The following is a 144,179-nucleotide window of genomic DNA, read 5'->3' on the forward strand; positions in this document are numbered from 1 at the left end:
CAACTGCTTCTTCGCAGTAGTCAGTGCCCGTCTGCTGGTGGTTGCTACAGCGAGATGTAAAATCAGAAGGCGGATCGATCGTCCACATGGCACCACTTGTCGTTAGCTTGGTTGAGAAAACAGTGGATCTTTCCTTTCCTCGGTGTTGGCATGCACGCAAACCGTAAACAGATCTCAGGTACACGAACAGATATTATCTCTGCATGCACGTCTCCACTCAAGCATAGAACATCGATTGTAGCAGCACAATTGATTCTTGTTTATTTCTGTAACAATAATATTTTCAAAACAGGATGTGTCCTTATGCGCCATGTCATTCCACCTCACCCGCCGTCTAACCCACTGGATTCGATCGTCGAACTACATAGTTTTCGAAAGCCATTCAGCTACGCCCGGAAACTGATAATGCATATAAGCGTCTCGGATGCGCCCTCAGCACGGAAAGAGGGAACAGTTTTAATGATAATTCCATTCCGTGATGTATTTGCAACGTTGCAGCCGCCGCTGCTGGTGATTCCTGACTGTGCACCGAGCCGCTGCCGGATGGAGCGGAAGTCTTCTGAAGAGAATTGATAACGAGATGAAATGCTCGGCTCCGTGCAGGACTTGTGATACTTACGAAATGCACGGATGTAGCGGAAGATATAAGTCCGACTAATTGGTATCGAATATCTCGTCAATCCTGTGAATCTGGCCTATCGGTGGAAAGAAACAGACTTGGAAAATCATTATGATCTTTGGAAATCCCCATTAATCTCATTAATGGCTGACTTTAGCGGGCTTCCACCGGAGCGAAGCACCGAAATGGATGATGCGCCGTAAATAGAGTTCGATGGTAAAACGATTTGCCCTCCTGAATTACAGCTGGGAAATCGCAGTCAGCGGTTTATGCTCGGTTTGATGGCTTTCGGCGACGACATTACCATTTTTTATAACCATCTGCAGTGCGCATTTATTGTCCTGGTCTATGGGTAATGTGAATGATACAAAATTCGTGCGCGGAAGGAGATTAATGTACCTTATGAAACAGAGGCCCTGCGAAGGGAACGGGATCTGGTAAATCGATACGTCTTTCAATCTTTTCATATCGGCATGGTCAACAAGATGAAAACAAACAAACACTAAAGCTAGATAAAATAAATCGAGCAAATCAAAATATTAAGAAATATAAGATTAAGTTGAAGCAGAGCAATGAGTAGCAAGTCATGAGACTTTACAGACTTCGACTCGGATGAAACTTTGCACACATTTTCGTAGTAATAAACCATTTGTTTCGCACGAACAAAGGAGGTTCAAGACTTAGTTTTAAAAAGGGCGAATGCAGTTTAGTATTCACTTTCTTTAAATCGATTGGGAACGTTAAAAAAATACAAACTGAGAAAAAAGTTGCCTGCTCTTTAAAGAATTAACCGAAAAACTTAAATTGAAAAAGAACCTGCTTTAATATCTTTTATTTGAACCACAATCTAAAGTGTTCATTTAGTATTAATATGATTAATGTCAATTAAAAATTAAGAGGTTACTTTTAACATATATTACAAACATTTGCAAAACTAGTAACAGATCGGCTGAAAAGTTCGTATCGTTTCTATGAGAGGGCGCCACTAGAATTAAATCCATACCATTTTCAGTTAGTACCAACCTTCAAAAGATACGTGTATAAATTTGACAGCTGTCTGATTATTAGTTTGTGAGATATTGGATTTTGAGTGAAGCTACTTTTGTTATTGTGAAAAAATGGAAAAAAAGGAATTTCGTGTGTTGATGAAACACTAAAGGGTGATTTTTTAAGAGCTTGAGAACTTTTTTAAACAATAAAACGCATAAAATTTGCAAAATCTCATCGGTTCTTTATTTTAAACGTTAGATTGGTACATGACATTTACTTTTTGAAGATAATTTCATTTAAATGTTGACCGCGGCTGCGTCTTAGGTGGTCCATTCGGAAAATCCGCTTTCTTATCGACAAATTTTGTTCAGCGATGAGGCTCATTTCTGGTTGAATGGCTACGTAAATAAGCAAAATTGCCGCATTTGGAGTGAAGAGCAACCAGAAGCCGTTCAAGAACTGCCCATGCATCCCGAAAAATGCACTGTTTGGTGTGGTTTGTACGCTGGTGGAATCATTGGACCGTATTTTTTCAAAGATGCTGTTGGACGCAACGTTACAGTGAATGGCGATCGCTATCGTTCGATGCTAACAAACTTTTTGTTGCCAAAAATGGAAGAACTGAACTTGGTTGACATGTGGTTTCAACAAGATGGCGCTACATGCCACACAGCTCGCGATTCTATGGCCATTTTGAGGGAAAACTTCGGAGAACAATTCATCTCAAGAAATGGACCGGTAAGTTGGCCACCAAGATCATGCGATTTGACGCCTTTAGACTATTTTTTGTGGGGCTACGTCAAGTCTAAAGTCTACAGAAATAAGCCAGTAACTATTCCAGCTTTGGAAGACAACATTTCCGAAGAAATTCGGGCTATTCCGGCCGAAATGCTCGAAAAAGTTGCCCAAAATTGGACTTTCCGAATGGACCACCTAAGACGCAGCCGCGGTCAACATTTAAATGAAATTATCTTCAAAAAGTAAATGTCATGTACCAATCTAACGTTTAAAATAAAGAACCGATGAGATTTTGCAAATTTTATGCGTTTTATTGTTTAAAAAAGTTCTCAAGCTCTTAAAAAATCACCCTTTACTTTTTGATGAAAAAAGTGCCGCCGATACCAAGAAATGGCTTGATGAGTGTTATCCAGACTCTGCACCGGGCGAAGCAACAATTCGTAAGTGGTTTGCAAAATTTCTTACTGGTCATATAAGCACCGAAGACGATGAACGCAGTGGACGTCCAAAAGAGGCTGTTACCGATGAAAACGTGAAAAATATCCACAAAATTATTTTCAATGACCGTAAAGTGAAGTTGAATATTTGGATATGAGAAAGCTTTGTGCAAAATGGGTGCCGCGTGAGCTCACAATCGATCAAAAACAACAACGAATTGATGATTCTGAGCAGTGTTTGGAGCTGTTATATCGAAATAAAACCGATTTTTTTCGTCGATATATAACAATGGACGAAACATGGCTCCATCACTTCACTCCGGAGTCCAATCGACAGTCAGCTGAGTGGACTGCACGCGATGAACCGAACCCAAAGCGTGGAAAGACTCAACAATCGGCCGGTAAGGTTATGGCGTCTGTATTTTGGGATTCGCATGGTATAATTTTCATCGACTACCTTGAAAAGGGAAAAACCATCAACAGTGACTATTATATAGCGTTATTAGAGCGTTTGAAGGACGAAATTTCAAAAAACGGCCTCATTTGAAGAAGAAAAAAGTTTTGTTTCATCAAGACAATGCACCGTGTCACAAGTCGATGAAAACCATGCTGAAATTGAACGAATTGGGCTTCGAATTGCTCCCTCATCCACCGTATTCTCCAGATTTGGCCCCCAGTGAGTTTTTTCTGTTCTCAGACCTCAAGAGAATGCTCGCTGGTAAAAATTTTAGAAGCAATGAAGAGGTAATCGCTGAAACTGAGGCCTATTTTGAGACAAAGGACAAATCGTACTACAAAAATGGTATCGATAAGTTGGAAGATCGCTATAATCGCTGTATCGCCTCTGATGACAATTATGTTGAATAATAAAAACGAATTTTGACAAAAAATGTATTGAACGATACGAACTTTTCAGCCGATACGATACGAACTTTTTAGCCAAACTGTTAGTGTAATTTAACAAAACCCATTTTCATCCACCTAGTGGTGTAATGATGCCTTTCTCATATATAATATTGTGGTATTCTATTCAAAATGTTCCTCTTTGAGTTTGGAAAAAAAAACCAAGGGATTGTTTGTGCATTAACTAGTAAACCCACAGAATGAAACCGTGTTTTGTTTGCGTAGGTCATCCTTAAGAAAACGAAGTGGGTTCACTATTATATGTAATTCCAGCACCGGACACCGAGAACCGGTATAACCTAAGTCGGTTCGTATGGCCACCAACTAACATGACCTACAAACTCTACTATTTTTCATTCAAAGTTTGATGATTTTTTACAATTTTGCCATCGTATTCGAAACGAGTATTTAAATTTTTGTTTTATTCGAAAATATGCAGTAATTTTTGGTAGAATCAATAGACCTTTCGTTTATCCATAATATTGAGAATAACGGTTTTGAGCTCAGTTTACAACATTTTTTACGGTTTTTGTTTCGTCGGTTTAAGTGACGGTGTACAACATTGAACACACTTTACCCTATAACTCCGGAACCGGAAGTCAGATCCGGATGAAATTCAGAAATTCCGTATGGAACCGTGAGACCTTTCATTTGAATCTAAGTTTGTGGGAATCGGTCAAACCATCGCTGAGAAAAGTGAGTGAGATCCATTTTGGTATATATGACCACTATTTCCGGTGCTTCCGGAACCGGATAGCGGGAACCAGGATAGCGGGAATTGGTTTGTTTAGTTGCCTACTGACTGATGGCTATCGATTTGTGTAGTTTTGAGACCAGTTTAGAATTTTTTTTATGGTTTTTGTTTCGCCAGTTTAACACACACACGCATTTCTCAGCTCGACGAACTGAGTCGAATGGTATATGACACTCGCCCCTCCGAATCTCCGTTCAAAAGTCGGGTTTTCATAGTGATTACATAACCTTTCTATATGAGAAAGGCAAAAACATTTTATAAAGGCGTTCGTGTTGGAGAGTGACGATTTAAATTAAAATTCCGATTGATGCCCCTGACGTTCGTCATCTATTTCCACGCTGACCTGTTGTCCGTGGATGCGATACTGATATGGCTGGCGGAGGTATAGCGTTCATAACCGATTATAATCTTCCAGTGAAGAAAACATTAATTCACTGGATTGATTAATGATAGGATTAATAGGCCAGTGGTATGAAAAGTATGAAATATTTCTACGGCTTTCTACATTGACGTTTATAGCATAGCTGCGCAAGTAAGCTCCGAACACGGCTGCTCGGCCATCCATGGAAGTTGACCATCAATGTCAACTTCCCTCTCTGAGCAGCCTAGATAGCCGTGTAGTGTCGGTAGCTGTTTCCCAACTGCTAAGAATAACGCTACGGTCCACCTGTACCGGTGGTATAAGTCCACCAAACAGGTAAGCCGTGTGGCATCCGGCGGAATTATTTTTTACCAAGAATTGATCCACTGGTTTCCTGTTCCATGTCGTAAAAGGCCACAAAAATAGGAACTCCTAAGTCAAGGTGTATTTCCGTGCCGATGGCTGAATGGCTGCAGGAGGTTAAACATTGCAGTCGTGAACGGAATATCTTGGGTTTTTCCCTTACTGGATACACGCAATGCTTAGCAATCAATTTCTTTGATCATCGCTTCGGCGAGCCAGAGATTAGAAAGCTGAGTGTCTGTCGGTGTCCTCAAGGTGGTGTACTATCCCCACTTTTATGGAACCTAGTCGCTGATGGTTTGTTAAGGAAACTTAATAACCTTGGATTTCCGACTTATGGTTTTGCCGACGATTATCATATATTGATGACCGGTATAAGCATTAACACTCTCTTTGATTTAATGCAGCAAGCCCTGCGATCTGTTGAACAATGGTGTTATCAGGTTGGATTATCTGTAAATCCGGGTAAAACATCAATGGTGCTTTTCACTCATCGTAGGATAATCACAGGAGCTCGTCCGTTGCAGTTCTTTGGTTCAGAGGTCACTGTGGTCGATCAAGTTAAATACGTCGGGGTTATTCTTGACTCAAAACTGAATTGGTCTGCTCACATTGACTTCAGGATTGAAAGAGCTTGCATGGCTTTCGGCCAATGCAGACGAGCTTTTGGAAAATCATGGGGACTCAAACCCAGATATATTCATTGGATCTACACAACTATCGTTAGACCAATTTAACATATGGTTGTCTTGTATGGTGGCAGAAAGGAGAAGTCGCGACAGTTAAGTCAAAGCTAAATCATCTCCAAAGGATGGTCCTAATAACGATGACGGGAGCATTCACGACAACTCCTACTGCTGCTCTAGAGGCGCTACTGTGCATTAAACCACTACATGTGTTCCTAAAACAAGAAGCATTATCTTGTGCATACCGTCTTAGGGTTACAGGGCTTTGGAACAGTAACCCATTATATTATGCTACCAGCCACACTCGCTTGTGGTCTCAAATGGTTACGTGGGATGAGTATTTACTCGCTCCTAGTGACCTAACTCTCACATGCAGTTTTCCTTTTAAAACATTCAATGTGAGCTATCCTCTTCGTTAGGAATGGTTGTCTGGTTGTCTGGAACGACAACTTGATGAACACATAGTTTGTTATACGGACGGTTCTCTGTTGAATGGTCGTGCTGGTGCTGGTGTCTACTGTCGTGAAATGAGGCTGGAGCAGTCTCATTCACTTGGTAGATACTGTAGTGTGTTCCAAGCAGAAATCTACGCAATTCTGTGTGGAGTACAATCGGCACTTCAGCAGAGGATCTGTGGTAAACGTATTTATTTTTGTTCCGACAGTCAGGCAGCCTTAAAAGCACTCAGTTCGAATGACTCACGGTCGAATCTAGTGATCGCATGTCGAACTCAAATTGAAGACCTCAGCATTTCAAATGCTGTTTACTTCGTATGGGTACCCGGCCATTCTGGTATTACTGGAAATGAATGGGCTGATGAGTAGGCTAGAGCTGGTGCAACTAATGATTTCGTTGGTCCTGAACCAGCTTTACCACTTTCAACTAGTTGGATAAAGCACAAGATACGTTCTTGGGCTGCATCCAAACATGCCAGCTACTGGCGCAGCTTGCAAACTTGCGCTCAGACAAAAGCAATTCTACCAGATTTAAATCTAAAAATGTCAAAGTGTCTACTGCATTTTACCAAGTATCATTGAAGTATTCTGGTCAGAGCTCTGACTGGACATTGCAAACTCAATTATCACATGGCTACTATTCAACGTGCTGAGTATTATTCGTGTGATTTGTGTGAATGCGATTATGGTACTTCATATCATCTTATATTTAACTGTCCCGCATTGACGCAGCTACGTATCCGGGTTTTTGGTTCTCCATACATGGTTGAGTCTGTGTATGCGGAGCTAAAATTGAAGGATATTCTCTCGTTTCTCACCCAATGTTGTAAGGAGCTATAGTCAGAAGGGTTCATCGTTCTTCCTGGAGTGAATGAATCCCTTCTGTATTCACCTTAAATAGGGTTTGGCAGATTGTTTGGCATCCTTTTGGGGGTACCGAATTTACTTCTGCTCGTACATACTGCGAGTCGTTCTGCATTCTTCCGGGAGTGCAGAATGGTGTCGCTTTTGTAAGATCTCTAAATCCTCTCGAGGGTTGGAGGTTTTATTAACAGCAGACTGTTCGGGACCTCGTAGAGGTTCAGAATTTCTTTCTGCTTCCACTAAATGTGATCCTCAGCAGATTGTTCAGCATCCCTTAGGGGTGCAGAATTTACTTCTGCTTTTATGTGTTTTTGTGTCGTCAATTTTTCCCATCCTCCTAGTCCAACCCTTACCATTTCCTTTCAATCCTTCCCTCTTATATATCGGGAAAATGATGCTAAAAACAAATTGATGGCAAGGCACAAATCTCCAAATATCAAGGGGAACGTGCCATTTGAGCCAATCTGTTCTGATTCCTGATTCCTGATCATATAAAAATGTTCGGAAAGAAAAAAGGAATTCATACACGTCGAAAAACTTATTCAATATCATACGAAAAGTTTGCTCTACTCTAAAGACTGTTCCAGAAAGTATGGACGCAACCAAAAACCGCTGCCATTTCGCAATGGTTCAGAATCTGTCAATTTTGATGCCTGCGTCCTGTTGTTTACACTCTTCTCTAACCACTTGTGCAGTTGTTTATTCGTTTTCATTAGTTTGTTTCGAAATGAGTGGACTTTCAGCAGAACAATGTCGAAATATTGTGTACAAATGATGCACAAAACGCGGACTGTCACTGAGAAAGATAGCAAAAATGGAAGGAATAAGTGAAAAGCCGTGCAAAATGCAATCAGGAAATTCGATGAGGATAACATCTTTGAGGGTAAACCGAAAACGGGTCGAGAAAAAGATCCTGCTAACCCTCAGTTGGATAAACGTATACTGAAGGCGTTCGAGCAAAAGAAGAAGGTTTCAGTTCGGGATGTGGCCAAAAAAGTGGGCACTTCGAAGTCAAATGTTCTTCGCGCTAAAGAACGTTTGAATCTTCGAACCTATAAAGAGCAGAAACAACCAATACGTAGTCCGAAACAAGAAGCATCGATCAGACCGAGGGTTCGAAAGCTGTACAATTCGATTCTTGCTGGAAATTTGAGACTCGATTACAAATCCTTGCCGGGACTACAATATTATACGGAGCGAGAAGGGCAAGTGTTAAACCAGTCCGAGACATCGATTGAAGTCGAAAAAATTGGAAAGAAAGCTATCGTCTGGCAAGCAATTTGTAGCTGCGGCAAGATTTTGAAACCCTTCATCACCACTGCTTCAATGAACATCGAAATATACATCAAGGAATGTTTACAAAAACGACTTCTACCCATGTTTCGAAACCACAAGGATCCTGTTGTCTTCTGGCTAGATCTTGCTTCTTGCCACTACTCGAAATCAACGGTAGAATGGTATACTACCAAAAATGTCACTTTCGTCCCAAAAGCCATGAATCCACAACTTCGACAAATTGAGGAATTTTGGGCATTAACGAAGGCACATCTTAGGAAACATGTCTCGGCAGCCGAAACAATTCAACAGTTCGAAAAAGATTGGAAAAAGTTTCAAAACTTGTCGCCAAGAAGTCTGTACGGAATTTAATGAGGAATGTTCGCAAGAAGGTGCACCAGCTAGTCTACAATGGCTAAGTAGCAAATGTTGAGAATAATATTCTGTTGCTGTACTTGAATATCTAACACTTGTGAATAATTGGCAGCGAAATCAAAATGCGTCCATACTTTCTGGGACAGTCTTTAATGCAGATGTCATGAACAATTAAATAGTTGATACCACTTGCACAACCTGAATTCATCAAAACGCATTTAAACACATACACAAATAATCCAATTAAAAAAATTAGAAATGAACGCAAAAATTTTCTAATTAGAATCCACCAGACTGTAAACATCCACTAAACTAATTATTATCATTTCCGATTTGCATATTTCAACAGATAAGTAATTCTAATAGTTCTTCAGATTACATTTTAGGTTTGATATTTTTTAGAATGTTCCCAATCGTTGTTCACTTTGTATTGTATTTTGCTCCAATGCACACAACTAGCAGCTGGATGACGCAACCACTCTTGTTTGAAGTGAAACTTGAACTGCGAACGTCCCGCATCGGAACTGTTTCCTGTGCGGGATGATTCAATACTGAACTGAATTCTTGGTACTGAAACTAGAACTGTGATCGATCAAATCATCTCTGAGAAAATTGAGTGAGTCTCATTTTGGAGTTTTAGACCACTATTGATTTTTAGTTTATGAGTGACATTATTTGACACATACTCTCACTCAGCTCGATAAACTGTGTCGAATGGTATAGAACACTTAGCTCTCCGGGACAAGGACCTTTAGGACAATGAGAGCTTTAATTTGAATCATGATTTGTGAAAATCGGTTTAACCGTTGCTTTGAAATCGAAGCGAGTGCCGTTTTTGGAGCTTTTCTTCACTATTATCGGTACTTTCAAAAGCGGAAACCGCGGACTGGTAGTCCTAAAGTAGTTTAAATATTCTCTAACTAACAAGATCTGTCACCCAAGTAGCACATACAACTTGTTCATAAAAAAACAAAACAAAACAGATGCTGCATAATGGTCGCATGACATACAAGACGAAACAAGGCGTTTTATGATGGTGACAATAAAGTCAAATAATGTTACGAATTAACATATCATCATACTAAGTTACAATAAATTCCGACGTAACTTGTCGGTAATCTAACTCTTACGACATATTCGCATTGACTGTTTTTGGTTCGCCAACTGGTCACCGTAACAAAATGTGACAATGAAAAAGTGACATACTACAAGAAAAAAGTTAAGTAATGATTTCATATCGGTTACCGTATTCGTTGTGATGGAACATAGAAATACAAATACATACAGTGTCGGTTGAAAGCTTCCGTACATTTTCCCGGACAATAATATATAAATTGCTTTAGTTTAAAGAAATTCGCTTTTGTTAAGTCTGAGCTTATACAAAATTTGTTGCAGATCCATGTGCGAGCAAACTTTTTTCGAACTTGGGAAGTAAATTCTCTCTACCAGAGAGAATATTTGTACACTTTGTCACGCCAATGTATGCATGGAAAAACTTATACAAATGGCTACCATCATGACGAGTTAATGAAATGTTCATTAAATTTTAAAAAGTGCATTTTCATTTATTGCGTTTGGTCAACTGTTTTAGCTTTGGTATATCAAGAACTAATATTATTCACAAAAAGGCTATCTGAACACGTCTCGAATTTTTGACTCTAAATTTCATATGACGGGAATACAAATATGAATATCAAGCCCGTGCGCAAGAATCGTTCCAGGGAGGGTTCAAGGGAGAGGAACCCTCGGTAAGCCGCACAAGCTCCGCCTCTTACGCTTTTCAGGATACATAGCAGTTATAATGCACGTTTCAATGTCTTCAACTTGTTCCGTGATTTTTTTTGTTTCGATTATAGAGGTTTTAACCTTGAGGTCATTCACCTCTTCGGACCAGAAAAACCATCTGACCCTATGTGCGGGGTTGGGAATCGATCCCAGGTTAGCTGCATGAAAGGCATCGATTTACCCATCATGCTATACCCGTCCTCCTTCCATGAGTTTGTTTCACATAAGTTACTGTCATTAAAGTGTAATAACGTGTGCTACTTGGGCAACTAGATGAATTTAGTAGTAAGTTTTATAAAAATGTACACCTCGTTCCACCATCCACAAATTCAGGAGAATTGTATGAGACCATAAGACCTTTCATTTGAACCTAAGTTTGTAAAAATCGGTCACACTATCTCTGAGAAACGTGTTTTTGTTCGTTTTTTGGATGCATAGCACCCTGTAATTCCGGCACCGGAGGTCGGATTGGTGTAAAATTTCATAGCTGTCTATGGGACCATAAGACCTTTCATTTCTTTCTTAGTTTGTGATAATTGGTTAAGCCATGTCAAGAAAATTGAGTGACAATATTTTTCGTACACACACACACATTTTGTGATCTTGTCGAACTTAGTCGAATGGTATATGACACTCGACCCTCCGGGCCTCAGTTGTAAAGTTGGTTTTCATAGCGATTGCGTAGCCTTTCTATATGATAAAGGCAAAAAGTTATCGATTTTCTCAGAGACCGTTCATGAAATTCTCACAAGCTTAACTTCAAATGAAAGGCCTTATAACCCAATACAACCCTTTCGAATTTCATCGGGATTCGACTTCCGGTTAAGGAATAACAGGCTGATAAGTATAATAATTTTATTTTATGGTGGCACTCCGCCTTGGAGTTCAGCACACGATGGGGGCGGCAAATCTTATTTTGCCCCGCTCGCCAAAATTCCTCGGTATGCCACTGGTGGAAATTCATGTCCATCCAAACCCTCCTTGGAATATTGGCCTTGACGTCGACCAACCAAACCGATGACATTAGTGATTTTCTTCTGTGGTCTATACTCGTGATATTACATTCAATTAATTGGATCATTGTGATGAGCTATGAGGTAGTGCTTGTTCATCCGTAAACTACTTGGGGTATAGGCCTTACCAGCGTTACCAAGTCAACTACCACAATACCTGTACACCTTCCATGCTCGTGCTACCACATGTGAATCATTTGTTTATTGTCAATATTCTAGGTTATCCAAAAACGACCTGGAGTTCAGGCCTTAAGATTTAACAACATAACAAACTGCAAAAACGAATTTGTTGATCACGGTCTATACTCGTGATCCCACTTACAATCATGAGGTTTATTGTAGATGCTCTGGGTCACACAAAAACTAGCTGTAGCTCAGGCTTCAGGATCTACCAGCACAAAGAACTGCGTTAATGATCTTTTTGTCCTCGACCCTTGCTCGTGATATTACTTGCAATTGATAGAATAATTGTGAATGGACTACGCCATCCAAAAACTACCTGCAGTTAAGACCGTAAGATCAACCAGAATAAAAAAGTGCATTCAAAAACTTATGTCGTTTTCGCTTGAGAAAACTGTAACTGACCCAGGGTAGTTTCTGACGGACCTAAAACACAGCAGAGACGCCGAAACGCAAAGCAGAGAGAAAAGGAAAACCGGGAAGTAACACTCGGGAGAAAAGCAAGAACGCGTCCGATAGGTTTCGAATTCACTTTATTGTGTAACATGAGATTGGAAAAGGAACAAAAGCAGTGTTGGCAATGTCTTTGATTATTCTCTACGCTTCATACTCCGCAGGGTTGATTCATCGTACTCGACCTATCACTACACTCCTCCTGGTCGAGTGCTGAATCTACTCATTATTTCAAACCAATATAGTTCAAAAACTTACGCATTTTGGCTGGTCCGACGGGCTTCGTTAGTGCGTCAGCGATCATTTTCTCAGTTGGACAATATACAAGTTTCAGGATACCTACTTCACAAAGATCTCGTACAAAATGTCGTTTGGTGTCGATGTGCTTTACTCGACCAGAAGTTCTCTCTGCTGTGGCGAAGCTGATGCAACCTTGATTACCCTCAAAAAGCGTCGTCGGATCACATTGTTGAAATCCTAATTCGTCCAAGAGACGCCTCAACCATATAGCTTCTTGACAGGACAAAGTCAGCGCGTTGTACTCTGCTTCTAAAGATGATAGAGCTACTGAACTTTGCGCTTTGCTTACCCAGCTAACTGGACCATCACCGTAGAAAAAGATGTAACCGGTAGTAGAACGCCTAGTCTGCTGATCACCTGCCCAGTCTGAATCGGTTGCAAGGTTGCATCAGCTTCGCCACAGCAGAGAGAACTTCTGGTCGAGTAAAGCACATCGACACCAAACGACATTTTGTACGAGATCTTTCGATCCATACCGCAGCTTCCAATCCTTTGTTGCATTCAAATACTGTAAAATACGTTTCGCAGCGGACCAGTCTGACATGTTCGGTTGACTAACTTTTCTTCCAAGGAGCCCAACACTTAGCGATATGTCTGGTCTTGCGTTGACGGCTAGATACAGTAGTCCTCCAACTAAACTCCTGAACAAAGATGGATCATCAAACGGCTGACTATCAGAATTATCCAAAGTATAACCCGAATCCATTGGAGTCCTCACAGGTCTTGAATTTTCCATATTAAACTTTCGAATTAAACTATAAATATACGGAGTCAACCGCAGCGTATAGTAACCATTTTCATTATCTATGTCATAGCCAAGAAAATGTTTAACGGAACCGAGCGCTGTCATTCCAAACTTCTGGTATAATTTTTCGAAAACTTTGTCGATCTCCTCCTCATTAACGCATCCGATGATTAAGTCATCAACATATACAAGTAAATAAATAGCGATTCCTCCATGACGTACATATAGGCAAGCATCTGCTTGGCAAGGATTAAATTTTAATTCAATAAGTGCTGTATGTAAAACTTTGTGCCAGCATCTCGCGGATTGACGTAATCCATAAATACTCTTCCGAACTCTACACACAAAGCCTTCTTTGTCATTATCTGTGAATCCAGGGGGCTGGTTCATGTATAACTCTTCCTCGATTGTGCCGTTGAGATACGCAGTTTTCACGTCATACTGCTTCAATTTTAACTTTTCTCGACTGGCTATTGCTAACAACACACGTAATGTTGTTTGCCGCGTTACTGGAGCGAACACTTCCGTAAAGTCAATTCCAGGCTTCTGAGTGTACCCTTGGGCCACAATGCGTGCTTTGTGCTTAACTACCTTACCTGTATCGTCACGCTTTATTTTATATACCCATTTAGTTCCTATAACTTTCTTTCCGACAGGTAGTGGCACAAGCTCCCACGTTTTATTTACTGCATGAGCCTTCATCTCTTCGATCATTGCTTGCTTCCACTCAGGAATCATTAATGCTTCCCGATAGTCCCAAGGTTCTTCGTCACAAGTAACTTGACCCACCACAAAGTCATCGTATCTCTGTGGCAATACTCCACGTGTATGTCGAGCTCTACTGTTCACTTCGTTTTCCGCATTTACCTCGATGGAATTATCATCAAAACCGTAGAAGTCACCTTCAATCGAATCGTTCGCATCGTCATATACAGATCGCTCCTCGTCACACATTACACTTTGATCAAAACTACGTTGAATAATTAAATCTTCGCCAGGCTCCAGTGACGGGTTATCCTGTATTTCGCCTTTCTCCTCCTTTTGCTCTGAGCCATTACCTAGCTCCAGAAATCTCGCGTCGCGACTGATGACAATCCGATTTGTAGCACGATCCAGAAAACGGAAACCTTTGTGCTGGCTGGAATATCCAACAAACACAAGCTTCGTTGCCTTTGCGTCCAATTTCTTACGTTTGACATTAGGAATATGAACATACGCCTCACAACCGAATATTTTCAAATCTGTCAAATCCGGCGCTGTACCTGTCCACAGCTCAAAAGGAGTTTTATCAATTGACCTTGATGGCATACGATTTTGGACGTAGTTGGCTGTCAGGATCGCTTCACCCCAGTAACATTTCGGAAGCTTAGCATCTAACAGCATACAATTGGCCATCTCCTGCAGCGACCTGTTTTTACGCTCTGCTATCCCATTTTGCTGCGGGGAATAAGGAGTGGAAAATTGTGCCTGGATACCTTCGTCCCTATAAAATTGCTGCAAATTTTCTCCTGTGAACTCCCCTCCTCCATCGGATCTGATTACCTTTGGTTTCCTCCCAAATACGTTTTCAGTCCATCGGACGTATTCTTTAATTTTCTGCTCCGCTTCATTTTTCGTTTTCAGAAGAAACACCGAGCAAAAACGTGTGTAATCGTCGATGAGAGTGATTTGATATCTATTACCACTCGGAGTAGCGTTCTCCATTGGACCGCATAAATCCGAATGTATGAGATCCATGGGTTTCTTTGATTTGCGTTCAGTTACAGGAAGGAATGGCTTACGTGCTAATTTACCTTTAAAACAGCATTCGCATATTATACGTTCTACGCAATCCTTCACTTCCAGACCCTTAACTAGCTTTTTCGACTGCATTTCATTAACCACATTCATGTTCCGATGTCCGAATCGTCGATGCCATGTATGCTGACATCTTTCTGTGTGGTTGGCACTTAATACCATCATAATCTGCTCAGCCGTTTTCAGTCTATACTGGCATCCGATTAATTCGCCTACAGCAACAACACTGTTCGCACTTTTGATCTCGCAGCTCTTCTCACAGAACACTACCGTAAATCCCTTTGCTGCAAGCTTTCGCACAGAAATTAACCCTCCTTCCAATTCGGGAACAAACAGAACATTTTCCAGTGTGATTGCCATACGCTGGCCATTGGCATTTACACCCATAACAATTCCGCTTCCGCATCCAGATGACTTTGTTTTTGACCCGTTCGCTAAAGTTATTTCAACTTCAACATCACGCTTGAAATTACCGAAGAAATTCCGATCGCTTGTCATGTGACAAGTGCACCCGCTGTCAATCATCCAACCTCCTGCAATTGAGTTTCCAGCCACGAAACACACTGCACCACAAACCGTGTCGTCGGTTGCCACCGGAATAGCTTTGGATTGCTGTACTTGCTTAGCCTGTGGTCTCGAAGTCTGCTGTTCATCCGAGACCGTCAAATTCTCTATGTTTCTAGCATCAAGAAACTTTCGGCAGTTTCTTTTGAAATGTCCAGGGCGCTTGCAAAAGAAACACTTCTTTGGTTCATTCTTTTCATTCACTTCAGCTTTATGCACTTTTTCTTCCTTACCCACGCCAACACCACGCTTCAAGCATTCATCGCGCAGCCTTGCCACGACTAAATCCATCGTAAGATCGTCTGGAGCGCGATTCTCCAACGAGGTAACAAAACTGCTGAAGGATGATGGTAAACTGCGCAGTAGCATAATAACTCTCAGTTGCTCACTTAATTCGACACCCGCGTTATCAAGCCGGTCGAACAAATTTTCGACTTCTTCAAGATGTTTTTCGACTTCACCACATTCGCTCAAATTGATAGCACACAGTTGCTGCAAAAGCAATGCCTGTGTACCGACAGTGGCCTTTTCGTGATAGCTTTTCAGATTTCGCCACATATCACGCGCAGTTTCAGCCTTTTTTACGAAACGAAGTTGACTGTCGTCGATGAACAAAGCAATTGTAGCACGAGCTTTGGTGTCACTTTTCTTCCACAACGCGAAGCCTGCGTCATTTTCTTCCGGCTTTATTTGTTCAATAACTTCCCACAGCTCTTCGCGTTCCAATAAAGATTTCATGCGAAACCGCCATGACACATAATTTCCACTGCTGAGCTTGGGGAACTGTACCTTCAATGAATCCGCCATTTTGTTTATTCCGAGCCGAAGATTTTTCGTCAAAAGAACACCGGTGATGCCTTTCGGAATACAGACCTTTTCCGGCCGAAACAAAACTCTAATTCCTCGTAACTGGGCCCATAACCTGACGGACCTAAAACACAGCAGAGACGCCGAAACGCAAAGCAGAGAGAAAAGGAAAACCGGGAAGTACCACTCGGGAGAAAAGCAAGAACGCGTCCGATAGGTTTCGAATTCACTTTATTGTGTAACATGAGATTGGAAAAGGAACAAAAGCAGTGTTGGCAATGTCTTTGATTATTCTCTACGCTTCATACTCCGCAGGGTTGATTCATCGTACTCGACCTATCACTACAGTTTCATCAAACAAACCCTTTTCACGAAGCTGTGTTGGTTTCGCACTTAGCAACGGGGGTTTGAGCAAACCTGATATAAAAACCAGTTTAGAAACTGACTCTATTTTCAGTTCAACATCGTTAAAACTAGCTTCAAACAAATGGTTTGACAGTTAGGGTCAGGGTGAAAACTGGGTTAGGTTTGGCATCAAGCGAAAACGACATTAATCTTCACACTCCGTACTTGCGATTCGATGAAGTCATGGATGACAGAAAATATTTCTGAAACAGATCAAAATAGACAAGTAAGCAATATGTAGCTCCACGATTATGAGCAGCATTGAAAAATTATACCTAAGCTGCGGATTGTTTGTGTAGATCTTAAGACCTGATGTTTCTCTGAAATTCTTAAACAAACATGGAACAACTATAAATAGACAGGTAAATGTAAATCTAGAAATATGAACAGTAAACAAAAAATAGATATTACCCGTTGCAGTTCTTGCTGTGGCGCAGTGTTGTCCTTAAGGACAGTATTCCAAGTAGTTCTTGGATCTTGAAATAGCTTTGATGGATTTCCGTAATCTCAAAATATATTCAAATGCTTACGAACGTTGTTCGATTTCGATTGTTATTTACATTAAAATCGAATGGAATTGAAAAAAAAATTAATAAACTTACGCGAAATTAAATTTACGCATCCCCGACTTTCCGCGTAAATTGAGGGTTCAGTGTACAAGTGTCTTTGACACAACAGCACCTACATGTTTGAGTTCAAACCGGTGCACAGAGGGAAAAAAAAACAGTAAACCCGCAAAGAAAAATCGGGAACCATGGAAAAAGGCAACAAACAAGAGTGTTTCTTATGTAAAAAAAAATCCAAGAAATTCAATGGAATTTCTGTAGTATTTGTTCTGTAACCTGAAAAGAAATCGAGTGCGGGGGAAGAGTATACACTGGCCACACGAAACGTTTTGGTGGCTATTTTACCCCATGATATCTTATTGTAAATCGTCCCTAAATCTCGGTAAAACTTATTGGAAGTTTACTAAATCTAGCTTATCTTATATAAAAAATTCTGTAGAATCGAATGCCAGAACTTATACTGGCCTCACGATTGGTGGTTATTTCACCCCAATTCCTCCAATATGTGCAATTTTCATCTAAATCACCCTTAAGTCTTAAGCGAACCACGTTGAAAGCATACGAAACTATGTTATATTATGTAAAAAAGTCTGAAGAATCGAATGGAAGAACCTACACTGGCCGCACGAAACGTTCTGGTGACTATTTTACCCCCTATTCTTTTTTTTTTTTGAAAGAAGAGGGTTTCAATCGAGTAAAGTATAAGTTATTCTATTTGATTCTCCAGAAAAATACACGTAGAAATGTGGTCAGGTTTGAAACACTTACAGCTCAGTATATTTTGTATCAATTATTAATATTATTTCATTATTTGATTGGAAATATTTCTAAGATTCGATTTGAATGTATCAAGCCACGTATTTTCAATCATAAATGATTGAAATTTTGATTAGTAGCAATCAGTGTCCTATTTCGTCTGTCAAAAATCTCCGGCATATCGGATTTCCCTGCCATAGACGACGGTTTTGAAGAAGTAAGCGATATATCAAAGAGAAAGCATCGCTCTGATTGGTCAATCGATGCAAAAGCGAAGCTGTTGGAAGCACGCGTATCTATACGTCAAGTCTTGGCATTACATTCCTTTTGTGGAATTTGGCTTTTCTGTTTCAACAGACTTCGCAGCCGATTCTTAGTGTACAGAAGCTTTGCATGGCTAGAACTATGGATCCTACTGACACTAAGAATCCTTCCGTATCTATAAATAGAAGCGAAATTATAGCTAACTCAGTCCTACGCGTAGCATGCTAGAGGTAGGTTGTTGCTAAACAGCAAGACAAAAAGTGCTATAAAACGATTTGAAGCTTTAATTGGTATGCTCTGATTTTGTGTCCTGCAAGCTCGGATGAAATTCCATGTTATGTCGTTTCGCCTGAGAACTACCCCAGGGTAAATTTTGAATACTTAAGATCAATTTCTAATTTATATAAGATAAACTCCATTGATAATGAGAAAAAGTTTATCGCTTCAACCGAAATCGCAGAATAATGGTAGAGAAACTTAACGCAATAAAATTAAGTGCTTGGATACTAAACTTGAACACAAGCTTGGCGAAGAGAAGCTTAAATATTGAAATCCGTATCGCAAGTATGTACAATGATATAATTGCATACATTTGGGATATTGGTGTAATTTCGTCGGCTATAAAACAAATACAAATCAAGACAAACAATGTTCGGTGTTGGTTCCTAATCCAAATCAATCTAATCAGACTCTCGTGCAATTGCGGATTCAAAAGTGTTGATTGAACTGTTTGATTGTAGATCAGTAGACATTTTGATTGCCTTGTTCCACATAAATGGCTCGAACAACCCCATGGGGCTGATCCTTGTAGTTTTATGTCAAGATCTCACGAAATGGAGGAAATGGGATAAAATAGCCACTAAAACGTTTCGTGTGGTCAGTGTACACTCTTCCCCCGCACTCAATTTCATTTCAAGTTACAGAACAAATACTACAGAAAACCCTAAAACTGCTGGGCATTTGGGGTAAAACGAACAGGATGGCGATTCGTGCGGCCATTAAAAACCATTCCATTGAATTTCTTGGATTTTTTTTACCTGAGAAACGCTTTAGTTTGTTGACCTATCTTAATTAGTTCATGAGTTACAGAATTCTTTGCGGGTTTTCATAGATTTTTCCCACTGTGCGAGGGAGCGTCCGATTGTTTCAGGTTGAACCACTAGCAATCGACAAGGTTAACTTAACCGTGTCACATATTTTAACTGTGCGAAAATTGCGAAGAATGAGGCCGATCAGACTCAAAGTATAAACGCAATTTGACATGTCCAAACAGAAAGACTGGTAGTTGTTCTTATAATTAATGTTTGTGCTTCATCTGATGTAATTTTCTAAGACCTGTAAGCATTTCGGAAATTGAAATAAAAAACTAGTCTACATGCTGGTAACAGTTATTTATCGAACAAATTAAAACTAGTCTTACATCTAACAGCCACATCAAAACTGTAGCGACAATTAAGCAATGATTCGATGATTCGAATCGCTATTCGGCCGTAAACTCCTTGTACTCTCCTCAGTCGAGTTGTTACTTGCTTACATGAAATTGAAACGAAAATCTTAAACCACAAACCACACAAATTTTGTCCATCCACTTATAACCCCTTGAACCACCAACTCTCTCTCTCTCTCTCTGCTTCAAGGTTAAACGATTGCCATATTTTTTTTTTCAATGTGTTTGGTAATCATTCGACAAATAGTGTTTCAATAGAAATTGACAGTCATTTGGATAGTATATCCAGTGTTGGCAATTGAATGGGCTCTCACACAACTTCATAGGCAAATATAATTGTTCATTCATAGCATCGCATTCACCAATCCCGTGCTCGGCAGCATCACGAATGTTCACTCCTCGTGTGCCAAGTACACTTGAATCTCTAGAGGGTTTTCTCCTTCGCCTGCACCGCATACCACTGGCCAAAGCAATAGCTGAAAAGCCACCGAACGGAATAAACGACGGCTGCCAGTACCGTCAAGGCCGCCACCAGTAGCGTGGCCATCACATCGTAGTAGTGGTACTGCCAGGCCGGCATCTGGGCGGCTTTGTAACGGTAATGGGATGCACCTTGATGCCGAATCACGTACTCGGTCCACCAGACTGCCTTCTCGACCGGGCGCATCGGTTGGTCCCGTACGAGTTTGCCGAGCCGTTCGATGTTGCGTTTGTATCTGGAAAAGGCAGTTCCAAAGATGAATTGATCGTTTCGCACTACTCATTTCGAGAAGATGAAAGTTGACTTACTTCTTATTTCCGATGACCTCGAGAATCGCCTCCCGCAGTCCATCGGTCGTCAAGTGTTCCATCCAGATCTTCTGACCGATCCCACGTTCGACCACCTTGTCTGCGTTGCCAAACTGGTCGAAGTTGAACGGAATGACCACCATCGGTACGTGCCGATCTACCGCTTCCTCCATCGATTGCTGGCCGCCCTGAGTAACGAACAATTTCACGTTCGGATGGGCTGAAATCAAAATCGTACAAAGGCAACGGGTTAGATATGTTGGTAAAAGGACAAGTGGATAGCATAATCGAAAGGTTACTAACATTTCGAGCGTTGCTCGAAACAAACCGATGCCGCCATCACCGATAGGTGACGCAAGAGACATAAACAAATTCACATTCCCTCTGAAACTAATGACCGGGCACCAGTCCCATCATTTTTCGGATCGAAGCGGCACGCAAACAACGGGAGGCAAAACTCACAAATAGGTGTCAAATATTTTAGTAGGACAAGGCCACTTTTCTTTGTCCGTTAAACTCAAACAGTTGAGATAATCTTTTTGTACTGTATGGTACGGGTGCGTAGTCATGTACTAGTACGAAGGGGAAGAACTAAAATGTTTGAAGAATAAATTGCGTTCGTGGAATGTCATTATAAATAAATAAATTCATAAATCTTGAGTAAATAAACAGCGAAATTCACAGAAAATTGAACATGCTAATCGATCGTGTTCAGTTCGGTGGTCATTTTATTATATTGATGAGACTGAATTTTGCAAGAAGCGAAAAAAGCCGTGTATATTCCAAGTTATCGAAAAATAGACACTTTCGAACCCTACTTCTGTATCTACAAAGACAGTTCATTTTTATAAAAAAACTCTCTTTTAATCCACCTAGTAGTGTAATGATGCTTTTTTCATATTACTTATATTTTCAAAAACATCACTAAAAGATTATGTGAAGAATATTTTTTTTAATTTTGAATAAAATAAGAAACTTTCTTTGGGTATAAACTAACATAACCTTTTCAATTTGTAGACAGTTATGTCAAGTTAATAAGGATTTTTCTTTATTTTGCATCGTCCAACTAAATGATTAAACACACTTTACCCTATAGTTCTGGAAACGGAAGTCGGACCCGGATGAAAATAAACAGCAACCTATAAGACTATAGCAACTGTTATTTGAGCCTGTTTGTGGAAATCGATCAAATCATCTCTGAGAAAATTGAGTCTCGTTTTAGAGTTTTTGACCACTATTTCTGGTACTTCTGAAACCAAGAACTTGGAACCAGTATAGCCGAAGTCGGTTCGTTTAGTAAGTAAGTAAGTAACTGTAGTAGCCTACAAATTGAACCAGTTTTGAGCCAAATCTATAAGAATTTTACCCTTTTTTGCATCATCGCTCTAAATGACGGTGTGAAATTCAGTAGCAACCAGTGCACAGTGGTTCAAAAGCGCAATTTCACGCTCTTAATTGATAACTCATAGGATCATGGTTTTTGAGGTACAGTATCTTCAGCAAAGTTGCTCAGAATGATAGACGCCATCTTTTGGCAAATTTTATTTATGTGATTAAACCCCCTAAAAGTAAGATAAACATTTTATTTTAGCTCAGGGCCAAAAAAGGGGCTGAGTTACTTCGACAAAGTTGTGCAGAAAGTTATTTTAAACAAGTTCGCTGAAGGCACTATTCCCGTAATTTGAGTGTAATTCAAAATATAATGTTTTTTCTGAAAAGGGTGTCCAAAAACCAGTTTTTGTAAGAAAACATATGTATTTTCAATTTATATGAGTTTTTCATGTTCTACAAAGTTTTTCATCATTTAAAACTACATATCTTTCTCAAACATACTATGCTGCTATCATTTCAGTTTAATGAAATAGAGAAATTTTCCATGTTTTTTTTAAATAAAATTCTAACTTGTCTATTATCAAAAGGCGCAGGAAGGTGCAGATGAGACTACGTACATATTGAACTACTTCAAAAGAGCTTTCATACCGTGGTTGAATTACTCGTCTGCGATCGTCTGCAGGCGAGATATGTTCTTTTCAAATATCCTTGTCCTTGACATTTTCAATTATAAGGTTCATTGTATTTCAGATCAGATTTCAGTATATATTCATTACTATGGTACTTGCCACAACATATTATTTTTTTGTGCACATTCATGTCTATAAATTGAATAGTTTAGTAACTGTTTTGTCACGAATTTTAAAAAAGTCATCATCAACTCGAATTAAGTTATGTCATCTTCTGGTAGAGAAAAGTATGATCAAAACTAATTTTTTAGTTATTTGTATTCATTTTATGATAGCTGACAATGTTCTTAACCAGCTAAAAGACTCTTAGCATCGTTCGACAGATTCTTCTTGGACTGTTTTGGCCATTCACGAATATTTGTAACCAAAGGATCCAATGAAACTAATTACCAATTCATGGGATCCCGATTCGTAAGTGAACTGGATTGCTCGCGTGTATAATACTCCCGACATCTGTATAAAAGAAACTTCTTAATCATTATGAACAGTACAATATAGCAAGCGTTTATCGATCTCCACTTTAAGGTGAAATGTAGCGTCATAAAATGCGCGCAAAATTTTATCCGCTTCAGTTGAACGAACCGTCGCACAAAGCATACCAAGAAAAACGGCCACATAGAAACAAGAACTTTTTTCAATGATTGAGCGCAGTGGGTTTACCTCTCGTTATATTGGCTTGTAAAAAAGACTGGACGTAATGGATTTTTGAATCCTTCACACTTTGAATATATGCTAATTCAATCGTTTTTGTTAGTGATTACTCTTACACTAGAGCTATAAATCATGAGTAATTATGAATGACTAACATAAGGCTACATGTATATGTATTGACCAACTTGCTAACCATGTATATGCCTGAGTTTAGTAGCAAGCATGGATTCTCCTTCAAAAGAACGATTGAAGACGAGATAATATTCAAGTATTTTCGATATCTTTGCCAGTCGTTCATCAGGCCCTTCCCGCCGATGAGATAGAATTTACGTAAAAGTGTTTACTTGACTCGCATGATAGAGCGCGGTCGAATTTACTTATCGAATACATTCAATGCCAATATATTCCATTCTAATTGACTTTCATTATCATCTTCGAATAAGTAAAAAGTATTATTTCTGTTGTGTCAATAGGATCGTAGCACTAGCCATGTAATCGAAGCTATGCTATGAGTCGGCTGCGAAGTCTGTTAAAATAGAAAGGCCAAATTTCTCAAAAGGAATGTAATTCCAAGACTTCCACACCCAGACATTTTCCTGGTGTGGATTCAGTATTCTTCCAATTCGGTATAATCTTAAATAATGCCTGTTATACGATGTTACACAGCCAAGCTTTATTGCTTCAGCAACATGAATGTTTTGAATTCAACAGAATTGGACATTATTAGCATTATAAATGACAGTTACTTAGAAAATAAACGATTTCTTACAACACCCATTTTATTATATTCAACTCGTTTTTATTTCAACACAAAAGCCAATGCTGCATAAATTTGCGTCATTATTTTATATGTAATTTTTGCTCACGATATAATGCCACCGTGCCCACCGTGCATTTCTCACACCACCTCAATGCGAAACAGCAGCGCGCAAGCAATAAAAAAAATGCGGAAAAGTTTATGTAAACTTTTTCAAATTTCGGTTATTTTAGCTAATATTTTATAATTTTGAGTTGCATTTTCAGATTCTTTGTGAAATTCTGCTACAAACACTACTTTTTAGTTCTAAAATCATCCCCGTGGAACGGAACAGTAACCGTTTATACATTTTAAAAACCAATTACGGCTCGACAAAGTAAAATTTCAAAATTCTAAGAATACTTAGTTATGATAAATTTGATTTCGAAAATTTAAGTGTTTTTTGTTTTTCGAAAATCGGTCTAGTTCTTGTATAAGTGATCAAAAACGCGATTTTCGCATTCCGCTACATTTCACCTTAATTGATGAATAGAAGATATTTATCCACAGAGCTTTTCTATAGAAAAAAAAACTTACCAAAAAATGACATAACGTAATTCGACATGATAATTGCCTTTTTTCAAAGTCGTGGCTTCTTATCTCACTTTTAAAAAACGTCGGACAGTTACTTTCAAAAAACAGTCTGTAATATTACTAAAATTTTCTATTTGTGAACTTCGATGTCCATAAAAACCTTTTATTGTAAGAGTTTCCATGGTAACGAATATTTACTGAAATCTGATCTGAAATACAATGAACCTTATCATTGAAAATGTCAAGGACAAGGATATTTGAAAAGAACATATCTCGCCTGCAGACGATCGCAGACGAGTAATTCAACCACGGTATGAAAGCTCTTTTGAAGTAGTTCAATATGTACGTAGTCTCATCTGCACCTTCCTGCGCCTTTTGATAATAGACAAGTTAGAATTTTATTTAAAAAAAACATGGAAAATTTCTCTATTTCATTAAACTGAAATGATAGCAGCATAGTATGTTTGAGAAAGATATGTAGTTTTAAATGATGAAAAACTTTGTAGAACATGAAAAACTCATATAAATTGAAAATATATATGTTTTCTTACAAAAACTGGTTTTTGGACACCCTTTTCAGAAAAAACATTATATTTTGAATTACACTCAAATTACGGGAATAGTGCCTTCAGCGAACTTGTTTAAAATAACTTTCTGCACAACTTTGTCGAAGTAACTCAGCCCCTTTTTTGGCCCTGAGCTAAAATAAAATGTTTATCTTACTTTCAGGGGGATTAATCACATAAATAAAATTTGCCAAAAGATGGCGTCTATCATTCTGAGCAACTTTGCTGAAGATACTGTACCTCAAAAACCATGATCCTATGAGTTATCAATTAAGAGCGTGAAATTGCGCTTTTGAACCACTGTGCAGTGGACCGGATTCATAATTTAGGGGAACAAAAACATTTGTGGCTTAGCCTTATACTTTAGAGCTATGATGTCTTCAGAACAAATGATCAGTGAAAGATACGTCATATTTTGAAGTATATGGTATTAGGATGGTTCTAAATATTAGGGTGATTCAAAAATTATTTTCCGTATGTGTTGAGATAGAGGACTGCATCCTTCGGCAAAATTGTAGGAAAACTTATATCAAGCAAATTTGCCGAAAACACTATTGTAGTATCTCTAACGGATTTAGTTTTAAAGCTGTTTTAATAGAGCAACTTAGGGTGTTCCTAAAAAAATCAGATTTTTTGCTCTAGCTTTCTTAATTTTCACTTCTCGATTTTTGTGTCTTTGAATATCTTTTAGAGTTTGTTGAAACCAATTTTTTCATGACTAGCGCATTCAGGTAGCGTTTTCTGACCCGATGATATGAGCAAAACTAGTTCAAAAATAGATCATTTTTAAACTGCTATATCTAACATTGGAGCAAATGAAAAAAAAATCGGTATCTTTCATTTGATAGAAAATACTTTCGAGCATGTTTACAAAAAAAATGGCGGAGGAGATATTTTTTTAAATTTTTTAAATAGTGTTCAAACATTGGGTTTTTTCATTGAAAAATGCTCTTTCATGTAAGACATTTATTAGCTATATATATTAAAATTATGTATTGCTGTCTTCTAGCGTGTCAAAACTAATTCAGCTGCATAATCGGAAAGATGGAGTACACTCACGTTGGTTGTTACTCTATTCGATAATGCTATTACGGGATCAGACGTTAAATGAAATCATTTGAATACATCCTCTAGATTCACTAAACGATTGAATTTCTGCGCATGGAACTGCCTATACTTGCGAATAGATTTATTTCGACTCGCTTGCGCTTCCTTACTGTACATACCAATAGGAAGCAAAGCATGTTTCATAATTGCAGTCCCATGCACCAGAAGTTTATGCACGGTTGGCGACAGAGCATACCATCCATACAGCTCCACAAAACGAATTCTTGTTTGTTCAGCAAACTCCTGGAAAGCAGGTACCGAAATCTTCACATTGCTGTTTATCAACGTTAAGATTATAAAAAACCGTTCAAGTATATTTCCAATTTGGGTTAATTTGATCGACTTTCACGAACTTAAGTTCAAAAGAAAGTTTCTACAGTCCCATAGGTTGCCGTTCAATTTCATCCGGGTCCGACTTCCGGTTCCGAAACTATAAGGTGAAGTGTGTTGAACATTTCAAACCATCATTGTGCGACGATGCAATAACTGTTTACGAATTGAAAAGGTTACGTTAGTTTATATCCAAAGAAAGTCTTTAATTCTACTTAAGTTTGAGCAATAATTTTCTTGACAGAATCTTCTAGTGGTATTTCCGAAAATATAAGTAATATGAGAAAGCCATTCATTACACCATTAGGTGGATTAGATAAGGTTTTTGTTTTCCATCAAATCAAATGTTAATCCATTCTCAGATTCCATCACTACTACGTAACCTATCAAGATCTATAGGTCTTAGTTTTAGCTATTAACTTCGTTACGCGTATTTCACTGTCGGAGTCGCTCTGAAAGTCCTTCATGCCGTTCGGTCGTATTTGGTCATGATTTAGATGTTAGCGTTTTGATTGAATGCATTTACAAGACGCACAACTCTTGCACCATGACCCGGTTCTCCGACCACTGCGAATCAAAGAGCGGCTAGTTTCAAATGGTCTCTGTGGAAATGAGCGATGTATTGTTCGTGTATTGTCCGGAGGGTCGCTTAGCTCGAGTGTTTTACTTAAATATGGCAGTATTCCGCTATACTGAATTTTGAATTATATTTACACTACGCGTTTCGTTTTATGATATGAAACTGTTTGATTTCACATTCCTGTGTTGGGAAAAGTGAAACTGAATAAGGCTCGTATGATACTCTATGATATATTTGTCAAATTTATTCACCTCTTTGTACCGCATTCATAATGCTCTTAAGCCCGTGACGACTTTGAATTGACCCAGCGTCGTCAGAGCTTAAATGATGCTCCAGTCGAATCACTCAAACCGAGATCTTCTTCGTTTATGTGTTACTTCAAATGCACAAAAGCTATACGAAGGCGACTTCCTGCTGGCTGTTGTTTATGTTGTTTATGCAAAGTAGGTTTAATATGGAAACTAAGTCGGCTAATACATTAGACTATAAGCAGATTTAATATGTCGGCGTAATCACTTAACTCAAATTTTGATGCAATTCATGAGCTTGTCATCATCGTCTAAGTATTAAGCTTTAAATGCACGTGCACAGGTACAGAGTTAGTCAGTCTATGAAGGTTAGTTATGTTACTAATTTAGTAACGTCGATTACGTGGTCTTAATCTTATTCAGCTAACGCTATATTTCTCTAAAACACATATGTTGTAAACAAACGGATACAAGCTTGTGCCTGAATCAAACGGAGGAAATTTTTCGGGTGCACTGAAGTAAATCAGCAGCATAACTTCCATGTGGGTGATGTAAAATACGATACATAAGGTCTGAAGGGCCAAGGTACAACGAAACATTTGATGGTTTTTAGTACAGTTACCCAACATCAGTGCTTCTCTCGAAATCAACAGCTACGAATGTTTTCTTAAAAAGAAATGAGAAAAAAAAGAAATTAACCCGATCGCTGAGTAGCTTGTTATCATCGATCAATCAGCAAGCAACAGTGTTGTCACACACATACTCAGGCAGCCTAGCTTTCTGTAGCATAGTAACTAACTGATGTCATTTACATAGACGATTGTGATGATGGTGAACCAACACTTTTTTTATCAGTCAACCCAATTACAGTTCGTGGAAATAGCAACAACATAACTTTCTCCTTTGTGGCAAGAAAAATGATCAAAACTGAATATGTTTTACCGGAGCTGAGTAGCCGAGATTCCTGGTGAAAATTTCAAATGTCCGTTGAAAGAGTCTGTGAACTCAAACAAAAAAAATCTACGAACTTCAAGCTCTCTATGAAGTATGATGTACGAACAAAAAAAAACAAATTGCTTTTGAAATTTAAAGATCTACAGACAGATCTGCAGGCCTGTCATCTCTGCTAAGTTGGTACGCTTACGTTTCTTGTGTAAGAAATGAACGTGCTATCCTGAAGGAAGAAATGAAGAGGATGAAAATAACGCACAAACCGCTCGTAGATCCTTGAGCCTCGTTTCTGACAGAATGCGATGAGATTATACAACAAAGCGTGCATCATTTTCTAGAGCGGTACGTAAATGTGCCAAAGAGTTCTCTTGAGAGCGGCAAAAGTACGTCGCATGCGCGTGGTTGTCTTATGAGAATGAGAATAAATTTGTCTCAGCGCAAAATTTGGAGCGCGCGTGCATAAGGCCTGCTGCTAAGTAGGCGAAGACAAATAAATTTTCACGTTCGTCGCCCACGATGGCTTCAAATCTCCAACTGCATCCTACATCAGCTGACACCGTGTTTGAGCTCTGCAGTGAAGAAGAAATTTCGGAACCAGTTTCTTTTGGAAATTGATAGCCCTTCGAACGGATCTGCGAATGACAGGTCAAACCTTTCTGGCTACATGCTTTAACTAAACTTTCCATTTCATTCGTTTCGAAAGGCCGGCCACACTCGCATTGGAAACCTCCGACTCTAGGTAGATAATAATGATTTAGATAAGACTCTGTTGAATTCAGCTCTATTAAAATTAAAATGTTGAAAATAGTGCTGGTCACAAGAAGGGTGTTACGAACAAACTTCGCATTTGATGCATTGTACATTGAAAACCACTCACCTGTACCTATTTGTATAATGTTTAGGTTTAGCATCATATCCACTCTTTCCTTTCAACTCTAAAAATGGAACGAAAGCAAGAAGCGCTATCGTGTTTAGTCTTTGAAGACGTCTTGAGCTTGTTTTAAGTTTTTATCAGTATCTAACGTGAAAATAGATAGGAAAAATAATGACTTGTATTTATTTATTTTTTCGTTGGTGGTATTCAAGATTGAAATTGAAATCAAAATCAACGTTTCCGTCTTACATATGTGTGAAAATTTGGGATTATCGCAAGAAGTTATTTTTGAAAAAAATTAACACTAACCGATATACTAGATCTGAATTTTTTTTTGTCGGTTTATTTATTATTTGTTGATTTATTGATTTATTTTATTGATTTATTGATTTTTCTGTGTCGGTCACGTTTCGATGTATTTTTCTCGAATGTGAACGACTAACAGCTGGATGATGACGCAATCACTCATATATTCCAATATTTCATAAATCTGAATATTTCAGTGATAGAAACTATCAAAATGCTGTACGGGATTCATTTCCGACAATCATAACTACCAAATTCTAGGTTTTTATTACGATATTAGAATTCTTTACGAAATCGGAATATTTTTTCTCGAGCGCGATGCAGCAAAATGATAGTTAACGTTCGTTTGGTGCGCACAGCGAAAAGTGCACAAGGCTTATCAAATTAATCAAGATTATTTATTATTTATTATTCAAGCACTGAACTGATGCTTTTTACCTTCAATTCGCAAAGAAGCTATCGTAGTAGTTCTTTAGATTACATTTAGAGCCATTAGAACGGCTGATTTTGTACAGTGTTCCCATCGTTGTCCACTTTTCGTTTTCCCCAACCAGAATCTGGATGACGCAATCACTTTTCTTTGAAGCGAAACTCACGCTGCGAATGTCCAACAGCAGACATGCTCACAGTAGAACAAGTTGTTGTTTTTTTTTGGAGTTTAGGCTTGAGGAACGGAACTTCATATTCGCCATTGACTGAAGCACCAGTTAAATAATGCCGGGTGTAGTTTCACTGTCTTGACGTAGATGGCAGCCTGTGTACCCGATGTGTCTCCTTTCATGGATTGTCATAGCCTGAATCTAGCAAACGTGCAACAGGGTATATTTATAGATTCGGTGTATTTTATTGTTTCGTGTTTGGACCTATTTTTTCACTATTTAAACAATTTTTTCGTAGCAAACGTGGTGATACAACAATCTTACATCTTTTTCCATTCGTTTCGTGTAAGAATTTAAGAAAATACTCATTTATTTGTTGCGGGTGCGACCAGTTAATGTTGTTTCAAATAAAGAGATAGCTTTTTGGTCAATTTGTTTCTCGTCAAAACATTTATTTTTCGTTAAAGGCCAACATTTCGAAGGTTATACCTTCATCTTCAGGGCAAAACGACTACAAACATTTTTCGTCAAGTATGGTGAAACATTGATAATAGTTGGCCTGTAACGAAAAATAAATGTTTTGAGGAGAAATAAATTGACCAAAAACCCATCTCTTTATTTGAAAGAAAACACTCAGACAGGGAAAAAGGTATTAAGAAAACAAATCTGGAGTAATTGCGTTACACTTTCGTGTTGTGAAATTTTAAAAATGCAACCAGGTGAGCATAGTAAAGAAAGACGTAATCCTACGTCAAAACGCAAAATACAGCAGAACTAGAGATTTTTTTGTTGTTGCCAGATATCTTAAAAAATTCGAGATCCTGTATTATTTAAAAAAATATAGGTATCACGTTTGGAACTATGAAAAATTTGATATTGAAATTTTTTGCACGCGAATGTTTAAGAAATGCATGAAACCTCAAGATTTGGTGTAATGGCGATTTTTTTGGGTATTCAGCCAACCAGAGACCATTTTATGGAAACAGTAAATAAAAATTATATAATGATAGTACATGAGTAATGAGTAGTCAAGGGTGAATAAGGATGTGAATATATAGACCGGAAAGGTGAGACGTGACAGAGGGTCATTTAAATAAGTAAAAATCTTTTACTAACTTAACTTTTTACCTTCTACCAGAGGAGTCGGGCTTAGGTATCTGATCAAAGTAAATCACCCAAGTCTCTGGTATGTCGAAAAGTAGTGATAAAGGTCTTTTACCATTTACTATCCGAATAGTTAAGCTACTAAAAGATTTCTGCTTGCTTAAATGACCCTCTGTCACGTTTCACCTTTCCCGATCAGATGGTAATAACAGAATTGTAACAACTGGAGTAATTTATTTCAGAAATATTTTGTAACAAATTTTGAAATATTTTTGGCTGGTAATCTGTTAAAATAACAAAAATCATTACAAAAAAGCCTATAGCGGGAACAAAATTGTAACAGTTTTTGAAACATTAGTATCACAATTATTATTGAATTTGATATAACTACAGAAGTCCGAAAGCAGAAATTTATAACAATAGTTGTAAAAAATTAGATAGCAAATTTAACACAGAAAAACTATATCACAGCTAACTTTTAGCATCGTTTCAATCCTAAATTGATGAATGTTTATTTTTATTAAATGAATAATTTATTTAGTGATCTGAATTCTTTCTTCTGATCATTATATTCGATATAAAGCAACGGAAGAACTCATTTTTTTTCAATAAATGATTTTCATCATGAGTCTTGCAAATGAAAATAAAATATCATTACTGATTTTGTTATTATAATGTTATCATAAGAAGACCTTTCATTTGAATCTAAGTTTGTGGAAATCGGTCAAACCATCGCTGAGAAAAGTGAGTGAGATTTGTTTTGGTATATGTGACCACTATTTCCGGTACTTCCGGAAAAACCTTTCTCATTTGACCCATGTCAACACCAGCCAATCAGAACGCGTTCTGAGGAAGAGAAAATATTCCGAAAAGTGTTTAATATCGTAGTGAGTTCCACAACTTGGTCCTCCTGAAAGACAGGAATGAATCCGGATAGTTTCTTTCAACGAAATATGCAAATTAGAAATGAAATAATCGAAATTAAAATTCTATATGTTGCTATTTATTTAGGACCGCCCATTAGTGAAAAAGCTACAAACGAAATCAGGTAAAAACAAACCTCTCAGCAAAAATTGGATCAGTTTGGATTCTATCGCCACTGCGAGCAGATGTATTTTGTGTCATTTGCAAAGCTAGTTTCGGTTCCGACAAGAGCGATTACGTCACAGCTGCCAGTCATTTGCATTGGTGAAAAAGCAACGGTGGAGAGCATTACACAAAATCAGCCGTTCTAATGACTCTAAAAATGTTCTAAAGAACTATTAGGATTTGTTGTTCGCAAATCGAAGGGAAATATCCTCAGTTTAGTGCAGATCTAAAACAGTTTGGTTAGATTTGTGCACTTTTCGCTGTGTGAAATTCACAGTAATCGAGATCAAGTGAAGCCTTCTTTGTTTTTGCGAAAAATGTGGAAAAGAGGAATGCTTGCATAATTCATAAAATTGATCAACTAATTGATATTCGGAAGTGTTAAGGAACATGTCAGTTGTTTTCATATTCACGACATCCAGTTAAGTCTCTGACATTACCCACCCGCCTTTTTATTTATTAAATGAATAATTTATTTAGTGATCTGAATTCTTTCTTCTGATCATTATATTCGATATAAAGCAACGGATGAGCTAATTTTTTTTCAATTAATAACCTTCATCATGAGTCTTCCAAATGAAAATAAAATATCATAAATGATTTTGTTATTATATTGTTATCATAAGTTTTAACTTTCAACTGTTTAATAACACAAATTGTTATACATATCAACTGTTGATATACTTGTGTTATGATTTTGTTATGTGCATCTGATCGGGTTCCGTTCTATATATTCACATCCTTGCCCTCCCTTGAGTACTATGGTTCTATAATTTTCATTTCCTGTTTCTACAAAATGGTATCTAGTGAGCTGAATATAGCAAAAAGACAAAAGAAATATTGACTATTATACTAAGTCGTGAAAAAAACCTAAATTTAAAACATAAAAAACTGTACAAAGCACCCCATAAAAAAAGACTCCAGTTAATACACCTTTAAAGTTGTCGATCGATTTCCAAAAAGCTTCTGCATATCTACGATTCGACGAGGAAATATTTGACTTTTATAAAAACATTCTTCGGTGGAATTGGTAGCGATATCTGTGCAAATGGTTTGTCAAACTGTAGACGTGTGCAAGTTGATCTAAATTATTCACTTTGACTATTGCTGGAATTGCTCTTACATGTTCGAGTTCCAATTTTTCATTTCTCCTAAGTCTGTTTTCGATCTCTTTTACAACTGGGTACTGAAATCAAGCTATTTTTAATCATTCAGAAGGCTAGAAAATGGGTGCCGTAAGAGCTTGAACCGAGTAATTTCCAACTGCCACTGTTTTGACAGTAAGCATAGCGTACAGAATCATTGCATGGAAATGCTAGTACTACGATCCTACTGATATTAGGAACCCTTCCTGGTCGGGGTTCGAACATACGACAACTGGCTTGTAAGACTAGCACCCTGATGAGCCAATGAGATAAGCAAGTTATTATTACAGAATTTTGTAAATAATTTTACAATTCATATAATAGATCTGAATAGTCTACGTGTACGCTAAAAATCATACTGTCCGTATGGTAAAATTATCTTCTAATTACCGAACATCTGCAAACAGCTATTTTCGTGGAAACTGTCAAATAGATATTTTCAGTAAGTGTGTTTTTGATAACCTAACGAAAATGAAATCTTGAAGGGTTCTTCGAATGGATTGGGGTACCGATGCACATGTTTTCCAAACATTAGAACTACCGAAAGCTATTTTTTGCCTTTCTTATGTAGAAAGGTTATGCAATCACTATAAAAACCGACTTTTGAACCAAGATCCCACAAAAAAAGTTCCTGAATGTGCATGTGCAAAAAAATGAAAATAAGTGCATTTGCTTCTCTCAGAGACGGCGGAACCGATTCTTACAAACTTAAACTCAAATGAAAGGTACAATTGTCCTATACAAAGTTCCTGAATTTTATTTTGATCCGACTTCCGGTTCCGGAGTTACAGGGTGATTAATAAAAAAATCTCATTTCAGATTACTTTTTCACTTTTCTCAGAGATGGCGTGACCGATTTCAATAAACTTAAATTCAAATGAAAGGTATAATAGTCTCATACAAAATTTCCAAATTTCATCCGAATTCGACTTCCGGTTGCGGAATTAAATGGTGAAGTGTGTAAAAATTCGATACCGTCACTTGAAGCGGCGAAACAAAACACGTAACACAATTTCATAACTTGCCTCGACACTATTCCAATCGGTAGCCATTGTCAGTAGACGGCCAGACATTAATTTGACTTTCCTTGTTCTTGGATTTTTGATGAACGACCGAAGCTTGTAGCCATAGACTCAAAATCCCAGTCACTTTTCTCGAACCAACTTCGATTATACCGGTTCCCAGATTTCGGGTTCGGAAGTACCTCTTTTTGTTTCCTTCATAGGTTATACTAGGTTTGTTTTTCAAGAATGAAAGAACATAATTTTGAAGAATACAACTTATTTATATATGAGAATATGTGAAATATGAGAAAGGCATCATTACACCACTAGGTGGTTTAAAACAGGATTTTACTTATGGGCAAAAAATAATTTCATATCACTACATTCACATTTATCGTTCGAGGGTAACTTCTGGTGGACTCGACAGATTGTGCAGTATTCTGAAAGGCGCTCATAACTCCGGTCAACCGAGACATTAGGTCGCATTTTTTCTCAATTATTCCGACTGACACTGATTTTTTTCTATTTTTGTGGATGTACAAGTCAATAAAACCGTAGCCACTGGTTCTAATCTGCTTTACTCGTTTGTGTAAAAACTATCCATATCCGAAAAGCACAATCGTAAGTTGAAAATTTGTGTTGTTTTTTTAAATTTGAAAATCCATTCAAATCCAGAATATTATTACCAAATTACAAAACTGATAACCGATCGATCAGCGGTTGAAAATTCGGTTAAAAATTATCGAATTCTGTGAAATTTTCTAAGCGTGTATACCTTATGATCAAAAAAGAACCGGAATTTTTATTTTAAAATTCCCGCGCTTGTCCAATCGGTAATTTAGTTTTTGTTTGCCATCTACATATACAAAGAAGTTGAAAAATTTTCGTGTGGCGATTTTTATAATGGATGAAAATTTAGAACAACATGCGTGCATCAAATTTTGTGTTGCAAATAGATTTAAGTGCTCCGAAATGTTGAAAATGTTAGAAAAGGCCTTTGGTGAATCGTGTCTAGGAAAAAAAGATCACTTTCATATACTACATAACTAGCCTTCTATAAGACATAAACTGAACGTTCAAATTAATCATGGTTTTTACGATTCGCACAAAATCTTTCAACACAAAATTTTTAAGTCCTGAACTACAGTTATATTGATAGTAACACTCAGTATCTAAAATTTCATGAGCATAGAAGGTATCAAATAGTTACGACCGTTTTCACTTCACAGTATTTTCATCCGAAAATAGCACTGTAATTTTTTGCGCATTATTTTCAATCACTAATAGGCAGAACGTAGAGCCGCCTGTGCCATACTGTTCGAATATCTCACGTCAATACATACCGAGTAAATCCTGCTGGGGCAACCATTGAGCCATTCGAATGTTACTAGTGTCATTGAACTCCAACTCCCGGTCACACTTCCAGAGAACGTCATACTTCAACGATTTGAATGCATCAACAAAAAGTTTTAAATTTTCAGGATAAATGGAACTGCATCGGATCAGTGTTCCCAGGCTAAAGTAGATTACTCCATGCTGGGACTTATCCAAATATTTCTGAAGATCCGTTGGCAGTGGCTTTGGAGGTACGATATGCAGGAAGCCCAGTTGAATTGCCTGAGGTATAATGGGCCGGATAAAGCCCAACGCCGGTTCGGCATTCGTCATCAGAAAGTCGACGCGATTCATCAGCTCCTTCGATTTGGTCATGTTACTGCCAAAGTTCTGTTCAATGATTTTGTCGTATTTGGCAAACTCAAGCGGGATCAAAATATTGTCGATGAATATTTTGGCAACGACTGCCTGAAGCCGTTGGAAAAAGTTCAGATTGGTCGAGAATTTATGGTTGAAATCTGGATGCGTAACCACATTCATCACGTTTCCCACCGCCTGATGTGCCAACGAAATCGATTCCACGGAAGTGATTCCAATCATGGGTACATTGAATAACTCGGCGAACGCGTGAAACGGTGTCATCTGATAATATTCCATCAGTAACACATCGAACTGCTTTTCACTTGCATTCCTTATCAACTCTTGCACTTCTGGATGGGCAAGTTCAGCTTCGATAAGTCTTCTGGCAACCACTAACACCTTCAACGCAATGTCCATTGCAGTGCAACCTTCCTGCCTCATTACGGCCACGTCTGCTGTTTCGTCAACTATCTTATGGGCGTAGCTCCAGTTGATTTGTGTGATGTTCGGATTGTCCGTTTCGAACGGAATCGGGGTCATCATTGTCACGTGATGACCCCTTTCTAGCAGTCCTTTGATAAGCGCCCGGAAAACAATCTGATGGCTTGTTTCTGGAGCAGGAAATATCGCCAAAATTCTTGATCCGTGGCAAAAATTGCCAATATGGATAGCCACAATTGCTGTTAAACCGAGTATCCGAAGCATCGCCAAAGACATAGTGTCACCGATTTTTTCACCCGATCGTATCGATAATTCGATCGATTTATTTGTCACCGGACCGCATCCACTCACGCATAGAGAAGGAAACTCGAATCTTGTGATTCCAACAACCGTCGAAGCGAGAGTAAAAAGCACTACCTTCGTGCAATGCAGTTTTATAGGATCGCCCTTTGCGTTCCCGTGAACGTCACTGCATTTAAATTGATTAATTTCCCGTGTAGAACCAATATAAAAAACAAGCGATAGAAATGAGAGAAAAACAGAAAGGCTGTTTCTTTGATTTTATAGTTTTGGCTCTAAAAGCCGAAGCATCCGAAAATGATGTAACAGCCATGTAAAGTTTGATTGATTAATTAGCCCCTTTTTAAGCAGGAACACATTTAAACATAAGATGAAATTTACATAATACATTTATAGTGTCATCAAATTGGATATAGCTTCCCAGTTTACGATAATGCAATTTTCACTGGAAATTGGCAAGTGTGTTAATTTATCTTTTCACTGAAATCATGCCAAATATCTTTAGCCTGTTGCAATCCGAACGAGTATCAGCAAAGTTAGATAACATGATTTTTACCGGATGCTGAACCAAAGCAATATTATACGGTTTAAAGGTTGACATACTTTGTGACGGTCACAAATACAAATTTTTCATATTGAAAAACACGATCATTGCGAGGTAATTCTATCCTATAGTTTAATTTTTACACACGGTGGTGAAAATGAATTGCCGCGCCTAAAAAAATCGATAAGTTCGAGATCTTCATGGTTAATTCGTAAACGTGTTTACATAAGGAGTGTATCGAAAATAAGCTATCCACAAATTTTTCTTGAGTTAAACTTGAGCATAATGAAAACCGGATGAAATTTAAGTTATTCCTTCACGAATATTCGAAATTTTGATGGAACGCTCTTCATCAAGTTCCGGACAAGTGTTGCATCGCATTTTTTAGACGCTTGAACCCAATTTTATTTAACTCCTGCATGTTCCCAACTGCCTTACCCGTCTTCTTGAAGACCCTCTTCACGATTGCCCAGTAACGTTCGATGGGTCGAAGCTGAGGGCAATTTGGAGGATTGATATTTTTCTCAACGAAATTTATACCTTTTTCCGCAAGCCAATTGAGAGTGGTTTTGGCATAGTGACCCGACCCTAAGTACAGCCAAAACAAAGGGGGTGTAATATGCTTCTTATATAAAGGCAGCAATCTCTTCTGGAGACACTCAGATCGATAGATTTCTGCATTTATAGTTCCTATAGTGTAAAAAATGTTTGACTTCAAACCACAGGAACAAACATCGTTCCTGCTTTTTTGACCAAATCACGTACTGACATTGATTTGTTTTTCACGATAAGAGATACCACTTTCTGGTCCAGTTTCGGTTTGAAAGAACCGGGTGTTCTGCCTCTTCCTGGTAGCTCATCCAAAGAGTAGTGTTCCCCAAACTTATTAATGATGTTTTTAACACTGGCATGATGAATTCAAAACCTCTTCGCCAATTTCCGCATAGTAATACCCTTCTCACTTAGCCATGTGTCCAGACCCTCAATTTTCACTTCCTTTCCAATGCGCGACATTTTGAAAACGCAGAATTTCAACCGCACAAACAAGTAAACAAACGAAAGCTGGCAGCCAAACGCACAGAATGCTGTGATCTGAGCATAAAAAACCATCACAAATACATGCGTACCAGACAAATGTATGTGGATAGCTTATTTTCGATACACTCCTTACCATGCTTGGAAACAATCGAGAATGCCGAGATTACAAATGCAATTCCTTTGTGTATTTTTGGTGTTTCCTGTTTAGCTAAAGCGGTCAATTGAAAACGGCCTGCAGCTAGGAATAATGTTCAGATCAATGATGAATCGCCGTCTCGCAAAGTTTCCCGAATGCGTTCATCCATTAGTAAGGCAAAAATTTCCAAGCTGCAAAAATGAATATGAATTTTGCCAAACAAGAAATTCAATTCCCTGGACGGACGAATAAAAATGCACAGTGTTAAATCGAAAATGGCAGGTTTACGTCGAAACACGCAAGAGGCAATTTGATGGTATTTTCATGAATGAAGTATCCTGAAAAAAGTACATAATTTTACTGATTCTGATTGGTCTCGAAGTGAAATTTGTATCACAGTCAGTCAACAACCCAAAGTATACTGATAAGGAGACTAAGTCTTTCTGCGGTTTTGTCAGATCACAAAGTTCGCACTTCAACCCATTCTCAACAATTTGTAGATGATTTTCTTAGCCAGAGTTGATAAACTGGTGCTACCAATAAAAATAACAAATTTTTAAGTATCTGGATTGCACCTTGAAAATGCTTGATAAAAGAGCATCTAAGGGGTCTGGTGGAAAAATTAATTCCAAGAATGTTTTTCTATGCGAGACCATGTAAAAAGAACTATTCAAAATTGGTTGGTAAGAGTTTTCAATTGGCCAGTTAGTTAATGGCCAAAAGAACTCATTTCGACCATATTGGTTCCGGTAGTATCGGGAATAGTGATCAAAAACTCCAAAATGATAATTGCTTCGATCTTTTAGAGACGGTTCGAGACCGATTTTCACGAACCTAGATTCATATGAAACATTTTACCCATAGATTGCATTGAAAATTTGGATTCAATTTCCAGTTTCGGAAGTATGTGGAGAACAATTTCAGTTCGTATGTTTAGGTAAAACCCCTTTTTTAATCCATCTAGTGGTGAAATGATTGCCTTTCTCATATTACTTATATTGTCGTGAATACGACTTACTTTACTATAGGGTGCCTTTTCAAAATTTACCCTCTGAGAGAGTGATAAGTTTTTGATCGTGAATATCTCTTGTTGTATCTAACGAATCAACATAATTTTTGCTACACGCCATCGGAAATATGATCACAATTTTTTATGATAAAATTATCAGTTGCGTGACATAATCTCAAATAATTCAAAATTAAACTTTTCTGAAATGTTTGGTATAAACGATTATAAAAGGGGATAATCCATAAGGTGCGTTTACCTTGCTCGTATTTTTAAAGTTCATAGCTCAGTGATCTGTGAAAGGATTTATACAATCTAACTACCAATAGAATCGAATTTTTTCAACATAAACGTGTATAGCAAAAGCATTGAAATATTTTAATAGTACACTATTGAAAAACCTGTCTCAATTGACCCATGCAAATAAGAACGCGTTCTGAGGAAGAGAACAAAATATCTGCTGCTGTACAACGAATCGTTCGAGAAAAATGTTCCGAAAAGTGGTGAATATCGTAGTGAGTTCCTCAATTTGGTCCTTCTGAATGCTAAAAACGAATCCCTACAGCATATTGATAGTTTCTTTCAATAAACTATGCAAATCCGAAATGAAATAATCGACATTAAAATTCTGTATGCGGCTATTTTTATAGCCGTTCGGATCGCCCATTAGTGAAAAAGTTACAAACGAAATCACGTAAAAAGAAAGCTCCTAACCAAAATTGGATCAGTTTGGATTCTATCGCCACTGCGAGCAGATGTATTTTGTGTGGTTTGCAAAGCTAGTTTTGTTTCCGACAAGAGCGATTACGTCACAGCTGCCAGTCATTTGCATTGATGAAAAAACAACGGTGGAGAGCATTACACAAAATCAGCCGTTCTAATGGCTCAAAAGATTTCTAAAGAACTATTAGGATTTGTTGTTCGCAAATCGAAGGTAAATATCCTCAGTTTAGTGCAAATCGAGAACAGTTTGGTTAGATTTGTGCACTTTTCGCTGTGTGAAATTCACAGTAATCGAGATCAAGTGAAGACTTCTTTGTTTTTGCGTAAAATGCTCCACAGTTTAATGTCGTAGAGAATGACGCAATTTGACACTTCTGAATGCTAGAAACGAATGCCTATAGCATAGTGATAATTTCGTTCAATAAATTAGGCCTATTGTATCATTGATCAACATTGATTAGACTACAACAACAGAATATTATTCTCAACATTTGCTACTTAGCCATTGTAGACTAGCTGGGGCACCTTCTTGCAAAAGTTCCTCATTAAAGTCCGTACAGACTTCTTGGCGACAAGTTTTGACACTTTTTTCCAATCTTTTTCGAACTGTTGAATGGTTTCGGCTGCCGAGACATGTTTCCTAAGATGTGCCTTCGTTAATGCCCAAAATTCCTCAATTGGTCGAAGTTGTGGGCAATTTGGTGGATTCATGTCTTTTGGGACGAAAGTGACATTTTTGGTAGTATACCATTCTACCGTTGATTTCGAGTAGTGGCAAGAAGCAAGATCAGCCCAGAAGACAACAGGATCCTTGTGGCTTCGAATCGTGGATAGAAGTCGTTTTTGTAAACATTCCTTGATGTATATTTCGCTGTTCATTGAAGCAGTGGTGATGAAGGGTTTGGAAATCTTACGGCAGCTACAAATTACTTGCCAGACCATAGCTTTCTTACCAAATTTTTCGACTTCAATCGATGATTCGGACTGGTTTAGCACTTGCCCTTCTCGCACCGTATGATATTGTGGTCCCGACAAGGATTTGTAATCGAGTTTCACGTAGGTTTCATCGTCCATGATTATGCAGTTCAAATTTCCAGCAAGAATCGTATTGTTCAGTTCTCGAACCCTCAGCCTGATCGATGCTTCTTGTTTCGGACTACGTTTTGGTTGTTTCTGCTTCTTATAGGCTCGAAGATTCAAACGTTCTTTAGCATGGAGAACATTTGACTTCGAAGTGCCCAATTTTTTGGCCATATCCCGAACTGAAACCTCCTTCTTTTGCTCGAACGCCTTCAGTATACGTTTATCCAACTGAGGGTTAGCAGGACCTTTTTTTTTGACCCGTTTTCGGTTTATCCTCAAAGGTGTTATCCTCACCGAACTTCCCAATTGCATTTCGCACGGCTTTTTCACTTACTCCTTCCATTTTTGTTGCTGTTCTGCTGAAAGTCCACGCATTTCGTAACAAACTAATGAAAACGAATAAACAACTGCACCAGTGGTTAGAGAAAAATGTAAACAACATTACGCAGCCATAAAAATTGACAGATTCTAAACCATTGCGAAATGGCAGCGGTTTTTGGTTGCGTCCATACTTTATGGGACAGTCTTTAGCTTTAATTTGAATCATGATTTGTGAAAATCGGTTTAATCGTTGCAGAGAAATCGAAGAGAGTTCCGTTTTTTTAGCTCTTCTTCACTATTAGCGATGCTTTCGGAAGCGCAAACCAGGGACTAGTAATCACAAAGTAGTTTTATATATTCACTAACTACCAAGATCTGCCAACTAGATGAACTTAGCAGTAAACTTTTAAAAAAATGTGCACCTCGTTTCGCCATCGCTTGTGAAGAAATACTCATGACATTAAAAATTTTCGCTAATCGCACTGTAATACCGGAACCGAAGGTCGGATCTGGATCAATTTTTCGGGGACTTCTTAAAGAATTTCAAGACCTTTTATTTTTATCTTAGTTTGTGAAAATCGGTTAAGAATCGGTTAACTTTCGAGAAAATTGAGTGCGCGTTTTTCATAAATTTGAACATATTTTCTTGTAATTCCAGAACCGGAAGTCGGATCCAAATAAATTTCAGAAGCTTTGTTATTTTTTTCGTACATACGAAAGTGACATCATTTTTAACGTACACACATACACACACACAAATACACACAAGCATTTTGTTATCTCGACGAACTGAGTCGAATGGTATATGACACCCGGCCTTCCGGGCGTCGGTTGTATAGTCGGCTTTTACAGCGATTGCATAGTCTTTAGTACTGAAAGCTATTCCTATATGTTGGCCTTATTATTTGATGAATTAATTAGTTGAGTACCGGTAGTTATTGTTAACACTTTCAAAACAAACTGAGCTTTTCCTCGATTTCTCAAGGATAGAAAAACCGATTTTTACAAACCTAGTCATAAATGAAAGGCGACTTCCGCAGTTTTTTTCCAAAATTAAAAGCTTTATTGCGAACAAGTGCTTACAGATGTATTATTCCAAGTATTGTTCGTAGCTAGTGACAACTTTCTCCCATCTTTCCGGCAATTTTCGGATCCCGGCTCGAAAAAAGGAGTCTTTTTTTGACGCTATCCATGAGGCAATCCATTTTCCAACTCTTCGAAGGATTGAAAATGTTGATCTGCCAGGCCGTGTGCCATCGAACGGAATAGGAGGAAGTCAGAAGGGGCGACATCTGGGAAATACGGCAGGTGGGGCAAGACTTCCCATTTCAGCGTTTCCAGGTACTTTTTGATCACTTTCGCGACGTGAGGCCGAGCATTGTGTGTCATTTATAACAATAACGATAATAATCCTACTACATGTTTTATGCTGCTGATTCATGCTGTTTAGCTAGACTTACATATGCAAAAGTAACAGAAACGCAGGTTCGCTTCGTTTGGTTGATTTCGAATCATTGGTGCAATCGAAATAGAGCATGAGATAGTAGGTCTAGCTTTAACTAGATTCGAAACTTTGTAGGTATTTGTTGCTGGCAAACGAAAAAAATTCGGCTTTTCCGGTCATCTGGTTCCGATTTCGAAAGTATTGGACATAATTATCGAACGCCGCAAAAAGGATCTCCTCGCTTTTCTTCAAGATGGCCAAATCGATTATCACAAACTTACAGGTTCAAATGAAAAGTCTTACATTTTCGATACGGGATTCCTAAATTTGTTGTGGATACTTCTTTCACTTCAGGAACTACAGGGTAAACAATATTTTTAGAGTTAGTTAAATTAAGTCCGAAAAAACTTTCCTGTTTCTATTCAATGAACAGTTGTTTTGCGAATTTCACAGTAATATTAATAATGTTATGAGTAATATGAGAAAGGCATCATTACACCATTAGGTATTTTAAAACATATTCACTAAAACCTGACGAAACTGGGTTGTTTCAGACTGGGTTACATATTTCGTTTAATCTAAATATTGTGGTGTAATCAACAAGCTGGAATGAAAGCAGCCTGCATCTGTAAAGATTTTTTTATTGATGAAAATATAATAGTTTATATCTTGTACGAATCACTTCGGTGTCGAAGCGTACTGGAAATTCAGCATCGAAATATCATCGGAGGTTCTTCCTCCATTCGATTATTTCTGTGGGTAAAAATGTGTCAAACAAAAAATCACTTAAGAACTTTGAGGTTCAGAGAAGCGGTGTTTCCACTTCCCGCTCATGCTGATTGGAGAAATCGATATGCGATTCACCGTGTGGCCGAAGATTACTTTTGATAAACCGAGTACAAAAGTAATAAATTGCGCAGATGGTGAGATGCGAATGAATCTTTTATTCACTTCAGTTCGTAATTAGGATCGAATACTGGAACATTTTCGGGTGAAACACGAGTCCAAATCACTCGACGAAGGCCACGTTATTTTAGAGTTTTTTTTAAAGCATAGCTGAATTATCACAAAGTCAGAACACGGTCGGCTCTTCAGTTATTGCTTCCACAAAAAAAAACATCAAACCACTATGCTAAGGTTTTGTTTCAGTGGTCCATCACTTACCGAGTAAATCTTGCTGAGGTACCCACTGCACCACCCTTATGTTGCTGGTACCGTTAAGATTCAATTTACTGTCGCACTTCCAGAGAACGTCATACTTCAGAGCTTTGAACGTATCGATGAAAATCTTCAAATTCTGCGGATAGATCGAGCTGCACCGGATCAGAGTTCCCAGGCTGAAGTAGATCACTCCATGTTGGGATTTATCCATGAATTGCTGAAGATCCGATGGCAACGGTTTCGGTGGTTCGATGTGCAGGAAGCCCAGCTGGATCGCTTGAGGAACGATGGGTCGGATGTAACCCAAGGCCGGTTCCGTATTCGTCATCAGGAGATCAATACGATACATCAGGTCCTTCGATTTGGTCATGTTGCTACCAAAATGTTTTTCGATCATCTTGTCGTACTTGGCGAATTCGAGTGGTTTTATGACAAGATTTAAAAATATGCCGATGGAAACAAATTTCAACCGCTGTAGAAAGTTTAGGTCGGTGGTAGATTTATGATTAAAATCCGGATGAGTCACCAAATTGTTCTCGTTACCCACACCTTCATGTGCAATAGGAACTGAGTCCACTGAAGTAATTCCAATCAGAGGCACATTAAACAACTCCGCAAATGCATGGAATGGTGTCATCTGATAATATTCCACTATCAACACATCAAATTGTTCCTCACTAGCATTCCGTATCAACTCCTGTACTTCGGGATGGGAAAGTTCAGTTTCAATCAATTTTCGAGCCACCTCCAACATCTTGAAGACAGTGGTCAGTGAGCTACAATCCTCTTGTCTCATTACGGCCACGTCTCCAGTTTCTTCGGCAATCTTTTTTGTGTAGCTCCAGTTAATTTGTGTAATGTTCGGATTGTCCGTTTCGAACGGCATCGGAGTCATCATTGTCACGTGATGACCCCTGTCTAGCAGTCCTTTGATAAGCGCACGGAACACAATCTGATGGCTTGTTTCTGGTGCCGGAAATATTGCCAAAATTCTCGATCCTTCACACACATTGACTGCCACGATAGCAATCAAACCGAACAACCGGAACAGATTCGAAATCATTGTGCCTCTAAGTACCGAAAGACCGGATTTACCTTGACAACTTTCGTCATGAAACTGAAAGATGCGTCTGGTGCGAGATTGTGTTATATTTGTTTCCGCGGTTGAACTTTGATATACTGTTACGAGACTTGGTACATACATGTTCCGTCAACCGAAACAATCGATTCAACCTGGCATGACCAGTGCGACGGCAAAGAAATTATCATTTTTTATTTCTTTTGTAGTTAGGGAATACGTTACAGTTTTCAACTGCTTTCTATGTGTAAGAAATGTTTCTTGAAAATGCGTGAACATTTGTTTAGTACACGTGGAATTGGAAAAGTTATGAACACAGAAAATTTATGCATTGCTTAGTTTTTCAAACATCCTACATAAAAACAAAATGAAAAGATCGAAAAATTTCATACTTTCACTATGTTTTCCACCATTTAACATTCGACTATAAATTATTAGCTTCGTTTCTTTGTGTACGTTCGAAACATTTTGTTTTGTTTTGATTACAGAGGTTTTTCAGCTGTTTAAATCCACCTAGTGATGTAATGAAGCCTTTCCCATATAACCCATGTTTTCATTAATATCACGGAGGGATTCTCCAAAAAACTTTTATTTGAATATTGAATAAGAACAAAAAAGTTAGTTTGGTATAAAATTATAAACACGTCTCACCCTGTTGTTCCGGTACTGGAAGTGAGATTTGACCAAAGGCCAAAAGCAGTTTATTTTCATTGACGTTAACCCTTTCATTTGAGTCTAAGTTTGCGAAAATCTACTCAGCTGTTTCTGGGAAAATGAAGATAGTTTCGTTTTTGGGTTTTCGAACAATATTTCCGGTACTTCCGGAACCGGGAGCTGGGATCTGGTACAGTCATTGTAAGATCATTCATTTGAACTTAAGGGGCGGGTAGGGTCTAACACTTTTGAAAAATCATTTATTTTTTTCTTCATATTGTCGTAAAACATTTCAAGAATATTCTGTGAAATTTTCAAGCCTATTGGAACGAAACTCTGGAAGTTATGACCCTTTATCTATGGTTTTCTCATTCTACGAAGAAGCAAGAGCTCGGTGCACAGGCCCAAGATTTATAATTCGATTGACTTCAAAACCTGACAAAATATTCTTGAAATGTTTCGTTATAATGAATTATTAAAGAAAAAATATGATTTTTTGGAAATTTTAGACCCTATGGGCTGACTGGAGTAATTAATTGTTACCATTAATTTTATGGACAAAAAACTTTAAACGTATTTTTCTCGAAAGCAGGTTTTGAAAGTCCGTGTCCATCGTCATTCAAAAACTACTGCATCAATTTTATTCAAATTTTGCACACACTTTCTACATATAAAAAACCAGACCCCAACGTTTTCTTTTTCGTTGTTTGTTACTTTGGGGAGGTTTAACAGATACAAAATGGCGGATTTTTTCGTGAAAAATCGTAGTTTTCACATTAAACAACCACAAAAAATTAAAAAAAATTAAAAAAATCACACAGAAACGTTGGGGTCTAGAAAAACTTCTTCTCTGACTATGCTACGTTCATTTGTTCACTTCTGATTAGTCTGCGCTGAGATACAGTGGACACCGCAAATCGTGATTATCAAGAAGCGTCCTCAAAAATATCTCTTCATCCACTTATTTCTCAATATTTTTCCACGGAAAAATTACAAAATGTTGTTCGAATGATGCTTTTTATCATGCAAAACATTTTAATTTATTTTGTTGAACGATAGTTCTGGAAAAAATTCGCAAAAGTGATGATTGTTTTGCATTTTTTCATTTTTTTTACATTTCACCCCGTTACTCTCGAGCCGGTAGTTCGATAAGAGTAAAATTCAATGACCTTTCATTTGAATCTAAGTTTGTGAAAAACTCAGATATTTTGCGTTCTCCAAGAACTGAGTATAATGGTATTTGATACTCGACCCACAGGGCTTCGGTTCAAACGTTGGTTTTCACAGTGATTGCATAACCTTTCTATATGAAGAAAGGTAAAAGACGAGCTTCGTGAAAGGTGATTGTCGGCAGCTCCGGTAATGAAGCCGTGTAGTGAATTATTTATTTTTAAGTTGATCCAAGTTTGTAGTCCTCTAAATGAGCTGAAATTCGAAAAGTCATTAGATTTGATTCTACTTTGTGTCTGTTTATAAAAATCTACCTAAATCATTCGGAACTATGAATCTTTTCGATTTAGAGCTTCATTGATTATTACCTTTTTCATTAACATAAAAGATTGGTATAGAATTCGTTTAAATTCTAGAAAATTTTTCCGAGACCTAGAGAGCCTATTGCCACATTCCAATCGATTCAGCTCGACGAACTGGGCAAATGCCCGCGTGTGTGTATGGGTATGGCTGTGTGTGTGTGATGTCAATAAAGAGTCGCAATGGAAAAGTCTCCTCGTCTGCCTGGACGCTATTGAATATTTTTAAAATCGAATGTTTACTTTTCGAGTTTAACGAAGTTTCATGTCAAAACGATCAGTTTTTGACAATATGTGTCACAATCGTTCTTTAAACAAAATACACTGAGGTCTTTTTTATGCGGTTTTTACGCGACTTTTTTATGCGAATTTTCAGAGTTATGCGGGTTTTTTATGCGAAGTTTCAGGGTTATGCGGTGTTTTCATGCGAATTTTCAGAGTTATGCGGTTTTTTTTATGCGGTACATAAATTCGCATAAAAAAGACTTCAGTGTATGTCCCTTTTCGATTTTAGCACTGTTAGTTTTTGCAACATAATCGTTCGAATATGCCATATGTATTAGAAAGATGCCAGTATTTTCGATTTTCGAAACAATTTCATATTTATAATGATTTAAACTGCTTACAGCAATAATTGCTGGAAAAACAACTTCTTCCCATATACCATTCGAATCAGTTCGTCGAGATTTGTAATGTGTGTGTGACTTCTGGTTCTGGTATGCTGGTGTAACAAATTTAAAATAATGTCACTCAGTTTTCTCAGAGATGGCTGAACCCATTTCATCCATCTAAGATTTAAACGAAAGGTTTTAAAATCTTATAAAAAAATTATTTTTTTGTAATCATATCCGACTTCCGGTTCTGGAGATACACGGTACAGCGCTTCGCCGTGGTCAGGTCGAAGCGAGACAACTCAATGCTTCTTCTTGCTTTGTCGCCGAAATATCACACTAAATTGCCAATTTTTCTAATACTAACCCGATTCACGAAAAATCAGAAACATACGATTGTAGATAAATGATTTTGTTATGCATTCATCAGTTATAAACATTTTGTTTTCTTGTGTGTTGATATTGTGAGTGTGCGGAAAAACTCATTTATTTATGCAACTCGCACGAAATCTTTCGATAAAAACGTTTATCAGGCTTAATTTATATACGATTCGATAGAAAAACTAGTTATCTAGAATCGTATGTTCATGGAATTTACGTTTTCTTCCCCATTCTCTTGCAATTTTGGGTAAAGTGCGTGAAACCCCGGGATAGGCAGCGAACTTCACCTGACCACGGCGAAGCGCTACCTTAACAAAAATTAATCAAGTTTGTAGATTTTGATAGTCAAATAAACTTATTTCGGTTTTACTGGTATTCGGTTTTCGATCCCGGAAGGTACCCCAAAATTTTATTTTGATCGCACTATGATTTCTCAAAGAAATACATTGAATAAATTTCGAATCAAATGAAATGGTTTACCATCCCTGAGGTGAATTACCGAAGTCGGCTACACAGATTTCCGAATTCCGCTTCCAAATGCGTCGCAAATAGAGGAGCTCAATCCTTTCTCCAAAGAAGGCCAAAATGGATTTCATAAACAAAAATTCAAATTGAGACTTCTGGTCCCATACAAAATTGGTGAATTTTATCTGATTTGAATTTACAAGGTGATGAGTTTTTTAAATTCAAACCGTCGTAGAAGTTGACGATGCCAACAAATCACCAAAGTAGATATCGGAACCATTCCGATTTATTTTAAAGTTGAACTCACTTCGACATCTCATTGAATGTTTAATCGATTGTTACACGTTCGGATTAAAAGGAATAATTTCTGTTTTCGATCCGACTTGCAGTTCCAAAATCACAGGGTATGGAGTGATTTAAATCTCCAACTGTCATTCAAAACGATGGCCAATAAAATAATTTCATGAAAACTAAAAACACCGATTTATTTTCATGCAAAAGACACATGCGGAATAATGAAAAAGGTATTATCTAACTGCTAGGTAGATTAGGGACGTTTTTTTTTTGTAAATTATTCTAAGTAGTTTCAAAGCTGACAATATTTATTCCATTTCGTAAGATTCTATTTAGTTAGTTACAGTCAAAACTCTTTTCCAGTAGGTATTAACCATCCTGTTTTTGCATCAGTAGTTTATAATCATCCAAATGATAAATTTTACTCAAATGTAGTGTTTCCACAAGCAACCCAACATAATTAGACAGTAATATGAGAAAAAAATTAGAGGGTTGTATTCAAGACACGACCGAGCACACTAACATTAAAAATGAAACATTTCTATGGTCTTCATAATAAATACAAAAATAAAGTTGATAATGATGATGGTACACTAAACTTCACTACACTTCAAAGTTACTTGAAAGCTCAATTTTAGATACAAACAACCTAAAGATTCAAACCTGAACAAATGAAACTATTTTATTTTATGATGATAATTTTAGAGAAACGTACAAACTTATTAATTTGATTTGATTTATAACGTTTATTTACCCCCAGTTTTAACCTAATAATGGTCGTTCACTGGGTGGACTTATTTATTTTATAAACAGTTAATCGATCCAAGAGAATGTTGTACCAGTAATCTCAGTAACAGACGCTTATTGTTTTGAAGCAAATAATAATTGAACTGAAACTGGCGGTTACCAAATTCTACGAGGGTTCCTATTCAAACGATACATGTAAAATCATAGGTTGTCTCATAAGTTTAAGTTAAATGTTTTTTTTTGTTTCAATTATAGAGGCTTTAACATTAATGTCATTCACCTCTTCGGACCAGAAAAACTTTCTGGCCCTATGTGCGGGGTTGGGAATCGAACCCAGGCGGGCTGCGTGAAAGGCATTGACTTACCCATCACGCTATACCCGTCCCCTCAAGTTAAATGTTTCCGAATCGATTGTTTGTTGAATTAAATAAATCCATCAACAAATGACTGAGTTATAAGCGTTCAAAATTATGACAGAAAATGTTACGCGATTAGTTTTGCATGTTTTAAATTGACACCCAGCTTCGGGAAGCGAAGTGTAAGGCATTTTTAATGGCAAAATCAACCAAAAATTTGCTAAATACATGGGATATTTCAAAAGAATCGGTAACCACGCTGATTCGGTTTTCACTAACACATAATGCATAAGCGACAATCCAGCAAGTGAACGCATATACAATCCAGTCATCAGCTCACTGGACAAGCTACTTGTTTCATTCACAGTCAAACATCAACTAGGCAAAGAAATATTGTGCAGCCTATATTTATAGATTTCTCCTCATACTACGCATAACGATACGGTGTTTTTTATGCATGACTCAAAGCCTGCTATGCCGAACAAGAAGTTGACGTCATTTTGTACAACAGGGATTGGTGGATGAAAACATAGGTCGGTTCCAACCATTTTTTCAATAGTATGCTATTGAAATACTGAAAAGACGTCATCATACATGTTTAAGTTAAAAGTTTCCGAATCGATTGGTTGTTAAATTATAACAATCCATCAAAAAATGACCGAGTTATTAACGTTCAAAATTATGACACAAAAAGGTTACGCGGCTATTTTTGAAACTTTTAATTGACACCCGGCCCCTTATAGTGAAGAGTAAGGCATTTTTAATGCCAAAAATCTTTACAGCCTCTCTCGATAAATAATCGAATGTACTGAAACAAACGTACATCGTGCCTAACAGTTTATGTTGAACTGCAGGTGGCGTTACAGTTCAACATAAACTGTTATGCACTGACGAGTCTAAAACGAAACGTCTTGATTGAAATCAAGATTTTCTAAAAATCGAAACAAATAATTATTAACAGAATTATTAGACATTGAAAAGAATTGCGAATAAAAGTTATGTACAAAAAATTGATTTAAAGGGGTTTCAAACAAAAATGATTCACATATCCGAAACTTTTTATGTTAGGCCTATAGTTTACTTGGTAAAAGTTAATTTTGAAGACGACAACGTTTTTTTATTTCTTAAGGTCTGAGGACAGAGGGTCACGTGTTGAGTTTTAAATCGACCACGTGGCTCGCTCAATTCCCTTTGCGCATCATATTTCTCTTGTACTCTCTCGTATATGAGCAAACTGTACCGGGTCGCCAGCATACATTTTATTATTTTGATGAGAAGTTTTATCACATTAATCTATCGTATGGGTTGGAACATGGAACATGGATTCCAATGAACAATAAAAAAATATTCAACTTTCACAAATATTGAATGTGTGTGTGTTTGGCAGCCTTGTCGAGCCAATTTAATTTCTCTCTCCTTTTTCAGAATGCTATCAGGAAACCAAATCGAAAAAAATGGCGGATGCATTGAAACTAACTTTGTTTCACAAAAAAATACCAAACTTTATTTTTATCGCGATAACATATATGTTTTTATGTACTAATGGCATCTAAACTAAATCATCTAGACTTTGTCACGGTAGATTTATGATACAAGCCTTCAAAGCCGAGATATTCGATGAACAAGTAGAGGTATGCATTTCCGAGTGTTTCAATTTTCAGCAGTTCTTCAGTCAGAAAAAAATACAACACGACCGCTAAACTCAATGAATCATTCTGAAATTTTCACAGAATATTCTCAACTAAATTTCGAAGACATTATCAAGTGGGTTTTTCTATATTGTACACCGTTTCCAAGAAAATTTAATTTGAAACGGGAAAATAGCAAAAAACCTACCATTTCACGGTACTGTCCTCAGCCCTTAAGCGACGGTTTGAAATTTTGAACACACTCTACCCTATAGTTCCGGAACCGGATTTGGATCAGGATGAAACGCAACAATCACTATCGCTAATTGATATTTAATATATAATCAAATTACGAGATATATTTTTGTTAATGGGCACTATGTGTATCGGATCAACGGTTTCGCAGCTAGTAAAATGAGTTCACGTTTTTATCGATTTAAACAGCAAATACCATTGATTAAAGACTTAACAGCAACTTTTAAACGAGCCTAGGCTTGTGGATATCGGGTGTCTTGTCGGTAATGTCACTCGTAACCTACTGAACCAGAAATGATAACCATTAAATCTTAACCTAATCCATCATCTAAAACCACTAAAAAAAATCGTTTACTTCATTTATACCACTATATCTCCGGAACCAGCAGCGATACCCATTTGTTTTTCGAACTTGATCAATAATCAGATAGTAGCTTTGAAACGAACTTAGGTTTTATAGATCGGTTCAACTGTCTCCCAGTACATTTAGTGGTTGGAAAAATGTTTGACAGGAACACACACATACATATGCACCTATGCATGCACAAAGACATTTTAAAGATCTCTTCGAGCTGAAATAAATGATAGATAATAAAGACTGTTCCAGAAAGTATGGATGCAACCAAAAACCGCTGCCATTTCGCAATGGTTCAGAATCTGTCAACTTTTTCGGCTGCGTCCTGTTGTTTACACTCTTCTCTAACCACTTGTGCAGTTGTTTATTCGTTTCCATTAGTTTGTTTCGAAATGCGTGGACTTTCAGCAGAACAACGTCGAAAAATTGTGTACAAATGGTGCACAGAACTCGGACTGTCACTGAAAAAGATAGCAGAAATGGAAGGAGTACGTGAAAAAGCCGAGCGAAATGCAATCAGGAAATTCGTTGTGGATAACACCTTTCAGGATAAACCGAAAACGGGTCGAAAAAAGGCCCTGCTAACCCTCAGTTGGATAAACGTATACTGAAGGCGTTCGAGCAAAAGAAGGAGGTTTCAGTTCAGGATGTGGCCAAAACAGTGGGCACTTCGAAGTCAAATGTTCTTCGTGCTAAACAACGTTTTAATCATTGAATCTATAAGAAGCAGAAACAACCAAAACGTAGTCCGAAACAAGAAGCATCGATCTGGCCGAGGGTTCGAAAGCTGTACAATACGATTCTTGCTGGAAATTTGAACTGCATAATCATGGACGGCGAAACCTACGTGAAACTCGATTACAAATTCTTCGGCGGGACCACAATATTATACGGTGCGAGAAGGGCAAGTGTTAAACCAGTCCGAGACATCGATTGAAGTCGAAAAATTTTATAAGAAAGCTATGGTCTGGCAAGTAATTTGTAGCTGCGGTAGGATTTCGAAACCCTTCATCACCACTGCTTCAATGAACAGCGAAATATACATCAAGGAATGTTTACAAAAACGACTTCTATCCACGATTCGAAGCCACAAGGATCCTGTTGTCTTCTGGACTGATCTTGCTTCTTGCCACTACTCGAAATCAACGGTAGAATGGTATACTACCAAAAATGTCACTTTCGTCCCAAAAGACATGAATCCACCAAATTGCCCACAACTTCGACCAATTGAGGAGTTTTGGGCATTAACGAAGGCACATCTTAGGAAACATGTCTCGGCAGCCGAAACCATTCAACAGTTCGAAAAAGATTGGAAAAAAGTGTCAAAACTTGTCGCCAAGAAGTCTGTACGGACTTTAATGAGGCACGTTCGCAAGAAGGTGCGCCAGTTAGTCTACAATAGCTAAGTAGCAAATGTTGAGAATAATATTCTGTTGTTGTAGTCTAATATTATCAGTATATCGAATAAAATTTGAATATCTAACACTTGTGAATTATTTACAGCGAAATCGAAGTGCGTCCTTTTTTTCTGGGACAGTCTTTACTTGAAGATTTTGGAGCTCCGATCAAAAGTCGGGGTTTCCAGCAATTTTGTTACCTTTCTATAGATAAAGGAAAAAAGTGAGAAGTCGGATTCTACTGAGAATAGCATTGTTTGATTCAACCATTATTATCCCTTATGCACTCGAATGGGTACCCGGGTACCTTTTCGAATTTCAAAATAAGAAATTTCTGAGTTAGGTTTAAACTAAGATTCTGCAATTCGGTCAATTCCAAGAACTAGTTGGACCATAACTTCTCATGCTTTGACTTTTCATTTTACAGTAAGGGGGGTCGAATGGGGGGGCTCAAATTTTTTTTATTACGTAAACACCCGAATGGGTACCCGGGTACCCACAAATAAAAATGCTTGTAACTAAGGCAAATTCCATCCGATTTGAATTTTTTCAGTACGGGTAAATTCAGAAATTTATCCACTTTTCGATGGCCGTGTATATTGCTGTAGTAGGTTCTTCTGGTTCCCGTTAATCCGGATTTCCGTAGAATGTTCCGACACTTGTGTTTTCCACCATAAATGTCATTTACTAATTTGAAACTTTTCCAAACCAGCTATTTGAGAAAGGCCGTACCAAAATGAACCTTTTGTAGAAAAATGACGTCATCTAAAGGGTAGTTGGCCTATTCTGGACTTACTCTCATAGAACGAAAAAAAGGAAATATAAATGAGAACGAAACTGTTTGGGAAGTAACTTCGTGATGTTTCGAAATGTTTGTTGCCAGAATTAAAAATTGTATTGCGTGCTCCTCGCAATAGGCCTGAAGTACATAATAATTTTCAAACTGAAGATAAGAAAGTGAAGTATATAAGGGAACATACATAAAGTACGTCACGCGTTTAGGGGGGAGAGGTTTCAAAAATACGTGACAATACATGGTGAAAAGATTGAGAAATGCTCGACAAAGGGGGAAAGGAGTGGTAGAAAAATTCAAAATTTTATGTTACGTACATAACGGATGCCCCCTGAAATATATAAACATAACAACTCAGCATAGCACTTGATTTCATATAGCAATTCTTAGATAAGATTACAAAAATACGTGAAATCCGTGTATAAATGCCTCGATGTCGGAACTCATTTAGGATATCCGGGTTCCTGGGAACCAGGAGCACCATGTCCATCTTTATGGGTACCAATCCCAAAGAGCTTAAGTTCCTGAATCCAACAGTGCTAAAATTACTTCAATCGGTTGAAAAATGCTCAACTTACAGCGATTTAAAAAAATGGGTACCCGGGTACCCATTCGGGTGGTTAAAGGTGTTTTTTTTTTCGAGTGCACAACGGTTATATTGTACTTCTTTGGTAGCACAATACACATTTCTAACAAAAAAAACTTTAACCGTTGTTAGAAAACTGAAGTTGTTCTTTCGCTTGTACAACACAGCATCTCGGTATATGCCTTTTACTTGTATCAATGAAGTGTTGGAAGGGTCTACAATTTTTTAATCATTGGCGTCAGAGTTTGAAATATTCATCAATGTATCGTTTGAATATTCGCGAACTTGAACTTTAAATTCATAACAGATAACACATTTTATTCTGTTGTCGTATCGCTTACTTAATGCGATTCCTGGTTTCAATAGCCGTCTAGATCACAAATATCATGACTGCTGTAGAAGAGTTGTGCGAATCGTCGTCCTTCCGTGAAATAGATGGCATCAACTTTGGCTCTCTATTTATCTAATAGCTTTCTTATTAACCTATTTATTTTCGTTTAGATTTCACAGTGAACTGTGGTGGTCGACAATTTTAACCACAATTGCTGTCGAATAGTTTAATTAAAGTTAGGATGGTATCAATCCAAAACATCAAAACATCCAAACCGGTATCAATGTCTAACGTAACGCAACGCCTCAATCACACGAAAAATGGTATAATGGCGGACTGGCATTTCGAACAGTATCAATTTTCGAGTCATATAATTTATATTAGCTTAAGATATTGTTGATGGCAGTCAATTTAGTGAAATTATTTGGGGCAATACGTTAATGTGCACACCGTACCGCTGTACTGAGGTTTACGACATTTCGGTTTCGGTTCGCCTTTTTCAGTTCAATTTCACCTTTTCTAACTCAAATACAACTGCAGTGCAATTTATCGATTGCATGCTTAACAATGGTACTTTGCTCTATGAAAAATGGGATTTACAATAAGTTTTTTGTTGTTGTGGTATTAAACAGCAATATAAAAAAACTTACCAGCAAATTTTGCGAGACAATGTGCGGTAGTTTTATGATTAGAGTTTTATGGTAAAGTTATGAAACTTTGCACCAATATTTCGTTCATCAAAATAATCGGTTCCGTACAATGTTAGAGTAGCTTGGATGTACATTGGATCATTGTTGGTAACGGATAAGTTTTGTATCGACAACTATAAAAACCTGTTTTAATCCACCTAGTGGTGTAATGATGCCTTTTTCGTGTATATAATATCGTGGTATTCTATTCAAAATTTTTGTCTTCGATTTTTGAAAGAAACCAAGAGATTGTTTATGCATAACATACAGAATAAAACAGTGCTTTAATTGAGTAAGTCATCCGAAATGGGTTCACTATTATATGCACTTCCGGCACCGGAACCCGTGAACCGGTATAATCAAAGTCGGTTCGTACGGCCACCAACTAACATGACACACAAACTCTTCTAGTACGCACTCTAAATTACGATTTAAATGTTTGTTGCATCCGAAAATATTTTAAGTGACGGTGTACAATATGTAACACACTTTACCCTATAACTCCGAAACCGGAAGCCGGATCCGAATGAAATTCAGGAATTCCGTATGGGACCACGAGGCCTTTCATTCGAATCTAAGTTTGTCAAAATCGGTTCAGCCATCTCCGAGAAAACCTAGTGAGATTATTTGATACATACGCACACACACACACATAATATTCTACTGTTTAAATGATTATCTTTCAACGAGAACTTGAAATTATGAATAAATCTGTAAATTGTTTTAGCTGCAGCTTCTTCATTTTTCAAAAGGCACGGATGGAACAGCCATCAATCTGTAGGCTTTAATAAGAGCTTTAGAATGAAAATTATCAAAAAAATCGAAACCCTGATTTTCTTTTAATTTAATTTTGTAATTCATTTTGAAATTATTGAGAAAAATATCAAATTTTTTTCAGTGTAAATATTTTTTAAAGTGCCCAATCGATTCCCTACAACTTCTTCCTGAACGCCATTTTCGTACAATCAACGGTTTCCGAGTTACAACGATTTGAAAAAGGCAATTTTTGCGAAATGCAAAAATACATACGCCCTTTTTAAATATCAGTCGTGAGTCGGATTGACCTCTTCATTGGTTCTAAACTTATGGTTTGCCATACTGAAGCCATGTGCAAAGTTTCATCCAAATCGGAGAAGGTCGAGTCTGATGATCTGCTAAGCATTTTTGGAATTGCTCCACTATTTCCTGTAGAATCAGTTTTTGAAATCGAAAATCACGCATACGAGGATTCACTCAAAGCAAACAGGCATTTCATTGAAAAAAAATATTATAGAGCTCCATTTTGCTTCGGAACAGAAAAGATGAATTCAAACAGAATGATCGTTTAAAAATGAATATGTCGAATCTTGCACCGTAATATTTCATTTGGCAAGCTATCTGCAGCGGTGGAGAGCGAAGTTTTTTTTTTTGTCACAATAAGCATCATCAACGAAGAAATTTACTAGGCTGAATCCCTCCATAATCTATACGCTTTTTTATTCATCGTGAGGCTGATACGGTGCATTTGTACTCAAGAACATGAACACCTATTAGCCAATGAAAGTATAGTGACTTTGACACAACAACCTTTGACAATTGATATAATGGAAACTGAGCATAATACTTGTATGAATCTGTACTGCAAATTTATTTGCAATCCAATGAATATACGTTGTGTTACAAAGGCCTCTATATTTCTGTAAAATATTGATGAGCTTTTCTGCTATAGATTAATGTGTTAGTGAGATCGAAGCTGATTAAAATAGTACACAGATAAAAATATTTTGTGAATCGACATTAATTTAAATTTGGATCAGGCGATTCAATGAAAATTTACTTTACAATTTGTCAACGTTATTTGAAATACAGAGTCTTGTTCATTGAAAAATCAATGCATTCCAATTTAGTTTCAAATCGATCATGGTTTTAAATCAGATTTTAGTTCCAACTGATTTCTTTTTCATATTACAATTGATTTATATGTCTACCAATAATGTATTATGGTCAATGTACCAACAAAATATATATTTTTTACTCATCACTATCATTGAATAATAGCTAAAGAGAAACCTTCAATCCTTTTTTTTATTCAATAATATAATTTTGAAGGCACACTGCTTAAGCTCTAAGGTGCCAAGGGCTTTTTCTATTTTTATTAACGACTAACTTGAAACTAGGATAGTAAAAATGGATAATGTTGTATTGGGGTCGCAGTGGTCGACTTTGGCAGATCCAGCCTTCAGCTGGCGATCGGCACCGGCCAGTGGATGGAATATGTCATGAGTCTTCCAGATGACGTTGGCCGCATCGTTCGGTCCGTGTGGGTCCGCGGGAAACACCCCCAGGCTACGAATACCCGGCGGGTGGCCCGCATGACTAGAGCGGCCTTCCGTGGGCGATGATGGTGATGTTACAGAAGAGAACGAAAAAAAATATAGAGAAGTAAATATTGCGGAAAACGAAGTAAAATGGGGATATGGGAACGAAATGACTAAGAACGACAGAGATCTAATTAGTTGACATCGAGATGGAGAAAAGACGGGGAGGGGGGAAGCGAAATGGTTAGTGACAGCAAAAAGATCTTGTTAGTTCCGATGAAGATGGTGGACAGATGAGGAATCGGGATAATCGGCGGAAGTTAGTGTCGAACCTGCAGTTGAAAAATTATTCTCAGCCACAGCTGAAACAACGTCGATAAATAGGAGGAACTTTCTTAGCCAGATGTAACAGTTTACACTTGTATATTAATGTGTTTGAGAAACTGGTATATCAGAAGCATATATGAACTATCCCGACTCACCAACACATCCCGAACCTCACCTTCAACTCTTAACCATTTTCTTGCGGTAGAGATCCTTCCTTTGCTTTACACAGAAAAAAATATAAATTTTACAGGTGACATAATTCTATAAACGATACAATTAACAAGTACTTAATTTTTCAAATGACGTAATATTCCACTCGCACAAATTTTACATACTCCGAGTTTAATTTGCACTATACGGATTTATATGTATTAATTATTCAACGAGCATATATGTGATTCTGTAGTTCAGCCTAGTAACCTTTGTGCTTGTGATCTAATGTTTCTCGGTTCAAGCCGCGCGCGTTGTTGCTATCGATCGTTTGTTTTTACCTTTTTTTATATATACAAAAAATAGGTATAGAATTCGCTCAAACTTTCGAAAAATTTTCCGAGGCCCGGAGGGCCGAATGTCATATACCAATCGATTCAGCTCGACGAACTGCGCAAATGTCCGTGTGTGTGTGTGTGTGTGTGTGTGTGTGTGTGTGTGTGTGTGTGTGTGTGTGTGTATGTGTGTTGTCAACTAAGACGTCGAGATCTCAGAGATGGCTGGACCGATTTTGATTAAACTAGTCGCAAATGAAAGGTCTCCCCGTCACCCAGAACGCTATTGAATGGTTTTGAGATAGGATGTTTACTTTTTGAGTTTTATGTCAAAATTTTCAGTTTTTTGACAGTATCTGTCACACTTGACCTTGAAAACAGAATATGTTTCCAGACTTATATTCCGCACGGTAATAGCTATCCAACAAGCCATAGATTGTTAAAATCCGTCCATTTTTAACGGAGATATCGACATTTTTATGTAAGCGACTTTTCCCCCTATTTCAGCAATAGGAGTTTTGAGCGCTGTATGATGAAGCAATGTTTGGGAGCAACGTGAAACACGATTTTTTATACTGTTACATACAATTGTTTTTAGGTACCAAAAAGACTGTGTACAGCATCCATTTTCATGACATTTTACCTCGGACCAATTTTAGCACGGTTCGTTTTGCCTTTCTCTATAGAAAGGTATTAGAATTGCTGGAAAAACCGACTTTCGAACGGAGCCTCGAAGACCCATAGTGTTATATACCTTTCGACTCAGTTCGACGAGATCGGAAAATGTCTGTGTGTGTGTGTGTGTGTGTGTGTGTGTGTGTGTGTGTGTGTGTGTGTGTGTGTGTGTGTGTGTGTGTATGTATGTGTGTGTGTGTGTGTGTGCACTTTTAGAAGATATTTGAACGCACTCAATTTTCTCAGAGATAGCTGATTTTAACAAACTTGGGCTCGTTTGAAAGCTACTGTCGGGCCATTGATCAAGTTCGAAGATCAAATGGCTGTGACTTTTGGTTTCGGAGATATGATTGGATAAGTGACGTAACCGACAAAACACATTGATTTTTACCGCTCTTATATATATATATATATATATATATATATATATATATATATATATATATATATATATATATATATATATATATATATATATATATATATATATATATATATATATATATATATATATATATATATATATATATATATATATATATATATATATATATATATATATATATATATATATATATATATATATATATATATATGGGTGCCAAAATTTTAGGATCACCTCTATTTTCGTTAAGTTCTAGTGCTCAAAAGTTTAAGCACCTCGAAAAAAGCCTTCATGCAAAATTTAACCTAAATCGGACATGCGTAAGGGGTGCTGCCCGGTGGTAAAGGTTTGACAATTTTCGACCTTGAAAAAGCACCATAGGGGGGAGTACATGAAATTTCCAAAATCGAAACTTTTTTTGATGCCGAAACTCTTAAAACTGCATGAAACGTTGAAATTTAGTGTCATCTCAAAAAAAAATCCCAAAAAGTCGACTTTTTCAAAAAAATTTTTTTTCGAGATGACACTAAATCTCGACGTTTCATGCAATTCTAAGCCTTTTGGCATCAAAAATTTTTTTTCGATTTCGAAAATTTCATGTACTCCCCCCTATGGTGATTTTTCAAGATATATGAAAATTCCACTAAGTGGACTAAGAAGGGTTTTTTTAGATTAGCATAACTGATTACAAATAGGCAACGCAAATGTCAAGCACTGGTTTGGAAAAATAATGCTGACTGTGTGCCATAAACACTGAAGCATGCTTTTGTGAACTACTCGAATCAATCTGAATCAATTGGTGTCAAAATTAGTATCCAAAATTATGTAATAAAAGTATGAAACATATTTTCATGAGACTATTATGAAAGAAGAGAAAGGCATTATCACACCACTAAGTGGATTAAGAAGGGTTTTTGGAAACATAATCGTTCTAATATGACACATATAAACTAGATGATGGCAGCATTTTCAAGTTAAAAGTAATTCCATATTTATTTTGATTTAAACTACTTACAGTAATAAATGCTGGAAGAACATACCACCCATATACCATTCGACTCAGTTCATCGAGATCAGCAAATGCGTGTGTGACAAATAATTTCACTTAATTTTCTCGGAGATGACTCAACCGTTTTTTACAAACTCAGATTCATATGAAAAGTAGTATACTGCCAAACAAGGTACCTGAATTACGTTTGGATCCAACTTCTTATTGCGGAACCACCACGGAACGAAATTAAAATAATGCAACTCATTTTTCTCGTAGATGGCTGAATCGATTTAAGATTCAAATGAAATCTAAGGACCATCTATGATTCAAATGAGAGGTCCTAAAATCCTATGAAAGATCAGATACAACTTCCGGTCTAGGAGATACAAGGTAGTATTAAAATGTCCATTTCACATAAATTAATCAGGTTTATCGGGTTGGCAGATTTGAATAGTCGATTACCAAAATAATTTAGTTCAGTTTAAGCGGTATTCAATTTTCGATTCAGATTTAATTCGCACTACGATTTCTCAAAGATCTACACTGATTTTCAAACATTTTGAAACAAATGTAAACTATACAACTATTCAGGTGAATTTATCTAACTTCGGCTACACCGATTTTCGGATTCCGGTTCCAGTATCGAATCGTTTCTCAAAGCTTAATCATTTTCTCAAAAAGGCCATATTGAACTTCAAAAACAAAAATTCAATGAAAAGGTCCCATACAAAATTGGTTCATTTAATCCGATTCTGTAATTACAGGATGGTGAGTTTTTAAAATTCATACCGATATAGGAGATGTAAATTGTTTGGCGTATTAATTTATTGCCATACGAATCATTTTGGGTTATGCTAGTTCCTGAATATCGGCTCTGGAAGTACCATAAATGATGACGAGAAAATCTAAAGTGGAGCTTACTTCGACATCTCATGGAATGTTCAATCGATTGTCACACGTTAAAATTGAAATTCGATACGATTTGCAGTTTCGACATCACAGGGTTATAAGTGATTAGAATCTCAAGTTGCCGTTTAAAACGACGATAACTAAAATAATGTCAAGAAAACCGAAACACCTAAGAATATCCATACAAAAAACACATACGGATTGATAAAAAAGGTATCATCTCACTGCTAGGTGGATTAAACACGTTTTTATTTTATTCGAATTCAAGCCAAATTTGCAAATCACACAATTTGACATGTTCTGGAATATAAATCTGTGTGAGTTACGACGCTCCATTAATGTGCATCTTATACAATGTAAAATCACAAGATTTTTTCAAACTGCATACTTGAGTATTGCGTGAAATAAGTGAACAACTGAAAAAGTGATCGGACGACTTCGTTCAAAAGTAAGGATACATCTATAACGAAATTCTAAAAACGTACGCTAAACAAAACCAGTTTTGTTCACAATTTCACTTTTTAGTTTAAAAGAGAAACAGAAGTTTTGTAAAAATAAGAGTAAAGGATCAACGAGAAGATTCTTCGGAACAGCTTTAAAATAACACTGAGATACGGCTTCTTACTGAAACACAGCACTAAGATTTTTGTGTGCCATTTGCTTGAAAAATTCCAAAAATTTAATTTGATCTAAAAGAGAAAGCCATTCAATTATCACATCACCTATCGATTCCGTTTTTATGTTGATGATCAACAAACAGGCACGTTTATGTTTGAAAAACTAAAACTACGAATACAAATCCAAAACACATTAATATTTACCGAGTAAATCCTGCTGGGGCAACCATTGAGCCATCCGAATGTTACTAGTGTCATTGAACTCCAACTCCCGGTCACACTTCCAAAGGACGTCATACTTCAACGAATTGAATGCATCGACAAAAATCTTCAAATTTTCAGGATAGAGTGAACTGCACCGGACCAGTGTTCCCAGGCTAAAGTAGATCACTCCATGCTGGGACTTATCCAAATATTTCTGAAGATCCGTTGGCAGTGGCTTTGGAGGTACGATATGCAGGAAGCCCAGTTGAATTGCCTGAGGTATAATGGGCCGGATAAAACCCAACGCCGGTTCGGTATTTGTCATCAGGAAGTCGACGCGATTCATCAGCTCCTTCGATTTGGTCATGTTACTGCCAAAGTTCTGTTCAATGATTTTGTCGTATTTGGCAAACTCAAGCGGGATCAAAATATTGTCGATGAATATTTTGGCAACGACTGCCTGAAGCCGTTGGAAAAAGTTCAGATTGGTCGAGAATTTATGGTTGAAATCTGGATGCGTAACCACATTCATCACGTTTCCCACCGCCTGATGTGCCAACGAAATCGATTCCACGGAAGTGATTCCAATCATGGGTACATTGAATAACTCGGCGAACGCGTGAAACGGTGTCATCTGATAATATTCCATCAGTAACACATCGAACTGCTTTTCACTTGCATTCCTTATCAACTCTTGCACTTCTGGATGGGCGAGTTCAGCTTCGATAATCTTTCTGGCAACCACTAGCATCTTTGAGACAATGTCCATTGCAGTGTTACCATCTTGCCTCATTACGGCCACGTCTCCGACTTCGTGGGCTATTCTATGTGCGTAGCTCCAGTTAATTTGCGTGATGTTCGGATTGTCCGTTTCGAACGGGATCGGGGTCATCATTGTCACGTGATGACCTCTTTCTAGCAGTCCTTTGATAAACGCCCGGAAAACAATCTGGTGGCTTGTTTCTGGAGCAGGAAATATCGCCAAAATTCTTGACCCGTGACAAAAGTTAGCTGTTTGAAATGTCAGAATCGCGATTAAACTGACTAAGCGAAATAAAGGTGAAAACATTTTGACTCAAACTTCCACCGCAGCACGTGCCGGAAAATTGCAAACCAAATTTTCTGAACCGTTTCAAAGCACGCAGCGTACCAAAGTTCGTCGCGAGACTAAAAGATGCCTTAGATGGGAAATAGACTTATATTAGTTTTTGCCGTTGTGCTTTATGGCGTTGTTTCACCGCCCAAAAGAAAATAAAAATGTTTCAGCCTATTTCCTAACCCTTTGTTTGTCCATTGGAAAAATAACAGCTTCTTTTTATTAGCTTTCGTTTGTTACGATTTTTATTTTGTGTGCATGAACCCTTTGTGTATATCATAATTCATACAGGTGACTCAGTTATATGTTTTGGTAATGGAACCAATATTTTGGTGTTGGTGCACATAAAACCGTTACATTGTTTGGCACATTATAATTCACATCAGCAAGCATTCAGATACTTTTCCAATACCATTGTTCTAACTTCTGGGAATGTTTTTCATTTATTACAGTTGTTCCAAGTCGTACTTTAGGAGAGTATTGAGGGGAATCGTACCAACATTCATTCCATCCTGATTACTCGATCTACAATCAAATAATTGAGTTGAACAATGGAATGTGAAAATCTATATATATAAAAATGCAGAGATCATTCTTTGTAATCGCATCACGTAAGAACGGATGGACGGATTGAGATGATTTTTTTTTTGTTTGATCTGTTTTTACCCCCACCAGGTTCGTACATCAAAAAAATTAGGAAAACTTGCCGGAAAAGTGGGAAAAATCCATAAAGTTGTTTTGTATGGACAATGGAATTTTCCACAGAAAAAGTCGTCAATGATTGCTAGATCATCGATAGGTGTTTGGCGCATAACGAGTTGCACCAGTGTTTGGCCGTCGAAGATAGGAATACTAGATCGTTAAAAAAATTGTTTGGCGGGCAACGAGATGTTTCGTGTGGAGAATTCACAGGTATACTTGATGTATATGATTTGTTATTTCGAGCCACGTGTTTAATTGGGTATAAAAATAATTGTTTGCAAAATGACTTGGTGGAATGCATATTACTGTTCTAGCTATTTCGATATACTATTCAAGCCATACCGTAAGCAGGAGCAAAAGTTCTGATTTCGTTTACTAGATGCAATGTATGCCATGTAATCAGTTAGATGAATAATATTGGTCTTCGTGGGCGTGAGTTAAAAAATGAAATTACAAAAAAACAATCAATGATACGATTCCGCTGTTGAAACAATGAGGACAAACAAAGAGATGTTCCTAGCATTTATTTACAAATCATGTAGATAAGCGCACATAACAAATGGCAATTAAATGCCAATCGGTAGATGATGATTAGCATAAATATTTGATTTTAAGTTGCTTATTTTTGTGAAGTATTTTCAAATTGGTAAGATAAAGATAAAATTAAAATTATAGCGGAGTTTCCCCAAGCAATCAAAAGTTTCAGAAATCAAAAGTTTCACATTATATGAAAATAATCACTTTTTTGTTGCTTCAAAGTAGACGAGGAGTTTCTGGCAACTTGAAGGTACAGAACAAGTTTTGAGCTATTTTTGTCAGCTGCACCGAGCTATAGTTCGTTCAGTTGCGTTTGGATTCTGACTTGAAAACGGGTGGCTTAGGATACTATTCATTTACTTTGAAAGTTGCTTAAGACAAAATCATTCCCTCTTTCCGAACTTTGGGTTACTCGAACAAATACATATTAGCTAAACAAAAGGACGACAACTGGTATATTTATTTCACATATTCGCTTCGCTATAACAGAAGTATTGCACATTTTTCCTTCAATTTTGTATGATATTGATTATCAGATGTTAACTTATTCCCTAATTTTAGACGGAGTACTCAGCAAAACGATGTCTTGACTCAACTAATGATATGACTATGATTATTTGACGGCTTCAGTGTTCATGTACAACTTAAAGGACACTACATGGATAAAATTTTCGTTTAAACTATTGAATGTAGAATTTATCGCTAAATTTAGGATTCAAAGATTGACCCTGTAATGGCAATGCTATGAACATTCATCAAACATGATTATGTAGAATAATCAGATTAGCGAAGGAGCATTTTTTGGACAAACAATCTCAAAAAAATCCTTCCGATAATCTTCAAGGATATGCCAATAAATTTTAATCATCTCAGGACCATTGTTATTCTAATATGTCGACACCATGAGTTGGAAAGAGTTCTGCTATCTATGTTTAATGCATTCGAAGATGACAATTTGTGTGGAAAATAATATGTCGTCTCTGAATTCGTTACAATCGTTCATTGTAGACCAAGTAGTCAGCCACATAATGGAGAGAAACGTCAACGACATTAGACGTTTGACCACTCTGCCGTCCGAAAATATAAATTACAAAAAATAATTTTAGGCGAGACGAAGTTCGACGGGTCAGCTAGTATATTTATACTTCTTTTCTAGCGATGTCAAAATTTGAGCGAATGCTTAAACTGTTTTCGAGAGCCAATACTCTGAGCAGAAGGGTTTTCCCATATAAGATGTATGGTGGAGATGATTACTTTTGTTACCAGTTTTGTTGATGGAGTTACTTGAACTAACGAAAATCTTATCGAGTGGATCAAATTGAAATAACGTTCAATTATTTGAGGCTCTTGAGGGCGGATTCTATAACCAATGGACTTTTATCAGCTGACGAGATCCAATAAGTCTATCATTCATTATTGCGTTTCAACTCAACTGCTGTATCACACCCTGAATATTTTGCAGAATCTATACCGATTGTAGGGGATGGACATCACATCACCTTAATTTTTATTCGAAACGTCAATTCTAACGAACATAACCAATGACAATGACAATGTCACCAGAAGAAACATTTTTAATATTAATAAATATTTTTTGCTGTCTTCAATCCGCATCGTCATAAATCTTGCATTTGAACACAAAAGCCTACTGAAAACCAACATAAGAGCATAGTCCTGCCAAGTGAACCATTCTTCATAAGGTTTATAAAGTGAAGTAAAGAATCAGCGTAAATTAAATCTTTTTCGAAATTCCTGAAAATGTTGAACCCAGCTTTACGATCAACATTAAATTTATTCGGATAGAAGGAATGAATGAATTTTTATAATATTTTCCTTGAGTATGTGTGTGTCATGCCGGTTTTGAATGATATCAGTGAAAATATATTTGATTTCAATAACCCAATTCCCACGGCGAATGACCAACTCAATGTATCATTCATCAAAAATCATGTATCCTGTATCATGTATCATGTATCATGTATCATGTATCATGTATCATGTATCATGTATCATGTATCATGTATCATGTATCATGTATCATGTATCATGTATCATGTATCATGTATCATGTATCATGTATCATGTATCATGTATCATGTATCATGTATCATGTATCATGTGTCATGTATCATGTATCATGTATCATGTATCATGTATCATGTATCATGTATCATGTATCATGTATCATGTATCATGTATCATGTATCATGTATCATGTATCATGTATCATGTATCATGTATCATGTATCATGTATCATGTATCATGTGTCATGTATCATGTATCATGTATCATGTATCATGTATCATGTATCATGTATCATGTATCATGTATCATGTATCATGTATCATGTATCATGTATCATGTATCTTGTATCATGTATCATGTATCATGTATCATGTATCATGTATCATGTATCATGTATCATGTATCATGTATCATGTATCATGTATCATGTATCATGTATCATGTATCATGTATCATGTATCATGTATCATGTATCATGTATCATGTATCATGTATCATGTATGATGTATCATGTATCATGTATCATGTATCTTGTATCATGTATCACGTATCATGTATCATGTATCCAGTATCATGTATCATGTATCATGTATCATGTATCATGTATCATGTATCATGTATCATGTATCATGTATCATGTATCATGTATCATGTATCATGTATCTTGTATCATGTATCACGTATCATGTATCATGTATCATGTATGATGTATCATGTATCTTGTATCATGTATCACGTATCATGTATCATGTATCATGTATCATGTATCATGTATCAAGTATGATGTATCATGTATCATGTATCATGTATCATGTGTCATGTATCATGTATCATGTATCATGTATCATGTATCATGTATCATGTATCATGTATCATGTATCATGTATCATGTATCATGTATCATGTATCATGTATCATGTATCATGTATCATGTATCATGTATCATGTATCATGTATCATGTATCATGTATCATGTATCATGTATCATGTATCATGTATCATGTATCATGTATCATGTATCATGTATCATGTATCATGTATCATGTATCATGTATCATGTATCATGTATCATGTATCATGTATCATGTATCATGTATCATGTATCATGTATCATGTATCATGTATCATGTATCATGTATCATGTATCATGTATCATGTATCATGTATCATGTATCATGTATCATGTATCATGTATCATGTATCATGTATCATGTATCATGTATCATGTATCATGTATCATGTATCATGTATCATGTATCATGTATCATGTATCATGTATCATGTATCATGTATCATGTATCATGTATCATGTATGATGTACTATGTATCATGTATCATGTATCATGTATCATGTATCATGTATCATGTATCATGTATCATGTATCATGTATCATGTATCATGTATCATGTATCATGTATCATGTATCATGTATCATGTATCATGTATCATGTATCATGTATCATGTATCATGTATCATGTATCATGTATCATGTATCATGTATCATGTATCATGTATCATGTATCATGTATCATGTATCATGTATCATGTATCATGTATCATGTATCATGTATCATGTATCATGTATCATGTATCATGTATGATGTACTATGTATCATGTATCATGTATCATGTATCATGTATCATGTATCATGTATCATGTATCATGTATCATGTATCATGTATCATGTATCATGTATCATGTATCATGTATCATGTATCATGTATCATGTATCATGTATCATGTATCATGTATCATGTATCATGTATCATGTATCATGTATCATGTATCATGTATCATGTATCATGTATCATGTATCATGTATCATGTATCATGTAACATGTATCTTGTATCATGTATCATGTATCATGTATCATGTATCATGTATCATGTATCATGTATCATGTATCATGTATCATGTATCATGTATCATGTATCATGTATCATGTATCATGTATCATGTATCATGTATCATGTATCATGTATCATGTATCATGTGTCATGTATCATGTACTATGTATCATGTATCACGTATCATGTATCATGTATCATGTATGATGTACTATGTATCATGTATCATGTATCATGTGTCATGTATCATGTACTATGTATCATGTATCATGTATCATGTATCATGTATCATGTATGATGTACTATGTATCATGTAACATGTATCATGTGTCATATATCATGTACTATGTATCATGTATCATGTATCATGTATCATGTATAATGTATCATGTATCATGTATCATGTATCATGTATCATGTATGATGTATCATGTATCTTGTATCATGTATCACGTATCATGTATCATGTATCATGTATCATGTATCATGTATCAAGTATGATGTATCATGTATCATGTATCATGTATCATGTGTCATGTATCATGTATCATGTATCATGTATCATGTATCATGTATCATGTATCATGTATCATGTATCATGTATCATGTATCATGTATCATGTATCATGTATCATGTATCATGTATCATGTATCATGTATCATGTATCATGTATCATGTATCATGTATCATGTATCATGTGTCATGTATCATGTATCATGTATCATGTATCATGTATCATGTATCATGTATCATGTATCATGTATCATATATCATGTATCATGTATCATGTATCATGTATCATGTATCATGTATCATGTATCATGTATCATGTATCATGTGTCATGTATCATGTACTATGTATCATGTATCACGTATCATGTATCATGTATCATGTATGATGTACTATGTATCATGTATCATGTATCATGTGTCATGTATCATGTACTATGTATCATGTATCATGTATCATGTATCATGTATCATGTATGATGTACTATGTATCATGTAACATGTATCATGTGTCATATATCATGTACTATGTATCATGTATCATGTATCATGTATCATGTATAATGTATCATGTATCATGTATCATGTATCATGTATCATGTATCATGTATCATGTATCATGTATCATGTATGATGTATCATGTATCATGTACTATGTATCATGTATCATGTATCATGTACTTTGTATCATGTATCATGTATCATGTATCATGTACTATGTATCATGTATCATGTATCATGTATCATGTATCATGTATCATGTATCATGTATCATGTATCATGTATCATGTATCATGTATCATGTATCATGTATCATGTATCATGTATCATGTATCATGTATCACGCATCATGTATCATGTATCATGTATCATGTATCATGTATCATGTATCATGTATCATGTATCATGTATCATGTATCATGTATCATGTATCATGTATCATGTATCATGTATCATGTATCATGTATCATGTATCATGTATCATGTATCATGTATCATGTATCATGTATTATGTATCATGTATCATGTATCTTGTATCATGTATCACGTATCATGTATCATGTATCCAGTATCATGTATCATGTATCCAGTATCATGTATCATGTATCATGTATGATGTACTATGTATCATGTATCATGTATCATGTGTCATGTATCATGTACTATGTACCATGTATCATGTACTATGTATCATGTATCATGTATCATGTATCATGTATCATGTATCATGTATCATGTATCATGTATCATGTATCATGTATCATGTATCATGAATCATGTATCATGTATCATGTACTATGTATCATGTATCATGTATCATGTATCATGTATCATGTATCATGTATCATGTATCATGTATCATGTATCATGTACTATGTATCATGTATCATGTATCATGTATCATGTATCATGTATCATGTATCATGTATCATGTATCATGTATCATGTATCATGTATCATGTATCATGTACTATGTATCATGTATCATGTATCATGTATCATGTATCATGTATCATGTATCATGTATCATGTATCATGTATCATGTATCATGTATCATGTATCATGTATCATGTACTATGTATCATGTATCATGTACTATGTATCATGTATCATGTATCATGTATCATGTATCATGTATCATGTATCATGTATCATGTATCATGTATCATGTATCATGTATCATGTATCATGTACTATGTATCATGTATCATGTATCATGTATCATGTATCATGTATCATGTATCATGTATCATGTATCATGTATCATGTATCATGTATCATGTATCATGTACTATGTATCATGTATCATGTATCATGTATCATGTATCATGTATCATGTATCATGTATCATGTATCATGTATCATGTATCATGTACTATGTATCATGTATCATGTATCATGTACTATGTATCATGTATCATGTATCATGTACTATGTATCATGTATCATGTATCATGTATCATGTACTATGTATCATGTATCATGTATCATGTATCATGTATCATGTATCATGTATCATGTATCATGTATCATGTATCATGTATCATGTATCATGTATCATGTACTATGTATCATGTATCATGTGTCATGTATCATGTATCATGTATCATGTATCATGTATCATGTATCATGTATCATGTATCATGTATCATGTATCATGTATCATGTATCATGTATCATGTATCACGTATCATGTATCACGTATCATGTATCATGTACCATGTATCTTGTATCATGTATCACGTATCATGTATCATGTATCCAGTATCATGTATCATGTATCATGTATCATGTATCATGTATCATGTACTATGTATCATGTATCATGTATCATGTATCATGTATCATGTATCATGTATCATGTATCATGTATCATGTATCATGTATCATGTATCATGTATCATGTATCATGTATCATGTATCATGTACTATGTATCATGTATCATGTATCATGTATCATGTATCATGTATCATGTATCATGTATCATGTATCATGTATCATGTATCATGTACTATGTATCATGTATCATGTACTATGTATCATGTATCATGTATCATGTATCATGTATCATGTATCATGTATCATGTATCATGTATCATGTATCATGTATCATGTACTATGTATCATGTATCATGTATCATGTATCATGTATCATGTATCATGTATCATGTATCATGTATCATGTATCATGTATCATGTATCATGTATCATGTACTATGTATCATGTATCATGTATCATGTATCATGTATCATGTATCATGTATCATGTATCATGTATCATGTACTATGTATCATGTATCATGTATCATGTACTATGTATCATGTATCATGTGTCATGTACTATGTATCATGTATCATGTATCATGTATCATGTACTATGTATCATGTATCATGTATCATGTATCATGTATCATGTATCATGTATCATGTATCATGTATCATGTATCATGTATCATGTATCATGTATCATGTATCATGTATCATGTATCATGTATCATGTATCATGTATCATGTATCATGTATCATGTATCATGTATCATGTATCATGTATCATGTATCATGTATCATGTATCATGTATCATGTATCATGTATCATGTATCATGTATCATGTATCACGTATCATGTATCATGTACCATGTATCTTGTATCATGTATCACGTATCATGTATCATGTATCCAGTATCATGTATCATGTATCATGTATGATGTACTATGTATCATGTATCATGTATCATGTGTCATGTATCATGTACTATGTATCATGTATCATGTACTATGTATCATGTATCATGTATCATGTATCATGTATCATGTATCATGTATTATGTATCATGTTCTATGTATCATGTATCATGTATCATGTATCATGTATCATGTACTATGTATCATGTATCATGTACTATGTATCATGTATCATTTATCATGTATCATTTATCATGTATCATGTATCATGTATCATGTATCATGTATCATGTATCATGTATCATGTACTATGTATCATGTATCATGTATCATGTATCATGTATCATGTATCATGTATCATGTATCATGTACTATGTATCATGTATCATGTATCATGTATCATGTATCATGTATCATGTATCATGTATCATGTATCATGTATCATGTATCATGTATCATGTACTATGTATCATGTATCATGTATCATGTACTATGTATCATGTATCATGTATCATGTATCATGTATCATGTATCATGTATCATGTATCATGTATCATGTATCATGTACTATGTATCATGTATCATGTATCATGTACTATGTATCATGTATCATGTATCATGTATCATGTATCATGTATCATGTATCATGTATCATGTACTATGTATCATGTATCATGTATCATGTATCATGTATCATGTATTATGTACTATGTATCATGTATCAAGTATCATGTATCATGTATCATGTATCATGTATCATGTATCATGTATCATGTATCATGTATCATGTATCATGTATTATGTACTATGTATCATGTATCATGTATCATGTATCATGTATCATGTATCATGTATCATGTATCATGTATCATGTATCATGTATCATGTATCATGTATCATGTATCATGTATCATGTATCATGTATCATGTATCATGTATCATGTATCATGTATCATGTATCATGTATCATGTATCATGTATCATGTATCATGTATCATGTATCATGTATCATGTATCATGTATCATGTATCATGTATCATGTATCATGTATCATGTATCATGTATCATGTATCATGTATCATGTATCATGTATCATGTATCATGTATCATGTATCATGTATCATGTATCATGTATCATGTATCATGTATCATGTATCATGTATCATGTATCATGTATCATGTATCATGTATCATGTATCATGTATCATGTATCATGTATCATGTATCATGTATCATGTATCATGTATCATGTATCATGTACTATGTATCATGTATCATGTATCATGTATCATGTATCATGTATCATGTATCATGTATCATGTATCATGTACTATGTATCATGTATCATGTATCATGTACTATGTATCATGTATCATTTATCATGTATCATGTATCATGTATCATGTATCATGTATCATGTATCATGTATCATGTATCATGTATCATGTATCATGTATCATGTATCATGTACTATGTATCATGTATCATGTATCATGTATCATGTATCATGTATCATGTATCATGTATCATGTATCACGTATCATGTATCATGTATCATGTATCATGTATCATGTATCATGTATCATGTATCATGTACTATGTATCATGTATCATGTATCATGTATCATGTATCATGTATCATGTATCATGTATCATGTATCATGTATCATGTATCATGTATCATGTATCATGTACTATGTATCATGTATCATGTATCATGTACTATGTATCATGTATCATGTATCATGTATCATGTATCATGTATCATGTATCATGTATCATGTATCATGTATCATGTATCATGTATCATGTATCATGTATCATGTATCATGTATCATGTATCATGTATCATGTATCATGTATCATGTATCATGTATCATGTATCATGTATCATGTATCATGTATCATGTATCATGTATCATGTATCATGTATCATGTATCATGTATCATGTATCATGTATCATGTATCATGTATCATGTATCATGTATCATGTATCATGTATCATGTATCATGTATCATGTATCATGTATCATGTATCATGTATCATGTATCATGTATCATGTATCATGTATCATGTATCATGTATCATGTATCATGTATCATGTATCATGTATCATGTATCATGTATCATGTATCATGTATCATGTATCATGTATCATGTATCATGTATCATGTATCATGTATCATGTATCATGTATCATGTATCATGAATCATGTATCATGTATCATGTATCATGTATCATGTATCATGTATTATGTATCAAGTATCATATATCATGTATCATGTATCATGTATCATGTATCATGCGGCTTGTGTCATGTATCATATCACGTATCATGCATCACATGTATCATGTGTAATTTATCATGTTTAAAATAATGATATATATGTAAGAAATAAATAAAATAAACAAATATGTCAAAAATGTACTTTATAACTATCAAATTTGCTCTGTGTGAAACTTTCATCCAATGAATACGAACACACAGAACAAGATCTATGAAATTATATAACTGACAATAATGTTTTAAAGGGAATGTTTTTAAGCAATATTAAGGGTGTATGTATGGTTTTGTTATAGTACAAGTTGTTTGACTATTAGATAAGTTGTTGGACCGGGTAAAAGGTTTTAAGGAATATTTGAAAATAATTATATTTTTTGTCAAAAGAGGCACTTATTATAGTTGTTTAAAAAAACTTGTAGTGATTGCAGATCAACTACAAAACTCTTATAAGTTTTAATTAGAACCATAAGTAATTTTTACGCACAAGCTCGCCATTCGTTTACGTCCGAAATATCAGAAAAGAAAATTAGCTTCGACGCAATAGTCTAAATGTCGGCACTCAAATAGAGTGAGTTTTGTGTCTGATTAGCAGTTTAAATTAAACTGTTAGGTGAAGATGGAGTTATAGTGGTTATTATTTCAAGGTTTCTACTGCTTTCGTTCGACCTGACACCATAATCCCAATCAAATTTCTGAAAATGAAATTATACATCGAAAAGACTACGATCCTTGACTCAGCTCTAAGCAAAAATTGATCGCGCGCATAAAAAAAATCAAACTTTGTATTCCAAAAACAGTTTCTTTAGTTATCACAAGGCCCACTGTGTATATACACGAAGCAAAGTCACTGTTTATTATCTGAGTTAGGTCTAAACAATGTTCAATCGCAGTGATGATGATGATGACTTGTGATGTTCTAATTATTGATCAGTACTGAAATTATGGGATTGAATAATCTGTGCTGAACCTTAAGTATATCATACTCCATGCACCTTTTACTACAGCTTACAGTATCTTATTTTTCGTTCTTCACTTTATTGTTTGGCTCGTTCTTTAACGAATGAGCATTGTTCACTTTTCGATGCTTTTATCCAAGAAATACTCATCCCTTTAGGCAGAAAGAATGTTTCGTTTATGGAACAAACATGGTAGTGTTTACTGCGGGCATCAGAATGTCGCTTGTCAACTGTCCCGAAGAACAATTAATTCAATGTTTTTCTATTTGTTTCGTGTAAATAACAATTAGAATGCTAGTTTAATATTATTGATTATGTACCATCAATGTAAATTACATAGTCGAGAAGTTACGAGTCATTTGATTGTTATTATAATGAAAAGGTTTATATGTGTTATCAGTATTTCAAAAGTGATCTGTGAAGAGGCGTCTACATATGGTATGGACTGGAATCTAAGAATAAGTCTAAACGGTTTGAACCCAGCTAAGTAAATAAACTCTGTAATTATCCATCAGTACCAAGCAGTCAGGCACTCACTCAAGGGTTGAGAATTTCCCAAACAATGGCCGTTAAACCGTCATAACAGTTACTTCAAAATTCGATGACAAGAAAACAAAACATGAAAAAAACCTCATAATTGCTATCAAGCATCACAAGTACACGCTGTGTGGGAATAGAAAAGTCATTGTGTGATGTAGCAAAAATGATGTATCAACACTACAACAGTTTCAACAGGTTGAAGCTATGTCACAAAAATAACTTCAACATACTGATCACGTTGGTGATCTATCTGGCAAGTGTCATCACTACCAAGACTGAATTAAGTTTTATCAAATAACTGAATTATCGATGGTTGAAATGAATTGGCTTTAAGATATGGTGGAATATTTGTAAATCGAGAAACCTAAGTGAGCTCTCGGCAATATTGACAACTATCAGGACATCAAATTTCTCTTGCACTAGGCAATACCTTTCAACTTTAAGTAGCACACGGTTGACCTCAGACTACCAATGCTTCTGACCTGAGTTCGAGCATTGATCTCAACCCATTAATTTAGTGCTTATCATCATTCTAGGGGAAAAAAAGTGCACTCGTGTAAGAAGCAAAGCGTAAGTAGCTTTAAAAGCCTTGTTTATTACCTTTTTTCTGTATAACATTTTACTCCAAATCGTGTCAGATATGTCCGAGCAGTTGCTAGTTAGACACGGTGATTTGTGAATACTTTTGACTGGATCCTGGTCTGAGGTTCAATTTTAGAATTCAGTTTACAAATTCAGATCCGAGGCCAGCATTCATTTTCGAGGTCTAATTTCAAGATCCTGATCTCAGTTCTAGATTTTGGTTAAAAAATCCGGTCTCAGAATCAAGTTCTAAAATTCGGTTTCAAGTCCAGAATTCTGGAATTCGATTCTGGCCTAGGATTCGGGACAACTGAAATATAGATCTGGATTCTGGGAGTTGAAAAGAAAATCTGGTCTTAGATTCTGAATCTGAATATCAGAGCTGAACGAGTCAACTACGCAGGCTGGAATGAATAAAGCATCAAACTTTCACCTCTTTTACTTATCAAAGACTCTAGGAAACTTGAATTTCGAGTTATTTGTGATTATCTCATACAACTGAAAATTCTATCACAAATTATTGATCGTATCTCCGAAGACGTGGAGAAAAAATTATGATAATACGTTAAATAAAACAAGAGATACTCGGAATAAAAAACTTTTCACTCACCCATAGAATAAACTTTAAAAAGGCGTCTCATAGTAAAGTAAAACGTATTCACGTTAAAATTTATAAACAGAAAAATAAGTAAAAATCGTACATCTTTTAACACGAACGCGATTGATGCCAAATTGAACTGACTCAGCGTCATCCAGCTAACTAACGTCTGTCTGTCACATGAAAGCGCGTTTAAACAGTCAATCTTTGGATAGAAATAATTGCTGGTTTAGAAGATATTTAAGCTGTTCGATTAAATCCCGTGCCTGGACTAACCCCGGTCTCCCCTATGTAAATGAAACTTATGAATTTGTTTTAACATGTATATTTTCCTTTGAGAAACGGGTGTCCACTTTCTTTGATGAGCAGTGCCTAGAGTTGTTTGAACAGTGAAGGCTGCACAATTATTGTCAAAACCACAGTATTAATTTTTATTCCAAATATTTTAGAAGCAATATTTCTTCGTTTTCCACATAAACTCAACTCGTCGGTCAAAATGTTCCCTATTTGACAAAAAACAAACAAACTACCCTCAAAAACACCTTGGTCTCGGCGATGAGCACATCATTTGATAGAAATCAGTTTGCAGCAAGCATCTTTTTTAAATCTGAGAACAGCATACAAGTCAGCGGGTGTTAAATCTGGCGAATGTAGAGGATGCGGTAGCCATTTGAATTTGAATTTTATGGAATTTAGCCATCGCAACTGGAGATGGGCGAAACCGTTAGTTTTAAATAACCGCACTGAACTTGAACTAGTTCTGTTGAACCGTTCTTGCGTTCTTCTAAAATTTTGTATGTTCATCCGAAAAAAAAATGAGAGCCATAAATTATATTTTGTAGTTAACAAATTCAATAATAGTGAGTACTTTTTGGCATGTATTTGTACAAACAATCATTCTTTTTTGTGCACTATTTTAAGGATAACGAATGTATCAAACTTGTTCACTCATTCTTCTAGAAGTACTAGTTTGTTTGAATCGTTCGCTCACGGATTGCCCATCGCGAGGAAAAGTTGGTTTCAATCAGTAGTATGAAAACTCGGCATTTTGCATACAATTTTAGCTTGCAGCCAGTTTGTATACACTTTCCTTTGATACCATCACCATCATCCTATATCATTACTTTTCAATTCTTCATAACGATCAAATGAACTTTTTAGACGATTAACGGAAAAATAGCCTCATTTGACGATCGTATTGAAATGATTGAGTCCGTATAACACTTATCAAGGCGATTCTTCACTTGCACAGCATGTTTTGTATTGAAACATTGTGTTTCATCAAACCCACGAAATACTTTTTTTCCCACTGTTTCTAATTTTCCAAAACTAGTGTCACTGAAAGCACAATAACGAACACACTAATTAACCGAATGTCATGAAATGTTGACAAATGACATCTTAAGGATGTCTGCGCTAAAGGGATTTTCAATTAGTGACACCATCTGTTTGTCGGGCTAGGGAATTATCTACCGACGCGACATTCGTATCATGATATCTACACGCACAGAAATGAAGCATGTTTTAAATAACAAAACTGTAAGTAGTAACTTCCCCCTTTAACATAAACAATGTTCTCTGTTTGATTTGAATCAAAATGTATTGTAATGTGTATAAAGTGACTGTTTCTCACATGTCAACCAAAGTGGAGTTGATGTTATCGACAACATCTGTATTGATTCAATCCTGCTATACCTTTATATCAAGAAAAAGTTTGATTCAATTTATCTATGATCTTATTTGTGTAATGATATAACTTAGTTGACCGTTTAAATAAACCGTATTAGTTTAGGGGACGGTTATAGCGTGATGGATTACTCGATGCCTTTCCCACAGCCCACCTGGGTTCGATCCTCAATTCCGCACATAGGATTAGAAAGCATTTCTGGCCTAAAGAGGTGAATGATCTTAAGGTTAAAACCTCTATAGTTGAAACAAAAAAACACCGTATTAGTTTTATTTCGAATAAACCTGAATAATTTTCTCGCGCGTGGATAAACCAGAGGCATATTTTTTTCTACCGCGGATAAAGTTTGTGCGCGTTTGATAAGTATATAAATATTCCATTTCCTAGGAAAGTTTCAACAATTCAAACGTATGTATTGATAATTAATCATATTTTTGAAAATGCCATGACATTACATAACACATTTTCGTTTAGGGGTTAACCTTATTTTGTGCTAGGGCACATAACCAATTTCACTATCTTTACGTTTCGTCTTAGACTCGTCAGTGCAGAGCAGTTCAAATTGAACTGCTTACTGCGAACTTAAACAATTCAATTTGAATCGCTAAGCTGACGTAAAGTTATTGCTATTTGCAACACACTTGTTTTTTTTAATTTGAACTGCTCTGCACTGACGAGTCTAAGACGAAACGTAAGAAACGTAAAGATAGTGAAATTGGTTATGTGCCCTAGCACAAAATAAGGTTAACCCATAAATGACCATCTGAATCGACCAGTATTAGTCGAAACTTGTTTTCGTTCGGCACATCAGGAAAGACTTAGCACTTCGGTGCTTATTACAAGTGTGTTGCAAATAGCAATAACTTTACGTCTGATTAGCGGCTCAAATTGAGCTGTTTAAGTTCGCAGTAAGCAGTTCAATTTGAACTGCTCTACACTGACGAGTCTAAGACGAAACATTTTCGTTGCAAAAATTTATTGATGCAGAGATCTTGGCCGGACTGATGAAGCACCAAATTATTGAATTCTAATTAAAATACCAGAGCCTAATTCGATCGTCTCGCCGAAAAAGGTCTAAATGTCTTGAAAATTGACAATTTTAATCAAATTTTTGGTTTTAGAACTTGAAAACGAATATAAATTGAAAAAAAAAGTTGTATCAAAAATTATCTTGCAAATTAGTTTGAAAGAAATTATTTCACTCGTAAAAGCAAACAAAAATATATGATTATAACAAACCAAAGGATTAGTTGAAATAACTAAAATCAAATTCGTTTATTTCAACTAAAATGTTTGTTAATTAAAAGCGCTACTGTTACTAACCAGATCTAAAGTTATTTATCAGGTGTACAACTTTGCTTCCGCCGTTTTTTTCCAAAGTTAAAAGCTTTATTGCGAAAAAGTTCTTACAGATGTATTATTCAAAGTATTGTCCGTCGCTAGCGACAATTTTCTCCCATCTTTCCAGCAATTTTCGGATCCCGGCTCGAAAAAAGGAGTCCTTGTTTGACGCTATCCATGAATCAATCTATTTTTCCAACTCTTCGAAGGATTGAAAATGTTGATCTGCCAGGCCGTGTGCCATCGAACGGAATAGATAGAAGTCAGAAGGGGCGACATCTGGGGAACACGGCGGGTGGGGCAACACTTCCCATTTCGACGTTTCCAGGTACTTTTTGACCACTTTTGTGACGTGAGGCCGAGCATTGTCGTGTTGGAGGATGACTTTGTCATGTCGCTCTTGATATTGTGGCCGCTTTTCTTTTAGCGCGCGACTAAGGTGCATCAGTTGCGTTCGGTACCCAAGTAACATTTTTAATATTAATAAATACATGTAGCTATCTTCAATGCTACATAATAAATCTTGCATTACACTTTAAACTCCACGAAAGCCTACTGAAAACCTCTATAAGAGCATGTTCCTGCCAAGTGGACCATTCTTCATAAGGATTATAAAGCAAAGTGAAGAATCATCATAAAGCTGCGTTAAAACTTCAAATTCAAGAAAATTTTGAAACCAGCTTTACGATCAACATTAAATTTATTTGGATGGAATAAATTCTACTATGAATAAACTGTCGTTTTGGTAATATTTTTCTTGATTATATGTGTGTCATATCTTCTTTGAATGCAATCAGTAACAATTTATTGGATTTTATTTACAAGTTTGAGACTTTTACCGAACGTAAAAACTTCATGCGCATTTATTTTTATCGTGAAAGTATGGATAAAACTAAGAATTATAACTAATCGCCTTGAAATAAGTACGGTTTTTGCGAAAGTCTCTATGATTTATGAAAATTATTTTCTGTGATTTATCATCTTTTTTGTATAAAACTATTTCGTGGCGATAAAACTTGTGCATACGTTTTGAAAATGAATCATAAAAATCCATCATACTTCCTCGTTTTTGCATTTCGAAGTTTATTTGATGTCAATAAAGGCTATGGCAAAGAACATTATAATGGCGGCCATGAAATTTTCTTTAATGCAAATTACTTTCAATCTAAGAAGCAATAAATCAAATAGCCCACAACAGGAGTGTGATAAATGTTCTTTAGAACCCTCAAATTTGCTCTGAGTGAAACTGTCATCCAATGAACACGCACACACGCAAAACTAGATTTATGAAAGAATTTAACTGGCAATAATGTTTTAAAGAAAATGTTTGAAAGCAATATTAAGAGTGTTTGCATGGTTTTATTCTAGTACAAATTGACTTATTTTTAGTCCAGTTGTAAAAGGTTTTATAGAAGCTTTAAAAACTATGATATTACTTGTCAAAAGCGACACTTATTATAGTTGTTATAAAACAAGTAGTGATTGAACAATCAATTACAAAACTCCTATAAATTATAATCAAAACCATATGGCATTCGAATTGTTACTTGGGTAGCGATCTCCTGTGATGGTTCCACCCGGGTTTAAGAGTAAATTACACCGAGCTGATCGCACCAAATACAAATCATAACCTTGGCGCCGTGAATATTCGGTTTTGCCTTCGATGAAGTAACATGCCCGGGCTTTCCCCATTATTTTCAGCGTTTAGTATTATCGTATCGAGCCCACTTTTCATCACCGGTTACGATTCGATGTGAAAACCCCTTACGATTTTGTCTTTGAAGCAGTTGCTCACATACAAATAGACGGCGCTCGATGTCCCTCGGTTTCAACTCGTACGGCATCCAGTTTCCTTCTTTTTGAAACATGCCCAGGGTCTTGAGACGTTTTGAAATGGCTCTCTTTTCTCCCAACGATTCGACAAGCTCTTCTTGGGTTTGGCACGAATCTTCATCAAGCAATGCTTCTAGTTGTTCATCTTTGAAGGTTTTTTCTCTTCCACCACCGTGTTTGTCTTCGACATCGAAATCACCATTTTCAAAACGTTGAAACCACTCCCGACACGTTCTTCTACTCAAAGCAGCATCACCGTAAGTTTCTGAGAGCATTCGATGCGCTTCAGCTGCAATTTTTTCCGAATTGTAACAGAAAAGTAAAACTTCCCGCAAATGACGAGAATTGAGCACATAAACAGACATTTTTGAGCGTGAATAATACGAAAACAAGAACAACGGTCACTGAAACGGCGATGACAATTCGTTAGGCACTGTACATACTCACTTTAAAGGCATTATCATCTTTGTATTTTGACCAGCCTCAGCCGGTACAGCCACCTATCGGAAAACGGCGGAAGCAAAGTTGTACACCTGATAATTTAAAATGAATTTTTCAAATAGAATTTACTGTGAAATTGTTAGGAATTAGCAGAAACGCACAATTGAAATATTTGTAATATCATCAAAATATTGATTGAAACACACTTATCTACTGAGGAACATTAATTGTAATGTTTTGTATTTTCAAGCAGCAATATTTGCAATATCAAATCAGATGATCTTTTGTCACTTTTTCAATAAAATAATTCGTTGCATGAAACCCAAATTCAGATATTTTCACAATTTTTTTCTCTGCGTGTAAAACTTTGGACATTAATTTTCGATTCTCTAAAGAACCGGTTCATAAAAATTTTCCAACGTTTTTTTTTATGCAAAAAATTAGCAGAATTGCAATGAAAGTGATTGCCTCTTGTGTAAGGCGACCGGCGCTTGAAGTAAATAAGCAAAAAGTTAACTTGCAAATTTTTGTAAATTTACAAATAGTTTTAAGCACATAGTTGGAGCAGGTAATTGAAAGGTAAGCTACTTAAAAAAAACTAAGCGTTTTGTCGTTAATACGACTTACTTTACTATGAGGCGCCTTTTCAAAATGTACCCTCTGAGAGAGTGATAAGTTTTTGATCGTGATTCGGAAATATGATCATAATTTTTAGTTATATAACATAATTTCAAATAATTCAAGTTTAAATTTTCCTGAAATGTTTGGTATCAAGGAGTATCACTGAGGAGAAGTCATGACGCGTGTTTGCCTTCCTCGTCTTTTGAAACCGTATAGCTCAGTAATATGTTGATGGATTTACATATATAATCTAACTACCAATAGATTCGAAATTTTGCAACTTGAACGTATATTGGAACAACATTGAAGTGTTTCAATAGTACTCTATTATAAACCTATCTGATTTGAACCATGTCATCATTAACCAATCAGAACGCGTTCTGAAGAAGAGAACAAAATATTAGTAATTTTTCCCGTCATTTTCTGAGCAACGGTTGCCGAAGCGCTTTTGAAATGAAGCGAATGCCGAAAAACTGTCGTAGCCGGAAACACAGCAAATCCACAACAAAAGCCTGCCCGTGGAAGTTGTCAGTCTTCTTGGGAGCGCTGCTCAGTTAAGTTGTCCGAAATTTGAGTTGGAATTCATTGTGAGCTTCAAATGCACCTACTGGTTCCGTTCTAAATGGATTGTTTCATCTATAGAAATCACAATGAATTCCTAGTCAAATTTCGGACGAGTTCACAGAGTGTACACGTCAAGAGTCATCTCAGATCTAAATTCAGATCTTGTTGGTCGTGGTTATTCAATGTACTTTTTAGTCCCACAGATCATGATTAAGAAAATAAAATGAATTTTCTCTATTTTCTACTAAAAGCATCAGATTCATTAGAATGGAAGTTGAAAAAGTTTGCGCCGTCACTAACACATTCAATTACGAGCGGCAACGCTCTCACGCAATGCGAAAATAAAAGTATTGATGTAAAGCAAATTTTTATACTAGTATGGGAGTCGTTTCGAAATAAACCGTGCAAAACAAGGTTTCTACATATACAGATTAAACTGTACACTGAAGTCTTTTTTTATGCAAGTTTACATACCGCATAACTCTGAAAATTCGCATAAAAAACCGCATAATTCCGAAACTTTGCATAAAAAAAACCGCATAACTCTGAAAATTCGCATAAAAACCGCATAACTCTGAAAAATGGCATAAAAAAGTCGCATAAAAAACCGCATAAAAAAAGACTTCAGTGTATTTCATTTCTTCTGAAAAATACAGATTTAAATGCTGCAAAAACACCGCTAAAAATTCAAATTTGTTTAAAAAGTGTTTTTCCAAATATACAGACATAAAACCGTTTCTTGAGCTCGGCATAATGAAACGCCGAATCAAATCGGCAACACAACATTTTACTGATCATTCAGTAATTCACATGCTCTTTGCCGAAACTCGTTAAAGTAATATGCTGATATTTTGGGAGGGCACGTTCTTTTGCCGAAGCTTGGTATAATATTATACTGAACTTGTCAGTAAACAACATATACCGATATCAGCAAAACTGTACATTGCCGTTTCAACCTTCCGAGTGAACGGACGTGCTTTGTGTTTACTGCGAAAGCGTTGAAAACCAGTGCCGTGTGTGATAAAGTGACCGGACGATCAAAACTAGATTGCTATTGTGTAATAGACAATAGTGCTTTTTCCTGTGAGAGGTTTTATGCACATTATATACTGAAGCAGTGTATTGTTGTGAGCGGACGATCGAAACAGTACCGTTAGCCGGTGATTGTTCGATCGATCAAAACAGGCCCAGCGGTGTACGTGATATCACTGTGCGGATTAAAAAAGAGTGTGCTTTTTCCTCTCGGAGGTTTTTTGCACACCATCGCAGCGGCGATACGCCGATCGACGAGGGCTAGACCTTGGTGGCCCCCGTTGGATTTAAGTTAAGTATCATTATTTAGTTTTTTTTTTCCTTCCTGCATTCGACTGTTCTATTTCTCCCCGATTCACTTATTTCTGTGCGGAGGTAGCTCCGCAACATGTCTAGTGTAAATTCTGACCCCCCCGTTCCCGATGATCAAATGGAGACTTCCCTTGACTATAAAAAGTCTCGCATAAAGAGCTATCCGGATGGGCTCGCACTACCGGCCGGTCCTTATGCGGTCTATTTCCGGACCAAATCGAAAGAAAAAAAATTAAATATTTTAAAAATATCGCGGGACCTGTCCTCGCGATACAATACTATAAAAAGTTTTGATAAGATACGTCCAGACAAGCTCAGGGTCCTGTTTACCAGTTCAAAACAGGCTAATGAGCTCGTTCAAAATGATCCTTTTACGCGGGAGTACCGCGTCTACGTGCCAGCTCGTGAAGTCGAAATCGACGGTGTGGTCACCGATTCGAGTTTGACTTGCGAGGACGTTCTTAAGTACGGGGCGGGTTGTTTTAAAGACCCCTCACTTAAGAATGTCAAGATACTGGATTGCAAGCGATTGCATTCAGTATCGATCGCCGGGGATGGAACAAAGTCCTATCCCCAATCAGACTCTTATCGTGTGACCTTCGCCGGTTCTGCTTTGCCCAACTACATCCTCTTGGACCGGGTTCGTTTGCCTGTTCGCCTATTCGTACCCCGAGTAATGAACTGTACTAATTGCAAACAACTGGGGCATACAGCTACCCATTGCAGCAATAAGCCACGTTGTGCTAACTGTGGGGAAGCTCATGCGGACGGCTCTTGCGGTAGGGATGCTGAAAAGTGTCTCTACTGTAAGGAGGGTCCGCATGACCTCTCTGATTGTCCCGCTTACAAACTGCGAGGTGATCGAATGAAGCGTTCCCTAAAGGAGCACTCCAAGCGTTCTTTCGCAGAGATGCTTAAAAGTGCCACCCCTCCTAAACAGACAACGAACCCATAAGCCTGCTTGTCAACTGACGAGAGCGATTCTGACGACCCTTTGGAAGGTCCATCTTCGGCGGTCCCTCATAGCTGTAGGAAAAGAATAAATAAATCCTCTCATAAGCTACCTAGTAAGGGTTCGAAGGTGTCTTCCGAAGGGCTTCGAAAAGTTACAGCTAACGGGAATCGGGACACAACACCGAAGCAAAAAGCTCCTGGTCTCGGAAAACTCAATTCCGAGATGGAATTCCCACGACTTCCCGGGACTACAAAATCCCCAAGCGTCCCAGAAAATCTACCAGAGAACCAACTAGGTGCTGGACTTATCAAGTTCTCTGATGTTGTGGACTGGATTTTTACAACTTTCAATATTTCAGACCCTCTTAGAAGCATTTTAATTGCTTTCATGCCAACAGTAAAAACATATTTGAAGCAGTTGACTGCAAATTGGCCCCTTCTCTCAGCGATTGTATCCTTCGATGGCTAAATCATCCACCGAGGTCACGGATCTAATCACTGTTTTACAGTGGAATTGCAGAAGTATCATCCCAAAAATAGATTCTTTTAAATTTCTAGTAAATAATCTGAAATGTGACGCATTTGCATTGTGCGAAACTTGGCTAACTTCTGAAATATCCTTAAACTTCCACGATTTTAACATTATTCGCCTGGATCGAGATGTTCCCTATGGAGGAGTACTTTTAGGGATCAAAAAGTGCTATTCTTTTTATCGAATTAACCTCCCCTCGATACCAGGTATTGAAGTTGTCGCATGTCATGTTACAATCAAAGGTAAGGACCTTTGTATTGCTTCCATCTACATTCCCCCTAGAGCCTTGGTTGGGCATCGGCGGCTCAGTAATATCATAGAGCTCCTTCCCGCACCGACGTTGGTTTTAGGAGACTTTAACTCACACGGTACGGGATGGGGCTGTCTTCACGACGATAACAGATCAGCTATGATCCATGATATTTGCGACAACTTCAATATGACAATCTTGAATACGGGAGAAATGACACGGATTCCTGCACCACCAGCAAGACCAAGTGCGCTGGATTTATCCCTTTGCTCGACATCGCTACGGTTGGATTGCACGTGGGAGGTAATTCCTGATCCCCACGGTAGTGATCATCTACCGATCGTAATATCAATCACCAGCGGCTTAAAACCATCGAAGACAATCAATGTTTCGTATGACCTCACACGAAATATTGATTGGAATAGCTATGCGACCTCGATATCTGAGAAACTTGAAAGAACTCTACAACTTCCTCCGGAGGAAGAGTACACGTTTTTGGCTGGCTTGATTCTCGATACTGCGATTCAAGCTCAGACGAAACGTGTACCCGGCGCAAAAACTAACATCCGTCCTCCCAACCCGTGGTGGGACAAAGAGTGCACAAATTTAAACGCGGAGAGAGCCTCCGCGTATAAAAAATTCAGAAAAAATGGAACACCTGATAATTACCGGAATTACGCGGCGTTAGACGTTAAAACTAAGAACTTGATTAGAGCCAAGAAACGCGGTTACTGGCGTCGGTTTATAGACGGCTTAACGAAAGAAACATCTATGAGCACTCTTTGGAACACAGCCCGACGAATGCGCAACCATAACACCACGAATGAAAGCGAGGAATACTCCAACCGCTGGATATTCGATTTCGCTAAAAAAGTATGCCCAGACTCTGTTCCGGAACAGAAGATCACCCGCGCCGCGACACCAAATACAAACGAATCACCGTTTTCGATGGTAGAGCTTTCACTTGCACTTTTGTCATGTAACAATAAAGCCCCGGGATTAGACAGAATAAAATTCAACTTGTTGAAAAATCTGCCTGACCCCGCCAAAAGGCGCTTGCTGAATTTATTCAACAAGTTCCTCACGGGTAATATTGTCCCACACGACTGGAGACAAGTCAGAGTTATCGCCATCCAAAAACCAGGGAAACCAGCCTCCGATCACAATTCGTATCGGCCGATTGCTATGCTTTCCTGTATCCGGAAATTGTTCGAAAAAATGATTCGGTTTCGTCTAGACAATTGGGTCGAAACTAATGGTTTACTTTCAGATACACAATTTGGTTTCCGCAGGGGCAAAGGAACGAACGATTGTCTTGCGTTGCTCTCAACAGAAATTCAAATGGCATTTGCTCGTAAAGAACAAATGGCGTCAGTTTTCCTAGACATTAAGGGGGCTTTTGACTCAGTTTCTATAAATATCCTATCTGAGAAGTTGCATCAGCATGGTCTTTCGCCAGTTTTGAACAACTTTTTACATAATCTATTGTCTGAGAAACACATGTACTTTGCGCATGGTGATTTGTCGACAATACGATTCAGCTACATGGGTCTTCCTCAGGGCTCATGCTTAAGCCCCCTTTTATACAATTTTTACGTAAGTAATATCGATGAATGTATCAACACATCTTGCACGCTAAGACAACTTGCCGACGACAGCGTTGTGTCTATTATAGGACCCAAAGCTGCCGATCTCCAAGGACCATTACAAGATACCCTCGACAACTTATCATCATGGGCTCTTCAAATGGGTATCGAGTTCTCTACGGAGAAAACTGAGCTGGTTGTATTTTCGAGGAAGCGAGAACCAGCACAATTACAGCTTCAACTAGGGGGTGAAACCATAGCTCAGGCCTTCACATTTAAATATCTCGGGGTCTGGTTCGACTCCAAAGGCACCTGGGGATGTCACATTAGGTATCTGAAACAAAAATGCCAGCAGAGAATCAACTTTCTTCGTACAATAACCGGATCATGGTGGGGTGCCCACCCAGGAGACCTGATCAGGTTGTATCAAACAACGATATTGTCCGTGATGGAATACGGATGCTTCTGCTTCCGATCAGTGGCGAACACTCATTTCATCAAGCTGGAAAGAATTCAGTATCGTTGTTTGCGTATTGCCTTGGGTTGCATGCAATCGACTCATACGATGAGCCTCGAAGTGCTGGCAGGCGTTCTTCCACTGAAAAACCGGTTCTGGGATCTCTCATATCGTTTGCTCATTCGATGCGACATTTTGAATCCTCTGGTGATTGAAAACTTCGAAAGGTTAGTTGAGCTTAACTCTCAAACCCGTTTTATGTCCTTGTATTTTGATTACATGGCTCAGAATATTAATCCTTCTTCGTTTGTTTCCAACCGTGCTCATTTCTTGGATACTTCTGATTCTACTGTGTTTTTCGACACATCCATGAGAGAAGAAATTCGTGGAATTCCGGATCACGTGCGCCCTCAAGTGGCCCCAAATATTTTTTATAATAAATTTAGAACAGTCAACTGTGAAAAGGTGTTTTACACTGACGGATCAAACATCAACGAGTCCACAGGCTTCGGCATCTTCAATCAAAACATCACCGCTTCTTACAAACTCAGTGATCCGGCTTCAGTTTACGTCGCAGAATTAGCTGCTATTCAGTACACCCTCGAGATCATTGAAACCATGCCCAAAGACCATTACTTCATTGTCACGGACAGTCTAAGTTCAATAGAAGCTCTCCGGGCAATGAAGCCAGGAAAGTATCCCCCATATTTCCTGGGGAAAATACGGGAACATTTGAGAACTTTATCTGAACGGTCTTATTTAATATCGTTAGTCTGGGTCCCTTCGCATTGTTCCATTCCGGGCAATGAAAAGGCAGACTTATTGGCTAAAGTGGGCGCATTGGAAGGTGATATTTATGAAAGACCAATCTGCTTCAATGAATTTTTCAGTATTTCTCGTCAGAAAACTCTCGAAAGTTGGCAAACTTCATGGACGAATGACGAACTGGGACGATGGCTACACTCCATTATCCCTAAGGTATCGACGAAACCTTGGTTCAAGGGGATGAACATGAGTCGTGATTTCATTCGCGTTATGTCACGGCTCATGTCAAATCACTATACATTCAACGCACATCTCCGGCGTATCGGGATCGTGGAGAACGGGCTCTGCACCTGTGGCGACGGTTATCAGGACATCGAGCATGTCGTGTGGTCGTGCGTAGAGTATCGTGACGCCAGGTCGAAGCTACTGGAATCCCTCAGGGCCCGAGGTAGACCGCCTGAGGTGCCGGTTCGGGATGTGTTGGCGAGTCGGGATAGTTCATATATGCTTCTCATATACCAGTACCTCAAACACATTGATATACAAGTGTAATGTGTTATTCCTCGCTCAGAAAATATAATCTCCACCTACAGGTTCGACACTAACATCCGCCCGATTCTCTCGATCCCCGTCCCTGTTCACCATCTTCATTGGAATTAACAAGATCTTTTTTTTTGTCACTAACTTTTTCGTTCCCCTTTCCCTGTTTTTTCACCATCTCGATGGCAACTAATTAGATCTCTGTCGTTTTCAAACATTTTGTTCCCACACCCCTTTTTTACCCCGTTTCCCACAATATTTACTTCTTTTTTTTCATTCTCTTCCGTAACATCACCATCACCGGAAGACCGCTCCAGTCAATGACCAGCATGCGGGCCACCCGCCGGGCCTTCGTAGCCTGGGGGTGTTTCCCGCGGACCCTCACGGACCGAAGAATGCGGCCAACATAGAAAATTACCATCGCCATCTGGAATCATCTCATCCTAAATTCAATTCACCGGCCACTACCGATCGCCAGATACTATATTACATAATGATACTACTCTAGTTTTAAGTTAGACGATAATTAAGATTAGTAAATACCCTTGGCATCTTAGAGCTTAAGCAGTGTGCCTTAATATTATATTATATTATTGAATAAAAAAAAAAAATCAGCAAAACTGTTTGCCGAGAATTCGAACAGTGAGTTAGCTTTTACTGAAACTCGGTGAGACACTTATCATCTAATGTCTCTTTTCGATTTTGCAAAGCATCACGTCGCCATTGCTTGTGGAACTGGAAAACATGTAAATTCGATGAAGGAAAAAGATTTGTATATTTTGCGAAAAGATAAGTGAAATTAAAAACTATCTACTTTGCATATATATATTTATAAATATTCGCTTATTTACATGTAATGGCGTTAAGGAGCACTACAAACAATTATCTTTAGTCGTGATGTTTTCTTTTGGTATTTGCCCTTTTTTTTGTTTGTTGAATAAAAATGAACATCAATAAAATACCCCTTTCACCAACACTAGCTTTTGTGATATTAATTTCATACAATAATAAAGAAAAATCATTCCTTTTTTCGATTACTGATGACTCGAGAATTCATGATTCCTTCCTGATAACTTTTGCCGAGCTGACTGCAAAATTTCTGCTGACAAGTTCGCAATAATTGACAGTTAACAAATTTTGGAATGCCGAGATTCTCAGTAATTATAAACTTTGCCGAGACGATTACAGAGCATTCGGCTGTGCAAATCTCGACATATTGTTGTCGAGATTCAGCAAGAAAATTTAAGTGTGTATTTCAAGTACGCTCCAACCTTTTTACCTTTATATATATATATATATATATATATATATATATATATATATATATATATATATATATATATATATATATATATATATATATATATATATATATATATATATATATATATATATATATATATATATATATATATATATATATATATATGCAGCGCCCTTAGCAAATTTTCCTTCGAACATGTTAGTATTGTGAATAAAATAGGGAGCCATGAAGGAATAACGACATTGCAAGAACAGCAACCTAGTCGTGAAGGAAAAACTCGTCACATTTCAGGCAAGCCTTCATGTCAGCGTAAACGCGACGAGCAAAAATCAAAGTTATTTTCACGGACACAGGTCACTGCCTAGTGACCTGCATAGTGACGGTGGTCTCGGCTTTCGATAGAACTTCGGAAGAAAGTCGGATGAACTTTCTACTTGAAATCACAAGCTCGGCTTGTACTAAAATCTTCGGGCTTCACCCGAAAGTAAATGTTAAGAGCTTAAAAACCCCTAGTTGGGGAGAGTTAGTGAGGAGTTAAGTCTCAGAGTGCGCGGAAAATATCCGTTAGTCTCGGGCGTCGGCCCGTAGACAAGTTAAGGGTAGTTCAGTTTTTGCTTCGAGTATTCGGGTTAGTTCAGATTCAATTTCTGAAGGCATCTAAAGAATTGAGTGAAAGATTACTGTAATGAGTGAAGATTTAACAGTTTCATGTGCAGTGTTTGATATTCATATGCGAGAAGAACAAAGTAGTTAGAAACAACCAATGCTCGTGTCAGGGTAGTGTTGATAATATACGACAACAAAAGTATGTGTTGAAGAATAACTTCTTTTATTAATGTAAGCAAGTAAATGTTGAGACATATATTCGACGAGATCACCATGAAGTGTTGTGAATAGATTTGCAAACTCGTGGAGTATGCAATAGACTGTACTGTAGTAGGACATACGTTCATATGTGCATAAACCTAATGATATGCCGAGCTTAGTGAGACTGCGTGAAGTGTTAGCCTTATTAACAATCGTTAGTGACTTTTTGTTGGATTGTAGGATTCCTAAAACAGCCTAATCCTGCAATATTGAGAATAAGTAGCTGTTAAGTGAAAAGCACAGAAAAAATTGAAACTCAAAAAAGGTGAAATTCGTGATATTAAACTCAAGTACATGGAGAAGCCGAATTGAAGAGTATTACTCCGTATAGAACTAAAAGAAACATCCTCTTCGTTATTCCTCTTCCGCCGAGTGTCATATACCAATCGATTCAGCTTGACGAACTGAGCAAATGTCCGTGTGTGTATGTGTGTGTGTGTCTGTATGGGTATTGTCAACTAAGAGGTCGAGATCTCAGAGATGAATGGTTTTGAGTTTAGTTTGATGTTTACTTTTTGAGTTACACAAAGTTTTATGTCTAAATTTTCAGTTTTTTGACATTATCTGTCACATCTGACCTTGAAAACAGAATATGTTTCTATACTTGGATTCCACACGATAATAGTTATCCAACAAGCCATAGATTGTTAAAATCCGTTCATTTTCAACGGAGATATAGACAATTTTGTGTAAGCGACTTTTCCCCCTATTCCAGCAGTAGGAGTTTTGAGCGCTGTATGATAAAGCAATGTTTGGGAGCAACGTGAAACACGATTTTTTATACTGTTACATACTATTGTTTCTAAGTACCAAAAAAACTGTGAACAGCATCCTTTTTCATGACAATTTGCCTCGGACCGATTTTAGCACGGTTCGTTTTTGGGAACATAATCGTTCGAATATGTAAACCAGATGATGGTAGAATTTTCGAGTTGAAAGCAATTCCATAATTATATTGTTTTAAACTAATTACAGCAATAAATGCTGGAAAAACATAACACCCATATACCTTTCGAATCAGCTCGTCGAGATCAGCAAATGCGTGTGTGACAAATAATTTCACTCAATTTTCTCGGAGATGACTAAACCGTTTTCTACAAATTCAGATTCATAAGAAAAGTCGTATACTCCCAAACAAGATTCCTGAATCACGTTTGGATCCGACTTCTGATTGCAGAACCACAGGATGATATGTGAAACGAAATGAAAATAATGCAATTCATTTTTCTCGTAGATGGCTGAACCGATCTAAGATTCAAATGAAATCTAAGAATCAACTATGATTCAAATGAGAGGACTTAAAATCTTATAAAACATCTTACTTTTTAGTCAGATCCGACTTCTGGTTTAGGAGATACAGGGTGATTAGTATAAAAATGTTCATTTCACATAAATTTATCAGGTTTATCGGGTTGGCAGATTTGGATAGTCGATTACCAAATAAATTTATTTCAGTTTAAGCGGTATTCGTTTTTGGATTCGGAATGTAACCCCAAATTTTAATTCGCACTACAATTTCTCACTTCTCAGGTGAACTTAACTGATTTCGGCTACACCGATTTTACAATTCCGGTTCCAGTTTCGAATCGTTTCTCAAAGCTCAATCATTTTCTCAAAATTTCTCGATCATTTTCGCCAAATGGAACTTCAAAAACAAAAATTCAGGTCCCATACAAAATACAAATCCGGACTTAAGGTCCCATACAAAATAGGAGAATTTTATCCGATTCTGGAATTACAGATGATGAGTTTTTTAAAATTCATACCGATATAGAAGATGTAAATTGTTTGGCGTATTGATTTAAGGCCATTCGAATCATTTTGGGTTACGCTAGTTCCTGAATACTGGCTGTGGAAGTACCATAAATGATGACTCTAAAGTGGAACTTACTTCGACATCTCATGGAATGTTCAATCGATTGTCACACGTTAAGATTGAAATTCTATACGATTTGCAGTTTCGACATTACAGGATGATGAGTGATTAAAATCTCAATTTGCCGTTTTAAACGACGATAATTAAAATAATGTCATGAGAACTAAAACACCAAAGAATATCCATGCAATAAACATATGCGGATTGATAAAAAAAATAGGTATCATCTCACTGCTAGGTGGATTAATCACGTTTTTATATTCTCGAAACACGATAACATTAAATTCATTTATTTCAAGAGCAATTATATAAAGTTGGATATGAAATCAGCTCCTTTACAAGCTACTACGCTTGGAGGCACATGTATTGATCACGTATTTGCTGGAAATATCAATTTAGAAAGCCATAGAAATAGTTTATACTTTCCTTATCATAGGCCTATTGTACCATTGAACAACCTAGCGAAATATTTTTTTCTTCATTAAAGATTATAATCGGTTGTAAACGTATCTCATCCACGGACGAATGCCTTCATCAAAGGTTCTCAAAACCATCATTATTTTATTATAAAAAAACTATAAAAATTACTTCGTTATTCATAACTGTTTTTCAGAAAGTTTGATCTAGCTAATCCGTACTTTAGTGTATGTGCATCGTTTCATATCTTGGTTGTGAAGAAGGGGAATGCTTGCACAATTCACAAAGTCGATCAACTAAATGATATTCGAAAGTGTGAAGGAAGTGTGCCAGTTTTATTCGTATTCACGATATTCAGTAATGTCTCTGACATTACCCGCCCGCCAGTTTTTGATATACAGTCATGTTCGTTGAAAAATCAATGCATTCCAATTTAATTTTACATCGATCATGGTTTTAAATCAGATTTAAATTCAACTGACGTCTATTTGAACGGCTGAAGGCAAAAATCGGATAAGTGCAACTTAGTTTGGAAAACCCGTTTAAGTATTTCTGAATGCAAAAATCGGATAAAAACATTGAGAGCAAAAACCGGACATGGATTTTGCAATGCAAGAATCGTTTAAAAACATCTTTTCTGCAAGAACCGCACAAAATAACTTTGAATGCAAACGCCGGACAAAAACTTAACCGGTTCTTCCAAAACAAATGTAGGGTAACAGAGGTATTTTGGCCCACTTTAGGATTGATTTTATTTTGGCCCACTTTATAAAAATATCCACCAAATGTTGTAATATCTTTAAAAACCCCTTCCGCAATAGGTAATTTAATGTGATTAGCTTCAAATTGATGCAAAATGAGTTACTTAACATCGATAAAATCCGATGAAATCGATAAAGTTTGATAGGTGGGCCAAAATATATGAAGTGGCCAAAATACCTCTGTTACCCTATTTATCCGGTTTTTGCATTCAAAGTTTTTACCGACTGTCGACGGTCATTTAGGGGTTAGCCAAATTTTGTGCTAGGGCACATAACCGTTTTTATTATATTTACGTTTCGTCTTTGACTCATCAGTGCAGAGCAGTTCAAATTGAACTGCTTAGTGCTAAACTCGGCAGTTCAATTTGAACCGCCAAGCAGACGTAAAGTTTCTGCTACTTACAGAACACTTTTTGTTTTGCAACGGAGTGCAATATCTTTTCTGACGTGCCGAACGAAAACGTGTTTTCGACTATTTCTGGCCGATGCAGGTATGGTCATTTATGTCGCAGAAGCTTTACGTCTGCTTGGCGGTTCAAATTGAACTGCCGAGTTTAGCACTAAGCAGTTCAATTTGAACTGCTCTGCACTGATGAGTCAAAGACGAAACGTAAATATAATACTTAAACGGGTTTTTCAAACTAAGTTGCACTTATCCGATTTTTGCTTTCAGCCGTTCATTTGATAGTACAAAATTTTTCCTTCGACGTTTAAGGATCACTGAGGTGTTCAAGACTTTGTCACTGTTCTGTTTTATTTTCCGTATTTTGTGTTTGTACTCCTATATAGGAAACAGGAAAAATAAACCTACATTGAAAATAACTATTTCAGCACTGGTGGAATATGAATTGCAGTACAAAGATAATTTTCTCATAGCATCCTTTCTCCTCTGCGTATTTGGACATGAGATTGGTTTTTGTTAAGGTTTTTCTTAGATCTACTAACTTCAATGTCTCGTTAGAACGATGTTCGAAATTTTGCATTGCAATATGATATTCGTCGCCTTCTTTTTCCATCAATTAAATCAGATTTTACGAGCGCATCTATCCGGTGACAAACATCACGCAGTAGTAAAATGTCGATCTGTTATTGACAAACTACTGTTTGCACAGTAGTGTCGTTCAATTAGCACATCACATCATGTCCCGGTACGTCAAACACTCGTTACTTTTCACTCAACCACTCATCATCATTACATGAAGCAGTTGCCAGTTGTTACACCGAGAAAAAACCATCCTGCGAGTGTCCGTACGATTCGGAGCTGCGCAACCCTTTTTTCGCCGAATCCCTGCGTCATCGCACAGCAGTACTTACCGAGCAAATCCTGTTGAGGCAACCACCGAGCTATCCGTATGTTACTGGTTCCATTGAGATCCACTTCGCTGTCGCACTTCCAGAGTACGTCATACTTCAGTGAGTGGAACGTGTCGATGAAGATCCTTAAGTTGCGGAAGCTAATCGAATTGCTGCGAATAAGCGTTCCCAGGCTGAAGTAGATCACTCCATGTTGAGATTTATCCAGAAACTGTTGGAGATCCGTCGGCAGCGGTTTCGGTGGTTGAATGTGCAGAAATCCTAGCTGAATCGCTTGCGGGACGTTGGGTCGCACAAATCCCATTGCCGGTTCCACGTTGGTCATAAGGAAGTCGATGCGGTGCATCAATTCGTTCGATTTGGTCATGTTGCTGCCAAAGTGCCGCTCTATTATTCGGTCGTATTTGGCGAATTCCCGTGGCATCAACAAATGGTCGATAAAAACTTTGGTAACAACGGCCTCCAACCGTTGTAGAAAGTTTGGCTTGTAGGAAAACTTATGGTTCATTTCTGGATGCGCCACCACATTCATCTCGTTTCCCATGATTTGATGGACCATCGAAATGGAATCGATCGAGGTAATTCCAATCATGGGGACATTGAACAACTCGGCAAACGCGAAAAACGGTGTCATTTGAAAATATTCCACTAACAACACATCGAAATGCTCTTCGTTTGCATTCACTATTAACTGCTGCACTTCGGGATGATCAAGTTCGGCTTCGATAAATTTCTCCGTCACATACAACAACTGCACGGCAATGTCCAACGAGGTACAGTCCTGTTGCCTCATTTGGGCCACATCAAAATTTTCTTCCACGATTTTATGCGCATAGCTCCAGTTGATCTGCGTAATGTTCGGGTTGCTCGTTACGATCGGATCCGGGCTCATCATCGTCACATGATGTCCCCTTTCGAGCAACCCTTCGACCAACGCCCGGAACACAATCTGATGACTTTTGGCGGGAGATGGGAAAATCGCCAAGACTCTCGAACCATTGCAAACATGAACATGAACCGACAGAACGGCCACGGCAACTAGCAATCCGACGGACCGAACTACCGGCGAAGGCATTGTGCCACTGAGTTCCAAAAATGGACCAACCGGAGGGTTTTTGGATTTCGTAATCGTTATCAGACCGTTGCGAACCGTGTACTACCACAACCAACGCGTGCCAACCGTCGCCGTTTGACTAAATGATGCGTGATACGTGAGATGGGGTTTTATATGACCGTTACAAGTACACTGCTTTGCGCGCTGCACGACTGTCTCGTTTGATTGTCTACTCTCGGTGCGGTTCACTTTGGAGGTAAACATAAAACTAGACACAGCCAGCACACTGGCACAGCATACGGCCGGGGCTGATGATCGCTCCGACAGCATGCCGAAATATCGCACTTTCGGGTGTTAGAGGTCGATCGAGATGAAAAAGTGGGCCGACGATCGCGCGCTGCTGACTTATATCCCTCCTATAGCAGTGAGCGTCGATTATCGCAGATTAGCTCCACTATTTGCAAGTGTCGACCGATTTCGCTTTCATTCAGAAGCTGTTGTTGACTTGTTGGAGTGGAGGGGTTTGTCTTCATTTTATCCCAAAAAATTACGTTCAACTACACGAAAACCGATTTAGTTTTATCAAATTTTTTCGACTAAATAAATCAAGGATAATCACTGAAAACTGCGATCACCACTGATAATCATTTATTTATTTATTTATTTATTTCGCAAGCTAATGTAGACTACATATACATAACTTACTATGTTCCACTTATATCAAAAACATTTTTTCTTCAACAAAACAGCGGTCAAATTGTTCGCCGAATTGATTACAGTTTTGAAAACAGTTTTGGCGTTCGTAATTGACGACCGGGTACATAAAAACCAAATAGCAATAACAACGAAGATGAAAGTTTTAAACTGACCTGCTAAACACCGGAACATCAAAATGTATTAAAAAATTCCGCGAACTCTTTTGCGATCGCACACGTTCCGTGGTTTGATTAATATTTATGTGGAAACCGCAAAATAAATTTTCAATTTTCAAATTCGAAGAAGTGAGGTTAGATGCTGTTATCAAATCTGGGAAATTCTTAGTTTCTGTGGTTGGAGTTAGATATTTATTGATAAGTTATGAATGAAACTGATTTTATTAGTCTGTACGCTTATGTTTTATCCCCTGAATCAAATCTGTTTACGAACTAATAATTTAAATCGCGTATAAAAAACAGTTTTATATCATACATTTGATGACACCACATGAATAATCAGTTTGTTATCCATATTTGCAAGGTTTTACTATCTGCATTTGTTCAAACTGAAGTAAGTTGAAAAACCTTGTTTAAACCACCTAGTGGTATGATGATGCCTTTCTCACATTTCTTATAGTTTCAAAAATATCACTAGGAGATTTTGTCGAGAAAATTTTATTTTCTAACTTGAAAAAAATTAAAAACTTTCTTTAGGTATAAACTATTAAAACTTTTTTAATTTGTAAACAGTTATGTCAAGTAAATGAGATTTTTTCTTTATTTTGCATCGTCACATTAAGTTCTGAGGACAGAGGGTCGCGTGTTAAGTTTTAAATCGACCACGTGGCTCGCTCAACTTCCTTTGCGCATCGTATTTCTCTTGTACTCTCTCGTATATGAGCCAACTGTACCGGGTCGCCAGCATACATTTTATTATTTTGATGAGAAGTTTTATCACATAAATCTATCGTATGGGTTGGAACATGGATTCCAACGAACAATGAAAAAATATTCAACTTTCGCAAAGATTGAATGCGAAACAAAAAATTAGTTTATATACAATGAAACGTCTGTGTGTTTGGCAGCCTTGTCGAGCAGATTTTATTTCTCTCTCCTTTTTCAGAATGCTATCTTGAAACCAAAGCGAAAAACATGGCGGATGCATTGAAACTGACTTTGTTACACAAAAAAATTCAAAACTTTATTTTTATCGCGATAACATATATGTTTTTATGTACTAATCGCATATTAACTATATTATCTAGACTTTGTCACGGTACATTTGTGATACAAGCCTTCAAAGCCGAGATATTCGATGAACAAGTAGAGGTATGCATTTCCGAGCGTTCCAATTTTCAGCAGTTTTTCAGTCAGAAAAAAATACAACACGACCGCTAAACTCAATGAATCATTCTGAAATTTTCACAGAATATTCTCAACTAAATTTCGAAGACATTGTCAGATGGGTTTTTTTTTTATATTCTGCACCATTTCCAAGAAAATTTAATTTGAATCGGGAAAATAGCAAAAAACCTACCATTTCGCGGTACTGTCCTCAGCCCTTAAGTGACGGTTTGAAATTTTTTTTTAGCACGGTGTGCAGCGGACAGTAGAAAATTGCACCAACACGCAATGCAAATACGACAATCCAGCAAGCGAACGCTGGACGAGCTACCTGCTCTGCTCACAGGCTACCACCTACTAAGCAAAGAAATGTTATACAGCATATTTTTTAGAGATATGGAATTTTATTAAAAAAAAATTTTTATTCGGATTCGGTTTTTTTGGCCGTCCTCTGATTTTGAAAAATTTTACAATTTTTTTACGCCATTCATTTGAATCTAAGTTTGTACAAATTGCTCACACCATCTCTGAGAAGTGCGAGTAAGTAATTTGAATTAGAAATTTTTCACTAATCATCCAGTAATTCCGGAACTGGACCATAAGACGATTCATTTGAATCTGACTTGTGAAAATCGGTTCAGTCATATCTGAGAAAAGTTAGTAATCATATTTTTTAATTTTGTTTGCACATTTTACCCCATGATTCCGGAACCGAAGTTCATATCCGAACAATATTCAAGAATTTTATACGGCATCACAAGACCTTTAATTTGAAACTAAGTTTGTGAAAATCGATTCAGCCATTTCCGGAAAAAGTTAGTGCGAAAACGTTACATACACTCATACAAACACACATACACAAACATTTCGCGTACTCGACGAACGGAGTCGAATGGTATGTGATACTCTGCACCGTCTTGTTGAAACCACATGTCAGGCATGTCCAATTATTCCATTTTGTTTTAAATAAAGAGATGGCTTTTTGGTCAATTGGTTTCTCGTCAAAACATTTATTTTTCGTTAAAGGCCAACGTTTCGAAGGTTATACCTTCATCTTCAGGGCAACTGTAATTTTTAGTATTATTTAGTCACAAAATTTTTTTCCACAAAATACTATAATTTTACAAAATGTACTAATAACGACTACAAATATTTTTCGTCAAGTATGGTGTAACATTTATAATAGTTGGTTGAAAAACGGCTACTCTACACTAAAACACAAAAACGAGACATACGAATTCAATTTGTTTAGAAATTTTGATTCGAATTATTTGTTTTGCCAAGAACTTACACAAGCACTTCCCACGCACATCGACTTCGATTGAGCACTGAAATATTGCAAGCAGCGAATATGGAAGACAGTAGAGCAAAAATTAGAGAGAAACAGATGAGAAATGATAGACAGCGAAATCGGAGGCTAGATTGACAATTAGGGTAACAGAGGTATTTTGGCCACTTCATATATTTTGGCCCACCTAACAAACTATATGGATTCAATCGATCTTAGGTAACCCATGTTGCATCAGTTTGAAGCTAATCACATTAAAGTACCTATTGCGGAAGGATTTTTCAAAGATATTAAAACATTTGGTGGATATTTTTACAAAGTGGGCCAAAATAAAATCGATCCTAAAGCGGGCCAAAATACCTCTGCTACCCTAATGTGTGAGAGAGAGCAACAGACCGGAGTATACAGCATTCAAATTATGCGTGTCGGTTCTGAAGTTAATGGTTGAACTGTCAGTAAAAATATGGCACATTTCTAATATTTGTAAAGCATTAGTTCTGTTTTCTTGATCGAGAATTCTGGTTTTGTTCAGATCAAAACTGTCGATCATATGAACCATCAATGCGGTTTTTTTGAACTCATCTATATTGCTCTCTGTCTTTTCGGAATCCGACAATTTGAATTTTTTATATCGTTGTATTAATGTCCAGACAACCGTTGTTTCAGTTGCTGTGTAGTCAGACCAATGTAAGAACTATCGCAATCAATGCAGGTAATGCGACAGATCACATTGCGTCTGTTAAGTTTCGGTGTCGGATCCTTCAATTTGGAGAAAAGAGATGCGTTAGTTTTCAAACATTTGAAACCTAAACGCACATTTCTCTGGTTTCGTTTTATAATTTTTGCAAGCGCCGGGGTGAGGGAATCAACGTGATGAAGAGATCTAAATACCGTCTGATCACCGTCCGTTCGGTTGTCCACGTTGGGTTTGTTTACAAATCTATTGATTAGTCTATTAACTAGCGAGCTAGGATAGTTGTTGCGGAGTAGGTATTCACGCACTGTTTTCTTTTTCTCAACAATAGATTTGCACGTCGACAACCGAAAAAAATCCATCCATGCTCCTCGAGTAGGCCGACCAAACTGCCCATAAATTGGAAGAAGTGCGCGATGCACTGCCTTAACCGAGCATGAATTTTGCTAGCAAAAATTCAAAAATTTTCAAGCGTTGTTCGCTCGTAAGTCGATTCATGATTATATTATAGACCAAACTGAACAAGTTTGACTATGACACAAGACACGATTCACGAGTAATCTGTCTAAAAAAGTGTTGTCAAAAAGATACCAGTAAAAATCACCCTTTATTTATAGATTCCTCTTTTTGCGAAACTTCATACTACGCAGAGCGATGCGTTGTTTTTTATACATGCCGCAAAACTTTCCTATAGCAACCGAAGCAAAACTGCTAATGAAATTCGAGGTGTAAGAAACGATCGAAACCGTCGGCCGTGCGAGTGAAATCAAACTGATGACATCATGATGGCATGCTGTGATTGGTTCGTTAAAATATAGGTCGATTCCAACCTATTTTTCAAGAGTAAAAAAATGTACGGATCATTTTTCTTAGAGATGGCAAAACCGATTTCAACAAGCTCAGGCTCAAGTAGATAATTGAAAAAGTTCTAAGATCAAATGGCTGTCACTTCTGACTTCGGAGACATAATCACACGTATACGTGACGCCATCGATACAACGCGTTGTTTTTTTACCGCTCAGTTCTCTCAAAGGCAGCCAAGCTGATTCTAACACGTCTAAACTACTATTGGATCAAGTTCGAAAATCAAATGGTTGTCACCGATTAAACGCACATTTTGCATTGGCGCAATTTTCTCGAAGATGACTCAACGAATTTAGGTAAATTTCGGTTTATGTAGAAGTTAACAGTGTTGATAAATTTGTTAGGGTTAAGGAGAACATTTCCGGCTTGAAAGATGTAATAATGTATGTAACGTTACCGACAAATCCTAGTCTTGTTTTAATGCACTTTAATAAGTTTCAAAGCTACTATTAGGTTCTTGATGAGCTCACAATACTAAAAGCCGAGGATAGAATCATATAAATGTTTTAATGAGACTATTTAAATGATAAGAGATAGGCATTATCACACCACCATAACATAAACAATAGGAATATAACACAATTGACCTTGTAAACTAAACATTGTTTCAAGTTAAGATACCTTAAGTCATAGATTGTAAGAATCCGTCAACTATTTACGGAAGTATTTTTTTTAGGTGATCGATTTTTTCAAAAATCCTGATATTAAGGGTTTTGAACGAAGCACGATGAAATGACACTTGCAATCAAATTTAGATACGAATTGAAATACGGTTCCTTTTTGGTAACATAATTTTTTGACCGTGTCTTGTTGAACCTTGTAATGGAAATTCTTCATTGTCTTCGAACTCAATGTAATAACCCAAATCAATTTTTAAAGATGCTAACCAACAAAACGCAGCTTGTTTTCATCCGAGCAATTTGCTCAGAGATCTTTGCACCGATTTCTATAAAATCTGGGCCGCTACACTATTGGGTTATCAGATAAGTTTTCAAGGCTTATAGTGAATACAATCGTTCCGGGAGATCGTATCGTATTATCGACATAACCGACAAATCGCACTTTGCACTGTTTGCAACATTTGAAGAAAGCTGCCAAATGCGTTATAGATAATACCTTTGGTTTCTGAAATGTTTCAGAATATGTGACGTAAGGTCTGATGAATAACCCGAATCAATTGGAATGAATATGTGTAAAAAATTAGCTCAAATTCGAATCAAAAATTATCTCAATTATGTTTTGTAATGAAATTGTTTAAATGGCAAGAGTAAGGTATTATCACAAAACTAGGTGGATCAAGAAGAGCTATATTTTTATTATAAATGATTGTCAACCAATGAATCATTGGCATTGTTATTTTTGTTTTCTTTCGCATTATTCTTTGGCTCTACCGTATAGATGACCTTAACGTATAAAAATATTATGTAAGTGATTAAAGGTATCTAATTGCCAATATAAAACTAGACATCGTTAAATGGAAGTCGAGGAGATGAATAATTTTGATAAATTTTCCGCAACAGCTATCCACCGGTTTGTTTTGTTCATATACAGTAGGATGTCTAAGTGGTAACAGTCAAGGAAAAATCCTCATAACACGATAAGGAACACACACATTGATAATCGGCAATAGTTTGAGACACAGTTAAGCTCATCGCATTGTACACTGACATTCCCAGTATAGATCAGATCTAAAACTTGACGGCTCTAAGGGCCCAAATTTGAGCTCTCTAATCAGAGATGACAGAGCCGATTTTCAAAAATTGTAGATGAAAGTCGTGAAAAGCATGCAATGATTCTGTACACGATGAATCGGCTGCGAAATCTGTTGAAACAGAAAGGCCGAATTCCACAAAAGGAATGTAATGCCAAAATTTTGCTATTCAAAATCGCTCTGATCAAAATAACTCCCATTTGGCGGTTTCGGAAGCGACTGCAGGTGATTAAATCATACCAATTATACATTCGTTCAGTGGCAAAGTTACGAAATGTTCGCAAAAAGTAACATCTGCAATAGTGTTACTTTATGTTTCGCGTTCTGTCTATTACCAGTTTAGTTACAGTATTTGGATATTTCTGCAAGGTTTCCTCAGCACTTATTCAACCAAATTTGTCCGGAAAATCTCAAGCAGTTTCACTCAATCGGAATCCTTGACCGTAGGTATGAATAAACTGTCAAGCGGAACTCAAAGTCGTTTTCAATGACCACCACCTTGTGTCAGGAAAGTTGATACCGGCGGCATTTTATGCCCCCCTTGGAAAGCAAATAGCCTATGTGTGGCCTTTTCGGTCATTAACTAGGCAAACTTTTTTTTCCAATGTCAATAATTTATGGTTGCTAGAGATAGCATACCTTTGTACAGTGTGTCGTCAAAGCTCAGTGATGTATTTTACGAGCAGTTTCCGATTCCGGTGCACAACTCTAAGCGGACATGCAGCTGTGCAAATGAGATTTATGTAACGACATCAATTGCTTAGCAAATATTGTCAAGATCGTTACGAGGTCTAACGTTAGACGATGAAATCGATAAAAGTTTTACAAGCTTACAATTCGCGAACTATGGGAAAACACATCACCAAACGTGGATGCATCATTATTACACGGAACGACCGAAATTAGCTCTGCGCCTAATTCGTATTACTGTTTTAGAATTAGTTAATTTTAACAACAAAATTTCCAAAATAACTATGAAATTAGTTAAAATTGAGAATTTACTTTGCTATAAAAAAAATCCCGTTTTTTAAAGAATGTGTTTAGTTGGCGAATATCCTGGACACAAATCAGCAATATTTCTATCCAACACGAAATTCTCATTGACAACTAATTTTGTTATTAAATTCAGAAAATTTGTTTCTATTTATCTATGACCATCATTGCTGAAGTACAGCACAAAGAAAAAAAATGATATAGGTTTTATTAACAAGTTTATTAGCCAAAAACTCATGAGAAGTGTCAAAGAAAAACAATCCATTAGAAAGCTAAAAAGGACTGTCTTGTTGAAACCGATTGCAAATTGTTTTGATGTTTTTCGCGTGTGTTACGATATAACCATATATAAATTTCTAAACCGATATGCAAAAATTACGTAAACTCTTAGTGGAAAGTGTATTTATTCAGAATTTGTGCACATATGAAGCAATTGTGCGTAATAATGTTTTTACGCGGAACAGTGAAGTGAGTTTCGAATGTTACACTCTAATTATATATGTCAAATGATGTTTTTTGTATCTTCCAATCTTCCGGGCTGCGTCGTCTGGTGTACTACTTGTATTCGGTTTTTGTTTCCGAGTGCTCAAAGTTTTCAGTGAGTGAATCGATTTCGCGAAGTCGAATGAAGAAACCAGCGATTTAGAGGAAAAATTTTCAAAAAGCAGTTTATGTTTCATTTATGTCTTTTTCTCCAATACAACATCGTGCCAATATAGAAAATACTACCGCGACTGAAATTTTTTTCGGTAGTAGTGTGCCATCTAGTGGCTAGTAGTCATTACGGTGTTAACGTTTCTTCGGTGAAAGTGCGCCAAACAAACAAAAAACAACGTTTTATTTCTCTAATTCAACTAAAAAATTAGTTGAATGGATATGAAGTGTGCCTTAGCTAAGAAATGACAGCACTTTTAATTGGTTAATTCAACTAAATTAATAGCCATTTCAACAAATATTTTATTATTATTATTATTATTAAGGGAATAAGAATATAAAAATTTAAATTAGCAAACGTAAGATTCTTTAAGTTGTCTCGAAAAACTAACTAACTAAAATCAGAAAATCAACTAAATTTTGCGCCAAAATGCTGATTTCGGTTTTTCCGTGTATAAAAACACTACAATTGCATTTTGTTTGCTTATTTTAGCCGCATAGTATAGTATATGACGTTATTGAGCAAAAACCGAACTATTTTTTTTTTTTGATACAATAAACAGATTCGTTCCTCTAGCTATATCGAAATGGTGCAAACTTTCCATGAAAAATTACAAATTACCATGCCGGTAAGCGAACAATTTTTACGCGATGCTTATAATATCAGTTGAAATTTAATCTAAAAACCTCTTTTTGATGTGGAACACATCTTTATTTTCTATATAGGGGTGCCAACCAGAAATTCAAGAAAAATTTCACTTAGGAATGTGGTCAGATTTTAAACACTTACACTGCCCATACTCGCATATCAGTCCCATATCGATTTTCGCCAATTTTGAGTTAACTTGAGAAATGAAATCTATGCTCAATATACTTTCAGAATTTGCAATAAAAGTTTTGGGTTTGTTCAATAAAATGTGAAAAAAATATCAACTCATGTCTGTCCCATACGCAAAGTACCCACATGTCAGTCCCATTCAGTGCAAATTTCAATAATTTAATTTGTTGCAATATTGGAATAGCAAAGGTGTATTACCGATATTCCATGTAATAATACCATGATTTAGCATTAGGTAGCACAATAAATCAAAAAATTTGGAAATAAATTTTTGATCGTCTTTTTCTCGACATGCCGATTTTCCATATGGGACTGATATGCAAGTATGGGCAGTACAGCTCAGTCTATTTTGTATCAATTATTAATATTATTTCACCATTTGATTGGAAATATTTCTAAGTTTCAATTTGAATGTATCAAGTCACCTATTCTCAATTATATATGATTGAAATTTTGATTAGTGGCGAGCAGTGTCATATTTTGCCGGCTAAAAATCTCCGGCATACCGGATTTCCCTGCCATAGTCGACGGTTTGGAAGGAATAAGCGATGTATCAAAGGGAAAGCATCGCTCTGATTGGTCAATCAATGCAAAAGCGAAGCTGTTTGAAGCTCGCGAATCTATAAATAGAAGCGAAATTATAGCCAACGTTTCAGTCTTACGCGTAGCATGCTAGAGGTAGGTTGTTGCTAGACAGCAAGACAAAAAGAGCCATAAAACGATTCGAAGCTTTAATTTGTATGCTCTGATCTTGTGTCATGCAAGCTTGGAGGAAATTCCATGTTATGTCGTTTCACCTGAGAAATTGACAACTACCCCAGGATGAATTTTGAGTGTTTAAGATTAATTTTTCATTCATATAATATGAACTCGATTGATAATGAGAAACAATTTATCACAAAATGGTAGAGAAACTTAACGCTTTAAATAACTGCTTGCATACAAAACTTGAACACAAGCTTGACGAAGAGAAGCTTTAATATCCAAATCCGTGTCGCAAGTATGTACAAAGATATAATTGCATAAATTGGGGATATTGGTGTAAATTCGTCAGATATAAAACAAATACAAATCAAGACAAACGATGTTCGGTGTTGGTTCCCAATCAAGATCAATCTAAGCATACTATCGAGCAATTGCGGATTCAAAAGTGTGACGATCGTTTGAACTTTTTGTTTGTATATCATTAGAAATTTTGGTTGACTTCTTCCACATAAATGGCTCGAACATGGGGCTGATCCTTGTAGTTTTTTATTCATTCTCAGCCTGGACTTAAAATCTGAGTTTCAAAACTAAAATTTCGGATCTAGATTCCTGACCTAAATGTTGAACTTGAACTCTGTTTCTTAAATCTTGAGACAGAGCCAGAAATCGGAATCTGGATTTGAAATGCGATCCAGCATTCTGATCCTGGATTCTGGACTAACATTGAAGACCTGAATTTTGGACCAGGATTCTGGTTCTAGGCTCTTAACACGTTATTGTAAGATCACATTACTTCAACATGCTTCGAAGTAGCGTGCATAAAATTTGCATTCAAAATATAATGAAACATTATCTTCCACCTTTTTTTGTCATACTATATATTGATATTTAATGCTATATTTTAATGCAATCAAACAATATCGATAACAGTGCGTAGAAATTGAATTGCTACACTAAATCAATGCATTAGTGTTGAAAAAATAGTAAAGTTTTTCATATTAAAGCTAGTCTAAATTTAACTTTGTTTACCAATATAGTAGTTGTCGGTGATACAGAAGTAAAGTGAATTACCGACATTCACTTTCATAGCGCGGATAGCAGAATGTGTATTTTTTGCAGAGCAAAATGAATAGGTTTCCGAACTACAAATGTATGTTAACGTTATCCATGGATCAACTATAGAAAATGAGTATATTCTGAAAAAAATGCTAAAAGTTAAATGTTTCATCCGATAATTGACAACCACCAATCAGAAGGAGCAATGTCAGGAGAATACGACGGGTGCGACAAAATATCCATCTTGAGCATTTCCAAATATTTTTGACTTTCTCATATAGAAAGGTTATGCAATCACTGTGAAAACCGATTTTCACAAACTTAGATTCAAATGAAAGGTCTTGTGGTCCCATACAAAATTCCTAAATATTATTTGGATCCGACTTCCGGTTCCAGAATGATGGGGTGAAATGTGCAAAAAATTGTGAAAATAAGTGCACTAACTTTTCAGCCATCGAACCGATTTTCACAAACTGAGATTCAAATGAAAGGTCTTGTGGTCCAATAAAACATTCCTAAATATTATTTAGATCCGACTTTCGGCTCCGGAGTTATGAAAAAGAAAATATGTGCTCTAACTTTTCTCATTGGTGTGCGCGACCGATTTTCACAAACTTAGGTTTAAATGAAAGGTCCTGTGATCCCATACGTAATTCCTGAATTTCATCCTTATCCAACTTCCGGATCCGGAAATATAGGGTAAAGTGTGTTAAAAATTGTACACCATTACTGAAAAAGGCGAAAAACCGTAAAAAGTTTTCTAAATCGACCTCAAAACTTATCTAGTTGATAATTTTTATCAGTAGACGGTCAAACAAACTGATTTCGGTTATTCTTTTAAGAATCGAAGAAAACTATTTTGAAGAATACCACAGTATTATATATAATAGTAGGCATCATTACACCACTAGGTGGATTAAAACAGGTTTTTCACGTTTTTTTTGCGACATGAGGCCAAGCGTTGTCATGCAGGAATAACATCAGCTGCTGCTTGTTGATTCACTTCCAAAGACTCTGCAAGATCCTTTTGCGTTTGACTCGGATCTTCATTAAGTAATTGTTATTTGGTTTTAATTGCCGCATAATGTCTACTATATCGATTTTGATTGGTTCTTTTCGGCAAGCATTAACTGAGAGAGACGAAAGATATGAAATGAAACGACAGATAGGTATTCTAGATTGAATCAGTTATAAATTTAGAACGGAAAAGCTAGCCTAAGCAGGCTCATATAGGCATGATCAGAAGAAAGAAATGAATTCTATTTTACCTTCTACTTGAGGGGGTAGAACACTAAATAATACTTGTTACACGACCATACTTGGGGACTCGAATTTAGAGTTCGACTCCCTCAAGTAGAAGGTAGAATAGAATTCATTTCTTTCTTCTGATCATGCCTATATGAGCCTGCTTAGGCTAGCTTTTCCGTTCTAAATTTATAACTGATTCAATCTAGAATACCTATCTGTCGTTTCATTTCATATCTTTCGTCTCTCTCAGTTAATGCTTGCCGAAAAGAACCAATCAATATCGATATAGCATCATTAATTAAGTAGCCTAAAACTGTTTGTCTTCGATAGTTTTTGGTTGTCCAGAGCGAAACTTGTCTTCAACGCTGAAATCTCTATTGTTGAAATGTCGATACCATTCCCTACATGATTTATCAGTCATTATCACCATAAACATCCACAAGCATTTGATGCGCTTCAGCTGCACGTTTCTTTCAATTAAAACAGAAAACTAAAAGTCGGGTGGGTAATGTCAGAGACATAACTGGATGTCGTGAATACGAAAACAACTGACATGTTCCTTAACACTGCCGAATATCAATTAGTTGATCAATTGTATGAATTATGCAAGCATTCCCCTTTTCCACATTTTTCGCAAAAACAAAGAAGGCTTTACTTGATCTCGATTACTGTGAATTTCACACAGCGAAAAGTGCACAAATCTTACCAAACTGTTCTAGATTTGCACTAAACTGAGGATATTTCCCTTCGATTTGCGAACAACAAATCCTAATAGTTCTTTAGAAAACTTTTAGCGCCATTAGAACAGCTGATTTTGTGTAATGCTCTCCGCCGTTGCTTTTTCACCAATGCAAATAACTGGCAGCTGTGACGTAAACGCTTTTGTCGGAAGCGAAACTAGCTCTGCAAACGACACAAAATACATCTGCTCGCAGTGGCGATAGAATCTAAACTGATCCAATTTTTGTTGAGAGGTTTGTTTTTACCTGATTTCGTTTGTAGTTTTTCAATAATGGGCGATCCTAACGGCTATAAAATTAGAGCATATAGAATTTTAATTTCGATTATTTCATTTCGGATTTGCATTTCATTGAAAGAAACTATCCGGATGCTGTACGGGATTCATTCCTGTCTTTCAGAAGGACCAAATTGTGGAACTCACTACGATATTAAACACTTTTCGGATCATTTTCTCGAATGATTTATTTTACAGCAGCAGATATTTTGTTCTCTTCCTCAGAACGCGTTCTGATTGGCTGGTGTTGACATGGGTCAAATGAGACAGGTTTTTCAATAGTGTACTATTGAAATACTTCAATGCTTTTTCTTTATACGCTTAAGTTGAAAAATTTCGATTCTATTGGTAGTTAGACTATATAAATCCTTCCACAGATCACTGAGCTATGAGCTTTAAAAATACGAGAAAGGCAAACGCGCCTTATGAATTATCCTCTTTGATACTCGTTTATACCAAACATTTCTGAAAAGTTTATTTTGAATAATTTGAGATTATGTCACACAACTGAATATTTTATCATAAAATTGTGATGACATTTCCGATGGCATGTAGCAAAAATTATGTTGATTCGTTAGATACAACAAGAGATATTCACGATCAAAAACTTATCACTCTCTCAGAGGGTAAATTTTGAAAAGGCACCCCATAGTAAAGTAAGTCGTATTCACGACAAAACTTCCCGCAAATGCGACTCAGTTAACACAAAATTGCTCATAATTAACAGAGTGAACACTATTTTTTTTAAACTCGAAGCAATATGAGCTGAAAATTAACACCAGATGTCTCAACTCTTGAAACTATCGACATCAACTGTTGCTGTTTAATATTCTTAATAGCCAGATCCATCCTTTGAAAACAGACCGAACTAATTTTTACTTCCAATATTTATTATATTAACAATTAAAAAAACACCAGTTTTTCTTGTTTATATGTTTCTAGTACACTTTGACATAAGTGATCCTCCCATGTCTTTCTTTATTTAAACACACTCTGCGATCTTTATATCTACCTTTGGTGAAACGTTTTTTTTATAAAAAAAAATATATTCAGGCCAATTCGCAAACAAGCTTTACGTGGCCGAAGGAGCCATGTTTTTATTAGATAAAATAATTTTTTTTCCGTTGGATCTCGTTGTCACCCTTTTCTAGGGGGAGAAGAGCTTCCATTTTTATCTTGCGGTGATTGAAAGGCACTTTGTTCGTGGCTCGTCTCGTCCTCCATTTCGTTTTCCTTGTAATTCGTTGTCTTTGGTTCGTTGTTAATTGCTGTAGACGCACCTTGTTGTGCATTAATTGTAGTTGCTGGTTGGTTTGATGATGCAACAGGAGTACTGCGCTCACTAGTATCCGTTGTTGGGCGGTTGTCCTTGTTTTTTTTTAAGGTGTCCTTTTCGCAGTTTCAGTGCAAGGTTTGCCGTAGTGTGCAGGTTGTTTACAAAACTGACATGTAACCAGCTGATTTTCATACGTAATCAGCGTTTTACACGGATGTATCCCGTGTAACGTTTAAGTCAAATGCTTTAGTGAGTGAAAATTCAAAAATTAGTTAAAAAAACAATAAAAAAATTTATATGCGGGTATACCGTGATCGGCATGCTGTTGCCTTTCATGCTGCCCGCTCGGGTTTGTTTCCCAGTCTCGCACAAAGAGTCAGAAGAAAGCGAATTACCTCAAGGTTAAAACGTCTATTATCAAACCAATAATTTTTTTTAATATGATTCAAAATGAATTTTTTTGTTATTTTAAGGGGAAAAAGCTTGCTTTTACCCCCAAATTTATGCTAGGTGCACATAACCATTTTAATTTAAGTTTACGTTTCGTCTTCGACTCATCAGTGCGTCAGCAGATTATGTTGAACTGCTGACGCAAACCACCGGATCAACATAATCCGCTGAGCAGACGTAAAGTTAATGCGTAAACGAAACGAAACTTAAATTAATTTTTTGTTATTTTTTCAACAAAATCATAACATCATAATCATTAAAACTATTGCAGACCCACAAATTTTTCAACGGACTTAGATTCTACCAGGTTTTATTGTTGTTTTTCCCGATTCGTCGAAGGTACAGAACATTGGAAAAAGAAATTATTTTTCAAAAATTGTGAAAAATAATCTAAAAACTACAAGGATCAGCCCCATGGGGTTGTTCGAGCCATTAGTGTGGAACAAGGCAATCAAAATTTCTAATGATATACAAACAAAAAGTTCAAACGATCGTCACACTTTTGAATCCGCAATTGCACGAGAGTCTGCTTAGATTGATCTTGATTAGGAACCAACACCGAACATCGTTTGTCTTGATTTGTATTTGTTTTATAGCCGACGAAATTGCACCATTATCTCAAATGTATGCAATTATATCTTTGTACATACTTGCGATACGGATTTGGATATTAAAGCTTCTCTTCGTCAAGATTGCGTTCAAGTTTTGTATGCAAGCAGTTATTTTTATAGAGTTAAGTTTCTCTACCATTCTGCGATATCGGTTTAAGCAATTAACTTTTTCTCATTATCAAACGAGTTCATCTTATATAAATTAGGAAATAATCTTAAGCACTTTAAATACCTTTCAAATCGTAGTGCATCTGTAAGGCTTGGTTCTTCGTGTTCAGTAAGCTTCAACATTACATCTGGAGTTCCTCAAGGAAGTCATCTCGGGCCTCTACTGTTTATACTTTTCATCAACGACCTCTGTGACAGACTTACATCGTGTAAAGTCATATATGCGGATGATTTAAAGGTTTATCGCATCATAACAACTCTGGTGGACTGTTGTGTTCTGCAGATGGATATCGAGAGAATTCTAACATGGTGCCATCAAAATGGTATGAGAGTGAATATCGAAAAATCTAGCATCATTACTTTTGCACGAGTACGATCACCAATTGTGTTCGAATATACTATGAACGCTGTCCCTATAAAAAGAGTAACATCGGTCAAGGATCTTGGTATTATTCTCGACAGTAAACTTCGATTCACAGAACACTACTCAACCATGACAGCAAAGGCATATGCAGTATTAGGGCTCATCAAGCGCAATACTCGCGACTTTACGGATATCGAAAGATGATTAGTACGACCGTACAAATATTTTGCATTCACTATGGTTTCGGCTTTAGCGGTCTGTTAAATAGGAACGGCTGTTATATACTGCCCGACGTTTCGACCACTGGTTATGGTCTTTTTCAAGGGAAATATCTTATCGTTCATCGTCTAAAAATCGTATGCCCACGAACGGTTGTTTACATAATAACAAAGCTTCTTTTGTCACTTTTGTTGCACTAATAACGTTTGTTTTGAACATTAGCCTGTTTTACCACTATCAGGCTAATGTTCAAAACAAACGTTATTAGTGCAACAAAAGTGACAAAAGAAGCTTTGTTATTATGTAAACAACCGTTCGTGGGCATACGACTTTTAGACGAGGAACGATAAGATATTTCCCTTGAAAAAGACCATAACCAGTGGTCGAAACGTCGGGCAGTATATAACAGCCGTTCTTATTTAACAGACCGCTAAAGCCGAAACCATAATTAATTTACGGATATATATTGTCTGATGTCACTGTACATCTCTCTGGTTCGTAGCATTCTCGAATATGGAGTTACTGTGTGGTCGCCGTACCACTCTATCCCCATAGATCGTATCGAACGAGTACAAAAGAGCTTCATCAGATTTGCCCTTCAGCAACTTCCTTGGCAAAATCGTTTACAACTTCCTCCCTATGATCATCACTGCGCCCTCATCAATCTTCCCACTCTACGAAATAGGCGAATATACTTGCAGCGACTGTTTATATTCGATTTGATTTCGCACAACATGGACTGCCCTGTGCTTTTGGCCGAATTAGATATCAACGTTCCTGGTAGATCACTGAGGAGAACTGAATTTTTCCGACCTGTGGCTCATCGAACGCAGTATAGATAAAACAATCCAATAGATGTTTGCTGTCGACATTTCAATAGCGTTTACAACCACTTTGATTTTAATATTAGTAAGGACACTTTCAAAAGACGAATAGGAGTAGAGTTAATTTAGAATTAGATTTAGTATGTGCGATATTATTTTAATCGAAGACGATAAACAATAAACATAAATTTACCCTGGAGTAGTTGTCGATTTCTCAGGCATGACACAAGAACAGAGCATACCAATTGAAGCTTCAAATCGTTTGAGGGCACTTTTTGTCTTGCTGTCTTGCAACAACCTGCCTCTGGCATGCTACGCGTAGGACTGAAACGTTAGCTATAATTTCGCTTCTATTTATAAATTTGCGTGCTTCCAACAGCTTCGCTTTTGCTTCGATTGACCAATCAGAACGATGCTTTCCCTTTGGTGTACCGCTTACTCCTTCAAAACCGTCAATGACAGGGAAATCCGGTATGCCGGAGATTTGTAGCAGACAAATAGGACACTACTCGCTACTAATCAAAATTTCAATCATATATAATTGAAAATACGTGGCTTGATACATTCAAATCGAAACTTAGAAATATTTCCAATCAAATGATGAAAAAGTATTAATAATTGATGCAAAATAGACTGAGCTACAAGTGTTTAAAACCTGACCACATTTCTCCGTGTATTTTTCCTTGAGTTTCTGATTGGCATCCCAATATAGAAATTTTAATATGAAATTGAACCAAATTATTAAAGCCATTTTAATGATCAAATAGAAGCAAATTGTCAATACTCGAACAAAAACTAAAATTAGTCACTTTTTCTGTGTAATTTTTTCAATTCTGACCCAATACATTCATTAGAGCATACTGCTTATGTACTTGTAGGCTTGATCCGAACACTGCGGAAACCTACGATCAGATAAAGGCCAACGTCAAAATATGGCCAGCAATGTCCGAGATTTGGGTTTGTGTGTTTGTTTGTCTTCGAATATTTACTTTGAAACTAAATGCTTTGTATTGTGAAAAGGAATCGATCCATAGCAGCATGGCTAGCCGAGTATTGCACTCGAGCGATTTCACATTGACCATGATTCATTATAACGTCAGGCATTTGCAGCAATTCCGTAATTAACTTATGAAGTTTTTAATTTGGTTGTTTCCTATAAATAGGTCAAACAATTTCCTGGGGCTGTTTCTTGTAGGTCCGAAAGGTAGTTTGATTGAGACCCAATCAATGTCGGTCCAAGCAAAAACTCAAGCTTCGGAACGAAATGTTGGCTCCCTAAATATTCAATACCTTTTAGATAATCTGACACCAATATGCACTTTACATCCAGTCTAGGTCAAGATGATCTGTGTACATAATTTGGAGCTTTGGCGTCCCCCCCCCCTCATCATCGGTTGCTGTGGTTACTGAACGAAAACGAAACGGAGAGGAAAGAAAGAAACTAATAGCAGTTATGTCACGCAGCACCAAATAATAATGGATATGTACACAAATACGTTAGCCTATACGACGTGTAGCGTCGAAAAAGAAAAGAGAGAGAGAAAACAAAACACAGATCAAACGTGAAGGTCAGCTCTGCGCGATCGAGCGTTTGCCGAAGCAGTTCGTTCATCGCTACGGGAAACATACGCGATCTCTCGTAACAAAACGTGGCTCTTGTCTATTGTCGCCGCAGTTAACGCCGGACGGAGACGTCTCGTCGTCTCGACGGTGACCTCTGCTGCATCCATTCGGAAATTAACACCTGTTATGGTATTTTCATTCGCTGAGACATTCGCCCTGGCCAACCCCTGGTACGGAGCAAAGTCGCAAAGGCTTGAATTACGCAAAATTGACGACTTAGCACATTTGAATTTTACTATGATCCAATAAAGTTTGGTTGCCTCGATGTGAGTGTTCGACATGGTTAGTTTTACGTACGGAAATATCTTGTAAGCGAAAACGTTGTATAGAAATCAACTCACATGCAATAACTACGAAATGGCTAAATACAAGAATTCGTGATTCAATACTATAGAAGTGACAACGAAACAAAACGCGCATTTTACTACTTAGAGATCGACATTCCATTTCAGCAATTAAGAGCACAATGATCAACTTTTATTTACCCCATGCGTAAAGCATTTTTCTTACATTTCGTTGGTAAATATTTTCACTCTTTAGGTACATATTTGATCCTGGTAAGTGCCACTTCTCGATAGGATGAAATTCCGTGGTTCTACATACCAATGCGAAACTGAATCGTTTGTCACTCAGATGCGACGATCAAAATATGAGTGACATGCAGTTGAATCAGCTGCCAAACTCGAGCACACAAATATGTGGGATATGTTTTCAAACTTTCCGTGGCAGAGTGATACGTTTGAAATAAAATATTAAATGTTACGCCCTTCAGTAGTATTGCAAATCTGATGGCTAATTAGGCTCCTAACTGTCTGTATCATCAACACGAATGAGGAAGGATTTACAAACATGATCAAAGTAGATGCTTCGGCCTTGGCGTTTCCGTCACTTATAAGATTTAATTTCCGGAATCGGAACTGTTCGCCTTACAGACTGTATCAATGGTCTGATAATGGCTTTTTTTAAATACTTAACATTATCGAAATCGGTTGAGTCTAATCTGACACTACTGTGGGCATAAAATAGTAAGACTTTGTGCATCCCCTTCAAAGATATCCACCCCGGCCCCAATACTCTTATGCCAACAGTTTTTTTTTCAATCTTCGAAGCAGTAGTTGAAGCCACTTTCCGGAATAGTCTTCAATGCTCGTAGCGATTCACGTTTGACGATATTGATTAAATTTCAAAAAATTGAAAAAATCAGCGACGGTGCATTATCGTGGTGCTTTTTTAGGCCCAATCGATCTTTCAAAAAAAATTTTTACTGATCCTTCCGATATTTCAACGATCCCAGTACGGTCTCTGACGGATAATCGTCGATTCTCGAGAACCAATTCCTTGATTTTAGTGATGTGTTCAGCATCAGTTGATGTTGACGGCCATCCTGGACATGGTTCGTCGTCAACGCGTTCTCGACCCTCTTTGAACAGCTTGTACCAATCAAAATCACTTGCTCGCGACTTATAATCATCACCGAAGACCTTTTGCAACATTCTAAACTTTTCGCATCAGAAATTTCATTCCTCACACAAAATTTAATGGAACTTCTTTGTTGAATAAAGCTTGCTTCAGATAGAATTGGAACAAAGACAATTGTCTGTGTTTCAGTTATTTATTATTGAATTCAAGATCGTTTTTTATACAAATGAAGCGTTTTCTTCGGACTTTTAAGAAAAAATACGGATAAAATTTTTAGTCACGGTTTCGAAGGAATTCTAGAATTTTCCTGTAACACGGCTCATTAAGCGGCGCACACCTTCTTCGTCCATCGTTTTAGCTATCTTATTCCACCTGGTCGTCATCTGATTGATGTCTTTGACAACCTTTCCCTTTGCCTTGAGTCTCCTCTTCATGATTGCCCAGTATTTCTCAAGGTTAAGATTTTTCGGAACAAACTGGACCCCTTTCTCTGCATACCATTCTTGAACGACTTTGCTGTAATGAAAGCTTGCCAAATCTGGCCAAAACATTACGGGTTGGTCGTGGGATCGAATGAACGCAAAATTCGTTTTTGGAAACACTCTTTTTGGTATAGTTCCGATGTCATTGTCTTATTTGTAACAAAAACTTTCGTTTTTTTGCCACAGCTGCAAATGTCCTGCCAAATCATAAATTTTCTAGCAAATTTGTCGAAAAAACAAATTTCAATTTGGCTGAAACATACCCCCTGGGATTTACCCGAAGTCAGTCTTGACATAGGTTTCATCGTCAATCAGAAGACACCCGTCGAACTTGGTCAGCACCTGGTCATATAGTTTCCGAGCACGAATTTTGACCACACTGTTCTGTTTTATGATCTGATTTGGCTGTTTGCTAGCACGATCCGACTTGATTCCTTCCTGGAGTCGTGTTCTTTTCATGGTACTATGGGCAGCACCGAATTTTCTGGCCAAATCACGGTCCGACAGATTAGAATTCCTCTTAATCGTCTTCAAAATCTTACCACGCAGTTTCCGGTCGACAGTTGCACTCCGACGATTGGCTTGAGGCTTCCGAATCGTCGTCAATATTTCCTTATGCCGTTTGATAACGCGCCATACGGTATTTCTAGGCAATTTCAGTTGTTTAGCTAGCCTAGATGCAGACCACAATGGATTTTTCAAACAACTGTGCACAATTTTTAACCTTCGTTCGGCATCCATGTTGATTGTTTACAAAGTACAGTCGATTTGCGGAATGTCAAAAATCATACGTGAAACTGACAAAATTCCCGACACGTGGGCGCCAAGAACTTCCAAATCCGTCCAACAGGAGTGGCACAATATGAGCAAAAGTTTGTTCCAATTCTAAATTGAGCAAGCTTTAATTTCACTCATTGTAAAAATTGCGATTGCACTTTTAATACTTCATAAAGAAAGCCGTATACTACACACTGACGATTATTTCGACGTGATACACCTAAACCCCCGTTTACGTAAACTTTTTTTTACGTTACCTCTTATTACGTAACTCTTTTTACGAACAAAATCCCAAATAACGTAAACTTTTTTTACGAACCTACTTCGTAAAAAGAGGTTTTTGCATACAATGAAAATCATTTCCCGCTCATTTATATTTCATGGAAGTTACTACAATATGGATATTTTCGGAATGGGTTTGATGAGTAGATGTCGGCAAACGATGTTTAAGGGGATTCGAAATTCCAATATGGCGACTTCCGGTTTATTGATATTCCTTGAAAACCCTTATATTATGGGTATTTTTGGAACGGGTTTGATTAGTACATGTTGGAAAAAAATGTTTGAAGTGGTTCTGTATTCTAAAATAACGACTTCCGGTTCATTGATAATCCTTGAAAACCCTCACAGTATTGGTATTCGGTTTTCGAAACGGGTTTGATTGATGAATGTCGGAAAACAATGTTTGAGGTGGTCCTGAATTCCAAGATGGCAAAGCCATCTGCTCTAGTCTTTTATATTCAGAATTTCACTTTATTATGGTATTAATTCAGCAGTTTCAACAGCCTTGATAATCTGAAACTGATTTTTCTGGAATTCTAATCTTTTTTCTACTTAATCCGGCTATAACTTAGGTCTCCTGCAGATATTAGGGTACTGCTCCAAAAATGTAAGCTCTTACTAATGAAAACCGTTCCGAAAATATGCATATTGTGAAAGTATTCAAGTAACTCGAGAAACATCGACACAAATTGTAAGAGTTTTCTAGAAATAACCGAAACCGACCTCAAACATCTACTCATCAAACCCGCTCCAAAAATATCTATATTATAAGGGTTTTCAAGGAATATCAATAAACCGGAAGTCGCCATCTTGGATATTGATGCGACCTGCGACATCCTTTTCCTGCAAATACTAATAATTTTTGTTCCATAGTTATCCATTATATTATACGTATCCAATAATAAACATACATAGGGAAAACTTCTTTTACGTTGAAAATTCAAAGTATCGTTTTTTCATGTTATCAGCACGGTTCGTTTTTAACAACATAATTGTTCGAAGATGACATAAATAAACTAGATGATGGCAGCATTTTCGAGTTGATAACAATTCCATAATTATATTGATTTAAACTACTTACAGCAAATGCGTTTGTGACAAATAATTTCACTCAATTTTCTTGGAGATGACTCAACCGTTTTCTACAAACTCAGATTTATATGAAAAGTCGTTTGATCCCAAACAAGGTTCCTGAATTACGTTTGGTTCCGACCTCTGGTTCTGGAGCTACAAGAGAGAGTTTTCTCTACTGAAGCATTATCCCCACAGCAAATCGAACGAGCGGCAATCAACGTTCCGGTATCTAATTGCTTTTTGCACTCCATTGACATAGACGTGAATTCGGTACAGATGACTATCGCTGGATTGAAGTCTTCGAGTTCTGCAGGACCAGATGGCATACCGGCAGTTATTTTGAAGAAATGTTCGGCTGGAATAATATCACCACTTTATCGTTTATTCAGAACCTCATTAACTACAGCAGTGTTTCCGGATTTATGGAAAGCTTCGTTTATGTATCCGGTTTACAAGAAAGGCGACAAAAGCGATATGAACAACTACCGCGGTATCACTTCTCTTAGCGCAATTTCTAAATTATTCGAAAAAGTCATTCTGACTCAAATTTTTAACCATTGCAAGCAGTATATTGATGATACTCAACACGGATTTATGCCGAAGCGTTCAACAGCTACTAACCTCGTATCTTTCACACCTTACATAACAAATGCTATGTCAGACGGGTTGCAGACGGACGTTATCTATACAGATCTCTCTTCTGCTTTCGATAAAATCAATCATGACATCACAATTGCAAAATTAAATCGACTCGGCTTTGGTGCAAACGTCACTCAATGGATACAATCATATCTCAGCAATCGACGTCTTACTATCAAAATTGATGATTGTGTTTCCGAAGAATTTATTGCAACGTCTAGAATTCCACAGGGGAGTCATCTTGGCCCTTTGATTTTCTTACTGTACTTCAATGATGTAAATCTTTGTCTGGATGGACCACGAGTTTCTCACGCTGATGACCTCAAGATCTATAATACCATCCGCTGCTCAGAAGATGCGGAATTCCTTCAACGGCAATTGGAAATCTTTGTGAATTGGTGCAAAACCAATCATATGATAGTGAATCCCGAAAAGTGCTCAATCATTACGTTCACAAGGAAAAAGTTACCGTTCAAATTCGAATACTATCTTGAAGGATTCATGATTAGTAGATCGACATGCGTCAAAGATCTTGGTGTCTTTCTCGATGAGCAGTTATCATTCAAACAGCACATTGTTGCGAAAGCTTCACGCTGTTTGGGATTCATATTTAGAATGGCTAAGCACTTCAATGATATTTATTGCCTGAAGACTGTATACTGTACACTCGTTCGTTCTACTTTGGAAAATTTCTCAGTAGTCTGGAATCCTCTTAACCTCAATGGAGCTCATAGAATAGAATCTATACAACGTAGATTCGTACGTTTTGTTCTTCGACGATTACCTTGGAATAATCCACATCAACTGCTGAGCTATGAAAGTCGCGGATTGTTCATTGGTCTTGACACACTACAAGTACGACGAGAGCTGTCGCGTTCTTTGATGATAGCTGATATTTTGAATGATAGGATTGACTGCCCCGCTTTGCTCCGTGAGGTTAATATCAATGTTCGTCCCCGTGCTCACCGTAATAACGCCTTTCTTCGACTACCTCTACGTCGCACCAACTATGGAACAAACGGTGCCGTTATAGGCTTGCAAAGATCTTTCAATCGTGTATCATCTGGATTTGACTTCAACCTTTCACGGAAAACAATTCAAGCAAATTTTTTACTTAGTATTAGAAACTATCATTAGGACTACAATGTGTCTGTTGATTTTACAATAATAAACAATAAACAAGAGAACATGTGAAACGAAATTAAAATTGTGTAACTCATTTTTCTCGTAAATGGCTGAACCGTTTTAAGATTGAAATGAAGTCTAAGAATTATCTAAGATTCAAATGAAAAGTCTTTAGATTCTATAAGACATCTTGCTTTTAAGTCAGATCCAACTTCCGGTTTCGGGGATACAGGGTGATTAGTATAAAAATGTCTATTCCACATAAATTAATCAGGTTTATCGGGTTTGCAGATTTGGATTGTCGATAGCCAAATAAACTTATTTCATTTTTGGTTGTATTCAGTTTTCGTTTCGGAAGGCACCCAAAAATTTAATTCGCACTACGATTCCTCAAAGATGTCTACATTGATTTTCAAACATTTTGAAACAAATGTAAATTATACAGCTACTCAGATGAATTTGTCTGACTTCGATTACACCGAATTTCGAATTCCGGTTCCAGTATCGAATAGTTTCTCAAAACTCAATCGTTTTCTCAAAAAAGCCAAATCGAATTTCAAAAACAAAAATTCAAATTAAAATAAATCTAATTTTATCCAATTCTGACTTCCGATTCTGGAATTGTAGGAAGATGAATTTTTAAAATTCTAAGATGACAATCCCGAAAAGCTTTAAAGTTGGACTCAAAACTGTTGTAATTTATTCGTCATATGGCCATACGAATCGGTTTGGATTATGCTGGTTCCTGAATACCGGCTCTGGAAGTACCTTAAATTACCGTAAACTCTAAAGTGGAAATTACATCGACATATCATGGAATGTTTAATCGATTGTTACACTTTTAGATTCAAATTCGATCCGATTTGCAGTTTCGAGTAATGAGTGATTAAAATCTGAAATTGCCACTTAAAACGACGGACATTAGAATAATGTCATGAAAACTAAAACAACGAAGAATATTCATGCAAAAACACATGCGAATTGATTATAAAAGGTATCATCTCACTGCTAGGTGGATTAGGCACGTTTTTTTTTTGTATGTTTCACATGCAGGGTAGCGACATTTTTTTTTCTTTTTTAATCATCAAAGTTTCGCTTGATTGTTGTGACGCGCTCTGAACAAGAATTATTAATGAAAAAATTTGTGTGTGTGTTGTTGTGTTCTCATTCACATTCGCTACATATTGTTATTGTACTGCCACAGATCGAAATTCGATGCGTTGAAGATTTAAAATTCTGTATTAAATTTTAGTGTGAAAAATACAGTACATTTCAGTGTAAAACTACAGTATAAATTGAAATACAGTAGATTTGAAGGTAAAAAACAGTACACAGTATTTGAGTCGAAAATACAGTACAATACTCTAAAATACAGTACGGATACGAGCGTTAATAATACCTCTCACATAACCTTTGGTATGAGAAAACCACTTAGATAAATCCAGGATCGGTTCAGTTTGTTATCGACTACACACTTCGAAAAAACCTTGTGATTTTATATTTTATTAGATGCACATGTATAGAGTGTTGCTGTTCACACAACGTGCTTTAGTTCGTGAATGAAGGTAAACCGTTTATAATATTGTTACGTTTTGTCTGTGGCTCAGTTCATTTTGAACATTCAAGTACAGCAGAATTGCTGACTCGAAGACGAAAAGTAAAAACAAGTCCAGAACTGCTTTCCCACACAAACAATTATGATGTCATCCAGTTAAATTGTTTGGGATTGACGTGATCTGATCAAGAAAAATTTTTGGACCCTAACGTATGATAGAAATTTCACTTTCAAGGTTTACACGGAATGATGATGATAAGGAGAACGCTCATTTTCATTCGTTTCAACACCAATGTTCAACATTTCACTACGCGAGTTATAATCGAGAATCAGACACCTACCTAGCACATCCTGCTGCGGCAACCACGATACCAGCCGTACGTTACGCACTCCGTTCAGATCGATCTGTCCGTCACACTTCCACAGGACCTCGTACGGTAACGATCGGAACACATCCAGAAACAGTTGCACGTTCCTTTGGTTTAGCGTTGTAGTTCGGATGAGCGTTCCCAAACTGAAATAAATCACTCCTCGACTAGAACGGTCCAGATATTGCTGGAACTCCGAGGGTAAGGCTTTGGGTGGTTTAACGTGTAAAAATCCCAACTGTACAGAGGCCGGAGCGATTGGTCGAACAAAGCCTAGCGCCGGCTCCGCATTGACCATCAGAAAGTCAATTCGGCTCATCAGCTGCTCCGACTTCGTCATATTGCTACCGAAATACTGTTCGATAATTTTGTCGTATTTAGCGAATTCCCGTGGAAACAGGTAGAAGTTCAAAACTAGCATACCGATAAATGTTTCAATCCGTTGCCAAAATGTCATGTCGGTGCCGAATTTGTTATTTGCCTCTGGATTCGCAATGGCATTAGCGACATTACCAACGGTTCCATGAGCTATGGCAATTGCATCGATGGATGTTATTCCGATCAAGGGAACGTTGTATAATTCGGCAAAAGCATGAAACGGTGTTATTTGGAAGCACTCAACGATTACAGCATCGAACTGTTCGCTTCTATTCTGGATCATGGCTTTCACCGTGGGATGATTCAACTCTGCCTCCGTAAATAGCTTCGTAACTAGCAGCATTTGTTCTACCACCTTCAGAGAGCTCCATCTTTCTTGGGTAGTCTTCGCCACATCGGATGCACTCTCAATCACTTTGTAAGCGTAGTTCCAGTCAATTTGCGTTATGTTGGGATTGTTCGTTTTGAAAGGATCTGGGCTCATCACTGTTAAATGGTGTCCTCGTTCCAGCAAACCTTCAATCAACGCACCGAAGACTATCTGGTGACTTTTCGCAGGTACCGGGAAAATTGCTAAAATTCGTGCAGCTCGCGAACCTCCCGACAAAACAACTATTACAAGGGCTATCCATGTCCGTATGCACTTCATTCCGATAACTTCAATAACTGAGCCTGATCGGATCTCAAAGTTTGGTTTTATATGGACGCCATCGACTTCAAGGCGTACGGAGTGTTTCTGTTGTACTACGAGGACCTTTCTATCCATGCTGTAAAAATACGTACCGGGAAGTGGCTTGCTGCTCAGATTGCATCCAGAAAATCAATAAACACTCCGTTCTAAGGATGCTTCATCGATCAGTTGTTTGATTAAATTGAATTTTTTTACGCCGCGGCATTTTGTGTCATTCATCAGCATTTCTTGCTCTCATAGTGGCTCACTGCAAAATGATTGACGCACATGTTTTTTTTGTATCCGTCTTGTTAGTTAAACCAAATTTTTGACAAAGTATAAAATTATTTAGATCGAGTAGGATTCGAAATTATGAATATTTAGAAATTTAGCGTCCTTTTCTGAACGTGCTTTATTTGTGCGAACCATAGTTGAAACTATCTTGTTGACTAGAACAACAATTTGAAGCACAACTAGTTTATGGGAACGCAAAAGCGTGGAAAAAAATGTTTTTCGAAGTCAAATTTCATTATCCTAGCACATCTAGAATACAACAGTGAACGATTAGAACAATTCTATTTCGGGCATTCGATCATCATAAAGGAACACATGCGAGTCAGAGCGGTAGAAACCACTCGAGATCCGCTTCGACGCTCCGATCGAGGGGTGAAGAACTGTACAATGAGTGTACTTGAAATATTTTTGTATCAATTAGTTGTTAGAGAAGCTAAGATGTGTCAAGATTTCTTAACCCCTTTTAACACTTGGTAATTGTCGATAATTCGAACCGAAAGAACAATTTGTCTTTCTATTTATGCACTAACGATCAAATGTTGTTAAGTCTTAGATGAGCATGGGAGCGGTTACCCTAGCACATTCTTCCATTGTGGAGTCATTCAAAACTGAGGAATAAGTTCTTGGTGGTTCAGTCCACTTTTTCTGCTAAGACGTTTTTACGTCAATCGAATTCTGGCAGTGTTATGTGTTTCGTTGATATCGACGGAAATACACTCTAGCAACTCAAGCCATCCTGTTCAGTGTTGGGAAAAAATCAAAATTTCTAAAATCGCGATTGAAAATTTTCAGAAGTGATATTTAGACAAATAAGTCATCGATCAGAAAACTCACTACAGAAAAGTTCAGTACTGATTTTTTGAAAACGCGATTCTCACTGAAACTGATTTCGCATAGCAAAAAATCAGCTGTGAAAAGTTCACTAGCAAACATTCTGCTCGATTAAATTTAAGAAAAAAGCTCACACTTTGATTATATCTGATATGATTCTCGAACAGAAGATTTTTTGGGAAATGAATTTCCATAGCCGTTGTAACTCAACCCTTTGCGGAATACATGATGAATAAAAACAAAAACTGAACCTATCGGAAAATATTCAGTGGGCGTTGGGTGGTTGATAAGTGGATCAATAGTGGTGATGCATTTGAGAAATTGCATGCGATTAAAAAATATTAGCCATGCCATTTAACTTGAATAACGTACGCAGAAGTAACAGGAGCGCAGACTACCGCTATGCCAATTCAAACGCGCCAATCAAACACTGTTCGAGACTTGCTGACGATGCTACTGCTATGAATTAAATTCATGCTAAATAGAATGAATTGGGCTTAATTTAAGTAGTTTAACCACCCTACGTGCATCGAAAATATTGCAGTCATTATTTATCAGTTGCGAATTTATTCAGTGGAGATTTTTTATTGAAGAAAATATAATAATCAAATTTTGCCCGCATCGAAATTTGGTGTCGAACTAAAGCACAGAGGAAATTTAGCATCGAAGTATCATCGGATTCAAATTAAATGGCTTGGAATTGACATGGTCTGATCAAGCTAAATACTTAGGTTTAACGTATGACAAAAAACTCACTTTCAAGGATCACATTGAAGGAATCCAGGCAAAGTGTATTAAATATATTAAATGTTTATATCCTCTTATAAACAGAAATTCTAAGCTCTGTCTAAAAAACCAAATTGTTAATTTATTAACAAGCTATGCTTGATGCAGTACCAATTTGGTCAAGTTGTTGTTCCACCAGGAAGAAAACGCTTCAAAGGATACAGAATAAAATTCTGAAAATGATTTTGAAGCGTCCTCCCTGGTTTAGTACAAATGAGTTACACAGACTCACAAAAATAGAACCATTAGATGTAATGTCACATAATATTATAAGCAAATTCCGATGCAATCTTCAATTGAATCGATTCGCTCTCTGCATTAGTTAGTAAGTTAGTATATAAGTTCCTTTTCCCCATTACACAATAAAAGTAGGTTTAGAATTTTCCCTACACAAAAATCTCAGAATTGCGGAAGCAAATGATGTCCTCATGGTATCAACCAAATCACATATATTTAGTAGGGCTGAAAAGTCACCACTTGTGGCTGAACACCCAATTTAAATCTTAATAATTTAATTTTAACTCATATTCCAATAAATAGTTATTTAAAAAAAAGTATCATCGGAGACTCTTCTCACTTTAGCTTCTCTCTTGAGCGATACTTCTTTGGGTGAAAATTCGTCATCAAGTTTCGCTGACACAAAAAATCACTTGTGAACTTCAAGGTTCAGAGTTTTGTGGATGCTTGTTTCATGAAAGAATATATCGGAAGTGATTTTTTCAGTCACAGATTTTTTTCGGAAAATCTCTTGAACTGATATTTTTTGCGAGTGATAGCGAGCGACTTTTTCTGATCATGATTTTCCAAACGCTGATCATGTTTCAACAGAAATTCTTTACTTAGTATTCTCTTTTGGCGTTAAAAATGCCTTACTCTTCACTACACGGGCACGAGTGTCAATTAAAAGTTTCAAAAATAGTTGCGTAACATTTTTCTGTCATAATTTTGAACGAAAATAATTCAGTCATTTGTTGTTGGATTTAAATAATTTAACTAATAATCGATTCAGGAACATTCAACTTAAACATCTATGGCAACGTCGTTTTAGTATTTCAATAGCATACTTTTGAAAAATTGAAGAATCGAAATATATTTTCACGAACCAATCACAGCGAGCCAATGATGCCATCCTTTTGACTTTCGATTTCGATTTTTCGGTTTCGATCGATGGTCTACACCTCGAACATCATTTACTAGCAGATCTGCTTCGTCCGGCATAGGGAGGCTACACGTTATGCTTCAAAAACACCGCATCACTCTGCGTAGTATGAAGTTTAGCACAAAGCCGAATCTATAAATATATGTTGCATAACATTTCTTTGCTTGGTAGGTGCTTGCCTGTGAAAACAGCAAGTAGTTCAGTGATGACAAAATTGAAAATTATATGCGTTCGAACGCTTGATTGCCGCTTTTGGATTGTGTATTGGTGCAATTTTCTGCTGTCTGCTGCACATCGTGTTCGCTTGAGTATATTAAATATTCTTTAGCCGTTGAAGAATTGAATCAACGTGGTCACCACGAGATAGCGAGATAGTGGTTCTTTTGGCATATCCCATGTACTTAGAATATTTTTGGAGGAGTTTTTCTATTTACTTGAGTTTGAACGAATTCAGGTAGAAAAACCTTACCAATATGGATAACAAAATAATTATTATTGTGTGATCCTCAAAGGTATGATTTAAAACTTTCCTATATACTCGAATGGAATTATCTGTTCACATTCAGAGTTGATTTAAGTGGGAAAACATTAACAAATGGACTTATACAATAAATTTCGTTTACAGTTTAACAATTAATATCTAACACCAACCTTGAAAACTAAAAATTTCCCAAATTTGGAAACAGTGCCCAGTCTCACTTCTTCGAATTTAAGAATTCGTTTTTTTTTAAATAATAGCGAAAAAAGTGTGTGTTGCTAATGTTCTCTGGTATGCGTGGGTCGATCTTGAAATGAGTTTTTTTTTTGTTCGAAAGGTAACGTTAATGCGGAGGTTTTAGGCTATAGTACATAAGGAAAATTCTCCGGGAAAGTAGAGAAAAACTAAAAAATTGGTTCGTTTAGAATTGGAAATTTTCCACTCAATGCATGCTAGATCTCCGATGATTATTTGGCGCGTATCGAGTTATGCAATGTTGCTGCCCACTGGAGAGCAAAATGTGAACACTAGATTATTATTAAAACCATTTGGCCCCAAACGAGCTGATTTGTGCAAAAATTTCACTGAGCCTACTTGATTCACGTGTTTTTTTTATTTCGAAGTTAGGGCGCCAAATGAACAGCATACAGGTTTCCATTTTCCGATATATAAATTTGGGTTCAATGCCGTGAAGTCAAATCATAAAACGACTATAAGAAAAGAAAGTGATTAACGTTTTTTTATGATTCGTTGTTTTCCTAAAATTCCAGAAATGTGAATTGTATCTTCTTGATAGACATAATTATTGCTTTCACAATGCACTAAGACAACAGGATCAGCACACCTCAGCTGCCACTTCAAATTAGGACCGTTAACTCAAACACCAAAACTGTTCGGATCTCTAATTTTTGGAACGATTCCATTCGAATTAGAAGGATGTTGTCTGTTTTTTTCGGTTTAAATTTTTCATAAGCATTTCCCGTGCTATACATTTGAAGGATTTTTTGGACGGGATTTTGTGTAAATTTTTCTCGAAAATTTCGTCAATTGCTTCAAACTGCAAGTTCGGTTATTTATTTGAGTCCAAACGTCTTCAATTGGCCAAAACGCGATTCGAATTATATCAACCCAGAGTATTCCGAAATTTCAAATTATCTGCATTTGAGTAACTATGAACAGTTTCGTCCAATGTACTCGAACCATCCCGTTTGCTTTCTGTTTTTAAATTACATCGATTGAACCGAGATTTGGGAACTCATCGACATGTTTTACCTATTCGAATGATTCACTCTCTTGCTCATAAACCGTCAAACTGATTTTGGTTGTATTTTGCTTGAATCATTTGGGACTTTTAAGAGCAGGAAAAAACTGCTTAAAAGTGCAAAGTGTGTGTACCTGATTTGGGGAAAAATGTTGAGATCGAATCAAAAACAATTGTCAGATGATTCATTTTTACAGAACACTCTACCATTCTATTTCACTAATCTCGAGCAATCATGAGGGTCGTTCGATTATTCTAATATAAGTGTTCGAAATAATTTCCATCCAGCTACAGGTACAGAAAAAAAAGGAACAAGTACACTTTTCTATTACCGTCAATAATCGTTATGAGTCTGTAGCGTGAATTTAGAGTTTTTTTAGGATGGTAAATTATACGCTGCCTGTTTGCGTTTCGGCAAACCATCAGTTTTATATATTTTGTCCTGTTGTTCGCGATATAAAAAGGTTGTGGCCACTATCATAGAGCATTATAATGATATTTTTCTTAAATAATCATTAAAATTGATAAGTAGTTTTGATTTTTTACATCTAATCTAATATTATTGCGCTACGAAGTGTGCAGGGGTCCGCTAGTTTCTATATAAATATTAAACAAACCACGGAACGTGCGATCGGATTTTTCAATAGATATTGATGTTCCGGGGACTAACAGGCCAGTTGGAAACTTTCGGTGATAGATTTTCCGGTCCCAATACGGAGCGCTTGTATCTCGGTGATGTGTTGATCAATTTGCACACACGGAAAGACCGATATCAGCATTTTGGCGAAAAAATTAGTTGATTTTCTGATTTTAGTTAGTTATTTTTTGAGACAACTAAAAAAATCTTACTTTTGCTAATTTAGATTTTTTAATTCTAATTTCCTTGATAATAATAAAAGATTTATTGAAATGGCTATTTTTTTAGTTGAATTCACCAATTGTCCTTTCTTAGCTAAGGCACACTTCATATCCATTCAACTAACTTTTTAGTTGAATTAGAGAAATAAAACGTTGTTTTCAACCAATATAAATGGTTGAATTGGTTTCTGCAATTTGCAGCTATATGGCGCTCTGTCGCCGAAATAACGCACCGTAATGACTACTAGCCACTAGATGGCACACTACTACCGAAAAAAATTTCAGTCGCGGTTGTCTTTTCTATATTGGCAGGTATAAATACGATGTTGTATTGGAGAAAAAGACATAAGCGAAACATAAACTTCTTTTTGAACATTTTTCTTCTAAATCGCTGTTTTCTTCATTCGGCTTCGCGAAATCGACTCTCTCACTGAAAACTTTGAGCACTCGGAGAATAAAAACCGAATACAAGTAGTACATCGAACGGCGTGGCCCGGAAGGTTGGAAGATACAAAAAACATCATTTGACATATACAGGGTGATTTTTTAAGAGCTTGAGAACTTTTTTAAACAATAAAACGCATAAAATTTGCAAAATCTCATCGGTTCTTTATTTTAAACGTTAGATTGGTACATGACATTTACTTTTTGAAGATAATTTCATTTAAATGTTGACCGCGGCTGCGTCTTAAGTGGTCCATTCGGAAAGTCCAATTTTGGGCAACTTTTTCGAGCATTTCGGCCGGAATAGCCCGAATTTCTTCGGAAATGTTGTCTTCCAAAGCTGGAATAGTTACTGGCTTGTTTCTGTAGACTTTAGACTTGACGTAGCCCCACAAAAAATAGTCTAAAGGCGTCAAATCGCATGATCTTGGTGGCCAACTTACCGGTCCATTTCTTGAGATGAATTGTTCTCCGAAGTTTTCCCTCAAAATGGCCATAGAATCGCGAGCTGTGTGGCATGTAGCGCCATCTTGTTGAAACCACATGTCAACCAAGTTCAGTTCTTCCATTTTTGGCAACAAAAAGTTTGTTAGCATCGAACGATAGCGATCGCCATTCACTGTAACGTTGCGTCCAACAGCATCTTTGAAAAAATACGGTCCAATGATTCCACCAGCGTACAAACCACACCAAACAGTGCATTTTTCGGGATGCATGGGCAGTTCTTGAACGGCTTCTGGTTGCTCTTCACTCCAAATGCGGCAATTTTGCTTATTTACGTAGCCATTCAACCAGAAATGAGCCTCATCACTGAACAAAATTTGTCGATAAAAAAGCGGACTTTCCGAATGGACCACCTAAGACGCAGCCGCGGTCAACATTTAAATGAAATTATCTTCAAAAAGTAAATGTCATGTACCAATCTAACGTTTAAAATAAAGAACCGATGAGATTTTGCAAATTTTATGCGTTTTATTGTTTAAAAAAGTTCTCAAGCTCTTAAAAAATCACCCTGTACAATTAGAGTGCAACATTCGAAACTCAATTCACTGTTCCGCGTAAAAACATTATTACGCACAATCGCTTCAAATGCGCACAAACTCTGAATAAATACACTTTCCACTAACAGTTTACGTCATTTTTACATACCGGTTTAGAAATTTATATATGGATATATCGTAACACATGCGTAAAACATCTAAACAACTTGCAAGCAGTTTCAACAAGACTGTCCCTTTTAGCTTTTTATTGGATTGTTTTGTTTTGACACTTCTCATGAATTTTGTGGCTAATAAACTGGTGATAGATAAATAGAAACAAATTTTCTGATTTTAAAAACAAAATTAGTTGTCAATGAGAATTTCGTGTTGGATTGAGATATTGCTGGTTTGTGTCCAGAATATTCGCCAACTAAACACATTCTCTAAAAATAAGAGTTTTTTTCAGCAAATAAATTCTCAATTTTAACTAATTTTATAGTTATTTTGGAAATTTTGTTGTTAAAATCAACTAATTCTAAAACAGTAATACGAATTAGGCGCAGAGCTAATTTCGGTCGTTCCGTGCATGACTTTCAAATATATTCAGTTCAAAGTTGTGATTTGAAGATAATTATAGATGCTTATTTTTCATTAAATATGGCAAAACAAAATTATCTTTTAGCATTAGCCACAATTTTATATTCAAGAACTTGTAAAATTGTGTGATTTGAAAATCACATGGCTTGAAATCGAATTAATGAACAAAAGATCGACAGCAACGACGCGACTTGAACCAAGAACCATCAGATCACAAAGCACGTCAGCTAATCGACTGAACCACAGAAGCATGTAACTATGACAATGTTCATTCATGTGCTAATAACATCAAGTTACAATATAAACAAAATTGTTGAACTTTGCTATGTATCCAGTAGTTCTTAGTATGCGAAAGTGCGAATAAATGGAAGTAATAAAATATTTTGTTTCATATGTTTACTTCCTTGTATTGTTGCCATAATATTTACCGTCTCTTTTCGAAGATTATCAACGCTATTTAACGAAGGATCAATCGAATTACACTATTACAGAGTTTACTGGTTCACGGTTACTGATTCAACATTTCTTAATCAAAATTCTCTTTCTTGAAAATTTTAGTCATAAAACACCCAAACCTCCATTTACGTAATAATCGGGACTTCGTAAATTGAATTATGACGTAAAAAAAGTTTACGTTATTTGGAATTTTCAAAGTAAAAAAAGTTTTCACTATGTATTTATATTATTGGATATGTATAGTGCCCTAAATAAAGCGAAATTCTACATATAATGACCTAAAGCAGAATTCAGAACCACTTCAAACATCGTTTCCGACATCTACTTATCAAACCAGTTATTGTAAGGGTTTTGAGGAATATTGTAAAAGGTTTTGAAGAATGCCAATATACCGGAAGTCGTCATCTTGGAATTCAAAACCACCTCAAACATCGTTTTCCGACATCTACACATCAAACATGTTCCGAATATATCCATATTGTAAGGGTTTTCAAGGAATATCAACAAACCGAAAGTCGCCATCTTGGAATTCAGAACCAAGTTAAACATCGTTTTCCGACATCTACACATCAAACATGTTCCGAAAATATCCATATTGTAAGGGTTTTCAAGGAATATCAACAAACCGAAAGTCGCCATCTTGGAATTCAGAACCAAGTCAAACATCGTTTTCCAACTTCAACATCATATTGTAGTAATAACCATGGAATGTAAATGTGCCGGAATCGATTTTCCTTGCATGCAAAAACCTCTTTATACGAAGTAGGTTCGTAAAAAAGTACGTTATTTGGGATTTAGTTCGTAGAAAGAGTTACGTAAAAAGAGGTAACGTAAGAAAAGTGAACGTAAACGGAAGTTTGGGTGTATTAATTAATCTAACTTTGAAATCATCAACATTTACTTTCTTTTAAAGTATATATTTATAAAAAAATTAATAATCAATTATTATGATAGAATGCATTTGTCACTTTTATCATTTGCAAACAATTAAAGTGCTTAAACTTGATCACTTGAATAAGTTTTTAATTTAGTGCATCCACCATGATTTATTTTTTCACTATAAGAACATTTGAATTGTTTCATTTTTAATGTAATTGTGCTCGGTCGTGTCTTGCATACAACCGTACAATGCTTTAATCGATAATGCAATTCGACCGTGCTCTCTCAGGCGGTAAATTACTGCTGACGATACCGAAAATACTTTCTACGTTCTTTAGAAGGAAAATCAATGCTTGCTGCTAAACTCACGTTTATACATTTTAGTCAGTTATGAATACTCATGGTTCATAGTTCTAGTGTAGTAGTAATCAATAACAATAAAGATTGAATTAGGATATATTCAAATTTTGAAACATTCACAAATACATTATAAATCAATAAGAGTCTTTTTTAAAAGCCAACAAAACGTGTGGTAAGCCCACTGCGCTCGATCACTGAAATAAAATCAAAATTACCTGTTATAGTTTGTGTGACGATTCGTTCAAATCGAGAGGTTAAAATTTTACGCGCATTTTTCGGGACTTACATTTCACCTTAAGGTCTGAGGACAGAGGGTCGCGTGTTGTGTTTTAAATCGACCACGTGGCTCGCTCAATTCCCTTTGCGCATCGTATTTCTCTTGTATTCTCTCGTATATGAGCAAACTGTACCGGGTTGCCAGCGTACATGTTATTATTTTGATGAGAAATTTTATCACATAAATCTATCTTATGGGTTGAACATTACATAGATTCCAATGAACAATGAAAAAATATTCAACTTTTACAAAGATAGAATGCGAAACAAAAAATGTGTTTATATACAATGAAAAGTCTGTGTGTTTGGCAGCCTTGTCGAGCCAATTTTATTTCTCTTTCCTTTTTCATAATGCTATCAGGAAAGCAAAACGAAAAAAATGGCGGATTTCAATGCACTGACTTTGTTTCACAAAAAAATACAAGACTTAATTTTTATCGCGATAACATATATGTTTTTATGTACTTATCGCATCTAAACTGAATTATCTAGACTTTGTTACGGTAGATTTATGATACAAGCATTCAAAGCCGAGATATTCGATGAACAAGTATGCATTTCCGAGCGTTCCAATTCAGTCTTCTTCTTCAGTCAGAAAAAATACAACACGATCGCTGAACTCAATGAATCATTCTGAAAATTTCACAGAATATTCTCAACTAAATGTCAAATACATTGTCAGGTGGGTTTTTCCAATATATTCTGCACCGTTTCCAAGAAAATATGATTTGAAACGGGAAAATAGCAAAAAATCGACCACTTTACGGTACTGTTTTTAGCCCTTAAGGCATTCTTTAGTGTAAATCGTTGCATCCGCAAATCGCATTTCTTCTTTGAAATATCCACATCTCTTACACCTTTCTCACTTCAGTTGCAGTAAATTATTTCTGTCAAGTTTGTTGTTCAGCTTAATATCAAGATTTGCAGTCACCGCCCTGATTGTAAGTCGACAGTCCGGCTCATTTTTTAGCTCAATGCATAAAACAGCTTGAAACAGCTGTTCACTTGTTCTTGCGGTTTTTCGGTTTCGTGGTTTCCGGTTAGCATGTAAATGATATTGGTGGCAGTTTTCGCCAATTTAGCGTGGGCGTAGATGGGATTTTTGCGGCACGCTAGCAAAATTTTGACTCATTTTATTCTTTTGCTTGAATACTATTTTCACAACTAAAATTCAAATAGAAGGTATGATGCTATACCCAGATTGTTATCACGAGGCCTGTGCACGGGTTTTAATAAACGATAAAAATTATTTTCATAGATCAATCAACACTGTCTCTAGCAATTCCGTGCAGCCCCCGCAACGATTGAATGGTTCGAACGAATTCACTGGTTAGTCAAGATCAACTTCGCGTTGGTTGAGACTAGCGCATTAAGGTGAAAAGAATAAACTCTCAAACAAACCAACGGGCTTTGTTAAGTAGAAGAAAAATAAGAAAGTTTTGCCACAAAAATGCACCAAAAATGGCCCTAATTCTTCCTCAAATGGTACTAGCACGCATATTTGCGGGTGAATTTGAGAAAATTACTTCTTTATATAGCGCAAACTCGTAATATTTTCGTTTCAGACCCCTTGCGTGGCTTACGTTGTATACGCACCTAAGGCCTTATGTTTACCGTTTTACACGCCAAACACCGTAGTTATCACCGTGAGGTGTGCGCGTGTGTGTTTGTGTTGATGCTGAAGGAATTGTCGTTTTACAACCTTCAGTCACGAGTCTGTACTCGACAGCACGCCTATGGAAGATGCTGCCTGACGGCTTCACCATGGTTTGTTTGAAGTCCATGAATAATTCAGACTTTTATTAATACTTATGAATGAAAGCAAAAGCATGACGATGCGTGCCTTGACATCATCGCAATCATCAGCTTCTTCCAGCAAGGTGCACTACATGCAAGGCGTCAATAAGACACACACACACAGTACAGCCTGACCGGTCGGAGTGGGAGGACAGTAAAGAAATACAAAACATTTCGCCCGAGATGAGCCCAGATGGGCTGAACGGAAGAGCGACAAGCGATAATAAAGATTTTTTTATGCTCACGAAGCAGCGAACAGAATGCTGCCCGTGTCAATCGGTAACAGCTGAAGTATGACGTGCACCTGCAGCTTCCGCCGTTTGTCAAGATCAGGTCCACCGGTAGGTGTAATATTGACCCAGCTTAATTTAGAAAACTTTCGCTCCATTATTCATGGCACCCTTGAAGTCCATCCATTGAATCGAGTCAAACTATAGCAGCACAGTATCGGAAAGGTAACCGCAATCGACTGGAACCTTCGTATCTACTGTCAAAAGCTCGCTGAACTGTTGTACTGAAGATAATTGCAATCAAGCGATTGCATTACAAAATTATGCACATCCTGCATCCTCGAGCACTAATAAGCGCTAATTTATTATTGGAATTAAAAGCTTGCTGTCCTGTTTCAAAAACGCGGAATTCTAACAAACGATTTCCTCGGCATTGGAATTTTTTTTTCAACGGACTGGTTGGTTGTATCAATAATTTCGCATTTATGAATCGTGAGAAAAAACGCGGAGTATCGTAGATTGAGTCCGCGTTCAACTGGAAACTTTGTTTCCGCTCGCTTGACGAGAGTTAAGTGAGATTAGAGCAAATTCAGCAGCTACAAGATTCATATAGGTGGTCTATACTATAACTGAAACTGAAACAAACGCATCCCCAGCAAGCCGTTTTAGTTTTATTTATTGGAACAGTTCTACTGTCAAACTTAACACTGGTATACGCTGCCGTTCATTTTTGCCTTTGGTAGGTTATGCAATCACTGTGAAAACCGACTTTTTTGTCATATACCATTCGACTCAGCTCGTCGAGTACGCAAAATGTATGTATGTGTGTATGTGTGTGTATGTGCGTATGTGTGTATGTAACGTTTTTGTTGTGAATACGACTTACTTCACTATGGGGCGCCTTTTCAAAATTAGCCATATGGAAGAATGGGCAGAACTTAATCGTGAATATCTCGACTTGTATTAATGGTAGCAACATAATTCTTTCAGTATTTCATCAAAAAATGATCAAGAATTTAGGATAATATTTTGAATAGTGTGAGATAACCACAAACAACTCAAAAATTAAGTTTTCTGAAAACTTTAAAACAAAGCGGAAAACTGTTTGCTTTGCTTGGGTTTTTCGCGCAAGGACGATGATTTTGAGATAGTCAAGGGCGAGAAGACCCATTAAACCAGTTTCGCATCATTTAGCACTGCGAGCGGATGTGTCGGTTTGTACGCAAAGCTGGTTTCAATTCAAGCAAGAACGATTGCATCAGCTGCTGGTGGTTTGCATTGGAGAGAAAGAAAACAAGAAACGAAAAGTGGGACAGCATTATATAAAATCAGTCGTTCTAATGGCTCTAAATGTTATCTAAAGAACTATTAAGATTACTTCTTTGCAAATCGAAGGTATAAATAATCAGTTTAGTGGAAATCCAAAATAATTTGATTTGCTTTGCGAAAATCGTTCGAGATAAATGTTCCGAACTGTGCTAAATATCGTACACGGAAAGAAATCCGTTACTGCTGTTATGATTAGAAAATCATGAAACCAATCATTGTAACTTATGATGAAATCATGAGCAATAACGAAAATTAATCATGGTTCGAAAATGCGTTACTTGAAACATGCATTTCTTTCAAAGCTCGTAACTCTAATTTTCTACCCGGATATCACTTTGAACCCTCTGCCTCAAGTGATGTGAGAGATTAATAAATTAATAGTAAAGCAAAAAGCAGACACTGAAAAGCAAGACTTACTGAAAATGTTTACTTGATCCTGAAGCATGTTATTTAATAATCGTGTTGTTTTACCAACATAACATAAAAATAAAGATAATGAACCGAAAATTGACATCATAAGAGACTAAGAACGGCTAACAGATCGGCTGAAAAGTTCGTATCGTTTCTATGTGAGGGCGCCACTAGAATTAAATCCATACCATTTTCAGTTAGTACCAACCTTCAAAAGATACGTGTATAAATTTGACAGCTCTTTGATCATTAGTTTGTGGGATATTGCATTTTGAGTGAAGCTACTTTTGTTATTGTGAAAAAAATGGAAAAAAGGAATTTCGTGTGTTGATGAAACATTACTTTTTGATGGAAAAAAGTGCCGCCGATACCAAAAAATGGCTTGATGAGTGTTATCCAGACTCTGCACCGGGCGAAGCAACAATTCGTAAGTGGTTTGCAAAATTTCGTACTGGTCATATGAGCACCGAAGACGATGAACGCAGTGGACGTCCAAAAGAGGCTGTTACCGATGAAAACGTGAAAAAAATCCACAAAATGATTTTCAATGACCGTAAAGTGAAGTTGAACAATGGATATGAGAAAGCTTTGTGCAAAATGGGTGCCGCGTGAGCTCACAATCGATCAAAAACAACAACGAATTTATGATTCTGAGCAGTGTTTGGAGCTGTTATATCGAAATAAAACCGATTTTTTTCGACGATATATAACAATGGACGAAACATGGCTCCATCACTTCACTCCGGAGTCCAATCGACAGTCAGCTGTGTGGACTGCACGCGATGAACCGAACCTAAAGCGTGGAAAGATTCAACAATCGGCCGGTAAGGTTATGGCGTCTGTATTTTGGGATTCGCATGGTATAATTTTCATCGACTACTTTGAAAAGGGAAAAACCATCAACAGTGACTATCATATAGCGTTTTTAGAGCGTTTGAAGGACGAAATTTCAAAACAACGGCCTCATTTGAAGAAGAAAAAAGTTTTGTTTCATCAGGACAATGCACCGTGTCACAAGTCGATGAAAACCATGCTGAAATTGAACGAATTGGGCTTCGAATTGATCCCTCATCCACCGTATGCTCCAGATTTGGCCCCCAGTGACTTTTTCCTGTTCTCAGACCTCAAGAGAATGCTCGTTTCTATTAAACGATACGAACTTTTCAGCCGAACTGTTACACTTTTCATTTGACAAACATCAATGTTACATTTTGTTCGAATATATTCTTACATATTTGATGTGATCGTTGTTGCTAGAATAATATTCCGAGTGCTAGCGTTTAATTCGATCGTGAACTTGGAACACCATCTAACGAAACTCAGAAAAATATTTTGTTCAAAAACTTTAATTAATTTGTTTCATAGATATAACAACACAAGCTGTATTGATGCACCTGAATATTATGAATAAGACGATTTTTTGCAAGAATTCGACATAGAGTTTCATTTTAAGAGGTTTGATTCACTCGTGTTTTTTTATGCAGTTCGTTTAAGTGTTTAAAACAACAGAATATTTTTATTTTAAAAGAAATTCGTCGTGCTTTTCACTGAATTTACATTGCGAAATTACCATCACGCCTGAAGTTATACCCAACAACTTCTAGTGCGTTACGTTTAAATTTCATAGAAATCAGTCCGAATGGATCAAGATCCGAGAAATTTTAGTCATGGTGTATTATCATAATAATGAGCCTTTTTCTAGTATGTGTCGTTTATTTAATAGTTACTCCGATGGTTTTGATTTTCATCTATCCCGAAATGCAATAAAGCGATTGTTCCGTGATTCCTTATCTATCTAGTTGTAGAGCTAGGGTAATTTTACAAGCAAATACTATACAGCTATTTGTAATGTAATTCAGTTTAATCGAAGTCGTATGTTGTACCATTTGTAAACTAACTTATTCGCTCGCCTAAATTAACCCGGTCGTTCTTTCATCTTTTTTCTGTCTTCCACCATCCATTTTGTTTCCTCATTAATTAGATCTACATGCCGATTCTAACCCCGTCGTTTTTTCTGTCATCCAACATCTTTTTGATAACTAATTAGATCTACATGCTGATTCTAACCTCGTTGTTCGTTTGCGTTCGTTTAGTATCCCCTCCACCAACACTTGTATACCATTTATCTATCCACTTTTCTCCTCTCTCTCACCTTTTTAGCAGGAGCACTATTACTAATCTGTTATGCTTGGTGTCTTCAACTAGTTATAGTGTTATAAATTTTGTTATAACTGTTAGTTTTAATTCTAGTGTTAAGCCTAAATGTATCTGTTGGTTCATTGTAATCTGTTGATACAAATAATGAGGAGGTTTTATGCCTGCTGGAGAGAGAGATTGCCAACTTTCATCTTCACCGGGCTTTTCCCTGCTCCCAAATAAATAAATGACTAAATAAATAAATAAATAAATAAATAAATAAATAAATAAATAAATAAGTAATAAAATAAATAAATAAATAAATAAATAAATAAATAATATGAAAATGTATTATTTTCCCCAAATCATGATTCGTTTTGCTCATTTCTAGAATCGGAATTTAGCCCGTGTAGAGAATTCCACAATTTGGTCCTTCTAAAAGGCAGAAATAAATCCTGTACTGTATCTTGACGTCAAAAATCGATGAAAATTTTAGTAGTGAGAAGGGGAAAAGTTTCGCAATTCACACATCAACGATCAACTTTCAATTCAAATTCGAAAGTGTAAAGAAATCGTGTCAGTTTTATTCGTATCCACGACATCCAGTAATGTCTCTGACATTACACACCCGTACTTTTTTTTTGCACTAACTTTTCTCGGAGATGGCTGAAATGAAAATTCAAACTGACATAAATTATGCATCTAGAACTAGAACACTCCTGAATAAGCCCTTATTAGTTACAGTATTATTAACATAGAAAAAAAATTTCACCAATGAAAACTGCACGTAATTCAACGAAATCGTTCGAGATCATCTAAATTTTCTCAGCTTTGGATTTAAATGAATGAATGGATCAATAGTTTCGATTATTTCATATTCACGGGAAAATTTAAAAGAGTACTAGAAAGAGAGTAATTAAATAGCATTTGATTAAATTACTATGTTTTAAACAGAACTGTCGGCAAAAAGACGAAGAGTTAAATACCTGATACCTCAATCAGCACTGCCACAATTAAATCAAAAGTTTTATACACGATTGAACTCTTCAAACGCATTAAAAATCCTTCGCCTGTTGTTAAAGACTATCTATTATTTTGGGTATCCAAGCACTGTGAATTCAGGCTCGGATGGCCGAGTGTCATATACCATTCGGCTCAGTTCGCCGAGATCCCAAAATCTCTGTGTGTGCCTATGTATGTGTACATGTGTCAATTTTCGCGGAGATGGCTGAACCGATGTTAACAAATTAAGATTCAAACGAAACATCTCATGATATTTTTTAACCGATTTTCAAGAACTAAGACGGAAATAAAAAAGACCTGAAATTCTTTTAAATTGCCCCTTTAAAATTTGATCCAGATCTGACTTCCGCAAGATTATCAATTTATCGGGTATTTTCTCACTAGCGGTAGCGAAATGAGGTGCTAATTTTTATAAACCTTATTGATAAATTCATTTAGTTCGCAAATCTTGTTAGTTAGTGGATACATAAACCTACTTTGGGACTACTAGTCCCCGGTTTTCGCTTTCGAAAGCACCTAATAGTGAAGGAAATCTCCAAAAATGGAACTCACTTCGATTTATCGGCAACGGTTCAACCGATTTTCACAATTCATAATTCAAATTTCAAAGCGTCATACAAAATGACGATGATAAACCGCTACGTGCTGGTACAGGAAAAGAAAACACCACTGTCCTTCGAACGAAGTAAACAACTTTCTTTGTTCAATTTCGTATAGCGTGCAGAGTTGCCACATATTGTTCTGGAGAAAATTCTGTAAATCTGTATCGAGAGATAGAAATTGTGTATTGAAATTCTGTATATGAAAATAATAAGAAATTCAAGCCCAATGAAATGAAAAAGTTATTACATCGAATCTGAAATTAACAACATTTTTGTTTAGAGGTAGCGTATTGTAATCTAATTGCAAACCTTTTCTTTCTACTATTTGTGTGTGTATGTATGTGTGTATGTATGCATGTGTATGTGTGTGAGTATGAGTCAAATAATTTCTCAAAAATGGCTTGACCGTTTTTTAAATATAAAATTTCATAGTTCTATAGGTTGCTATTGAATTCCATCATGCTTTCATAAGGTAAAGTGTGTTTAAGACTGCAGACCATCATTTAGAGCGATGATGCCAAAAAAAGGTAAAATTCTTGGGTTAAAAACTGATGTAGCTTGTAGGGAACATTAGTTACTTATTAAACGAACCGACTTCGGCCTTACCGGTTCCCAGTTCCTGGTTCCGGAAGTACCGAAAATAAAGGTCAAAAACATTCAAACGATGTTTACTCAATTTTCTTAGAGATGATTTGATCGGTTTTTACAAACTTAGG

The 144,179-nt window shown here is 36.7% G+C and overlaps 2 protein-coding genes across 5 annotated transcripts; both read right to left on the minus strand.

The window, feature by feature from the left end:
• Nucleotides 1-19,831: 19,831 nt before the first annotated feature.
• Nucleotides 19,832-98,992, minus strand: LOC131430780 (UDP-glucosyltransferase 2-like). Of its 4 annotated transcripts, none has more exons than XM_058595982.1 (3): nt 97,814-98,992; nt 20,692-20,911; nt 19,832-20,618 (listed from the first exon to the last, which is right to left on the minus strand). In XM_058595982.1, the coding sequence occupies exons 1-3, from the start codon at nt 98,886-98,888 to the stop codon at nt 20,327-20,329; spliced, it is 1,587 nt and encodes a 528-aa protein (XP_058451965.1). In that variant the 5' UTR covers nt 98,889-98,992; the 3' UTR covers nt 19,832-20,326. The 4 variants fall into 4 exon arrangements, with proteins under 4 accessions (XP_058451965.1, XP_058451967.1, XP_058451968.1 ...); XM_058595984.1 differs by lacking the exon at nt 97,814-98,992 and adding an exon at nt 63,528-67,870; XM_058595985.1 differs by lacking the exon at nt 97,814-98,992 and adding an exon at nt 44,492-45,586.
• Nucleotides 98,993-123,029: 24,037 nt separating this feature from the next.
• Nucleotides 123,030-126,372, minus strand: LOC131429287 (UDP-glucosyltransferase 2-like). Its single transcript, XM_058593343.1, has 2 exons — nt 125,202-126,372; nt 123,030-123,157 (listed from the first exon to the last, which is right to left on the minus strand). Exons 1-2 carry the CDS (start codon nt 126,370-126,372, stop codon nt 123,030-123,032), a joined length of 1,299 nt encoding a protein of 432 aa, XP_058449326.1.
• Nucleotides 126,373-144,179: the final 17,807 nt, after the last annotated feature.

This window comes from Malaya genurostris, chromosome 2, assembly GCF_030247185.1.
Source record: "Malaya genurostris strain Urasoe2022 chromosome 2, Malgen_1.1, whole genome shotgun sequence".
Taxonomy (NCBI): domain Eukaryota; kingdom Metazoa; phylum Arthropoda; class Insecta; order Diptera; family Culicidae; genus Malaya; species Malaya genurostris.

What these genes read in the sequence shown, in the direction of transcription:
- LOC131430780 (XM_058595982.1), bottom strand. Translation starts at nt 98,888, where the DNA reads ATGCCTTCGCCGGTAGTTCGGTCCGTCGGATTGCTAGTTGCCGTGGCC. An exon ending in GCCTCAACAGGATTTGCTCG is followed by an intron (nt 20,912 to 97,813) that starts GTAAGTACTGCT and finishes TTTTGATTTCAG; the next exon opens with CCCATCCGAACGTGAAATTG. An exon ending in GAGGTCATCGGAAATAAGAA is followed by an intron (nt 20,619 to 20,691) that starts GTAAGTCAACTT and finishes TGCCTTTTCCAG; the next exon opens with ATACAAACGCAACATCGAAC.
- LOC131429287 (XM_058593343.1), bottom strand. Translation starts at nt 126,372, where the DNA reads ATGGATAGAAAGGTCCTCGTAGTACAACAGAAACACTCCGTACGCCTT. An exon ending in GCCGCAGCAGGATGTGCTAG is followed by an intron (nt 123,158 to 125,201) that starts GTAGGTGTCTGA and finishes AGTCGAAGAAAG; the next exon opens with GCGTTATTACGGTGAGCACG.